The following is a 138,381-nucleotide window of genomic DNA, read 5'->3' on the forward strand; positions in this document are numbered from 1 at the left end:
AGCTATATTTGTACAGAGAGGGAGATGGTTGTGATAGCAGATCTCTATTAATGTTGGATGGGGGGGAAGGTGGGGGGGGGGGGTTGTAATGTACAGTACTGCTCTTTTCTGCTGTTGAGAGATATGTGTGGGGTAGGCACCGTAGGCCGACAAATGCTTTCACACACTAATGGACACGCCACACACGCGGGTGTGTGACCTCAGTTTCCCTTGGTTACTAACAGAGAACAGCAGTTTTGCCTTGTTCGAATTCTGATCTGCTTTTTTATATGAAATCACATCCTGAAACAGATAATAAAAACCTTTTGATAGTGAGAAGAACCTGCATTTAATATCTCTTCTGTGTGCAAACAGCATTTGAACTCTACCAAATATTTTCAGAAGCAATGAGGGAAGGACTTCATGAAGCCAAGAAAACACAAAAGAAGACAGAAAACCTTTCATGAAAAGCAGTTACATCTCTGATCTTTTAGTAAAACGGGTGTGTCAGTGCAAACATCTGTTCACGTCTGGCTGTGTGTCTGCTTGTGCTTACGCTGCGTTCACTGACCGTGTGTGTCTGTTGGATTTTTCCTCTGGGGCTTCTGGGATCTCATTTACTTCAGAGAAAAAGGTTCCTTCGTTCAGCTTGCCATTTAAGCATGAATGATTTCCGAGTTTCCATGAAAAGAAGGACATGCCGAGTGGAAAACCAACAGATAGAAATGTGGATGCATTTCTTGCAACAGTAGAATGACAAAAAAAAAAAAAGGTAGGAAAAAATGCAGTTAATAGAATTTGTGTGACATACATCCAGGTTTTTCTGTAAAAAAAAAAAAAAAAAAAAAGGCTACCAGTAAGTGGAACCATATGCACAGGATTTAATGTTAAACTGAAGTTTTATATCTGAGTTTAGAAGCTCAAATATGCTTTATAGACCTCATCTGTGTGCTCGGAAACTTGTTTCTGTATTTGCATTTCAATATCAGCGGAATGAAATGTTACTTATTTTCAGCATCAGTGGGCGCTGCTGCAGTGTGCATCTCTCTGTCCTCTTTTCCTCTCTGCTGTTCATCCATTGCTGCCTCTCACATGCACACACACACACACACACACACACACACACTCTCTGCCTGTCTTTCTCCTCCCTCTTTATATTCTCTCTAATTCCTTCATCCCTCCCCCTTTTTCTACTTGATCTGCCTCTCTCTGTTGCATCGCATCTCCCTCCCTCACTCTTTCTCTCTCACACACACTCACTCTTTTTGCTCTCGCTCTGTCTCGAGCACATGCAGACAGAGGGAGAGGAGGGATGAACAAGGTGCACACATGTGAGGATCTCCTCAGCTGCCGGGGCAAGGCAGGACTGGTGAAGAGAGAAGAAGAAGAGGAGGAGGAGGAGGAGGAGGAGGAGGAGGACTAGAGGAATACTGCAGTGACCATCCAGCTTCTTTCTCTCCATATATTTCTCCCTCTATCTCACGCTGCTTCACTGCTTTCGTCCCCCCCCCCTTTCTTCTTCTTCATCCACTTCTCTTCCCCTCTGCCAATTATACCATGAAGCTCTCCGCTGCTTGTTGCTAAGGTGGGAGCCAACCAGGGGAGCAGAGTGGACTGGGCATTATTTTTGGCTTTAAGGTAATAAGTGCTTTTGTAATGGCAACTGTCAGGTGTCACAGATGTTGCATTGCACTTGACTGAACAGAGCTTTGGGACTCAGTATTGCAATATGGTTCTGGGTGTATCTGGAGCACGGCATGCATGATGAGCATATTGTGTGTGAACTCTTTGCCAGTTTATTCAGTTTGTTTCAGATGACTGGGTGTGTGGACTTGTTTATTTCAGTCTTTGCATGGGGGTTTAGCCCTGTGAATGTGTGTAGCTGTGTGTAATTTCCTTCTGCGTGTGTCTCCTGATTAATCGGTGGGGTGTTTGTTGTATGCTTGGAAATTTTAGATTGTGTATTTCCACACACATACACACACACGTGCTGCACTGCACAGAGAGGGCATGTTTAAGATATTTGACTGTCTTTCAGAAATGATCAGTGTATTCTCCCTGTTTGCACATCTTGAGCAGGACCTTATTGGAAATGCATGCTTGGATGGCTGAATTGGGAGAAATTTTGTTTTTTCTAAAATGATAGCTTCCAGTCCACAGAGGCCCAATTGGCACACTGTCTTTTCTTCAACCAGGTACAATGCAATCCATACACAGCCTGCCTTTCTATATGGCCTGTAAGGCAAATACAAAGATTAGCTGCCTAATGTGCTCACACTCTAAAGAGAGCACAGACCTGTTACCCAATGGGGAGTGCTCCTCTTCGCACTTCTGGTGGCAATAACAAACAGTGAGGCGAGAGCGGTTGATTACTTATTCACTCATGCACATCGCCATGCTCCGAAGCGCAATACATTTAAGTGTTTAAACATAACAATAAAACCACCTTGCATGTCTGTTGTTGTGCCAGCTGGTGACAGTGGATTTGAAGCATTTCTGATTTGTCCTTTAGCAAAAACTTGCAACATTTTGCAGCTGCAGTTACATAATTCAGCTACCCTAAATCCCTTTCCAACCCTTGGCAAGAAGCAGTGTCACTTAATCAGTTATTGTATAAGGATTTCAGATTGTGGCTGTCATGAAATGCTGCGTGCATCTGTCTTTCTTTGTTCCATCAATACATCTTTTTTTTTTTAAAAAAAAAAAAAAAAAGAAAGAAAAAGCAGAACCCCAAAGGAATAAGTCAACGTGTTTCTTTTTTTTTCTATGCTCCTTTACCATGTCTCATTTTTATAAATTAGGTACAAAAACAGTATGAACAGTCATGAACAGTGTAATAAACTTCACCTCTACTCACCCCTCTTTTCACCTCTGGCCTGGGTTAAAGACCTAATAAATAATTTAACTTCCCTGACACACACTGTAGCCTCCAGTGGCAAAGAGTAAATGGGGATAAGGAGGATTTTGGTGAAGTAGTGTAGGTTATGGAAATCCTGAGTTAAGCAGAATTAATTCTCCTGAGAGTATGAGAGTGTGAAAGCCCAGAGAAAGTGCTGTGGACTGTTTGGATGCTGTAAATAAATCCCTTAACAGCGGCTCTCAAAGCAACGAAGCATGCAGGGGTGGAAGGTTAATGTAGGGAGTGCGGTTAGGTCAAAGGTAGCCATTATATGATTGCAGTGAATAGCAGCAAAAGACGCTAAGCACAGGCTCTCACCACACTTGAAGATCAGTTTAATCAGTGCTAAGAAAGATGACTCATCAACATCAAACTGATGCTGAGTTTGTGTTGTTGGCTCACATGTCTGTGTGCTTTACTTGATTTCTGCTGTCCTAATTGTTCTTTGCTGAAATACTTTGCTACAGTCGATCATCATTTTTTCCTTATCAGATGAAAGCAACCATTCCTCCACTGACGCTGTCATGTGATTATTTAATTAACTGATTCTTAATTGAATAGTATTTAACATGGTTAATTACAAGCGGATGTGTAATGTAAATGGTTATGCACTGTGTGGATGCCCTGAGTGTTTGTTTTTGGACAAAGACTATTAAATCTTTTTACATTCAACAGTTTTAAAACTTTAATGTGTTTATCTGGAGATTCAAACATGTACCTAAATGCTTTAAACCATTGATTTTACTCTTACTGAGATAAGCTTAAAGCTAACCATGAACAATCTTCTTAAGTGAATTATGTAGAACTTTGTGACAATAAAGAATAGTTGAATTTGCAGACCTTTATGGAAATATAACAGATTTCTGCCATTTTTTTGTATTTCTTTGGTGTATTAGATGCTACAAGTTGCACTCATTTGGTGCATCTGCTTGTTTACAGGCCTTAAAGAAAATGGCAGAAGGGTCCAAAGACCAGGGAGGCACTGGCACCACCGATCCAGAGGAAGACTCCCCAAATATGATCGTCTACAGAAAGGCAAGGCTGACTTTAAGTGTTTGTTACAGTATCTGGTCTACGTGAGAAACCATCGCTGACAGGCAATGATCCGTACACAGGCTCCTGACAGAGCAGTGGTCTGTATCAGTGTGTATCTACCACATACTAGTTTCACTGTCAGGTGTCAGGAAGCTTCCCTTTAAAGCATCTTAAAACGAGCTCCACTCCCATCTCTTTTCTTTCCTCCAAAGGCCTCTTCTTCTTCCCACTGAGCCCCAGCACTAGGCTAGACCCCGATGTTTTAATAAGCTCACAATCCTTTCAGTGGATTTGGACAGTGAGAGGTCCTTTCAGTGTCAAGGGTAATTACCCCATCCCTGCGGTGCCTCACTTTCAATCACTACTGCTATATCAGAGAGGGTTAGCCGAACTGCAGGCTAATTATGTGCACATTCAGCTGGGGAGAAAAAGCTGAATCTTCAGCAGTGGGGCTGAAATGATCAATGAGGGGGGGAGATATTTCTCCCCAGCTGACCAAAAAAATAGTTATTTCACTGCTATTGTGACAGCCAAGTTGATAGAAAAAACTTCTGTTGATCAGACTGTCTCCATGGGATCCACTACTATCACTGAGCCCGCTGGAAAAAAAAAAGGGTTACAAGCAGGCGGCAGTTGACAGATCCTGTCCCAGTGTCCCAAATCTGCTGTTTCATCCTGCTCCTAATGGCTGTCCATTCACATAGCGAAGTAAACAGATTAGTGGAAGGATGGGTGAGACAGGACGTGAAATAATTGTTGACAGCATCTGTGTCAGTTGGTAAGATTTTCTTTTTAGTGTCGTAGTGATCTGTGCTTCTGTAGAGTTTAGGGCTTCTTGACAGCAGAAAAGTAATTGATAAATCCATATAACTAAACACCTCCACTGGAGCCCACCTGGAAAAACTGTCAGGGTCTCATAAGTGATCAGAATTGTGATAGCTGGTGCTGATTCTGGTAATTATGCTGCTGGTATGTGTGCCGTGAAGACTGTCACATGTCGGGAGTTTGCAGGACATGGGGTGGACGCACAACAGGTGACTCATGTGCTTATGGTAATAAGTCAGGAGCATTTTTAAAAAATATATATTTTTTATATGATAAAGCTGGAATTCCATAATGAAGATGATCAACCGAATAGGATGTGTGTTTTATCAGTGGCATCAACAAATAGAGGAAAAATTCAACAAGTGTCATGTTCGACATGTTGGACCCATTACTCCCAGTCAACACCCCTCCACAATGGTTTTACCACTGCATATGGGTGGCTGAGCTTGTGCACGTGATATCCATCTTAGCTGAACTTTGACCACTATGCGGTGACATGACAACCTGAGTGGCCACTAAACACAAACCATTCAGCCAGGCTGAATGACAAAACTGAGACTGATGGTTGAAATCCACTGAATGTGAACCAGGTACTGATCTGGATTAACGTCTAGATCGGCACCTTGTGACGAGAACTCTATAACGAAGACTGGTGTCCATCTGAGCACACATGTTGAGCATGTTTCAGCGAGACTGTGGTTTTTTTCTCCATGTTTCTTTTTACTTTCCTTGAAGGAGACTGGCCAACAGTCTCATGTCCTGATTTGTACCCTTAGCTTTTCCTCTGTGAGTTATTGATGTAATCATGACAGAAATTTAAAAATCTTCCTAGTGGCTAACCTCAAACGGAGAGTGAACAACTCAAAGGCATTCAAGCATTTCAGCTCTCATGGCACAGGCAAAATATAATAATTACCCCATAAATGAGCATATGGAGGCTCTCTTTAACTTAGGTAGTTAGTTGCTGAAAGGCAAGATACGCAGATAAACCCAGCAGAGACTGCAGTCCTTAAAATGCAGTATCTTATTGCGTATGTTGTAATACCAGAATAGCTTTAGTTCATCTTGGTATTGATTCAGAGTCTTTGGAAAGCCACTGGAGAAATGAAGCATGGTTATGCTTGTTTAAATCCCTAATTCAAGGTTTCGATGGTGGTTGAAAATGCTGTCTTTGTGATCCAAAATCTTGGATATGTTGCAAGTAGATTATTCACATAATTTACATGCTTACATACTTGGTGCCACTAACATCAAGCATTTAGATTTTCCTATAAAGCTTTATAGCCTTCTGTTGTTGCCATGAGTATTTGCATGTGTTTGTGTTGCTGAAAGAACCGCTGTTCAGGCACAGTTGTACACTCGTGCCTTGTAGGAAGCTGCAGTAGAGAACATACTGTAGTTGCATGTTACGGTGGGCATCTTCATAGATTTCACAGTGCAGCCTGATTACGTAACGCGGCACATGCCTGGAGGCGACACATTTAAGAGGCTAGATTTTGCTTGTCAGGAGGCTGCCTGGGGGAATATTCGTCATTTCATGTTTTAGTCATGCGCTGTGACAACAGACAGATTATTCTGAGGGGTGACAGGACTTTCTGCCCATCCGTCATTGTAAATGCAATTTTTTGATTTGAAGCTTTATAGGAGCAGAGCTCAGAAATACATTGCAGCTGGAAAATCTGAAGTGATTTTCATATCATTTTTGTGCACACACTACAGTCTGAATGCAGTACCTTACCTTTAATTGAATGCATAATAATCTGACACTTTACATTAATCCTTCTCTACTTTAAGGTGTTAAAAAGGTCAAACAATAGAGAGGTGCTGGGTCTTTCACTGCTGAGTGGCCGTGGCCTCTGGACTCAGTGGGTGGGCAGCCTGGCACTGCGTGAAGGCGCTGCTTGCAGAGAGGCAGATGGCCACCAATATGTTCTGCCGCCTGGGAAAAACACTGGAAGCCTCATCCCAAAGGCTTGAGCCCCTGTCAGCTGGGAGACATCAGCAATTTACCAGAAGGAGTGAAGGCTAGGCTAGTGTGATCTTTGTAAAAGAGTTCCATGCGTGTAATTGTGTTTTACGTAGCAGAGAGGGGATGCCTTAACTTTTACATCAGCTTCAGAAAAACATGTTAAAAAAAAAAGGTGAATGTGATGTATTTAGCCATAAGAGGAGTTGAGTGCTCGGGAGAGAAGGAGGTCGTCTCTTGTTCATGCCGAGTTGATGCTGCAGCACTATCTTGCTCTGTCTCCCTCCTCCCACGAGAAAAAAAAAAAGGAAGTGAAGCAAAACAAGTCAATAACTGGAGGACGTCTTATTGCTTCAAAAACAGAGAAGCAGAAAAAAAAAAAACTTCATGTGCAGACGTGGGTTGCACGCATTCTCTTACACAGCTCTCAGGCTGCTACGGTGCACACTACCTGCTTCTTGTTGTGTTGCTCTTTGTTCAGCCTGCTCTGCAGAGTAGACAGAATATGGTGGGTAGAAGAATAGAACTGGCACCAAGACACATGAAAAGGAAAGCATGAAGAAAAGCATAACTGTGCTGGGAAATGCAATTTAGTTGAGGAGAGAGGCCATTTCACAGATCTGATGGGGCGAAGCTCACAAACTAATAATAGCCAACATCTCTTGTTCCTAAGTGCAAGTGTGTGTGTGTGTCTCCCCCTTATTTCTGCATGGCCATTTGGGGGCTTAAAGTCTTCTGAGTTGTGATTAATGCACAAAGCTAATTGAAAGACTAAACGCTTTTTGGACAATCTCAGAGGGTTAACTCATATCTGAAGATTGGACTTATTTCATTTGTTTGTGTGTGTGTGTGTGTGTGTGTGTGTGTGTGTGTGTGTGTGTGTGTGTGTGTGTGCGCGCGCCAAAATATGTCCTCCAGAGGAATTTCAACAGCATCACTGGATAAATGTTCATAAGAAACCTAACCAATAGTTAAAAGGCTTGATGGAAGAGGCATATAGATGTGTTTGAATTATCTTTTTTTCTTTTTTTTTTTTAGCATCGTTTTTGTAAATGCCTAAAGATGTTGAAGGTTGCAGTGCTCCCAAGTAGCAGAAACCATGCAAGATTATCACAAAGAATCGAGAATCATACATTATCTTTGCTCCTGCTTTCCCCCTTTCTTTATATATGTGAATATAGAATTAATCCATAACCAGTTAAGTCTATGTGATCAATTCTTCAGCTTGGAAATAGCTTGTTTTTCAACCTTTTTCACACAGTGGGGTCTCTACTCAAAGGCAAATTCAGGCTAAAGTTTTACAGATAAATTGGACATCATATCCTCCTGACTACCAGTAGTTCAAATTTGTCCTCTGTGGAGGACATTTGTAAGCCTAAGTATTTTCATCTCCCTGAATGCTACTGAACACCTTTTGGTCTTTAAAGAGGACATTTAGTGCTTTTAAATGGTACCTCATTTGTGGGGGTGGGGCTTTGTGAACTTTCTGTCTCTCTTTGAGAAAAATGGCCTCCATTGCAGCAAGCATGTTTTATGGGAAGAGCAAAAGTGCATAATACTTTTCTTTGTGCTGATTTTGACTTGACATTTTGTAGTTATATTTTCATTGAATACCTTTTAAACTCATCAAATCGTTTCTTAGATAAATATAACTATGTTTTACCACAATATTTAAAAGTTTAAAGTGGAACTATTATGTGCATTTCAGGCTAATTTATTTTTATTTCTGAGCCCAGAAGGGCTGGGATTGATTGAGTTATTGTCACAAATGGCTTTATTTACTTCAGACCGACCCTCTCCGTAGGCTGTCAGATCAGCCTGTGGGCAAAATGAGTGGATTGAGACTCTTCCGCATTAAGCCCCGCCTCCCGCCTACATCGGGAGCGCACACCGCAACTGCTTTCGCCATCATTGTAATGTCTTACAAACAGAAGGATTAGGCTAATATGAACGCAATAAAAAAAACTAAATACAATGTCAACACATAGCATACAGCCCTACATGTTGGAACCTGAATCAGAGCCTGAAAACGAAGTGGAAATCAGCAACCCACAGCAACGAATGCAGCAGGATGTCTCTCTTTAGTAAACTCACCAGCCATCGTTGGAAATAACTTTATCCAACGTTTTCCACCCGCCTGATGTATTTGTACATGCCCTTGTTAACCAGTAGAAGGTAACCAATCACCGAACCTTATCCCCTGGGACGTCACAAGGATTTCCAAGTAGAAAAAACTCTCTGAAACGACACGCTTTTCGTTGCCATGGAAACCGAACGGAGAGAGCGCTGGAACTCAAACTCAAACTCAAACATGCGTTTAGGTGATAAAAAACAGTGCCGTTCACATATCTGATGAGGATTCAACACTGTAACACTGTAGAAAGCTCAGAAAACTCAAAATACCATAATAACAACCCTTTAAGCATTGTCCTCCGTAGTGGACATTTGTAGCTACACATTTTTTTCCTGGTAGTCAGGAGGATATAGTTTACTTCAAAAAGACTGTAATCACATAAATTGTCATATGAATGACTGCCTTTATTTACAAGATTCATATGTATGTGCACGGTCGTATACAAACAGACACTATGTAAAGAGCAAATACTGCATTCATTTATTTGTCTTGAGTTGTAAAAAATTTTTGAGCATATTTATTATCTTCCTCAAATCGGTTTATAATTTGACTCCTATTAGCTTGATATGGTAAAATTTCCAGTGAAAGTGATGATTTTTATCAAGTCTGTGGCCACAATTCTAATTCTCAGGAAGCTTAATTCAACCTTGACAAGCACTGCTTTTGTTTTTGAGCCAATTTCTTGAAAAAAATTAAAGAATTAGACAATACTGAGACATGTTTATGTCATAGTTTGCTGCTCGCTAACCATTAAGCTAACTACACAAGCTATAGCATGCTAATGTTAGCATTAAATTCATAGCTAATTTACATTGCACAGACACAATACACACACTTTGGTCAACATCTCTGTTATGTTTTTATGTATACTTGGATAAGAGTGTTTAATTTAAATGGTGTGTTTAAACTAAAACCTTGGCCCAACTCAGCTGTATGTGTAACCATAGTGGGCTTCTACACTTTTTTCAACTATCTGTCTGCTATTAGTTTTTCGTTGCTTTTTTCCAGCCCTTCCTCTGCTTCTTGCGAATTAATAATTGAAATCCATTTCAAGTATTTCGTCTTCAGAAAAGTATCTCTCCCTCTGAGACATCATATCCCTCTCTCTCCCCATTCATCTATTCATACAGACACATTTTTGTACAATCATGCTATTTTTTTTTATCCATGTGTGCCTTTAAATGTAAAGAGGAATTACAACATAGCATGCAAGAAATGATATGTTCATGTTTTAAAATGCTGACGACTAATCTAATTTGTCCGAACAGATAATTTATTTTTCTTTTAACCTTAAAGTGTTGTTACATAATGATAACGGATGTTTACTCCTGTAGCGACAGCTGTAAGGTGACTAACACAGGTCCTCACACCTTTGTCACTGTCTTGCACTAGACAGATGTTGAATCTAACATACCCTGAGGGATAGAGGGAGAAAACATTTTCCTGTCACTGGTTAACCTTTTCCTCTTTCACCATCCACATGTATGACAGTCGGATGGTTGGTATTAAGATTATTTAGAAACCGCTCCCAGAGGGAGGTTGCTCATACAGCATAGTTTTATGGAAATATATATAAAATTACAGCACCGGTGGGACATTATCCCTCCCTTGGAGAAGATGAAATTATTGTAAAAGGCAGCTTCCTGCATCATTGGTTCTCCAACTACAGCAGAGATGACGGCTGGCTAGATTTGAAGGGCTAACAAAAGCACTCTAGTTGCTCCGGTCAGAAGAAAGCTTTACTGCTTGTCTTCCTGCTGCCACCTTTAAGTCACACTCTGTTGTCTCTCTGAAGGGCCCCATAGAGGGCATATCTCTTCTTTTTCTCTTCCTTTTAAAACTAGCCCCTGTCTGAGGTGTTTATGGACCACTATTTGCTGTTCCTATGTGCACTTAAGATAGCACACTCCAACTGAACACTCTGGATATCATCTCTGCAACTGCAGGGACAAGTTCGCGCAGTGCTTTATCATGTTGGACTGTTTTAACACCATCTCCACTTGCGCCATGGGAGTCTTTATCTGAGGCGCTGGTATGGGCTGAAGCTTTGTGTTTCTATGCTAAGTGCAAGTGTGGGTTGCTGGGTTGCTTTCCTGGTTGGGTCAATAACATAAAACAACAGTAAGAGCGTAATGCTCAATCTCTTGCATAACCAGCTACGCATGTATTTATTGTGCTGGCCTGGATCTCTTTTCCAGTATAGCAGAGGGACCAGCACATGACAATCCTAGAGGTTCACTAAAAACAAATTGTAGGTGGATAATAATTTGTGGAGCTTAGACAGCCTGCATGCTGTATAGACAGGATTATTTACTTCACCCGTAGAAAATAGCAGTGACTGAAATTAAAGTCATTTTCCCGGTGAGGCAAGGCCTTTGCTTGTGCCTCTCCGGCTTTGTGTTTGCACATTGCTAATAATGCGCTCTCAACGAAGCACATTTAATAATGCAGCCAGTCTTAGGCTTTTTTTGTGGGAGTGGAGTGTAAAGCTGTGTATGCATGGAGAGGGTGACGATAAGAGGGAACTTGTTGGGGGAACGGCTAGCACCGCTGTGTCCCACTTCTCAGTGCCCTCCACGTAATGCAGAATGAAAAGGCTGCTTGAAATGGCACAATAGATGGAGCACACCTTAAATACCTCCAGCTGTACTGTGAATAACCTCAGCATCTCTGCAGGATTCTGGAGGAGCTTGCTGAACCCCCTACAGACTGGATGATACAAAAGAACAGGGAATATGTATAAAATGACAGCCTTAGAGAGGATTTCCACAACGGATAACATTTCCATTAGGATATGCAATAACATCAGGGCGGAAACCACCGGCCAGTTAAACTGTTTTTAATCATAACGATAAAAAATAAATTCCTCTTTCATCATACTGGACCATGAATGCTATTGGGTTATTGGAAGCAGTTTTGACATTAGCATGGTGAAAGCTGCTGGTTCTCAGTGCCTCGAGGTGAAACCATGACATGTTTGAGTGGAACAACTTGCTGGGCAAACTGTAACCCTGCGGTAGTGCTGACACAATGAATTAGTTAAAAAAAAAAAAAAAAAAAGTGCTATGTAAACAGAATACAAGCTGTTATGGTCCCAAATGGTTTGGTCACAATTTTGAAGCAAAGCATTCACAACAACAATGAGATTGTTCCATGTTTCTATATTTAACCTATCATAAGTATGCACACTGCCTGCCAGAAGTGGATAAATAGAAGAACAAAGCAGCTGTGAAGACAATGAAAACATTAAGCAAAATTCAAAGACATTTACCTCTTGAGTTATGGTAAAATACCCTCTCTTTTGAGAGAAAGAACGTGAGACAGAGAGAGAGAAAGAGAGAAAATATCTCCAAAGGAGAGGAAACAGCCACAAGATTATGATTCCCAGTGTGAAACGATGTTACCCGGAGTAGACATGGAAAACAAAAGGAATCACATGTATGCTAGCAAGAGTGTTCCTCTCTAGATTTAATAATCTATATAACTCATTTAGATCCCCTTCAACTAAATATTATAAAAGTTGATTACTGCTTCCTTAAAGGTGGAGTATGTAAGCCTTTCAATATTTTCAAAATAAATTAACTAAAAAAATAACTACAATCATAATTAGATTGTTTTTTTAAACATGTAGGTTCCAGTCTGTCCATATTTGATGCGTTATTAAATTACAAGTTTAATTAATGACAAAGACCCTTCTTAAATGTTTGCCTACCAGTGAAAAAAAGTCCTTTTTGTCATTTGTCATTAATTAAACTGCAACTCTCGAGGACTGGAGTTGCCCACCGCTGCTCTAACATATCAGCCTTAGTTATAAACATGAAATGCAAACAATTTCTGAGCAGTCTCAGAAATATGCGGAGAAATTTGCCAAACATCTGTTTTATGATGGAGTAAAACTAAACAAAGTCTTAAATAAGGCAGATTGTCCCATGCGGCTGTCGTCTAAAGCTTTGGTTTTTGATACTTTGTCTTTTTAAATCTGTTGCAATCGACCCCTTCCCACTCAAGTAAACCTTGGTTACAGCAGTCATCCCAGATCACAAGTGGAGCTAAAAAATGAAATAGTTGGAAAATTTTACTTCGAACGGAGTCTGTAACATGACAAAATTCTTTAAATCACAGATTACTTCCTCCAGGCCTAAGCTCTGTAAAGTCTCTGGTGATCTCAGACACTCATATGGATGGTCTTCAACACAATATTTCCCCTGATATCTACCTAGTGTTATATGAAAGAGTACTTACAATAATTCTAGTGTTAAGCCTTTCTCTCTTTGTACGCCCAGTGTTTCCACGTTGAACTACAGAGATAGATTAACTGTATGAGAAGATCCTCTTTTCAAGTCACACCCTGCTGACGAGCATAGGTTATTAAAGTGGCAAACCCAATCACATGCGCGTGCAGCACGCAGCGAGTACAGAATGAGTCTGCTTTTACTCAATTGAGCTGATGAAAATTTGATAGTTGATTGAGCAATAAGAATGCCGGGACAGATGGTTCATTTGTCCTGTTGAGCAACATTTCATTTCACTGTAACATTAAAAAGCAATTCTCACATGAACAGCGGCACATTCTGTGCAGGATTTCTGCATTTATAAATAAGAAAACATGGTGAATCAATCTGATTCTGGTACACTGTTGTTCCACTTTCCCTCTTTTACAATTTTATCTTCTTCATGCCTCATTGCCAGCTGCAAGTTTGACTCCTACTTGTTCAAACCTCAGGAGCCCTATCTAGAGATGTTCCTCGCCTCCTGCTTGTCCTATTTTTACTCTGACTAATCAAAGAAAAAGGAGTATTTTGTCACAGCTGGCAGCTTTTTCTTGTGTTGATTTATTTTATTTTATGTTGGCAGACCAGTCGCTGATGGAAATTTCCTCAATATGCTGAAAGAGCTGATGAACTGGTTCTCTAATTTTTAAAGAAAAGCTGCACAATACTTGCAGGATTGCATAATATTTCATATTTGAATGCTTCATTAGACAGTTTCATCGCTGCTCAGGCACTAAAATAAGCTTCCAAAGAATAATAAAAAAAAAAAAACGCGCAAAATTCAAATGGAACTTAATTACTCCTGACAAAGGTAATGAGCATCACACTGCAAAGTGCAGCTTGTCGCAGTGAGAACTGGATAAAATATTTGGATTAACAACAAAAATGCACTGTGATTGCAGTACTCCTTTTTTTTTTATTGTAGAATTAGGCGCAGAGAAAGAGGAAGATAGAGTGTCTATTGTTGAACTGCAGGTAATGATGGAAAGCAATAGCGGTGTAACTCCAACTATCTCTGGGCTGAAACTGAAGCAGGAATGAGTCACCGAATGTTAATCAACCCAGCTGGCTAGTCTGACTAAACATCTCTCTAAGGAGACCAGGCCATTTAGTTTTGTTCCAGAGGGGGGATGTGGGGGCATGGGGTACATCCCCTGTCCTCTGGTTCACTTCAGACTCTGTAACCCTGCCTCACAGGATTTGTCTCTAACCACTATCAAACCCCAGCACGTAAAAATAAATCGGATCCTCGTGTGTTTGTCTGCTGTGCTTGTGGCCAGAGCCTTAAAAGTCTAAACAACTCATTTGTCACATATGACACTATTATCCTCAGGTGCACTGGGAGATTTGAAATTGAATTTGTGACTTTGGGAAAGCTACCCTATTTGTCACTGTTCCAGGGAGTTAGATAATCTCTTTCCTGCTCTTGTCTTTTTTTACATTGAAAGTAATTGAAATCATTGGAGACCTTGCTGTCTCCCAACTCCAGTTTCCACTCCAGTTGTTTCGTCAATAACTCATATGGTAGAGGCCAAATCCATAACAAAGATATGAGTGCTTACATCAGCCTGAGTGGCAGAATAACCTTTGCAAGGTAAAATGCCGAACCATAAACGCTGATGTTTTCTAGCCTACTTGGTGAGGGCTAAATGTGTCCTTAAACCGGTCTGCAGGGAGGAACTATCAGTCGTTTATATCAAAAGGGTTTATTTTGCTCTATTCCTGCCATGTGCACATACAGAAAACCAGATGCTCTAAACCTCCAGTCCTCTACCGGAGCAAGAAACCATTATTAATCCCATCCTCCTTCTCAACTAGCTGCTTAGACGTGTCAGGCAACTTGAGCTTAACTCATTTAGGCACTCCAATACATCCAGGCTTTAATTTGACACCAGTGCATTTGCTTTGGCTGGATATTGGTCTTCATTAGTTGAAAGAAAAATAGGAAGGGAGTGCTGTAGCTTTTAAGCTTGTAATAATCATCAAAATGCTTCTTGCTGATTCCAGAGAGACAAGAGGAGGTAATGATGGTGCAATTGGGTGGAATCACCAGAAAAGGCTAATGTGGTTATTCCCACGCTTTGGAGGTGCGTCTGGCAGAAAGCTGCAAATGCACATTCATGATTATGTGATTTATTTTCCACAGCAAGTGCACAGCAGCCTGAATATTGCTATGGAAAGTCAATGAATGAAGGCAGTGGTCAGCTGCTGTTGTTGAGGTGTGACATTCATGTTCTCCTGATAAGATGACTCACTGCATGTCATCTATAGTCCAGCCTCATCAATGTGCCCTTTCAAACCAAGCCCAGAGTTTTTCAAGTACTAACCGGCTATAAAAAGACAGATCGCTACCGCTGACATTACGCAGGGTTCATATCCTCCCTTCAAGTAGGCTTGGTGCTTAAATGATTTTTAAGCCTATCATGAATTTATGTCTGAAAATTATTTAGAGACTTTAAGAGATGATTTTACAATCACACTCCATGTATGCTGCGACTGTTTCTAGAGGTGTAATTAAATATAAATCAAGGTCTAAATATAATCAAGCAAGCTGATGCAAGAGAGACTAAATGATTATATTAACGTGCTGGCAGCAGTCTGCAATAAAATATCATGCCGATCATCTGTAACTTGGTGGGAAAACAACACTTCCACAGTGGCTCTTAGATGCTCTCAGTCTTAATACATAAGAAAAGGTGGACTGCAAAGAGCTGACATTCATTACTTATCATAATTAACCAGTGTTTTCTTTTTTTTTTTTTTAATTTAAATTAATTTAATTCTTATTTCCTTAGGTTTCCATCATCTTTAATTGGACAGCCAACAGTCTCAGTACACCTAAAACCCGTTTAATGGATGAATCCTTGCAAAGCAGTTCCATCATCCAGTAACCAGCCTCTTCAATTAGAAGTTGACTGGTTTTACACTCTTAACTCTCATCAAAACAGCCTCATGTAACTTATCTATAATGGTAAATGGACTTGCACTCATATAGCGCTTTTCTGGTCATGCCAACCTCTCAAAGCGTTTTACACTACATGCCACAGTCACCCATTCACACACATACTCAACCCCAACACATTGTAGTCAGGGGAAACCTGGAAGTGATCCACCAACTTTCCGTATGGAAGATGACTGCTGTAGAGATGTAAACTACCTTATTCTGGGCTATATTTTCTTATATGAATGCACTTCAGTGCAGGATCTGAATAATGACAATTTCTTTTCCCATTGAGTAATATTTCTAGTTTGACCCTCATATGGTAAAGGTGCAGAGAAAGGAGGTCCACACAACACACCCCTGCAACCCTTAGCAAAATATTTCCAAATGGATCAGCATATTCCTTCTTTTTCATTCATTTTTACATGTTTGTGTGTGTGGCGATGATTAACAAGGAAGATTTAAAGGATTGGTTGTTTTGTTTAACTCAGCAGACATTGTTGTATAAACACTATGAGAAAACATTCAGTTTAAAAAAAAAAATAAATAAAAGCTCGGTATTTAGTAATCCATCATAATCTCATGCAACATATTTCACTGTGTGCTGTGAGGGTATTGGATCCATTTCATAGAAACACACCAGATCAGATTTGAGGTCAGGCTGTGATACTGTTAATCTTTCTCCACCTGTCAAATGTTCAATCTTCTTAGGTATAATTATGACAAACAGCCTCCATTTTTGTTCACTACAGATATAAATCTAGCACCTCAGCTTTAATTGTACATTTTAAAAAGGTTTTACTTCATGCATTAATGTTTCACTGTCCAGACTGTCCTTTCAAGACTCATTACATTAAGGAGGAAATGCTTTTTATATTATGTAAAACCCTTGTTTAGAGGAAGATTTGGCCAATTTGGAAGCGGTGTTTGAGTTTCCGTATAGTTTAAACTGTGTGATACAAGGAAATTGGTGATTCATTGTTCAAATAAAGATTCATTTTCATCTTTTTTAGAGAAAATTTGGTAAACTTTGCAGTACAATGTGGAGAAAAACTCAATTGTTTTCCTGTTCCACATTTCCAATGAAGTTCTCCAATCTGTGTAACATCTAGATAATATCAGCTGCCATTGTGGAAGAAAATAAGAAAACTGATGGCCTGTAAAGCAAGTGTTGCTGTGCAAACTTGCCCTGCAATCACTGTCTAAATTACAGCCTGCTGTCATACACAGATAGGATGTAGCAGGGGTGAAAATAGAAAACGGACATGTCAGTTTGAAATATTTTGAGGGGATATTAGATCACAAAGCATGACTCGTTCCTCCTTAGGAAGCCTTCTCAATAATTTAAGGAAGTGCGATGGTTAGGCTGCAAATTCTGCCTTTGCAGACATAATAGATGGTTCCTTTTTGGCTGCCCAGGGGTGGAAGAATACAAGATTAATGAGCAAATTTAGTTGCCTCCTGGCAATGCATTAGATACTTGCTGAAGGTGGTCGTTTGACTTTATAGATAATCAGTCAGCAGTAAGTAAGGATTTGATGCCATGAAACACATTCAGTGCAGTGTTTGCATTGTATGTATTGATGTAACTCAGAGACATATCTTGCTATCACACACAGTTTTCTGCTTATGATGTGTTGGAGATTCCCATTGGCTATCCCAGGCCTCATTTAGTTTCTGCGAGTCTTTAGTAAATTATAATTAGAGGAGTGATGTGTGAGTGAGAGGATGATGTTAAGACAAAGGCCAGCGCTGCATACATCTTCTCTGCAAGTCCCTATCAGGAGAGGAGTCTTCCCCTCAGGGACTGAGTGCAGCAAAGCATATTAGAAGTGTGGCACTGCCTGCTGCCCCATGGCGATGTGAGATGAGATTTTACCACCACATGTCAGCCCAGCTGCCCAAATTTCATTACCTGTACATATGAGTTGAAAGTAACAAGGTCTTATTGCCAGCGTTGCGAAATCGTCATCCATTAAGCGCAGAGCGGTTCTCATAGCTCCTCATTAGACCTGAAGTCATGCCGTTAAAAAATATAAACCCGTTTGGCAACGGGTTTGCTTTATGTGAGTATCCAAGGATGTGGGAGGATTCACTCTCTGTATCTAAAATCCAGTCACTTAAAGGAAAAGCCAGTGCAGGTAATGGGAAATATCAGGCCTGAGGTAACAGCTGTGTGGGTGACAGTAGTACAACAGCAGAGAATAAGGGGAGGAGGGATGGAGCTTAATTATTCACAGCGGGGCTGTTAAAAAAATCCTCGTCTACACCAGCAGCCATGACAGAAAATCCATGCATCTTTAAAGGTCAAGGGCCTGTGTTTATAGAAGCACATGAGGATCAGAGCTGAGACCGGGGGTATAAAATATTTGAAGGATTGAAACATGCTGTCTGTCACTGGAGAGAATCACGAACAGATGGTTTATAGAATCACAACATAAAAAGAGAGAAAATAACATTTAGATAAAAAATGTGGCTAAGCTGATTAACTTGTGACACATCATTTGGCTGCAAAGCGCGGCTACAAGTTACCCACACACACACATGCATGCAGCGATGATTCAACAAATAGGCTAAAATTTGTGTTTTAATGGATGGATCTGAGTTCAAATTAAAGCAGCCGGACCTGAATGCCACCTGTGCAGGACTGGTGCTTGAGAATTTATTATCTCCTTTTATATTACAGCCTCAGATGCTAGCTTAGCCTTTCAAATATCAAACATCCATTAAGGCTTCAGAAAAAAGACTCATGAATCAGAGTGCAGAAAACATTTAATGTTATTTGGGTGCACTTTGCCAGCTTTTTTAGATAAAACAAAATCTGGAGTATTTAAAGTAAAGGCAAAATATGCTGTAGAATCCTGAAGCCAAAATATGTCCTCAAGGCCCCACTGGTGGCATCTGGACTCCTCCCTTGCTCTCGCAGATGAGTGAACTCTGCAGCAAAACTTGGTCTCCTGTGTCTCAGACATCAAGAGCGGGCATGCAGATCTACTGAGGGACCAGGCAAACCTGGGCCCGATGACACCTCTTCTTTTCTCCCTCGCTATAACCCAATTACAACCAGGCCTCAAGGAATGGGGCCGACAGGAGTGGCGTGTCAGGGGACTATGCCGACATCAAAGATAGACAGATGGTCCTGAGGTTTTACTAACTCAAACCAATTTCCTGGAAGCCTTATTACACATTAGCGAGTGCAGTGCCCTAGATATGAAGTTAAAGTTAAATTGATCAAAAAGGTGAAAAAAAAGACTTTTATATTAATATCAACACTCTTGAACAGCTTATTTCAGCTTTTATGTTGGAGGCAACAGCTAAACATATTTTCAAATTGCTAGCCTCCTCACGCTTGCACAGTGTTATCCACTTGCTCCCACCTGACATAACATCCTCTGCTATTGATTCACACTTTGACATTTTGTAATAACGACCAACGTGCTGCGACGCGGAGGTGAGACTTTGATATTTCCTGAGATTGATTAAGTAGAGGCCAATAAATGGAGAAGTAAAATGCTCATAAAATGACAGAGTCCTCTGTGGAGCAAGAACTTTGTACCTTTGTACAATCAGACAAACCACAGCAGATGCTACTTGTTGTTGTCTGTCACTGTTTTTCACATCATTGTTCTTGCTTCACTGGTAAATAACCTCCCATTGCTTTTCTTTTTTAAACAGTGGACTTCTGGCATAGTTAACCTTAAAAACCTTAACGGAGTCCGAACATTAACAGAGTCCCACAGGCGCTCAAAATGCAGATGGTGTGAAAGATGCCACATCCCTACATGTAAATTGCTGTTAAGAAAATGCTCCTCTGCAAAGGAGTGAATTGCAGGGAGTAATGCAATTCTCTCCCACTGGAATAAAATGACCTTTTGTGGCTGGCTGCTGTCGCTGAGGCTCATGAAAAACAATAAAACCACGACACTCATGGACCCTTTCACAGCAGAGTAAAAGCAACTTCTAAAAACAGCGAGTCTGATGTGCGCCTGCTGATGTCCGTCATTTCACAGTGTCTCTTTTTAAAGTAGCCCCTGTATCTGGGCAGACACTTTTGTTTTAGAGAGGACTATCTGTTCAGAGGAGCAGCAGCCTTCTGTTTCCCCTGCACTCAAGCCCTTAGCAACCCATGGAGTATCCAACAACAGACATTTACAAGAGGAGAGAGGATCTTTTTCTGTTCTCCTTGAGTCTCATCAACAGAAAGGTGACCTGATGAGTCACTCTGGTTTGTGGGCAGGCTTAAACTCTCCTCGGTACAGCCTACTTAGCATGGCAGTGTTTCTATTTGCATGCTGTTCATAAGAATTTTGCCAACGTCAAAGCTTTGATTTAAAAGCATCTTGTTTGAGGCTGAGAGGCATAAAAGGAGCTTGTTCATTCATCCTTTTGAAGAAAGAGAGTTAGAAAGCATTGACAACAAGATTATCCCTCCCGTCTTAAGAGCGTGATCTGTAATTGTAATTTAGTCAGGCTGGCAGGCTGCCCAGTTCTGGAGCCAAACCGGACAAACTTTTAATTGCTTTTGTCATTTGCGTTGCCATAGCAATTGCAAATCTAAACTAGCACATTTTGAAATGTTCACATCACACAAATATTTCTCATGTTCTCATGGCCTGAACAGGTATACGAAACTGGCAAGCATGGGGTCTGATTGATTCAAATGATAGATTGAGAGTATGTCTTCAAAATAAGACATACAATCCAAGTTGATCATGAAACGTCTCTTCATCTGTAGCTGGGTGGGAAAACAAGCTGTGACCAAGTGTGTACATTTTATACCCATTTGTACCTCTGGGCCTTGTTGGGTCGCCATTGGGGTGGAGCCACTTGAGCTAAAGAGACAGCCAGTGCCTGGTCTGCATCTGAATTCCTCAGGATTAAGCTTGTCCACATGGAGAGGGTGGGATGATGTTGACTGGAAAGCAGGGACTGATTCTTCTCTGATGCAATAAGTTGTTTATGCACACACCATACTTGCTACTTACTGTCAGTTCCCCTAAGTTGGAGGAGGCAGTGCAGAAAAACAAGACATTCTTGCATTTAAATTAAAGTGAAAAAGAGGCTTTCTGTTCTCTTTCGACAATTAAATTTAATGCATTTACCATTTGTGACTACTTGTCTTTACTGAAGTCTGAAAGGTTTGGTTGTATTTTTTCCAGCTGCAAGACCTGATGGGAAAAAAGTCGTTTATTGCATAAAAGAAAAGACTTCAGGGCATTACAGTGAAGATGGCAATTAACACATTTGTCCGTGCACAAAAACTGTTTATGTTTTTGTTCATATGCACATTTTGCACACATGACTGTGCATGAGTATGTGTCAGCATGTGAAGGAGGCCATGCAAATGTGATTCATTCGCACATCTCCAAGCAGTCCAAGTTTCCAACCATCACACTTATTTAGCAGGGCTTTTCCAGTCTATGTGCTGCTCTGTGACTCCCCAGTGTGACAGATCCAGTAAAAAAGCTCACAAGTCTTCCTCATCATGACTTGGCATGCTACAAGCGCTGGTAGGTGAAGGTGTGGGGAAGAGAAATTAAAAGAAAGGGCGGGGGGGGGTCTTCTATCTCCAACAGGCTTTATTCTCACCTCAGTCCTCAGGGCATCACACACCAGCTGGAACTCCCTTAATTATGCAGCCAGTATGGCGCAGAGGTCAAAGTGGCACTCAGATGAGTGTCATTTGACAAGTTCTGGTCTTTTAGAGACATTACTTTGCAATTCATCACACAAGTTAGCATTTACACACAAAAATGATGGAATAAAAACAAGGATACACAATCAGAAGGATAAAAACAGCAGCTGCTTTGACAGAAACCCAACGTCTCCACATCAGCTGTCCAGATATGAAGAATAACTTCCCCTATTAAATTTTCTCTAGTCAAAAAATATTTAGGTGTTGCGCCTGGCCAATGTAAGAAACACAGCTGAGGAGTTTGGCAGAACAGAAATCCTTCATTTTAATAACAAGATCCTATTGAAAGTAGTGTTGCTGTCTGTGACACACACACACTGTGTGGTGTTACCATGTCAAAGATAAGGCTTTGTCATTCATTTTATCTGTTTGAAGCTGATTGATTACTTAAATATTTCAGTTTTGTCTTGATTTAACTGAAGGGGGTTCTGACACATCCAATTTTTAATTTGATCAATGCATTTGATCAGAGTATAAATCAGATTACAGTCTCCTGGTAATATGGTGATGTAGATTGGTGTGTTATCTTCATAACTATTGGCATATTTTCTGATGGTTTCCATATTTGATGCAGTGGGAACATGTAGATGTTGAACAGTTGTCCCAGAATGGAGCCTTGGGGGACTCCAAGGGTTGTTTTACTTCTCTCAGATGTACCATTACCTATAGTGATATTCCTTTAAATAGTACAAAAAGTAAACGATTTCAGTGCCAAAAAGTCCTACCCACTCTTTCAGGTGGTATAGCAAGAATTTCAGGTAGACTGTATCAAATGCAGCACTGAGGTCCAGTAGTTCCAAGACTGAAATGCTACCGCTGTCTGTGAACATGGCAAGATTGATACTGCAATTTAATCTAAAGAAGCTGCAGGGTTCTGACATTATCCTGACACATTCACTTACATCAGAATAATGGAAAGCAGTACATTTCTGCAAGGGTTTTAACTCTGATTATGACAGCATATGATATGTCTGAAATTGATGCATGAAAAAGTGAAGGCTTTCAAAATGTAGGTTAAAATGAAGAAAAGGTGAGCTGCAAACATCCATCAGACAATCAGTTCAGCTGCTGATATCTACTGCAAAACAACAATGTCATTCCCCTCTAACAGAGAGCTAATTAAACAGCTGTGTGGAAAAAATATGCTACTTAAGGCAAGAATTAATATGTGAAATTCACCGTATGAAGCAGCTGAACTGGAGCAAATCCAACCGCATCATATGAGTGACCTAGGCTGACACTCGTCATGGAAATAATTCTACCCAGAATTTCAACAGAACATTACACTTTAGTTTATTAAAAACCTTATACATAAGGAGAGACATCACACAGAGTCACAGGACATCAGAATGAACTCTAACGAAGAGTCTAACTTTTATCTACAGGGACAAGGAATAAAGAGGAAGTTCCAGATGGGAGGAGGAGGAAAATCACAACTTCTGTGTTTGAGGTCGCCATTATCTTTGTGCACAGCAGGTGTTGTCTGAACATTTCAGTCCATCTGCGAGCAGAATTGTTTTGCCCTGGTGCAGAAGTCAAATCTACTGCACCCATAAAATGTGAGTTGTCTTTGCACATAGTTAACTTTAAACATGCTGAGCTTCTTGACATACAGACTGTTTTGCATTTAGTCATCTGAACTTTTACTTTTCTGAATTAAATTTCCATCACACACAGCAAGTGACTGAATGCTGATTAAAATGCAAAGCCAAAACAGCTGTCATACTGTGAAGTGTTGGCAAAGCAGCAGCTATGGAGCGGCATTTCCACTCATTTTTTGAGTCATAAACATATCAGCAGAAATTGCGGATATGAAGCACTGTCAAGCCACATCTACCATCAGAACAACACCTCAGAAGTGCTGCGAGAACAGACGCTGTGTCCTTTTAGCATTCCTTGTTCCTTCTGCATTATTACAAAACATGTAAGCCTGTATTGTTTTATTGGTTTTATTATAAGCTGATTATTTATGCATTAACTGAGCACTAATTGAAATATAAAATTTAGAGGACCTATCATTGTTGAGGTGTTAGGTTGCAGATGTTAGGTTTAACCCGAGTTCAAAGAAGTGGTTTATAAGGTAATAGATATTCATTTACTTTTCTATGTTAAACATGCTGAAGCTGTCACTTTCTTGTGCTGTATTGCTGTGGCCCTCTGTTATACGTCGACTGCAGGCCACAAAGTCCTGAAGTCCTAAAGTAGGACCACATTAAGTACCCATACTGATCTGCATACAGAAACCAGATGGACACTAATAATGCAATCATACTGTACTGTCTGAGTACTAAGCGTCTGGAGAACCCCCAGGCCCATATGAGACTTTTGATTGTTGATTTGAGTTCTCCTTTAAAAGGACCTTGCAGTCGTACATGTTCAACATGTTGAATCAGCTCAGAGTCAGTGTCTTCTTAACAACTGCACCCATCATATTTGAGTGAACAGAACTGTGTCTGAGCCCTTGATCATCAATACAGAAGGACTTCTGGGGGTGTTTCAGCTCATCAGAGCTATTCACTGTATACCTAATTAGATAAATCCAGACTATGCTGAAAGCAAATACATATTATCACATTTTCAGATGTCATTCTTAGTTTACACTCTAACTCTGATGCTCAGGTTCTAATTCTTTCATTAAGGACTTCCTACAGCGTTGTGAGAGTTAAAGCAAAGAAGATGGATGTCGCATTTCACAAATCAATTCCTAAAGTTTCCTGTCCTTTTCACATGGATAACACATTCATACGGATAGTCCTTCTTGAGGATAATTCTTCCAGGACACAGCAGAGTTTGCACTCAAGCAGAAAACTGAGAACTTTTGGTTCAAACTAGAAGATGCAGCTTCTTTTCTACCATACAGAGGTAGCGTGCCTCCTGCATTATGGCATCTTATCTGACAGGTTTGGTGTTTGACTGTACAGTATAACGCTCAGATCACCAGACTTATTCATTAAGCCAAAAATATGGTGGAAATCATGGCTTAAAAGAATCACATTGATGCTTTTCCCTTCAAACTGGTGGTACAAGACACCCCTGAGCTGACATAACCACTTTAAACATTTTCTTACTCTTGTTTGTTGTTGGTCACAGGTTGCTATTGAACAATGTCTCACCTGTTCAGATGGAGTGTGTGCAGTTTATTGGGTGTATTCTTATGTCTTATTGTGCTCTCTACACTGTAGACATTGTAATGTCAAAGATAAGTTTCCCTTTGAGACAATAAAGTTTAACTTCTCCTTTCTTAGTGCTCAAAACTGTAACATAAATCTCTATGGAAGCGGACACTGGAGCAATTTCTTTGTTTTAAAGCCTTTTACTCCCCCAACAGATTACAGAAAAACAAACATGAAGATGAGAAGTTGAGGTTTGTGTTACAAATTAGGAACACAAATGATGTAATTCTGCTGCTGTATTTCCACTAAACCAACAGCTTAAAGTCAGCTTTGTGCCTAATACAGTCCTGATAAATACTATGTCTAAAATATGGCTGTGTTGTGATAATTTTCTATTCTTTATATAAAAGGTTTTATATTGGCATGACAGGCTAAGATGTGCCCTCTGGACTATAACACACATGAGAGCTGCTTTATGTTTTAAGAGGTACCTTGTCAAACACGAAAACTTTTCCGAGCCTTATCACAATTTATCTTCATCCAGCTTTTTTCTGACATGTCATAATCATCTCCGGGCAAGACACTTCTTTTTGCCCATCATCTGGACATCTGTCGCTTTCCTTACAGAAAATGTCTTTCAAGCGTGACATCCTGTATGTGCCTGAGTCTGCAGATGACTGCTGAATCATTGATAGCACTATTACTGCCTGATCCATCTTCTAACAGCAGCAGACTTATTTCCGAGGACTGGGCCAGTTTTTAATAGCTTCATCTCTGACCGTTTTTGGAAAAATTGGCACACTTTTTCAATCAGTAGAAGAAGGAAATGTGCAGCTTGCCTACCAGAGTTTAGCATGTTGCATTTAATTGATGGTTATTTATGCCACTGGTGCTCCCACTCAGACTTTTTTTTTTCAACAATTTCATAATGTCACAAATACAAAACAACGTAACAGGAAGTTATAACATTTTGGTTTTTACATAGAGGGCAGCTTGTCCTGTTATTAATGGAGAGTCTCTAATGGGATGCTGGATTTAGCATGTTGCTGATTGTTGCACCCTCAGGTTTTCATTTAAATCTCTAAAATATGCAATGCAGGATGCTTGTGTTGCTCTAAAATAAGCTGGAGAGATGACAGCATGCACTGTTCAACACTAGCATTTACTTGTCTGCTGCAAATGCAGACATATGGTTCAGTTGTGATGTATGGAAGATAATGCTTTCAATCATTTAAAGGAGGTAGTGGCAAGGGACAAAGTGCTGTTATCACTTGCAAGCAGCAATCTTTAGCTCTCAGGAACTTTCCACATCAAGCAGCAACACCCTTAACTTCTATATTCAGGAGGTACAACGTGCACTTCCCTACAGCTGCATCTTGCCAGTTGTTACCCTACAGGGATATAATGAGTTCTTCTTTCTTTATAGTAATACTCAGTCCTTGGTTCATTATTACATGTGAACAAAAGGATATAATCCTTTCCATCATGTGTCTGAGGGGATTTGAGAAGATATTCATAGATGGACTGAACCATGCAGATTTCAAAGCTTTCCTTCTTTGTTGTTGTTTTGCTTGAAAGATGTCTTCAAAAGAAAACTAGTGATGCTTCATAATGACTATGTTTGTTACCGTCCAGGCTAGAAATTCCAACAAATCCTATCACAAGGTACAGATGCATCTTTTTCTGTCTCTCACCCCTCCCATTTCCGTGACAGATTTATCATCAGAGTTGAAGGAGTAATTCTCCATAGTGGATGTTCAATAATTCATTCCAATACAGTCTCTCAACCTTATGGTGAGAAATAGGCAATTATCTTGCCACACAATTGTGTTACTCGCTTTCATTTCTCTGCTCTAAATCATCCCGTGATACAAAAACCATGCTTTGCAGGAGATTTATGGGGCATGTTTATGAATCATCCATACAAAGCTTCCAGAGAGGATGATTACCTTTGATTGTGTAATGGTGGTTGAGTAAACGGACTGTAGCCTGCTGCAGCCATGTGCATTCATCGCAGTCTTTACTTTCCGCTCTCTTTTTTTTTACATAAAAAGTAATTCTGCACACACTGTGGTGATATGAAAATACATCATTTGGATGATCAAATTGATAAACAGGAATTCTGTGGTGATCCACCCAACACTTGTTGCAGCACTTGACTCAAAACCACATAGTTTTATGCCACAATGTTGATATAAAATGTAGGAGAAACCGCAGGTCCTTAAAACTCATAGCCATGTGGTCAGCTATAAACAAGTACAGTGTCTAGCAAAAACCTTAATTTAGTATTTTATAGCCTGTCTCTCTGCTTCACTGGAACACATTCACTCACAGATATGCTCTTTTAAATGATTAATGAACAGTGGAAGATGTAGACCAAGTTCCAGGAGTGGGATCAGAGCTAACAGCACAGTGGGATGCTGCAAGCCTTAGACAGTGACTTGACATCAAATCTAAATATGGTGGAATAATGAGAGAACACTGCTTTGTCTTTTTCTGTTTGAAAACAGAAAAAGATTCTTTAAAAGTTCCTACTGTGTGGATACCACTAAGTTGACCCTCAAATATTAGCTTTGTTAGAAATCAACAGCAGGTGAGAATCTGATTGGAATAACTGAGCCATCCTTGGTGACTACAGTACAGCATTTAGTTGGCTGCTGATAAAAGACATTTGTGTGAATAAAAAGGATCCTTTTTATTGATTCTAATGAGCCTCCACCAGGCATCAAAGCACTGATTGCTCAATACACCACCTTATCTGACTGGTTCATAAATGAAGATGGACTTGACCAAACAATGAATAAGAATGAAACATCGAATCTATTAGGGCTGAATCTTTTTCCATTAATACATACCAGATACATACCAGATACTATACAATCCATGAATGATTCCTTTTACTTTTTTTTATTGGTGAAGACTCATTGGTGATATTAGAATGAGTAAATGTGAGTATGAATGCTCATTTGTCTTGTTTTCTCACTTTGTTGACCATGTAATGGGCTGGCCATACCCTGCATAAAAAGCTACCTTCAAATAGACACAGGTACTGAAAGATCTGGTAATCAGCAGTATTTGTGGTGATTACCATGTAAAATTATTAGTTATAAATCACATAAAACATGCTGTAAGTCCTGATCTTAACTTGACTGGAAGATTGGGTTGGGTTTAGAATAAGTTTGCATTGTTATGTGTTGGGAAATGTTGTTCTTACTTATGTCAGCTAACAACTTGGTCCTCTCAATTAATGTAGAAATTTTGCTTTTAGTCTGTTTTGGAGCTGCAGGAAAACCTAATTAAAATTAATTTTAATTGGCTAAATCTGTAGATGTTTGTGGTAGATTTTATTTGATCCAGGGGTCTGTAAACTGGATGTTCTACAGTGAAGTTACTTATTAGTTCATATTGGTTTATCTGTACACCCCTACAATCTAGACAGGATTTAGTACCATTTATGTGTCCGTTCACATGTGTATCCATCCTCAAATCATTAAGTGTTTGCTCGCTTACTGTGTGCTCTGCCTTGTGTAGTGGCTACTGGGGAGCTGTGTTGGATGGCACCTAATTTTAGGCAGCTAATGTGTGATATGTTGCATCTGAGGTGTGATGTTTATCTGTGCCACTGGAAAGAGCGCTGACATTCTTTTTTCTTTGAGGGATGTCCAAAGTGTCTTATCTCTGGTTATAATTAAATACATTACCCCAAATGAGTGGATATTACTGTGCAAATATGCATTACATTGAACAATAATGCTATGTTGAACCTTCATACCAAACCTGAGCTGTCTCTGAGGTATGAGATTAAAAGAGCTGAATGCTCCCGGGTGTCACTTTTTATCAGTATCAAAACCAAAAATGTTTTGATTGAACTATTCAGATTCAAGCCTCTTTGTTAATGTAATAACTGGACGTGTCAGCTTCCAGTACATTGTCTGACCTCTGCTATGTATTAAATTGATTTACAATTTGCCGTATTTACTGGGAGTAGTTGGTTGTGCTCTCTGCAGCTAATATCCAAAATCCAAAGTGATGTTACATCTACAAACACAAAATAAAGATAAGCAAAACATGAAAATGAAAAGTTATTATGAGGAAGAATGCTCTTTCATCTTAGTGTTCATTGATCAACATCATAGCTACAAAGCAAAAGCATCGACAAATATTTTAGTATAAGCAGTTTGCATTTGCAAAGTCTACAGGCTAATAATAGTAGATTTGTTTGATCAGACAGTGAAGTTAGATGCTGTTTAATGCCCAGTGTTACACTCATAATGGAAATTCAAATGCTTGGTTTGCTTTGGTCAATTTAAAGCAACACTAAATCAAAAATCAAGGTGAGTAAGTCTGGATAATGCACACAGTGTAGGACGTCTAAGTAAATGATGAGAAGTTTAAGATGTGACTCACAGTTTAAACACCATCTTTCACCACTATGACTCCTTCCTTCTTCATTCTAGGCACAACATTACACTAAACATTACTTTCTTTCCTCAGACATGACATTCATAATGTGCAATTAAATTCATTTGTTCATGTTTAATGACAAAGACATTTTGGAATTTAAACAGGTTTGATGTAACCTGGTTTGATGGTTTGTAGCATTTGATAAGTCTTCTTAATGCTGCTAAAAGAGCTCTGACCAGTCAAGACACTGGCATTAGTCTTGAGATGTTAGCGATAGATCCTCTGGTTCCTGTGGGACCTTTTGTGGATTGTACTTTCTTCCCACTGATGCAATCAGATCCCATCAGACTGGTATCTGGGGAGTTTGAAAGCCAAGTGGATACCTCAGACTCTTGACATTTCTTGGAGGCCTTTCTCAGCAGTTTTTGCAGGAGTCACTGATCTGCTACTGAAGAAGGATGCGACTATAGAGGAACTGTTGCCATATGGGAGGGTGATTGGTCACTAGTAGTGTCTTTGTTGGTGGCAAGTGTCAAACTAACATCCACATGAATGAGAAGATGCAGGTTTTCCCAGCAAACTACTGCACTGTAACAAGATGAGCCGAGTTAATCACTTTACCTGTCAGCGGTTTAACATTATGGTTTATCAGTGCATGTGATGCAGAACATGTTTAATTAAATACTGCCTTGATTGTGTATTTGAGCATGACATTTTAGAAAACACTTCAAATAAATGTCTTTAAGTAATCAAATGGGGGATGTTTAATTGTGATTTTGTAAAATTAAAAATTCTCGTGCTCAACACCTCTGAGAAAAACGCTTCAATGTCAAGAAAACATGTTTTTATCATCATAGTAGTTAATGCTGAAAAACTTGAATGTGACTCAACACCCTTTATCCGCCTTATCCCACAGATTGAAGACATTGTTACACGAATACAAGATGAGAAAGCAGGAGGTGTCGCTATCCGGACTGTCAAAAGCTTCCTCTCCAAGATCCCAAGTGTGGTATCAGGTTTGTATTTGTGGGAACATTGTGGGTGTCTGTGTTGGCATGTTTCACTCAACATGAATGCACCTTTGTACCTGCTGCAGTTTCATTCTTAATGAGACTTCATCTTATCTGATGAGTTGTTAACTGCATGTGTGTCACTGTCTTGGCCTGCAAAAGAACTGAGCAATAACACAGAAATATGATTCAGGGAAACAAGTGTGACCTTTTGCGTTTATTTAAACTGCCGCTACTGCAGACAGAGGCAGATGATGTCTTTATCGATATGACCTTGGCCATTGAGAAAACAGCCTGTGGTGGACACTGACCTTGTCATTGCTGCAGAAAAAGCTACTTTTCTTCCTCTCCTTTCTGTCTCTGTGCCTCTTTGTGTACACGCTGTACTCCTTTATGTTTGTGCTCGTGTATGAAATGAGTCACCAACATTGGATGAGGGGGTTGCTCCCTCTCTCTGTGAGACTGCGTCTGAGTCACTCCTTCACATGGCTCCCTCAGGCCTGACGGCTTCACGATCTCTCCCAGCAGCCTCTGCCAAGCACAAATACGAGGCCAAATATTCTGCTGTCCAGGAGCAGAGGACAGCATTATGTTATATTTAGACACCTACTTAGCTTTGACCTGCAGCTTTGAACACAAACCAATCACAAAGACCCCTTCAAGGTTTATTTATGTTTGTATATTGCAGCTTTTGTCAAAATAGTTGCACATTTGCCACTTCTAACCGATGTCCATCTCTGAATAATAGGGGCAGACATTGTTCAGTGGCTGATGAAAAACCTCTCCATCGAGGATCCGGGTAAGCCTGCTGAGAAATCTGTCAATACATGTAAATACAACACTCCTGACAATAATGGAGGAAGGCAATTTCACGCGTGTGCCTACTCTCATGTTACCAGCTGAAGCCATCCACCTCGGGAGTCTGATTGCAGCCCATGGCTACATCTTCCCCATTTCTGACCACGTTCTGACACTGAAGGATGATGGAACCCTTTATCGCTTTCAGGTACAGAGAGGTCCGCTAAGGGAGTGTCCTTGACATGTGTTAGGAGGTCTTCAAGAGTAGAATAATGAGATGATGGTTGTTTATCAGAGGGATGTGTTTACTGTGTGATGCTAATGAGAGAAATCCTTCCTAAGCCTATTACTCATCCCACCAAGGTCGATACTATATATCCCTGCTGGAAGCTGCACAGGAGTGAGAGGATGGCAACAGAGCAGACCTTACAGGTCAACTGTGCCGCTTGTCAGATAGGTGTTTTGTTTTGGTGGAGTTTTTTTTTTTTCATTTTGCCCCACCTCATCCAGCTGACAGGCTCCTCCAATAGCTGTGGCTCTATGGTGACTGGGACATTATCGTCTTAATCTAGCAAGCCAGTTAGAGTTAGTGATGGGAAGCTCTGAGCTGGTTGTGCGCTGGCTCTGCACTTTTCACTGTCCCCGCTCCGCCTCTTCAGTCTACCTCTGAATGCATTTATCTTCACCTCTATTGCTCAAGATTAAAAGCCATTATTGTGCCTGTACAGGGAGGCCAGCATGAAGCACACTTGCTCATTCAGCTGTGGCTAAAAATATTCTCTCTGATGTTGATGCAACAGGCCCACGTCATCAGAACCTCTGAAAAGAGTTCACAGCACATCTGAAATATTATCGGCCAATCTTCATAGCAGCTGCAGGAAACATGAGATTTTAAAAATAAGTATTGTACGAACAGAAGACCCCAATATAATGCCAGTGGTCCTTCTCACTTTTGTGCATTCAGTGTTATAGATCAAGCTAATCTACTCTGAGCTGAGATGACAATGCTGAAATAGAGATGGTAAACCTTTCTGATCATTACATTGAAACTAGTGCATTCGTCAACTTCAGCTCTTTGTCCTCAAGCTAAATGACCTTTGTGACAAAAACTGCAGATGGAATATGCGGTTGACAAGTTCTAATTCTGCCCCGTTATTAAGAATGCATGACAAATGTGAGTGATCAATTATTGATGAACTCGCGAATGAACTGTGAATCTGTAATATATGTTGCAACAGACAGTTAAATATGGATAGAATACAGAACCCATCGCTCCCAGGAAATTTATATAAGTCGCACGCAAGTCGCAGATCACAATAAAACAAACTTTTTCTGGCTCTTTGTGCGAGATAATTGCAGAGGGAGTGTGGGTGGTGGGAGGAAAGGGATTGTAGAAGTTTGTTGTTTATTTACTGTAGATTATGAAAGCACAAAATTTACAAACGTAATAGAAATTTTATGAGGAAATAAACCAAATCTTATTAACTTGTATCTTCCTGTGTTTTTTTTTTCAGTCTCCTTACTTCTGGCCTTCAAATTGTTGGGAACCCGAGAACACAGACTATGGTGAGTCACACACAGTCAATTTGCTGCTCTGTCACCAAACCAGCCAAGATATCCCTAATGCTTTTAAGCCATGTCTCTTTCTCCAGCACTCATCTCACACTGTGTATCTGCTGTTGACACTCAGTGAGTATCGATCTGCAGGGCCATTCCTTGTAATGTATCTCGCCCTAAAGAACATCCACTGGAGAAAATCTTGTGGAATAAAATTAGCTTAAGAAATAAATGAACAGTCGTTGATTTGGCTACATTTTTGCTTTTTTTGCGTGGTATTTATAAAATATAAATATATACAAATATATTAATATAAAATGTTTCCCCTATTTGTTTGGGCATACGTACAAAGCCTAGATTTTGGAAAAAAAAAAACTTTCACCTTCCTGACAAACTCTGCCACCCTCTTTATGTCTTTCCTCCCCTGTTTCCCCCTCCAGCCATTTACCTGTGCAAGCGCACCATGCAGAACAAAGCCAGGCTTGAGCTTGCCGACTATGAAGCTGTAAGTAATTTCTTATTTTTGTTTTGCAATAACCAAGAAGCTATCCTTGAGCATAGATGAGATAATAATGATTTACAGCTGTCTTATACTTAAATAAAAAACAAAGAACAATTTCAGTAATGTCTTCAGGGTGTCTGTGCTTTGAATGAAAGAAAGCCATTATCTAATGATCAAGTTTCTATATCAGGACTACTGTCTTATGGCAGTGATTTCCTGGTCCTAAAATGTAAACAAAAATATCTGCAGATTTACTCAGCATGAGCAGATCAATACACTCTTAAGAGACGTGTTACTGCAGTGCTGATCTCTTTCTGCACACACAACAGCAATAAACCTCACTTTAATATTCTAAATGACTCTGCAACTAATGTCCAGTACACTTCCTTTCTTTCATATTCGGGTCACTTTTTTGCCTCCAGGCCTCATTGCTCTCACTGTTAACATGCCTGCTGGTTGGAGTTTTCCTCTTTGTAATGAGGTCACATGATGTCTAACGGCAGACGCTAGTTTGGGTGTTATCAACAACTTACAATTTTAAATGTGAGCTTTTCATGCCAGTACCAGGACTATGCCTAACTAAAATCCTAATTTCATACAAAACAAACACACCAAACTCATTAACCTCCAGAATGGGGTTAACGTTTCAGAGCTAGTGACCAGGGCAAGTTTAGCGTCTTATTTTCATTTAGCAACACATTCCAGGCATGATAATAAAAGAGCATAGATAATATTGAAGTAGGCTAGTGACCAGTAAGAGCTATTGTTCTGTGAATAATTATAAATAATGGTGTTTTTTGTGTTTGTTTCTTGCATTGACCTGTTGTATTATATGTTCTGTTTTGTTTGTGTGTGGATGTGCATACGTATAAAATAATGTCAATACAAAATTTGTTATATAACATGGACGACACCCCAGGAGGAGTAGCTACTGATGTTTCAGTGGCTTAATAAATGAAATGAAAGTACAGTCTTTGGGCTGATAGACAAACTGCTGTCTATGTTTTTATTCAGTTTCTATTTTTTCTGTCATTGTAGAGAACGATGAAGAATATTGGCTCAAATAGTGTAAAAAAAAAAAAAAAACCTATGAAAACTGCATTTTTTTCTTCTGAATTGTTTATCAAAGAATTATGTTGGAAGCAATAAGTAAAAACAAAAAACAGCCCCAAAATGAGGATATTGAGCAGAAATAACTTGTATAAAATTGACACCCACCAAAAGGCGTAGCTTCTTTTAAACTGATGCATCTTTCTCTTCAGTCTTTTTAAAGTCTGATATTGATGCTCTGTGTTTATATATCAAAGAAAAAAGCAATTTCCTTGTTGTAATGTCACAGGCTTCTTTAATTGTTCCTCCAGATCAAAACGACATATAAGCTGGTTAATTGTTCTCCTGTTAGCATTGTTTGCTAACACAGTGACAACCTGTTACCTTATAAGTTTTTATTTCATGTGGCCCGATGAAAACAGTTGATGCATCCCAGTTGTTGCAGCTTACGTTAAGGACACGTTGCATTTTAGAAGAGGAGGTGTAGTGCACAGCACACATGTTCACAAAACCATGATGTGATAATACATAGCTTTTATACTGAACAACTTTCACATACATTTAAATGCAGCTTATGAGATAAGTCAAAGATAAGCAGGTATCACTGTGGTGTATGCAACCACTAAGTGTCTGCATATTTACAGACCTGCATACCAACAAAGGCAAGAAGGAATAATTACATCCAAACCATTTTTAAGAGCAAAACTTGTGAATCATTTTGGTCAACAGAAATTATACATGCCATATCTTTGAAGGAAAGTGTTGTGCAATGATAAGATGCATCTCACGTTCATATATATTTGGAGGCACTTATTCACTTAAAGCTGTAAAAAGTTCATTATGTGCTGTCTGAAAGCCTCACATTTCTTTTGCTGACATGCAAGCGGCATCAGTCTCATCAAATGCCCATTAAAGAAAGCTAATAGGTGTATCTTTTAATAAGAGCTCCTGTAAGATTCCAATTACAATCAGCGATATTAAGAAGGGTTCAATAATTAAAATAAAAAACAGACAGCAGTGGATGAGGTGAAAGCAGTTTCTATGGCACAGTTTTTAAGCAAAAACATCACTTTAGTTTTGGATGCCCTGATGTTACAAATTTCTTTATAACAGTTAAAGTTTGCTCTAACATCATATCCGATTGGTTCCTCCAGGAAAACCTCGCCCGGCTGCAGAGAGCTTTTGCCAGGAAATGGGAATTTATCTTCATGCAAGCTGAGGCTCAAGTCAAGTAAGTGTATTTGTGAATCCCTCTTCTTGACATCAGTGTTGTGTTAATATGGCAGGTTAGTGAGCTGTTGATAAAAAACAAAGGTGGATGCAGTCATTCTTTGGAAATAGACCTTTGGTTCTGCATGTGATCATTCTGTTAGTCATCAATGGTGCAATGCCAAGCAAATGCTAGGCTGATTTTTCTTTTCACTGGGTATTTCCCTGTGGAATTAAAACACACACACACACACACACACACACACACACACACACACACACACACACACACACACACAATCACACACACACTTGTCACCAGATGCTTCTTGCTTTGTGAGACTGCCATCTGGTGGCTGGAATGTGAAAACACACAGAGTCCTTGCTGTTCAATTGGTAAACATTTCTACACTCTTGTTCATGAAAAGAAAAAAAAAAAATCCAGGTCATGACATCTTTATTGTCTGTTATTTTGCAGGAAACCATGAGGTTTCTTACATCAGGAGAGCAAGGACCTATCAGTAAATGTCAGTTATGTAACTGGGCCTCACCAGAGGCAACACTGGGCATCAGTTAGTGCAGTGAACAGACAGGTCGAGACCCACACTCCTCAGCTTTTTCAGCTCTGTAGTCTGGAATATCTCTGATTTGTGTGACAGAAGGTTATGTGTCTGTTCTAAGGCAGGATTGTATTGTGTTTATGCTGCTTGACCTATTATGTTAGCAGTATGAGTATGTATGAGTGGGTTGTTTCCTCTGCTCACAGAATCGACAGGAAAAAGGACAAGGCTGAGAGGAAGATCCTCGACAGCCAGGAGAGGGCATTCTGGGACGTTCACCGGCCAGTGGTGAGTTAGAAGTAATAAAAACACCAACACAGGAAATAAGAATGTCTGTTACGCAGGTTGATAATTACAATGTTAAAGTCAGAAAACACCACATTCAGCTGAAATCTCTTTTCTGGCGCTGGCAGCAGAATCAGATTTGGTTCCATTCACTTTGCATACAAGGTTTTTGTGAGCTTGGCAGTGCTGAATAAAGAATTGGCTTCATATGGCGCAAAGCGGAACAGGCGCAGATAATGCATGCTGACGCAACAGCGTCATCTGACCCAGAAACATGCTGTGTCTCCTGCTGCCTCCCACAGCCGGGTTGCGTCAACACCACAGAGATGGACATCCGCAAGTGCCGAAGAGAGAAGAACCCACACAGGGTGAAAAAGGTGAGAGCAGGATGCATAATGATGATGTGCACATTTGGTTTCTGAGGTTTGACTTTTATCAAACTTCTCTGCACCTACTGAATCCTCTATAAGTTTTTATTTTATTTATTTAAGTGCATATTTACACATTACATTATGTCTGAAGTGGTTCAGAAAGAACTTAAATGTGTCATGTAGTCTTATTCTGTAGTCTTCAGTTCTTGTTATATTTTTATTTTGTATTCTCTCATTTTATTTTGTTTTTCCAGTTTATCTGTCTTGTGTATTTTTCCTATGTTGCTTCCTGTTTATTAGCTCACCTGGCTTTATTTCCTTATTTACTTCTCCCGTTTCTTATTAGTCTTTCAGTGTATTTAATTCTTCGGTTCTCAGTTTCCTTTTGTCAGATCATAGTTTCCTCCGTGCAATGTTCTTCTTCGCTCTGTTGGGATTAAACCATTACATCTTGTGTTTCATTTGCCGCCTTCGTATTTGGCTGAATTCCAGTCATTTTAGCCAAGCATCTTTACAAAAACAACTCAGGTTGCTCCTGGTGGCAGGTGAATTCTTTCCTGGCATTCCTGCTTCCACCCATGTATTTATGTGAAATAACAAAAACCCTTGAAAAGTGCTTTGTCAAACCTAACTGCTTTGTTAATGGACACCGTTTGTGATTCAATGCATCTCATTGATTGCATTATTTCTTTAATGCGAGTGTAGAAAAACAAATTTTCAGACTTGTTTCATAAACAGTTTTTATTCAGCCTTGGAAGCCTGCCACGAGCTGTTTCTGTGTAATTACCAAGCATAAAGTCACCTTCAAGTCTTTAATCCCCCAATTCCCCAACACAATATTGAGACCTGGTCTCACAACAATTACTCAACACACTGAAGTGAGGCGGAAATATAGCAGCATCAAAGCAAAAACCCAACACGTCTCCTGCCTCATCTCTCTGCAGTCAGTCTACGGGGTACCAGATGATGGGCAGAGCCAGCCAAGTCCCATCCATATCAGCTCCCAGCCAACCAGGAAACCCACCAAAGAGGATGTTCAGAAGGAGGTATGTCGCAGTGTGACCACATTTTCTGCAGGTCGTTACCACCGGCCCACCTCACTCATCCATCATGAATACAATCAGCGACGTAGACTGATGAGCTGTCACCTTATTTAGCCTCCTCATTTCTCTCCCTCCTCTCAGATTACATTCTTGAGCATCCAGCTGGACAGACACTGTATGAAAGTTTCCAAAGTGGCTGACAGTCTGATGAGCTACACAGAGCAGTTCATGGAATATGACCCCTTTGTGTCAGCCGTGGAGCCCTCTAACCCCTGGATCAGCGACGACACTACCTTCTGGGACTTGGAGATAAGGTGAGGTTTGAGATGCTGGGTTTGGATATGCTAAGGAGCCACTGCTATGCTGGATTAGAGGGTGAATGTTTATATTTCATTCTCTTTCTCTGTTTTGTTTTGCACCGAGTAGTCGAGATCCCAGCCAGCAGCGGGTGAAGAAATGGGGCTTCTCCCTGGAGGAGGCACTGAAGGACCCAGCAGGACGAGACCAGTTCTTGAAGTTCCTAGAGTCAGAGTTCAGCTCCGAGAACCTCCGGTGAGACCGATACTTAGACATTTGTAATTTTGTAGGACTTTTCTTTTCTTTTACAATAAGCTACAGTTAAACGAGTAGGATGTTTTGGCAGGACTTTGTTTTTAAGTTGAGTATAAACTTTGAAAATCAACTTCACACATGAAATGAAAAAAGTGTTTACTGCAGGAAACTGAACCATTTCCAGTCCATTTAGCTAAGTAGCTATAATAATTCATATTTTCAGACCTAATCTTGTTAATATAGCTCATGTAGTGTGTCAAGTAAAGGACCACTGGTTCACTAATCTCAGGATTTACGTTGTACATGAAGTTTTTATAACGTACTACGGCTGCTGCAATAAAGAATCTGGCTCATCTTCTGGTATTGCCTGAGTATTGAGTCAGGACGTGTGGCATAATATACTTTTTGTTTTCATTGATTGTTTTTTCCCTGGTCAGCACTGCTCACCAGAGTGCTGAGCAGAGTGTATTTACTGGCATCAGCTGTGCTGACTCGCTGTATTATGGTTTTATTTAACTTGTTATAATTCATTGTTTTGAATAGTGAGAAATAAATAATAGGTTTAGGGCTCAAAAGGTTATATGATCAAGCACTGGCCTGCAGCATACTGCATGATAAGAGTAAATGTTGTTAAGAAATAACTTTTGATGCTGTAACTACAGTAGATTCTTATTAAGTTGTCACTGACTACATATGACTCTTTAAAGGTTCTGGTTAGCAGTGCAGGACCTGAAGCGAAGGCCGCTCCAGGAAGTGTCCTCCAGGGCTCAGGAGATCTGGCAGGAATTTCTAGCTGAGGGAGCACCGAGCTCCATCAACCTGGACTCTCACAGCTACGAGCGAACCAGCCAGAACCTCAAAGACCCCGGGCGTTACAGCTATGAAGATGCTCAGGTGTGTTGTGTTGTGGTTTGTTTTTTTTTCTTATGGTTATATGCACACCGCTTCATGTGCTGATGCATCTGCACATTCACACAACAGCAGAACAGTGCAATCTGTACGACACAACCTTCAGCAAGAAGTGCATAATTCAGCCCAGTCTGGTCTCCTCACACACTTCCCGATGCTCTCTAAAGATTCATGCTTTGATGTGATCTGCCAGCCAGAACACAACACACTTACTCGTTTCCATCTCTTATCCTCTTGCCCATGAAACAATGAACCTTTCCGCCCCCTCATACTACGCAAGTATATAAATGAGAGAAATAAAAAAAAAAAGAGAGAGAGAGGATGAATGACAGAGCGTGTTTGTGCCAGAGCTTAATGAGGCGAGTAATGCCATGAATAGCTTGTTAAGTCGGTTCACCATGGATTCCTCTGGTTTCAAAGTGAGCTGGTGATGTGTGACGTGCAGCGCCTTTCACTGGCAGGACATTACTCAGCTCTGCCTCACTGCCCTGCCATTCATGTCAGCTGGCTGGGTTGGCATCACCCACTCTGCTTCTCACATGCATGCGCTTCATTAACATAATCAGGCCTGTCTTGATTTTTCCACTTGAAGCCTTTTCGCTTGTACCACACAACACAAACTCATCTGTTTCTGTCTCCTGCAGGAGCATATATTCAAGCTAATGAAAAGTGACAGCTATGCACGCTTTTTGCGATCCAATATCTACCAAGACCTGCTGTTGGCCAGGAAGAAGGTGAGCAGCACCCACTAACTCCAACTTCTCCTCCACATTTAACATGACATGCTGGCTCTTACTGCATTTCTCATTTTGGTTTGATTCTTTTCTTATGATTTAAAACCCCTTCAAGGTTTGTGTCAACTTTATTGGATACTAGAAACAAAGTTAAATGCTGAGAAGTAGTTAGTAACGGTAATGGAATGAAAATAAGTAGATTAACTCAACTTTTTGTTAATGATACTTGAATATGCAGCTCTATATAGTAGAAAAAAATGTGGCTTTGCTTGCAAATAATTTGATAATGTAGTTATTAGATACTACATAGAAGTTTAGTAGTGCAAAATCTTATCATGTTGGAAGAGTAGTCAGTAGCTGCAGTTTAAAATTGCCAGATTTCTGCATAAATATGATGGAAAACATCTTCAGATTTTCATGCAAGTCCTGAAAGAAAATTCACCTAAACTTTTGACAAAAATCATTTTCAATTCCTCATTTATTGAGGCAATTATTTACTATTACATATCTGTAAATGACAGCAAAACATGTGGGGGTGCGCTTTCAGTGATCGCCTTCAGCCACTGTTAGCATTGCTAAGTAATTCTAGTTCATTTTCATCAGTTCTTTAAATCATTTATGTGCATCCTTCCACAAGAAAACATTTTAATTGAAATGTGCTCTGCTTCAGTCATTTTTATAACATACATATTGTTTTTAAGATCATGTTAATATGTTACTGCGTGACCCTAAGCCTTTCTGGCTTAGATTAGTAAAACAGGCCCAAACCATGATACCACCACTGCCATGTTTCACTGATAGGATGAGGTTCAGTTAAACATATATATTTTATTTATGTGATCTTTTTACACTACAGAAGTGCAGCAGTGTTTCCTATGAGGGCAGTAGATTTTCTAATATCTATGTTTCCTGCTGTTGGGCTGTTTGTGGACTGAATAATCAATCTCAAGGAGGCTTTTATTTATTTAGAGGTTACTGTGGGTTTCACTGTGACTGCTGAAACTTTATTAGTAAATAGTTCCTGGTAAAGATAAAAAAAAAAAAAAGGGTCTTTTATCTCCTTAAATTGTTCACAATCTATATGAATGAGGAAAGATGGAACCTTTTTGTAACCTGATCAGCAGCTTTCTTGAGTTCCTTACAAATAATCTCTTTTTGCACTGTGATACACAGCATATGGTGGAGCTGACATGAAAACAGGGAAAACATAGTAACAACTAACACTTGACTGAAAGCACCCATTTGCAAATGAAATGCTGATCCTATGCTTTTGCCACTCACAGATATGTACTATCTGATAAGTTCCTTCAATGAATAAATGTCCAATCATAATATTTTTCTCACATTCTTTAATTAGATTCTTTTCATTTTAGTTTCAAGGCTTGTATGATACCTAATTTATGCAGAAATCGATCAATTCAAAACAAGTTTATAAGCAAAACACTAAAAAAAATACTTTAGATAAAGCCACTCGGCATTATGTATGTTAAGGTTGAAATCAGCCCCGAGTCTTATTAGATTTTTATAATGAGGAAAACGAGGTAATTAGGTCAACTCATCGGTTAGAAAGCTGAGGTCTGATCAGACTTAGAGGCTATTCTGTTTGTATGCATTCTGACTATCCACACTTCTGAGCCAGGACTGCATATGAGCTTTGAAAAGGAACATGAGACAGAGTCCCAAAATGCCAACCTACTGTGCCCACAGTGCAAAGTACAAGGAAGCTGCTAAATTATTCAAACAGTCAAGGGAACAGTCTCTTAAAAAATGTGGCGTCATATGCCAAACACAGACAAACTGCTGTGTAAAATGGGAACAGTGTAGCCTGTAACTAAAAGTGCACAGATATTTCAGATTAATACACGGTTTTCTTTTCCAACCTAAAGATCCCCTTTGTTTCATGCCAGTTTTTTTACGCTAGAGGAAAGTATGTTCTATACAACTTGCACAGCTAATCACTCACTCAGCTGTTAAACTGTGTAATATGGAGCTTTTCAGCAGATCACAGCTTCCTTTGTTCATACTAGCCTTTCTGCCCTTTCTCATTTGGACACTGCTCCCTCTGCTGGCCTGTCACTGACCCCACTCCATTTCCCAAAATTGCAACCGCCTTCCTTCCCCGCACTGTCTCTGGCCCTTGTTTCTGCAATGCTTGGCCTGCCCTTTTACTCCCCTCACAAATGACATCACTTGCAACCCCCGTCAACACCCATACCTGACCCAAACACTCACCCTGCTTCCCCCCCTCCCAAAACAGCAGCCAGCAGACACTGAACAGGGTCGCCGCACCTCCTTGGAGAAGTTCACGCGCAGTGTGGTAAGTCATTTGGAGCTGGGGCTGTTCATATCACAAACCACACTGGCTGGCTCACTATCAGTGGCTTTTGCAATTACAACCATATTACACTCTTTTGTGCCTTTATAAACATGTAAAAGGATGTGTTTGTGTGACAGAGGCAACACACTACTCACGTGACTGGTTGCACCCAAGCACTTTTAATGAAACCACTTTAACTGGTATATCATCCAGGTCATTGTATGTCAACTCAACCAGGGGTTCCTTCCTCAAATTTTTGATTATGTTCATTGTTTTGTTTTTTCTCTAATGAATCCACGGCAATATGTATAAATTAATAATCTATTTCCAGCCACTTTGACAGAGGATGGTCACCATAATGATGCTTATAAGGATAGAAATGAACTTGCAGGACTGTGTCACGTCTTACCATGGTTTTTGATGATTTAGAAACCTTTAAATGCGACATCACACCCAGAGACTCATAGATTTTATTTTTTTTTAAATTTATTTGTTGTTGTTTTTTTTTGTTTTGTAAATTTTAAAAATGCTCAAAAAATAAATCAGATTTTCAGCAAATATTTACTCTCTATAGCAATTACAAAGCTACACGTAGTTTAAGTTTGCAGAAAGAGTCCTGCGGAATGCTGGTCAATGAAATATTTAAAATATGAAAAATTTTAATGTACGCCTTTTTAAGTTTTCTAAAAGGAACGAATGAATTTAAAACAACTTTTTTAAAAGCTGGATTTAGTGTAGACCTGATGATCACATTCCACTTAAAATGTCTTGTTACTATTGTTTGGAAATGTAGAAGAAATATCAATTTAAGGAAAGTGTAAAAATGATAAGATTTTCAAATATATCTTGCTAGGACACAAGGCATTATAAAATTTAATGTTTGTTTATATGTTTGATAAGATAAAGGGAATGAATGTGGCACATGAATTAAGTAAATAATGAGAATGCCTTACTTTATGTTTGTGATGCCTGAACCTTTTTTTCCCCCTTTAGGTCGATCAAAAAGCATCACTACTAAACTTTGGCAGATTTTTGCACTTGCTCTTCCTTCTGAGAGCTAATTCGACATCTGTCTTGCATCCTGTCTCTTCTCTAAATTCTTTGCCACCTGTTAAAATCATTCAAGTGTTGACTCTTGATCTGCCACATTCCCTTTTTTACCTTGCTTGCTCTGACAGCGTCATCTTAGCTGCACATCCAAATCAGCCGGTGTCTTGACATCAATTTTGTGACATGTGTCTTAAAGCAAACGCTGTCACACGATGCTTCTGGCTGGAAAAAAAAAGTTGTGAAATGCGGTTTTCTCAGGACGCTGTAGGGCATCAACCGCTCCAGAAATTTGAATAATGAAAGCCATCAACGTGACATCAAAACAAGTCAGAAAACTGGAGCTTTAAGGTCAGAAACGTACGCAGGGTTGCTTTAATGTGTCAGGTTTTCTGCCAGATCCAGCTGAAACTGCACAGACTGCCAGGAATAATTATAAAAGTAAAGAACAAATATAAGAAAGTCAAACAGACTATTTTGTAAAGTACAAAACAAACAAAACTGTGCACTTTGATTCACTTTTGGGCGTCTGTCTGACAAGAATCCTAAAGTAACTTGCCTAAATTACAACAACCCTGTAAAATGACATTTTTGTTCCACTTTAAATGTGGAACAAACAGTTCTCTTTTCTGACACTTGTTTGGTGCTTTCAGTAAAAGCTGTAAGTCCCACCCAAATGTTCAAGTGGCTGTTCCTTGACAATAATCCCCCTAATAGTGCTGACAATTGCATATTTTCTGTTATACTTGTTCTGCTTTTACTTCAAATATAACTGAACAAAGTCAAAAATTTGAGATGGTAAAGTTTTTTTTTATGGTTTAAGTGACAGAATAACCCCTCTGTGATTTGTAGAGAACTTCTGCTTTTGTAATCCTAGTTTTGTAATGTATTTTCATCCTAATTGACCTTCCAGGGCAAGTCTTTGACGGGAAAGCGCCTGACAGGCCTGATGCAGTCGTCCTGACACAGTCTGTGCTGGAGGAGTACAGCCAGACCCAGTTGGTGGGGTGACTGCCGCACAGGGGCCTGGGCAGGGGCAAAAACCGTGGAGCTGGGCTGGACAGGGCTGCTGTGGAGGCTCTCGGACTGTTCTTCGAGGCATGCTTCCATACTGGTAATGCAGCACCTGCTGGGATGAACGCCCAATACAGAAACCATGAGGACGATGCTGACAAGGGGAACCTCAGTCAACACATTACATGGCATGCAGCATATTCTATAAGCACATCCAGACTAGGGCTGCCCCCTTTTCATTACTTAGGCAGCAAACTGGTTGTTAGGCTTGACTAAGCTGGTCAGTTTTGATTGATTTCATATTGTTTTATTTATGCTTTGACTGGATTTCTGATATTTGCCACATTTCAAATGATGAATACAAAATACTTGTTTGTTCCGACGTAGAAATGAATACAAAAAAGAGGCACATCAACACAAATCAGACACATATTTTTGCAAACATGACTTCTCACAAGGCTGTCAGCAATAAATAAAGTCTGAGAAAACTTTTTTTTCTTTTTAGAAATAAATCCAACCTCTTTTATATTAAAATTTCAATCTGTTTTTTTTTAACGAAGTATGTGGCATATAAGTTAGATAACCAGCACAGTTTATCAGCTCATAAGAGGAAAGTAAGCCCCCAACACAGTCTATGTGATGACATCTATAAAAGTGAAGGTGTAATTTTTCATGCTTCATTACATTCCAGAATCTGGCATAAGGGCTTAATGTAGCAATCACACTCCGCTGTTGCACGTTTCATCCAAATGTCTTGTTGAGAATTAATGTTTCTACAACAGTTCATTGTAATGAGACTTGTGGCAAAGATAAATTTATTCCAGTTTTGAAAATGGTTCTCTGATCTCTCAACTTAAAAAGCATTAATTTCCAAAGTTTTAGGCTCAATCGTGAAGTTTATCAAAGTCTGTGTGAATAACTTAGAGGCCAAAAGAAATCCTGGCTCACAAGCATGGTTGTGTGAACCATTGTGGTTTGAGCTTTTAGTTTAGGCAGACTTCTAGAAGCACAGCCATGTGAAGTAGAATCCACAAGGAGTTTTGTGGCTCCTTCTATACACTTGTGTTGTAGTTCAAGTTTCCAGTACCATGTGTCTGTCTAGTGGTATGTAAACCACAGGACCAACAACAGAGTGCTACGAGACCGTAGCCTACTCTGTGTTTGCATCATATTGAATGACATCATGATGTGGCTGACCTCCAGTCGTGGAGATTTTACAAGGCCTACCACCCCATGTGGGATCTTTTATGTTTTGTTGCTTTGTTTACTGCATGATTATCTCATCTTTTACTTTCTCAAATCAATGCCCAGTTTGTGTGTCTCCATTTAATAACTGTTGTGTGTTTTTATGTGGAAAATGGTGCATGTTAGACCATGATGAAGTAGGGGAGGTGGTTGGACTCTCCGGTGACAGCACACGCACAGGGAATGGCTGTAAACTGGAGCAACACTCATCAAGTGGATGGACATCTAAGCTCTGAAATGGGCTGAACTGGGAACAACATGCATCTTCTGATGGGTGCTGTCACACTGAACATAAAGGCCTCTCTGCTCCACTGTGACTGCAACCTTCTTCTACACACAGGAAGTGCTCGGACTGAGGAGATTTTTGTCTCACAGCTCCCCCATGAGGCCAATGGCTGCTACGGTGACAAACTCGCTGAATGAGTCTCATCTCTTATTTTTTATTAGTCATTGCAATGCATTGTACAGGTCACATTACTTATTATAATTAATATCTTAAATCACTAACCTCTTGAGTATAAGGTAGAGAGAGATACTTAACACGAGTCTATGTACCAAATGTTATCCTCAGCACAAACACAATAACACCCTGTATGGAGTGCATTGTAAATGTATTCTGGTTACATTTCATTATCAAAAAGCACACTTTAGTATGGTATGGGCACATTACTATGCATGTAACATATTCAGGGCATTTTGTGCTTTTAGTTTCTCAATCAGCAAGATAACTACTGGCACTCTAAAACACTCAAGCACCTATTTATTCATGGGTACCAAATAATAAAGTCTCTGGACCTGTCTGCTCTGTGTTGCTGTTTGTTATGAAACAAAAGTCAAATGTGTCTCGTAAGATTTGGTGGTGACCATCAGCGGAGACACAAACTAGGATAAACTTCATATCATAGAAATCACTGTGAAACCATTCAGCCTGATAAATTACATCACATCAATTGTCTTTTTATGTGTCAAGCATCTTTTAATACGTGCCACAAAACACAAAAACAAAACTGAAAACAAAATAAATCACCATTTTATCTCTGTTTTTCTTTTAAATACAACTGTTCTCTGATATTTAGTGTCTTTTGGTTTTGTTGTTTAGTGTGGATCCTGAGAATAACCCAAAACTAGCCTAAGCCTTCATATCTTGAATGAAAAACATGAATCCATTATCAACACAACTTGAGTTTTGTTTTCTTTAAAGAGTAAGACAATTATCTGGTCATCTAAGAAAAAATTAATAATAATGGTATTAAACATTTTTTTCAGCATGGCTTCAACTTGGCTTTTTTAGTTTTGGACCTTGAGGCTCCGATAATTTACAAAACTTACTGATATCAACAAAAGAGGAATGTTTGTTGTGTGATAGTACTGAGGGTGGATGGCACAGAGTTTTATATATACATAACCATAACCATCAGTCTCCCCAGCTGATTACATGCATTTTTTTGTACAACAAGCTTTTTAAATTTCAACATTTAAATAAAATAATGAGAAAAAAAATAATTAAAACTTAAAAATTCAAGCCCGTTTATTTAAAAAAATAAACGTGAAGCACAAACTGTGGCACTGACTTCCTTGTTTTGTGACACTAGACAGGGTGCGAGTCACTACAGTATCATTAGCTGAGACCAACTGGCTTCAACTTGGCTTTTTTAGTTTTGGACCTTGAGGCTCCGATAATTTACAAAACTTACTGATATCAACAAAAGAGGAATGTTTGTTGTGTGATAGTACTGAGGGTGGATGGCACAGAGTTTTATATATACATAACCATAACCATCAGTCTCCCCAGCTGATTACATGCATTTTTTTGTACAACAAGCTTTTTAAATTTCAACATTTAAATAAAATAATGAGAAAAAAAATAATTAAAACTTAAAAATTCAAGCCCGTTTATTTAAAAAAATAAACGTGAAGCACAAACTGTGGCACTGACTTCCTTGTTTTGTGACACTAGACAGGGTGCGAGTCACTACAGTATCATTAGCTGAGACCAACTGGCGGCTAGCAGAGCACAGAGGTGATAAAAACAACTACGGTCTAAGCTCCTAGTAAGACATCATTATCCATCCAATCATAAGAGCATGAATGAAAGCATCTGAACATTTCATGGATCTTTAAGATGTTTCACCTCTCATCTGCAAGGTTTCATAAATTCATTTGAGGCCTGAAAAAAGAAAATAAGCTATGGTATTGATAATCAGGTTAGTAACCACGGCCGTGCAAAGTGGAGCTTTAGGTACAACAGAGGCTCTTATGATACAAACATGACTCATAAAGGTAAATGAAAACATACATCTCATATGGCAAATTCTGCCCCCTGGTGGGGATCATTTTTAAAGCCCTAATAAAAGACAAAATTCACCTTTATCATTAAACTGATTTGCATACATTTGCAAAGGAAATATTGTAGTAAAATTTATTTAAATTTACATCTTATCCGTTTTTCTCTACATCTTGAACAGAGCTGTGCTGGAGCCTACTTACTCATTTAAATTCTCAAATTCACAGCAAATCAAAGTGGACTTTTAAGAGTTAATATAATCCATAGAAATAAATGCATTTATTGAGATTCTGAACATCATCTTTATACCTGAAGTCGACATTATGGTCCCGCTTATTGCCGGCAATAAATATCCCCCTTTAGGTAGTACAACTACAGAAGCACATATAATTTCTCAAGCAGCCCCACTGGTTCAATAAGACCACTGTGAGCCGAGTTTTTTTTGTTTATTTATTTTTTCTTTGTCTTCATATGTTCTATTTAGAGTCTGGAGTCTTTACTGCTCTCACACGGTGGAGCAGTGTTTTTCCTTCGTCTGCTTAGAGAGTCTGACGGTCACTCCAACCTATCGATCCAGTCTGGGAGTCTTATCAGCCGTCTTTTCCAAACTACCTATGAGCCCACTTGAAAAATAAACACACATCTCAACATATATTATTTTTTCTTTATTTTTTTTCAGAACAATAAAAATAGTTTAACAAAGACTTCTTCATTCTCTCCATTTTGACTTGTATTTACAGCAGAAGATGAAATAGAAAAAACAAAACACCCAGTCATATCCATTTCATCTCCTCCTGGCTCCATTGCACCCCAATCCTCCTACTCCAACCCCCCACCCCCACCCCCCTCACCCAGCAGGCTTGACAAGAGAGTACCAGGGCCTATTGCTGTGTATTTGATGAGGTATACAGGCTCTTAATGGGTGAACACGTTATTTAAAGCAGACGTCACAAACGTTTCCATGTCGGAGCTTTTCTTTTTGTTCAGAGCTGCACCGTAAGAGGCGTGCTCACATATGACAGAAAAACATTTAGCAGGTTATGACACATGCTTTCATTTACTGGCGTGACTTTGCAGGATAAGATACACAATGAAACATTTTACTATGGAAACACCACATAACTGATACGGGAAGACAACAAGGTAACGGGACAAGTTTCAGATGCATTCTTTGTCCTGTGGAGATAAACTGCTGTGCGGAGGGTCCCTGAGGGAAGTGAGGAGAGACAGTTTGAATACACAAACGAGTCATAACAGACACATATGATTAATGCTTAGCTTCATTCACCAAGCAGCTGTGCTGGATAATCACACAGATGGACACACACCTTGACACAGTGTGTGCAACCTATGGACTTGAACGGCTTTTTGATACAGTACTTTAAGCATCCTCTAAATGTCATAAAGCAATTAGGCCCTTGAAAGCACTCAACAGAAAATTTCACAAATAAACTTGGATTTACACTTTTTGTCCTCTCATTAAATAAGCAGAAGGAGGAGAGATTTGTCTGTCTAGCAATGATATACAACTTTAACTGCATCAGAGACAAGAAGTCTACTCAGGCTGTCAACTTTAAACAGACAGTAAAGAGGCTTTGCATGGTAAGGTTGACACTTTGTTAAAAGGGGGAGGGGGGAGCAAAAGAAGAAAAAAAAAAAAAGCCCAACAACATACAAAGCTGAAGATTGTTATTGCAGTGTTTTCCTATAGCATGAGACTACTGTATCCCCAATATCCCTCCTGGGATTTGACTCTCAGAATAGGATATTTGTTTGGGTGTTAGTGTCTCTCCTCATCAACTGAATACAATCACATAAATCAGAAAGCTGAACAATCAACAGCAGAAGAAATGAAAGACGCCTGAGTAGCTGTGGCTATTGTTCACCTGATCAGGACAGAGGTATCAGTAGAGTGTGAACAAACGTAGGAAGCAAAACTAATTCAGCTTTAAATAACTCAAAACATAGAAGTATTGTAAAACGGAGAAGAGATGCAAAAGAAGCGAGTTGAATCGCTGAGATCAGAAAGAAGGAAGAATTACGTAAAAACAGAGAGGGGGGGGGGGGGAGTGTTTGTGTCCATGTCAGGGGATTAAAGTAGTCCAGAGGTCTGCATGTAATAGTGGTGGACTTGAGCACCATCTCTATGGCTGCAGGTCAGAGGGTCACTGGTCCAATCAGGTTGGAGGGGTCATGGCTGTCACAGCTGGTTTCCAGTGCAGAGCGGCAGGCTGGCACAGTGATGAGGATAATGACGTCTTAGTGTCACATCAGATCACACAGCAGACACACAGTCACAGAGCAGGAGTGGGCAGTCTGGGCCTCAGGGGCTACGAAATGTGCCCGTTGGGCACAAACAGTCCAAAGGCCTGGCCTTTAGTGTTCCCATAGTTCATAGTGGAGCTCCAGCACAGTGCAGAAAGGATGAAATGCAGCCGGATGCTCACATTTCAAATGTTCACAAAAGGGTCGATACATATTGTCAAGGGAGCAGTTGCTTCAATTAAGCCACATGGCCTGTGGAAGCGATGGATGCCTATTCATCCGTTCCAGTCAGTTATTTTAGGCCCAAATCAGGAGAGGCATGAAGGCTCATTAGTTTTCGAGGGTTAAATCCTCTTCTTCACTGGTCATCCCTCCCAGGCCTGGGCCACATGCCAATGTGCTGACTGCTCCTATACAATACAGACAATAATAATTAGACTCACACATTGTACAGTTTGTCTGAACAAAATGTCTGCACTGCATGCAGGCTGCGTGTGAAACTCGACTGAAGCGCATCAATGTTTTGAACTGAATTCTAATGCCACCATTCCTACGACGACTTGCAGATGTTTAACATGCCAAATTTATCCAGGCATGTTAAGCAGATTAAGCTGGTATGTTATAAATTGAAAACAAGTTCCAACAAGAAAGTAGAAGAGAGGATGAGTTGAGCATTATGAATTCAGCAGGTATTTGGTCATACATGAAAGTGAATAAAAAATTTGACAGTCCATCGAATGGTGGCGGCAAGAGTTCACCAAAGTGACAAATAGGAACTTCTTGGTGACAATAAACAGAGGTCTATAACTTCTTTAAGAGCCATAATGTTTCTATGCAAACACTGTAGAGTTTGCTCACTGAAGGAAGGGAGGAAAAAAGGGAGCGAGCATGTATGCATATTTAAATAATACATTTTTTATTGTTTAAATGAAATATTTGAATAAAACGTCTGATTAGACTAGTAAAAACTGATAGTTCAACATTTTTGCTAAATTAAAAGATGCAGTTTTATTACAAGAGGTTCGGATGGTGGCCTTTCTGTATGGAGTTTGCATGTTCTATGTTGTATGTGTGGGTTCTCTCCAGCTTCCTCCCACCTTCCAAAAACATGCATGTTAGGTTAAATGATCACCTAAAGTTTCTCTAGGAATGAATGTGAGCATTAATAGTGGTTTGTCTATGATGCACTGGTAACCTGTCCAGGGTGTATCTCATCTCTCTTCTGGTGATTGACTGGGACTCCAGCCTCCCAGCAACCCTTATTCAGACAAAGCGATGTAGAAAGTGAATGAGTTGACTACAGTGTGACAAGCTTTAGTTCTGACAACATAAGTTCACTAAGCAGTCATGATTGGGAGGAAATTTAAAGGATATTATTTAGTACAAAAAAACAAAAAAACAAAAACTTATATACAGATGGAAAGCTCTTATTGGAAAAAGGGAGAAAAAACAGAGCAAGACATGCAAGTCAAACAACGAACATACAAGTGTGCATTTACTATGTCAGATTTCACTGCATCTCAACCAGTCTTCCTACTTTCCAATGAAAAGATCATTTTGCATAGGATCTTCATGATTACAATCTTGTTTGATATTATTACACAAAATGCACAACTTTCAAAGTCATGCCTTGAGCAACAGGAGTCTGATGCTGCAAAACTGCTGCATTAAGAAGTTGCACAGTCTCCTGCAGGTTTAGTAAATGAACTGATTTTAAACTGACCAAGAGCTGGTCAGTGAATGAGTGCTTGTCTTCATGCAGAGAAAACTACGCCACCCACAAAACAGGCTTTGCAGCAACGTTACCTCCTCTTCTCACTTTTTTAATCAACCTTTTATTTTCTTACATTTGGTTTATTCATTCCTATTTTGTGAGCCAGATGCAGCCCACATGCTCCCAGCTGATCATCAGAGCAGTGTCCTCAACTCCAGTCTGCAGGTCTCACTATCCTGCAGATATTAGATGTTTTCCTGCTACAACATAATTGATTCAAATTAAATGGATCTCTGGCAAACTGTAAGAGTAAACTATTGAGCCATTACTTTGAGTCAGGCGTGGTGGAGCAGGAAAAAGTCAGCAGGACTTTGAGTTGGAGATCCGTGCTCTCGAGGAAATTTGGTAAATTGCTGCTTAACATTTCATGGCAATTGATCGAACTGTTGACATGCTCGGTCTTGATTGAAGTTGTGGCCAATAGTGCTGCTGCATCACAAACATGGCTAAAATCTTCATCAAGCGTCACCATCCACATGCATATAATTAGAAGATTGAAGGGGAAGCTTAGTATGTAGCGGATAAAGTTGACACTAATACTGCATGGGTGTGAGACCCTCAAGCAGCATTACTTACAAAAATATGGAAATCGCTGCATATAAAGACCGTTAACAAAGCTCATTTAGGTTGGACTGAAGCAAAGATCAAATTTAACCTGCGATCAGATCAGTGATCTGAAGTATCAATGTTTTCATTCAGTGGTACATTGCTTTTATTATGTTAGTTGGAGGATGGGGGGGGGGTTAATGGATGCCATGTTCATCATGAGAGCATGAAAGGAAACATCCAACTAATTAACATATAGTCCAAACAGTCTGTGGTGACATGAGGGGGTGTACATGCACATGACATGAGTAACTTGTACGTCTGTTAAGGCATAAATCTTGAACCATGTACAGTTCATCTGATCAACTCACAACCCAAAGTGTTGTTTAAAGAGTTTCAACATTTTAAGCCATCTTCGTCTCATTTTTAATACAATGTAGCACTTACACACACAGGTTAAAATAAGATATTTTTCTGCTTACCGTCACATTGTCCCCTTTCTTTGAAGACTGCACAGGCTTCTTCATCCAAACATTAGTAAAGGCCTGTGACTGTGATTGGTTCCTTCATTTTTATGTTTAATCCAGAGAGTGAGCAGAGGAAGAGGCGTTTAAAGTCACAACTACTGATTCAAAAACATCCAGTAGTCCTTCAAATGCAAGTAAGATCTTCAGTCGTCTACCAAACTCATCATTCATGCTGTTGAAAAATTTCTGTTCTTCAATGTTCAAATTTGTCCAGTGTTTGTTTTTTTTTATGTTGTTGTTCACAATGTTCCTTCTGTTTAAGCAAGGAAAAAAAAAAAAAATCTTCTGTTTTGCACAGTCACTTGTCAGGAAACACAAACAGTCGTTTGTTGCGTTAAAAGTTAATATATACTGTATATTTATATAAAAAATGGTGTTCATAAATTATTCAATAATGTTCAGTAGATAAAATACCACTTGCATTTCTGTCCTGAAATTATGACTTTGTGCTTTCTGCAAAAAAAAACATTGAAAAAGCAGCAGATTTTTTTGCCAGAGGTTATTCCATCCAAAAAAAAAAAAAAAAGAAAAGAAAAAAAGAAAATGTCAGTCTTGATCTAATACATCCGCTTTATCTGTGACGGCTGGATATCCCGTTGCTGTTTGTAGCAGGCTCTTCCAGGTCATCATCCTCGAAGCCGTGAAAGGTGGAAGTGTCGCTCTCTGAGGTGGTGCCGAAGAGCTCCTCAGCTCCAGTAAACATCCCGTCTTCCTTCTCCTCTCCACAGTCAGCTGGGACAGATGACAGGGTGACACAGTCAGTGAGAAGGTGAGCTCCTGGAGTTTGTCATTTTCAAACAGCACTTACAAAAACAAATATTACCATGTGCAGCTTCTACGCAAAATCTGTATTTATAGATTTGGGGAAAAAAGATACAGAAAAAAAAAAAAATTGTACTTACTTGTATATTGGCAGGCTGAGCAGGGAGACCCAGATTTACCCGTTTTCTTATTTGAGCCCTGGCATTTATGACAGTAGTTGTTAGGAATGCTGGTCCCACCTGGTCCCTTTGGACCTTGGAGAACATTTTAGGGAGAAATCAACAATTTAGAGATGATTTATCAAATCCTATTTATATAAATCCCTTCATAGCAGATGGAAATGAAATTCTCGGGATTTTGCAGAGTAGGTTGACTTGCTGAAGAAGGCAGTTTACTCCTGCACTGATCGTTTATGGGAACCCAAGTATGTAAAACATTCTCCATTCCCTTTCTTTTGGCATTTATATTTATTATCACAGGAAAGAAAATCCTTTCCCACTCATAAACAAAAGAAAGGAACAAATGGAACAAAGGTGACGAATAAGAAATGAATGCTACAAGACATTACAAGGTCTGCATGTGTAGGATTACTTACGTTTGTGTCTGTCAGTCTGTGGTGCAGCGGGGGAGCGGGATGCCACCGTGCTTCTCTCCCCAGTTCTGTCTTCCCCTGCCAGGTGGGAATGGGTGTAGTGGTAGCTTAGACCTGTGCGGTTCCTGTAGCGCTTTGCACAAACTGCAACACACAGAGAGTGGATGTTCAGTCTCACTACTGTGACTGTTCTTGATGTAATCTCAGTAGTTAGCATTATAAAACACCCTTTCTCTTCTTTTCCATCTACTTTTTTTTTTTTTTTAGGATATTTTAATTGATTAAATAAATAACTAAATAAATCACAGTGCAGTTAAGACCATTGCACAGGAGCCTTACTGTGCACAAGACAGGAGTACATAACACGAGCTGAGACTTTTCTATCCCTTTTGGTGGAAAGCTAAGGGGAGAGCTCTTAAACATCTGTTTCCACTAGTAATCTAAACAAAACAGAAACTCATGAAGAGCAATTTAAAGCATCAGAAATGTAAGATATATTACACAGCCACAGTAACGGTTACAGCTATAGAAGGAAAGTCAGCAAATCAGGGTACCTGAGGTTGAAGATTTTGAGTTCTGCTTTTGTTTGTATCTGTCTGAAACAAAGTAAAAGGACACAGTTACAAGAACAGAAAAATGTCCTTTGCTGGGAAAAATCCTCTCACTTGGATTTTCCACATAAAACTTGCTTTAACAAGTAATCCTGAGGTGACGATGGGACTGCTTCACCGTCACCTGGGTTATTACGCGTGCATTTTGTCTTGAATATTAATAATAACAACAATAACAACAACGAAAATAATAACAATAATAATAAAAAACTAAAACAACAATAATAATTATAATAATAACAACAACAACAATTTGGGTGACCCCTTAAAAAGAAATTTTAAGTACTATTACAAGCAGGAAACACATATTTCAATTATATATTAGTATCTGAGGTTTAAAAATCAGTAAATAGAGGAAACTCCTTACATGTGGGCTATTTGACACAGAATGTAACTAATTAAGTGAATAAGTGTGGTAAATTATGGATGCAGTAAACAAACTAACTTATATGATCAGTGACTTGAAAATGCTCAAATTATTTTTTTTAAAAATTCAATGCCTTTGATAGTAAAAACAACAAAATATGTTGTGCACAAAAACATCTTCAGGATAAGACAGGACAGAAAGTTGCCTTTAAGAATTTGCCTCTACTTACTGTCGCAGACGTATGGCTTATCGTCATCCAGATCTGCCCTCCTGCGGCCTGAACCCCGACCCTGAGAGGAATAAATAAATAAGCATTGCAAACTAAAGCTAAAATCACTGTAATTATAGTGTAAAACTGCAACTTTGGCCCACAACCACAGCGGTTCCCCCAGTCACTCACTCTTCCTTTGCCCCGATGTCTCCTCTTCGGAGTGTCCACCTCATAATCGTCGTCATCATTAAAAGCGTCTTCTGCTGCATCTGCCTCCAGAACCCTCTGAGATGAGGAAAAAGGAAAAGCACATTGACTTTTCAGTGTTTGCAAGTCCAGTTTGCTTAAGGGAAGAAACAAACAAAAAAAAGACCTGAATTACATTGCAGCCATTTTGTCTAAGATGAGGTAAAGCCAACAGGTTGTATCTTCTTCCCGTAAATGCAACTATTTTTATATGTGATCACATCATTAGATTATTGACTTTCTACTGAAGAACATTTTTCATGCAGAGCAATTAAAACTGGAGCAAGAGTGTCCTTTTTTTTCTCCTCACCATTTCTAAACATATCATTATGTGGGCATTAGTTATCATCATCATCAATGTAATAGCCATTACGGAGGCAGTTCACTTGTCAAAAATGCCTCAGTGCTCAGCTAACAAGCCCAGTAGGTTAGCTAGAAAAAAAACTTGGCGGGTTGCCATGGCAACAAGTTAGGGCACAACACTGAGTGTATGGCAGAGCAGAACAATTTGCATTTTAGGCATTTATCTGATTCTCCATCTGCACCGACGCTCACAAAGTGCTCAACTTGAACCCACCTGGATCTCCAGCAGGCTCTCCTCGTCGTTCTTGGAGCTGCTCCTCTTGTCCAAACCTTCTCCTCGTAGCAGAGCCTCCAGTGTAGTGCTCTGGGTGGGCAAAGAGTCCCTGGACATGAGGCTGCCATCTGTACAGATTATAAAAAATAAAAAATTTTTAAAAAACATGCAGCACTTGATGAATCATCACAATACCAGCGTTATGTTGGTACTACAGTAGAGCAGCATGTCAACACATGCCTGCTGTTCAGTTTAGGTGAAAACGTTTCAGTCCTCAAACAAGTGGAGTTATGACAGGAACCATAAGTGTTATAAAACACACAAGCAGCTTTCCGTCTGTGCATTTCCATTATGCTTCACTAAAACTTTAAGAAATAAAATAGCATGACGAACTTCTAGTCATATTTCTTCAAACAGAACTGTTCATCACAATAATTTACACATAATTTGATTTTTTTCGTCCTGCAAGAAAAGATAGACAGGGAGCAGTGGATCACGTGGCGCTCCACACAAATATTTATACATTGAGCCGACTTTGTACACAAGACCCTCCGAGGCATAATGTAGTTAAGTGGCTTATTACTTTAACGTAAACACATGCAGATATTTCCTCCTACAGTGAAGATCTGAACAAACAGTGTGGGAGTTAAGCAGGTTTAGCAAAAGCAAACGAAAGCTGACTGCAGTCAGATCTGCACATCTTATTCGTTTAATCTCGTCCCCCTCAGACAGCTTCATGATCATCCAGGTGCTTCATGGATCTTTCAAAAGAGGACCCACTTCAAAGCCCCCATGACTCCAGATTTCTATGAGTCCTTCATAGAACTGAAATCACAAGAGAGACTTTGGTTGAATATCGAGCGTGAAGAGAAGAAACAGAGACAGCAAAGGTACGAGGCAGACACAAAAGGTACGGGAGCATGCTTCTCGAACCACGTGGCGGCAGCCCCTCACCATTGTGTCTGCACACGTTGACTTTCAACTCTCCGCGACTAGACAACTCTCCCCCCCCCCACCACCACCACCACCACAACACCACCACCCCACCCTTTCCCTCCCTCCCTCCTTTTCAACCCATGGGAGCTGGGGGGCTAAAAATAGAGCCGGCAGCAGCCTGCAGCAGGGAACTGATTCTGCATGCAGCCCCAGTCTCTCTAGCACACCATCAGTTAGACAGCGAGACAGACCCTGGCTGCTGCCCTGAGCTGGCCACCTCTGGCCAGCTGAACTATGTGCTCTGGAGAGGAGACGCTTGGGTAAATCAGGGTGCTGGGCAGAAAGCATATACAATCCTCTGTTATTGGAAAAGGGAAGGGACAGCAGGGTGGTGGTGGTGGTGGGGGGGGGGTCTTAGCCAGTGTGAGCTCAGTGGAAAACAATGGGCTACAATGGGATGTGTTTAGGAAACAAAGGCTTGATTCATATGCTATCGCTACATCTCTCTTCCTATCCTCCAGTTCTCGGCAACTTCCCAAAGATTTATCTTTCTAACATGCTGCAGAAATTAAATTCTTTGATCTTTCTGTCCAAACATAACGGATGTTGCTCCGCTTTTTCACAACACTACAGGAATGTTGAAGATTTTGTTTCTAGCTGCGCACATTGTTTCGTTTAACATCTGCATGGGTATGAAAGCTATGGGTGCCAAATGGACCAGCTTGAGCTCAGCAGCACTGGTCACAGCACAGTTTATGGTAGATGCGGAGATGAAAGAGCTGCTAGAGAGAAAGAGACAAACACAATCAGCAAGGGAGGTGGGAAGTAGAAAATAAGTGAGGATATAGACAACAGGGTAAATGTGTTGAGTGAGCTGTTTTCAAGTGGCTGCCAGAGAAGGCCAAACTCCATTCCATAACATTTATTAAATAGCGTCTGCCGTGGCCGGACTGTGTCTCGCTGCTACGAGCAGTGGTAAATCTAATTACATGTTCTGCTTCTCACAAAACAAGTTTACCAGCTGGAGTGAACACAGTCACATTTCATCTTCTGAAAGATGACTGGCAGCCGCTCAGCAGAGCTCTGTGTGCAGAGAAAGTTTGATCTGCTCTCAGCAGGATCATTACAGATCTTGGCTAATTAATCTTACCGAGCTGGAGACCGTAGATGCCGAGGCGTGGGTCTGTGGGGTTGTGCAGTCGTCTCTTCTTCCTCCAGCAGCGGGCGGGGTACGTGTACATCTGCCCAGTTGCGACACCTTTATAAAAACAGTGACACGCACATCAAAAAGAAAGTTTCAGCTTTCGAATCCTGATGATATTAAAGTAGTTTCATTTGGTTCTTTTGTTGGATGTTTCAATTTTAAGCAATGTTATAATATGTTAAAATTTCCTCAAAGCATTGCTTTAAATAATAATTATCTTTGATAAGCTGCAAAATTAATTGATTTTTGGGAAAATTAAAGACTTGTTCAATTCCAATAAATTTTTTAGGCCGCATGAAAAATGTTAAAGTGATGTTAATAATAACGTTATGAGAATCGGGAAAATAATATGCTTTGTTGCTTTGCTTATGCTCAGAATTTTAGCAAATAGTTTGATTAAAGACTGAAATGTGCTTTTGTGTTCAGTAGATGAATTACCACAAATAAAAATAATGACAGATTACATCCTCGGTCCTGAAATGATGAGTTGAAGAAAGTAAGTAAGTAAGATTTAGCCTCCTTATCGATTTAATCCTTTTTTCTTTTCTTTAAACTTTAAATTTGGGGAGAAAAAAAAAGTTTTCATCAGCCATGGCCTGTATGGACTGTAGTTCTACAAGAATTCTGTAAATTTATTACTCAAGTTATCCTGATAACCTATCCTGGGTAAGATCAAGTAAAACATGGACTTTTAATTGGAGTGGAAGTAAAAATCTTAAAATGTCAGTGACAATGAGCACATTTACAAGACATTTAAGAAAATACCAAGACCAAAACCAAATCTCATTTAAAGTGAGACTAAAGCATCCAGATAATGCTGCTCAGGGTCGAATTACTACCGCTTGTGCTTACCTTGACACAAGCTGACCTCGGCACTCCTGCACATGCCTTACAAGCTGAAAGCTGACATTTTATATATATTGCCACATAGCATTGCAGAATTGGAGATACTTCAGTCAACAATGCATTTGCATGAATACCGGGACGTAATTATGTAATTGTAGTTCACTAAAAGGTTTAAGCTTCAGGTCAACCTAATTTACTTCAATTACTTAAATTAATTACAAAAATTAAACACAAAAAAAATGCTCATTTTATTTTATTTTTTTTTATTGCAGGGATGACTAATATGTAAACTATAGAAGAATTTTAGTTTTAAAAATGATTACATTTCCACGACAAACATTAAGATTGCTCCAGAAAGTAAAGAGCTAATGTAAAAAATATGCAGGATTGCTGTGGATTCTGTGCATGTTTAGTGCGTGTGTGTGTGTGTGTGTGTGTGTGTGTTTTTGCACACCAGGGCTGCGATGGTGACGTTCCATCCAAATGTAGCAGTTGTTCTGGGCGACGCCGGTTTGAGAGTCCAGGAAAGGCAAGCGGACGCTGCGTTCAGCACACAGGCGGGCATTATAGCTGCGGCACTGCTCGATGGCCTCCTTATAGAACTGGTCACCCAACCTGCATGAGGTAACACATGCAGTCCAGGTCACTGACACTGCCTGAGGTGGTGGACACAGCAGTATAAAATGCACTGACATGTAGATTTACAGTCTGCAGGCAGGAATTTTACCCTTTGAACACAAGAGTTGCTGTTCCTGTTGCAGCAGGGATCACAGAGAATGTTTCTCTCATTATGCAACTTTACTGTTTAACAGTGTTAGACAAGATTTACAGTTCTGAACCAGAACTTTAGCCTCCCACATGAAACTAAGTGTGCTGAATGCAATAAAATACCAAAATTGTTACCTAATTTTCTGATTGATATTTGACTGTAACTAATATCTGTCATCATCGTAGTGGTGTCATTTAAAGTAATAATACTTTTTTTTTTTTTTTTTTTTTTTTAAATCTCTATCATTATATTCAAGTTGTTTAACATCAAATGTGCAGTCTTGTTTGCTATGGTTTAAAATATAAAGAAACAACATTCAGAATTTTAATGATCATTTACTGACATTAACATTTTAGATGAAGCAGATTTAGAGTAGCCAAACACAAAAGTCACATTTGCTTATGCAACATAAAAGGCTGGTAGTAAAGGTTTTAAGCATACAGACAATATCTAAAACCAAATATCTAAACTAACACAAGTATAATAAAATTAATTTTACATTTGTCCTTATTTATATAGCCTGTGTGTGTGTGTGTGTACACACATTTCTCTTCACTTGGTGCTTTCCCCAGTTTCACCTCTACGTTGGTATTTGTCAGCAACAAGATTAATATTAGTTGTTTTTTTATTTTTATTTTTTTTGTTTGTTTTAACGTCTCCTACATGTAGATACTTTCATGACTGCCTTTGCAATACACCAACTACAGCTTGATAACACTGAAGTGTGTCTCCACAACAGTCATGAGTGCTTTGTGCCCAGCAGAGTGGCTGCCTGTCTATGACCATGTGCACATCATTTTACAAGACAGAAGTTGTAAAAAGGATAAATAAGAACTTTTTTTTCTTTTTTTTTGTTAGGAATGAATAAAACAGTTTAAAATGCAATAAAATGCAGAATGAAAGGGGACACGTGATCGGAGCAAAGAGATGTTCAGATTCCTGAAAGTGGGTGAAAGTATTTTATCTCAACCTATAGAATACAATGAAATGAATCGTTTTTCATTTTAACCTATATGAACAACAAACATCATACGCAGTGCAACTTCAAATTAAATATTTGCATTTGACTTGGATTGTATTAAGGGTTTGTTGCTTTGTTGGCTACAAGTAAGAAATCTGTTTTGAGGCAGCTCTAAGGCTGCTGGGAAGTTTAATAAAATACTGAATATGTCCAACAGGTTGATATCTGCATAAGTCTGGATATTCACAGCCCTCCGAACCTTCCTCAGGCTGGGTAATGTTTATAACATCTCCTCAAACTTCCCATCAACTGGAGTATCAAACCGACAGCTGAGCTGCTCTTTCCTGTTTCAAGTTGCCACCAGGGAGAACTTGCAGACAAAACAAAAACAAAAACAAAACAATGCAACCTATTCGCAACCATTCCTCAACTCTGCTGCTCCAGCTGCTGAGGTTAAACATATCATTGCCTCTGTGTGCTCGTTGTTTGATGGGATTCCAGACGGACTGTGAGCTGCACTGCTGCAGTCTGAATGTTAGATTATCACAGTCACACAGAATCTGGGGTCTGATATGAAGTCACTTCTCTGATCAGCAAGCAGCAAAGACTCTCACACTTAAGTTCCACTTTTCTTAGTGCCACTGAGATTTTGCCAGTCCCTCAGGGTTACAGTGTTAATATTCAGAGTGAAATGGGGGGAGGATATTTCACATGCAAGCCCTCAATCTCTGCCACACGCCTGGTATGGTAATTAGCCTATTTAATTAATCTCAGCAGAGCTCCTAGCACAAGGGCAGGTTCTGGTTTGACTATATCAAAGATGGGGGCGATGCTGAAACCTGGAAATCATGACCAAGTACTTTGTAGATGTTATTCACAGTCTGCTGTCAACAAAAGGAGGCCAATAGTGCAAATAATGGCAAGTGGTCCTGATCTAAACATCCCTACATGCAAATTATGATGTTCTCAATCACAACATTAGGAAAATGGCCATTTTTAAAGGAGTTAAGCTGTGAATTTTAAACTGTTGGTGAAGAAGGTCTTGCTGTCCTGATCTCCCTCTGTTTTTACCCCCTTCACCTCGTTTAGATGACATCCAGTGGATGAATAGCAGTGTTATGGTGTCCTGCACAAAGCGCTGGGTTCTGTGGTGAAGACAAAGCCACAGTGTGTGAGGCTTCTGAGAAAGAGGCTTCACATCAGTGTGACTGTGGAGAGCAAACAGTTACAGGCACAGAGTGAGCGCAACCAGGGATGGAAAGGTGAGAGGAGGAAGGAGGAAGGAAAAGGAGAAAAATACAAAAGGAAAGGTAAGCGGGTTCTGACACAGTTTGCTCTGATCACACTCAGACAACCTGTTCATTGTAGTTAATCTAATCACTACCATTTTCTGCACAGAGTCAAGACACCACCTTTCTTCTTCTTTTTTTTTTTTTCTAAACACATCCCCCCCCCCCATTTCCGCAGACTTTAAGGTGCAGGAATTTTTACAAGCAAAATCACAGGCACACACACTCAAAACAGATTTTTGACAAAGCTCAGCACACACGTTCAGAGAACTAACATGTTCGCCGGTAGCTTGACCACTGATTTAGGATAAATATTTGGCTCATAAAAACTTATAGCACACAGCTGTGCAATAAAAAAAATATAAACTGTGGTCCTCAAATATGAAACACATGTTGACGAAGTGTATCATGCCAAACAATAAACCCCCAATGAACTAACCTGTGCGTTTCACAGCCATTCCTTGACATCAACACACAGCTGTAATGAGACTTAGTACCATGTATCAGTTTACTAGAAGCAGACCAGCCGTAAATTCTCCCTGAAGTCGAGCTTCTGCCAAGGAACTCCTGTGATTGTTCGTCAAGCAATACAATCACATGTGAAATGTGGAGCGAGTTACGGACGGTGGGATAAGGAGCGAAAGTCTTGTGGTGGGCAATGATGACACATTCTCCATCAAAGAGCTGCCGCCCTGAGTAGCAGGTGCACTGGCAAAGATGAGAGATTGTTTTGACACCTCTAATGACTGACAAGACCTCCGCATCCAACGACGCAGAAGGTGACACCAGCTCCACCTCAGTAATCATGACTTTTCCCTGGTTCATGTTTCTGTTTGGATCATTCGCTGAAATCTACAAATAAACACAGCGCCTGTTGAAGCATATCTCAGGTTCAATACAGTGCATGTTTTGAATTACAGATCTAATCAACTTAGATCAAAGTGCACAATACAATAATTTCACAAAGACTGTTTGAAGTAATAGCATTTTTTTTTGTGTTTTTTTTTTTTCCTTTTTACATTTTATTTGGCCTTCAAGCACAATAAATTTCTAAAAAGGGCAGGAGAGAGGACACCTCAGAACCTCAGGTCCGATGCGACTCATATCAGGTTGGTGCTATGCTGAGTAAATTACATTTCTAGCTCAAAAAGGATCAATTTATCTTATGACAGTCACAAACTATGTCACCCACCCCCCAGTTAGTTATGGGCACCATCAGTTAGATTTACTTTTTTGATCAGTCGATTAATTCTAAACATATAAATCCATATATATCCATTTGTATATTTATTTCCATTTGTATATTTATTTCCCTGAATCCATACGTATAAATGTCACCTTTTTTTCCCCCCCCAATCAAGTTTTAAGGATCACCCTCCAGCCTAACTAAACGGACAATCAACACTTCAAAACAACAGTTCACAAAACAATAGGGGTGGGAAATTAAAATCGAAAAATCGAAAATCAGGATTTTTTTTGCTTCACAATTTTAAAATCGACTTTTTGTTAAGAAATCGATTTTTTTTTTCAAATAAATAAAAATAATAAAATTTTTGTCATTTTTATTGTTTTCATTGATCTTTTTACTTGTCTTCCTGGGCGTTATAGCAGCAAAATGATGATCTGGCTGCTGTGGTGTTTTTCCCTCACTGAAATCAAGAAAAATGATGAGCAAAGAGAAAGAGAAAATTGATTTATTTTGTTTTTAATCTAGAAAAATCAGCAATATTGAAGAATTGTGAGAATCGCAATTTAAATTGAGTCAGCACCCAAAAAATCGGAATCGAATCGGGACAAAGGCATATCGTCACAGCCCTACAAAACAATAGTCAACATTAGGCTACATCCATTTTTCAAATAACCTTGCTTGTGTGCATAGGTTTTTTTTGTAATGACATATTATTATAATCACTTTTAATTTACTCACAAATGATCCTGTCTGAGGACCAGTAATAACTTAAAAAAAAAAAAGCAATATTTAAAGAATGTCTGAAGAAAAAAAATGTCATCACAGTGTTTTGAAGAAAAACATTATTCCCTTTTCTTCTTCTGTTAACTATGGCAATACTCCTCAAAGCAATCTCGCAGCTGCTTGGGAAAGTTGGGACCCACTGGTTTGCATAATCAGGATAAACTGTTGGCTTGTTTACAGCATGTTTGTTTGCCTGACTGCTTGTCACTGGAATTTCAACTTTCCAGCATTCTGAGATCTAAGTAACTAATTTTGTATTAGAAAACCTTATCAAATCCACTAAAAAGTACACGAACAAAACTGAAACCAAACCGTCTTTTTGTCTAGCCAGGTAATAATAATTCATGAACTATAAGCACTGGGAACCTGTGTGCTTGCCTGGGGCTTGGAGGAGGTATGTGCTAACACTCTCACTGTCTTCCAGTTGAGCAGAGAAGGTGAGTGTGTACAGAATGAGGGCAAGAAGGAACAAAAGCAAATCTTGTGGCCAGTGGGGCCTCCGCTATCAGCATGTTCCTGTCAACGGTTTGCCATGTCACATGGCTGTGTCCGTAATGTGAGTGTGTGTCAACACACATTTTGCATATCTAGCAACAAGGAGAACAGCTCACAGGAAGGCTCTGCAATCTCGAGCAAACTCCAGGCTCGAGTTGGAAATGCCTTCAAGAGAAGTGGCTTTTGTGAAAAAGGCACAGAGGAAAAGTCCTGTATTTTCTATTGTACCAAAAAAGGTCTCACATTTGCAGGTGCACTGCTGCTTCACAGGAAGCCAGAGCTACCACATAACAGGGGAGGGGGAGGGCCTATACGGAACGACTCCATCCTGACAACAACCTCTGATTACACCAATCAGAGCAACACAGTCTGGGTGAGGGCAGGAGCAAAACCAGACAGTACACCTCCACATTGCAGTGCAAATAAACAGAAGACCTGACTCACACAAAGTGTACTCAATGCAGATGAAAAGGGACGGCGACAAATGAGGAAGCATCAGACTGATTGGGAGTCAGGAAAGCTGTGGATGGAAGACGTGTCCAGTCAACGGAAAATTCCAGCTGTGGCTCAAATTTTAATGAGCAGCTTTATTAATTAAATATTCCAGACTCCATTTTAATCAGCAGATTTGGGAGATTACTGTAGTCCCAAACTCAGACAAGCGACAGACCTCACACAGACATGCACAGTAGGCTTGCAAGCTCTAACTTCATCTGCTATATCTCTACAACAAAGTCAAAGCAGCACTTTATTTCCCTAAAGTGAATCTTCTTAATACAAAAAAGGTCAAACTGGTCCATAGGAACGACATCCAATTAGTGTCACGTGTGACTAATTATAATCTGACAAACGTGTGAAATGAAGTCAGAAACCCAAGACAGAGGCTAATTATAGCAGATTGAAACACTTCATTAACCACAGCTTATAGCAAGGAGACATTTCACATCAAAATGCTAAAATGTCTCCAAGAGGAGACAGTGACTTGACAGCACTGACATGTTTGCCCATCAAGGTAACAATGAAGCATACTTTCCAATAATAATCATGATCTTATGACAAACACAGATGCTTGAAGAGAAGCAGCCACATGGAAGCTGTGATTGTACTGGGCAATTCCCTAGTGGGTAAAACTGTGATGCACGGCACAGGCTGGACATTTTTTTTTTTTTTTTTTTTTTTTTAAATTCCTCTATTTAGCAAACTGTGTTTTCTAAGCAGCATTCACTGACAAGTGTGCAGGTGGCAGAGGTGGGAAGCATCTTGTTGAAGGTCTGTGTTTTGCATTATTGCAGATGTACATGTTGGACACTTCAAAATTAACTTATATTTAGGTTATGAGTCATCCAACCTGACAGCTGTTAAATTCTCTATATCCTTTGTATGGTTTAACAACAATGGAAACAGTGTTGTGAAGTGCAGTAATGAACAGATTACAAAAAGGAGCTGACCAGGCACGGGCCTAAGACCCCAAAGTGTCAGGGGCTAAAAGGTGCCACCAACGAAAGAGTCAAAAACAATCACCACAGGACACAAAAGAGATGCAATCAAAGAGATAAAGTAAAAAACAAACTGCAAAGATGCAAAAAAGTGACATGAAAAGTCAACTGTTTTTTTTTTTTTGTTTTTTTTTTGTTTTTTTTTAACAGAATTAGAAACCATTGTCCTTTCATTGCTGGTTCTGATAGTATGCAATAATGAATAACTTTGTAAACATGTGACAAAATCTAACCAAACAGTTGTTTTGATTTCTTTCACGTGATCATAATATGATGTATACAATCACATGGAAAACTAAGCTACTAAAATTATGGATGCAAATCAATGCATAATGACCAGACATAAAGCCAGCGAGCAGAGAGAGTTGCAAAGTGAATGTGAAGGTGGGGGGGGGGGGGGGGGGGGGGGGGGGGGGGAATAATGAGTCACAAACAAGCAAAACTAACAACAAACTGGTTCAAAATGGCTAAAAAAAAAAAAAAAAAGGCAACAAGCAAAAAGATGCGGTTGTCTCGCAGTGTGTACATTCAGGTTGTATTGGTCCTCTTTTAGACGAATACAAGACTCTTTTACACATCTGTGCCCACTGGACTGTTACTCTATAATCTGTCCATGCGTCCAGACCTTGTGTTTCAGACCACAGAGGTGACAGGGTACCTCTGTGAAGGAGCAGATGGTTCTCCTGCTTGTGCCCAACACTTCCTCTCTGTCGGAGCATCTCTCTGACAGATGGGCCCAGGATCCTGGACCAAGCTAATCTCCAGCACTCCTCCACTTAAAGGCACAGTGGAGCTCCAGCTCTACCTCCACAGTCCCAAAGAGCCATGATCATTAGAACACATCAATACATGCAGGCTGACTGCTGCTGTCACAACACAGCTCAATGTGCATTTAAGGATACACAGAAATGTTATGCTGCTTTAAAAGAAAAGCAAGAAGCATGAAGCTAAGTGCGTCTAACTTACAGTAATACCAATAAACAAACAATACAGAAGAACAAAGGAGAAAAAAAATAAGGTATTTCCTTCAGTTTAGGGATAAAAATGTCTGTTGCACACGCTATTTGAGCATAGAGTGAGGCACAGTTTTTATAAGCAGACTAAAATTGCTGTCACTTTTGTCGAATTTGCCAGCATGCATGCAAATACAAAATGCCTCCTCCCTTTCTTGCTTGCCTGCCTGCCTGCCTGCTTGCCGGGTCCTGACCACGTCTGCGCTCGGAGGAGCCAAAGTTGACATGTCGACAATTCACACCAACTATAATCGACTTTCGGAATGTCAGATGATATCCCCCCGCTGTGCCCAATCGAGCACGAACAAAATCGGCTTTTAATTATTCGTTGCGGTGCAAAGGCACGTTGTCGGCAGTTTTCAAATAAATATACAACCCAGGAGAGACGACACTCTATTGTGTTACACGCAAAACCGAATGGAGGAAAAGCACCTCTAGAGCAGAGAAAATGTCAAGCAGCCTTGCGCAAAATGTTTAAGACTAAATGTGAAGATCTAGTGGAATAAAAGACTTATACGAGGCTACTTTGCCTTGGAAGAAGTACACAAAATGAATTTGGACAGCCTCGCCTGCCATATGCACACGGCTGAAAATGACACGCACGAACAGCCGCTTTTAACGCACGAGTTGGCAACAAAGTAATTATTGACAATTTGCTCAATGTCTAAATTACTTACGCTTTTAGTGGATTCTGAATGACAGCCGCCATTTTGCTACAATGTAACGCAATATCGGCGTCTTGCAGTTCTGAGGGAAACCTACGGAAATTGACCAATCAGCTCTCGGGGGGAATTCGTGGACCAATCCCTCTGCAGCGTGAGCGGATGGGGCGTGGCTTAGTGGGGTAAACTGTCAAAATTATTTTAAAGGGTTTTCCCTTGTATTGTGCACAAGTGAATTACAGCACTTTTTTTTTTTTTTAAGAGACCTTTCCTGTTGCCTGGATGGCTGTAGTGACACTTTGTTTTTAAGAGCCCTTGCAGAGTAAATGGCAGAGAAATTAACTTGAAAACTAGGGTTTAATTATTTATTAAAATATTTATAAATCATTTATTATTATCAATGAGAACCACACGTATATTTTGCCCCAACTTTATATGAAGATGCTGTGTTGAATGGAATCGGGCCTCAAAACACAAAGGTGTGCACACAAACCATTCCTCCCACATACGCTACTGTACTTCCAAGTGGTTTGACACGGGGAGATTAAAACACGCACGCACACAGTAAAAACATGGAGGCAGTTCCAGATTATGTTTTGACAGACAGGTGCTGATACAGCTTTAATCTTATGAAAATGTCCAATTATTTAACAAGTATTCATACAGCACTTCTTCAAGTTAGATTCCAGCAGTTTAAAGCACGTCAGTCATTCCTGCTTGATTTGTAGATGAGTTTTCATACTAGCACCCAAGCTGATTGAAAAAAACAAAAAAGTGGAGAATTGTTTTCTGTCTAACACTACAATGGTGGTCTAATAACAGGCAGCACATATGTGCACGGGAATAAACAGCAAGACAAGTACTCTAATGTTTTTCCTACTCAATCTTGTGCAATATTAGCATTTTTAGAGGAGGGTGTATTTGATAAAACATTCAGACAGACTCATCTCTTCCTAGAACAGGCAGAAACAACATTTCCTCATCAGACATCAGAACCAAAAAGTTCCACGTTAAAACAGGGAGAAATAACTTTATCTACAAAGCCTACAAACAACAAACACCCTTTTTAAAAAAAAAACAACAACATTTTTTCAGAATAAAATACAAGCATAAATCTAAAAGGCATCAACCTTGTGCTTTGTCTGCCATCTAGATGCAATTGTCTTCTCATAACACAAAACTTATAATTATGCCAGAAAGGTTATAGCTCTGTGGTTCGGCATTTTGTCATTGCACCATTTGAACATTAGTATTTATGTTTAATACTGAGACAAAAACAAAGTCAAAATAGAAAAAAAAAAAAAAAGAGTAGTTCACATATAGACACTATAAAGAATATGGATACCCATACAGTCACTAACATCATACCAAACCCAGCGTAAGAAATGGTTAAACATCGGTAATGGATGTTAAAGTAACCCAAAGTGTGATGCGGTGAAAGAAAATCAAGTTTGTTGGGAGTCCTTTTCTTGTCACACCCAGAGGCTTAATTCTAATAGTCTTTACTTCTGAAAGCATATTCATATACCACAACAGGAAGTAAATATTTAGATAAAAATTCAACAAACAAAAAAAAAATTAAGCTAAAATACCTAAATCTATAACATATATACACTTAAATGCCACCTGGTAAAAGTGAGGTTTATTCAGAGACAATCCTCTGAACATGTAAAAGGCCATGGATCTCTCACTGTCATGCATGCCAGACTTCAACTAAGATTTTTTTTTCAATCATCAATACATAAATAGTTTTTATTATTTCAGATGTGCACTCCTTTATGTCTTCATACAACCACAAGTCACATGACAAAATATTAACATGATACTGGTACGGACACAGTGACCTGAATTATTTTTGGTATACCAAATATCTCCAGTCTGAACCTCATGTTAAAGACCTTAACTCAGTTTAAAACAGGCTACTTTATCACCTGGATGCCTGGCTTTTGGCCACAGTAAGCAACAGCCTATAACAGCTGGAAAAGGCTTAGTGCAAAAACTAAAAACACTGCAATGCATGCATGCAATGGAACCTGCAGTTATGCCCCGCAATTATAAAATATCTCTATGCCTTTACATGTATGACATCAGAGGAATAATAGTCAATAATAAGAAGTTCTGAAGAATAATCACACCAACCCATCAGCATTCTCAGCTAACTATCAATCTTTACATAATGCATGTTTTTAAATAGTTTTTAATACTAGAAAAATAGCTCAACGGCTTTATCTAACGGAAAATTGGGGGTATTTGTCAGTAAGCATCAAAATATTGAGTATGTGAATAACCAGAGTGGAAATACAGGTTTCACACCCAGTCAGTTAACTCAATGTTCTGCTCTATGAAGGCCACAAAAACTCAGAAACCCCAAATTTGATAAATATTCTACACATTCTTGAAGATATCCTTTCCACAGATACAACATAGAACCTTTAGAGTAACAGAGGTAAACTTCAGCATTGATTGACTGCGAGCTGAGTGGGTGGTTCTCTCTGGTGCTCTGAGGAAGGAAAGACTCCACGTTAAAGTTCTCCAGGTTTCTGGTTGCAGCCGTTGCACACGCGCACAGGGTGGTCCCAGCCGCGCGATGGGACCGCGCGACGATCTGGGGAGCATTCGTCACACACTCCGTGGCCACAAGCGCGGCAGTGGTGCTTGGACAGCTTGGCAGTGAACTCGCGTTGGCAGTTGTGGCATGACAGGATGTCCTGGTCAGGCACCCAGTAGGCAGGACGGGCTGCGTCTTTCACCAGGCCTAAAGGGACAGTAAAACGTATATATGCTCAGTAATGTCACATTCGCATGTCAAGAAAGTTAACATGACAGTACGGTCAGAAGTTGTTTAACTTTACTTAGAAAATAAGATGGAGAACAAGGTGGAAGGGACATCCTGGCTCTGTCTGAGGCTGAAAAAAATGCAACTATTAGGACCTCAGAAGTATCTTCGATTTAATCATACCTAAACTTGAGGACAAAATTCAAAGTTTTAGAGGTTTTAATGGGTTATGTTCCAGACTTTTTCTTGGCAGGGAACAGTGTCTTCCTTGATTATGCCTGCTGGTTCATTTAGAACAGCTCCCAGCCCCAACAGTCCAGGACATTACACCCTCTTAAATATGTTCCTCACAACTATTCCTGAATCTGCTTACACAGAACAAACATATTAAGCCTCTTCTACATTTGTTCTCATCTTTGTTGATTAAATTCTATATTCATGCTGAATACTGATGTTCCTAAAGGAATTTGTACTAACATGAGCTTTGCCTCTGCTTATTTTTCCTCACTTATAACAAAAGAGCACCAAAACTCCAAGTAAAATGAAGTCTTTGGCTATCTTGATTTTGGTTACCATGGAAACACGGAAACAAGATTTGGACGTGAAAGTAAGTGGGCTAATTTTGATGTGATTGGAGCAGACTTTGCTCCGAGGTATTTTTGGACTGGACATAGATACACAGACATTTTAAGCAGGATATCAGGTTATCAAAAACATATTTATTTAAATCCTTCAGTAGTAAATATAGGCCAACAGCAAGCTTATAGTCTCACTTAATGTATGCAAGATAAACATTTATCTCATGCTGATATTAAACAGTTTTCCAAATCTGGCGCAGAAATCAAGCTGTTTGTGGCCTTTATTGGTCTAAGTGCTGCAGGCGGTCTCTTTCCAAAGAGCAAATCCAATGTACTCAATAAAAAACACACCTTTGGATGATCTTAACATCTTTGTGTCACCTTGGCTGATACAAAAAAATGATCTTCTCATATTCTTTGAGGTTACTGTAGATTAGGTAAAACCGTCAGTGAAAATCAATGAAGGAATTCCAACAAATCAGTGCCATGTAAGCAACCTGCAAAATCAATATCACTGGCTTCTACATACAACATAGAGGAGTTGACAGCAGGAAATCTAAAATATAAATAAAAAAGCGGAATTTTGGATTGCATTTTGTCTTATGGTCCTGTAGCCTCTGCATTCACTGCATTAGTGGCACAACCTTGTCGTCGCACACATTGTGTAGCCACTTTTGGCCAGTGTTAAACATATGAGGAGCAAATTTAAATGTAGACCACTCTTGTTTATGTTTATGCTTTACACCTTTTGATTTTGCCCTGCTGTGGAAAAAAAAGAAGTAATAGTGGACAAGGAACGGTTTTGTGTTGGAATAATCAGAAATATTCCAACATGTCTTATTCAGAGTAAAGCCTTCAATAAGGTTAATATTGCTGTTTGTTGATCTCATTTTTGCAACATTCTTTGTCGTTTTTCATGCTTCCGTATTCAGTGATGTTTATATGGGAGTTCCCATTTTCAATTTCATCAATCAGCATTTAACCCACAAGGGCATTCACCATATGGCAACACACTGTTGCAAAACTTTACAGCATGCAAGCCCTGTCATGAAAGTGAAAGTGATACACTGCCCTGTGTAAGTGGCATATGACCAGAATCTGAGTCGCATGGGGAACATTACAAACTATCTGTACCCTACCCTTTACCCTCAAGTGATGTGCATGTGTTCAGATCAATGCACTCATGAACGGCATTCCTATTTTTAGAGTATTTTAAATCGTACAGGTTGTCGTCGACTGAAAAAAATGCAAAGTCAGCATCACTTATATTGGCAAATTGACTAATATTTTTTTGGGAAGCTTTTTCCTTCTAACGGTCATAAATTATGTGGTTCAATTCAACTGAAGTGGAACAACCCTGCATTTTGATAAGTTAGAGAAGAAAGTTTGACATGTTAAGCTACACAAGCTCTCCCAGCAATACATCAGTATTGACTGTGTGACCTTTGTCCTGCTGCTCGTGTATGAAAAGCAAATGCACTTGTGTACAGACCTGCTGCTCTACGCTTGAGTTTTAAAGCTGTTCGATTCAGTTCTGTTTATTTTGTGGAAATGTTATATCAGAGTCATTACAAGGCATTTTAAAGATACAACCAATTCCATCTAATTCTTTATGATCCTCATTAATCCAATGCATTGTAATTATTTATAATACCAATTTATAAAAAAAATATCTATATAAGGGAATTCATGACAAGTTGGCTATGGCTACAAGTATGGCATGGAAAACTCTCCATCTCTTAACATGCCAGCCTAATTAGTCATTTCAGAGCTAACTTTAAGTTGCTAGATCTTCGTCAGCTGCAACACTGTGTTGTCACTGGGCATTGAGATGACTTCTACATTAAAATACATTTCTTTATAGATAATAATCTACTTAGTTTATGATAAACAAAAAAAAAAAAAAAACACACATTAGGTGTTTTGGTTGTTTTAAATTCTCCTCAGAAGTGAGTGCTGGGGTGAGTGATTATTTCCCTTTGTGCTGGTCCATTGATGGACTGGTGACCTGCCCAGGAAATACCCTGGCTTTCACCTCAGACGGATAAAGAAATCTGATTTGAGCCCAGTAATTATGATTATTTAAAACCAATAAGTTGTAAATAGTGCTGTTTAGGTGGCAGAAGCACAAATGCCTTAATAATATTGGTAGATTTGTATTTAATTTCACAAAAATGACTGGCAGGTCATCCGGTTTTAGCTATCAAATGGCCTAAGCTATCTACCTGAACCATCAGGGCTTTTTCTAATCTTGGTCAAATTATATTTTGAGCGTTCTGATTATAATTAATAAAACAGATATGGTGGATCATTCATAGCAGCTCACAAGTGAGAAATGAACAAGAAATATTTAATTATAATCTATGTTAAGTGGTTCTTCTAAAGCTGCATAGCTGTGCACCTTGTGTATAGAATCTACATGAAATCACTGTTTGTTGTCAAGATTTTAGAAACTCTATGAAATATGCTAACAGAATAATTAGTAAGTGAAGATGAGTGAATAAAGGGCTTACGTAATGACAACCCTGTCCCAGTACACTGACAATTTAAAACCAATAATCCCAAACTCTTACTGGGGAAGAGATATACACAGATGAAAATGATGTACTATTGTGAATCTGACTTAAAGTTTCAGGATCAGTTCACTGCTTTTCTTGTGAGGATTTTCCTTTTTTTTTTTTTTTTAACCTTTTAATTGTCAAAAATCAACTAATTTTTGCAAAAACTGACAAAATTTTAATTTTCACTTTTTCATCTGAATGTTATTTTCTTCTTTAAATCATTTATTTGCCTGTATTATTGTTTCTTCTTGTTTGTTTGATTTACAAAGAGTGAACACAAATCAGTGATATTTGGTAATAACACAAGCTGTTAACATGCGCATTAGGAAAACTGCCACTCCTTATTTGTAAGCTATACCTGTAGAACTACTACATATCATTTTTGCTCTGGTCAAAGTCTTTTTTTTTTTTTTGCTCAGGAACCTTGTAAACTCTGTGTAGCTGCCATGAGAAGAGCTGGTCCTATTCTATAAAACAGACAAGGGAAATAAGGGAAAAGAGTTTCAGTGCTTCCTTTTATTATGTCTTTTAGCAAAAGAATACACTGAACTGGTGAAAATGCAATGCTATAGACTCATATCACAGCTTAATGTAAGTGTGATTAGATCATCACTGCAAGTTCATCTGGAAACCTAAGGAAGTCCTACCACCTAGATTTAACTTCATTATATTAACCAGGAGGACAACAAAACATGCTGGAGGGTATTTTTCTCACCATTTAACCCCATTTCTAAAGTCAAAGGATATTTATTAGGTTTGTTTGTATTTTAACTGTAAATAAGCATGAAATATACCTGCACTACAGCATTGCACAATACACTTTAACATTCATGGAGCAACATATGTCTGTTTCATAACTATAACCCATTAGGTTTAGTGCAATACTCACCAAGTGGGATGTCGATAGCAGTGACCACTACTCCTATGGTATTGGTGACTGCTTCTCCAACCTTCCTGGCAAGAGTTCCTCCTTCTTCTTCCTCCAGCTGTGCCTCAAGTAGCTCTGCATAAAGCAAAACATAAACTTCCTAAAGTGATGCTCACATAAATGTTAAATGGCAGAATGAAACAGGAAAAGTAGTGACATGACATTATGGAGGGAGTGTGTACCTGCGTAAGAGGCTCTCTGCTCGTAGCAGATGTCACAGACTCTGACAGGGCCAAGACCCCAGCCTCTCTCAGGGACGGGTGCAGCTTTGGAGGAGCATCCATCACAGAAGCCCTCCCCGCAGGCACGACAGTGATGCTTGGTGTCATTATCCTGGAAGACTATGTGACACTTGTGGCACACCTGGTACAATAGTAAAAAAAACAAAAACAGAACATGCTGTTATGGACTGAGAGCAAAGGGAGGAGGACACAACTTGAGTCGTTCCTAGTTTTATCTATCTGATCTGCACGCACTGATTGCGCAACAGGAACACGGCACTACAGACAGTAAACATCCCGCTGGACATGAAAGTGTTGACTAGGCTATTGGTAGCGGGTGGAAGAGGGTGGGGCTGTGTGTCACTCACCAAGACGAGGGAGTTGGGTTTCCAGTAAGCTGGGGCGATCTGATCTGTCAGCCAAGAGGTGACGGCCTTGGCAGGTTTGACACTGAGCTCTGACACGGATTGGGCCACTAGGTTGACTCCATCCAGAAGACGCTGAGCAGCATTACTATTGTCCCTTAAAAAGCCCTCAGACTGGAAAACAATGTAAGCAGTGACATGCTTAATGAACTAAATGAATATATGAATGTGATAATTGATATTTAGAGTCAAGGCTTAAAAGAGAGAAAGAAACTTTGTTCTTTACCCCTGGCCAAACATGCTGGATCTCAGTGCGAACAACTGTATCGACGGGGTCCTGGTTACCGTACCAATACTGACGACTCCGATAAATCACTCCACAGTTGGGGCATTCAATAACATACCTAAACATACATTTGAAAATGAATAAATTAACAGACTCCATCTCTCTAGGTTCTGCAAGTCAAATGGATGTCAAATGACTAGCCACGCTTTGAGGAAGCTGTGTAATGTAAAAGTAAAAACCTAAACCAGCCAATATCAAAGGTGATCTCATTACTCACCCAGACCAGGCATATTTGGCAAGACCCATCCATGGAGAGTCAGAGGAGGCAGAGGTCTTGGGAACAACTATAACTTCCTTTCCACCTTCATAGCAACCCTTACATAATGCACCACAAAAATATTTCAGTTTAAACATTTAAGATACCACAACACAACAAGAATAATTAACAAAATTACAGTTACATAGAAAAAACTATTTATGAAGTTGGGCAACGAAGCTTACCTTACAGGTATATATGCGATTATCAAACTGAGCAGAGTAACGACAGCGATGCTTTGCCTCGTGGCACACACCTTCTCCTAAGTGGTTCATGCTATTCTTGCAGCCAGATCTGTAAAATTTAAAGAATGGCAAAAGGTTTACACTCTCACACACACACATATACATTAAATATTTATATATATATTATTATATATATATTATACACATACACACAAACACATACAATACTGACCCACAACTGAGGCACAAGCTGGAGCAAGTGAAGTACTCATCAGGAAAGAAGCAGCCGTGCACCAGTTCACCTGCAATTTCTCCATTGAAACGTTCACTCAGTGCCTGCAGTGACAGTAAGGAGCAACAGACATTTAAAAACAAAACTTATGCACACATAACTGCTCCCACACTGACTCGGATACTGTACATTTTATGATAAACCTGCATAAAGTTTCTTCAGTATGATTGATGCAGTCCTAGATAATCACCAAGCCTGAAGCAGGTTGGTTTTCTGAAAGGTTGGCTGACTTTAGAGCTGTACCTGCAGGGCTTTGAAGATGACCACAGGAGTCCGTGGAGAGCGGGTGGCATTGTTATCCAGGAGCTGTTCAAGTTTATTCTGCAAGCCACGAAAGTCAGTAGGGGGGTTTAGAGTCTGTGTGCCCCAGTATTGGACAGAGCTGAAGGCTTCTGGGTAACGGGAAAGCTTCCTGAAGCGCTCCAAAAGCAGCCGATCGACTGACTCAGATGATTTATCTGCAGCAGGAAAAAGATGGAGCTGTTAGCATTGACTGTATATAGCACTGCAAATAAACCATTAATATTTGTCTACATAATTCATAATACCAAGGTTCACTGTATGCGTTATGATGTGAACCTTGGTATTATGAATTTGTCAGCACATTAGAATAATCTTGCAGAAAAGCTGTAAATCCAAATGAACTTGATACTTAATAATACTGGATAACACAGTTTCAGTATGCTTCATTGTTTGTAATGCACATTAAGCATCTGCTGTTCACACCTCAAATAAATACTCAACAGCTGCCTTGCAGTCCATCGTTGTTTTTTTTTTTTTTTTTTTTTTTTTTTTACTTTTAAATGAATAATTTCATCAATCAAATCAGATCGGCCTTTCACAGGGACCCTAAAAGTCAGGGTCTGAAATAGATCATTTCATGTACAGGAACATAGATTGCTTCAATATTGTGCAAAATGAGTCAAAATAATATGATATTGAGCACTTGAGTGCATAAACTTATTCTTGTATATCCCAAAGGTAAGGTTACAAAGTCGTATGTAGACATCATATGAACTGAATATAGGTAATAAGAAAACACTTGAACAGTGATACGTTCACTAGTTCCTTCATGTTTCAGCATTTTCACGACAACCCAGACCACATGTGGACATGTGTATGCACACTGAAAGACCTTTGTATTTTTCTTTCCATCTAAACAGTTATTCATGTTAATAGGCTTATATTTAGTGAGATAAATAGCTTAAATAAAGCACCACAGTGAAATTTTAGACTTCTTATTTATGCCTGATTTTATTTCTGCATTAACATAAGAACCAAGCAGGGTGATTTTCACTACATAGGGACAAGGAGTTTAACACAGTGCTGTGGTCAACCTGTTTTAGGAAATAAAATCAAGACTGTAAAGTTTAAATTCATTGAAATCCCTTTGACAGTGATGTAAAATATGAGTCGTTTAACTGAATATAAGTGTGAGGAGAAAAACAAAACTTGTCTGACTGCAGATTTAATGACAGATTCCTTCTTTTGGAGAAGGTAGTGTTTACACATTCCTCAAAAAGCTGGAATGCCAATTGCTACTGTACATCCACTGAAGTCTAATATTTACAGAACCTGCCTATTCACATTGTTTAAACCTTAGTTTACTTAAAAGCCCTAGTTTTATATCCTTAGCAATGATGCTGAACCGTAGCTACATTAATAAAGTAACAAAATGCATGAAGACTTTATAAACAGTTCTAGCTAAAGGAATGACATATTTCATGTACATACATTAATAGCTGGAAGTTTTACCTGAACCAAGCAGCTTAGTGTGGACGGTTTCATGGAAGATTACCACTGCAGGGCCCAAGGTGGACAGTGGGACATCTAGGCCACAGCGAGCTGTTGTGGCTTTAAGCTCCTTGGTGAAATGCTTTAAGTAAGCATCAGAGGCATCACCGAGGAACTTGAAAAGGTCATCATGGAGACGGTCAGCATGGGTGCGGTAAATGATAAGGTCGGAGATAGCCAGTACCTTGAGTAAGAGACGGGTTCTCTGGCCCTGCTTAGAGCTGTTCCCAAGCAGTCCCTCAGTATCAATGACCACCACTTTATGGATGGGGTCAAATGCCACCCACACACCCACTGTACATGACTCCTGTGTGGGAGAGGTTTTGAAAACTTCTCTGCCCATGAAGAAAGTGTGGTTTAGGGTGTGAGATTTGCCCTCTCCTGTGTTTCCAAAGATGGACACGACTTTCAGCAGCTGATCAGAACTGCAGCCAAGGTTATTCACAAATGACGCTTCATCTTTTATCTAGAAAAAACAAACATAGTTATGAATTTGGAAATTATACCGTTTGATTTTTTTTTCTAACTCATTGATGAACTCGGGTTGCAGAACTCACCTGCATTTCCTCATTTTCATCAACCAGGAGAAAGCTGCACACCTTCCCAAGAAGTTTAGATCTCTGAGATTTAGTCTCATCAGCTATTTCACCAGCAGGCTGGACAGGTATCTGAACAGAGTTGGCCTCTGCAGGTTTGGGTGGCGGCGGATAAGATGTGAGCTGGTGTTTCTTCTTGCTGCTTCCACTATGTGTGCGTTTCTGACAGTCTTGGCACAAGTTAATTTTGCAGTTTTGGCAGCGGACTACAGATCTGAGACGCTTCCCACCATCTCCATTACCTCCTTTACAATTGTCACAGTAGGGGACATGCCCAGGGCCTATCTGGACTCGATCATGATTCTTAAGAAGCTCTTGACTGTGGAGCTCGACCTCACATCGGACACACTGTAGACTTTTGCAGTCATCACACTCAAATGCAGCCTCCTCAGAGCCACCACAGGAATAACTCTCTTGACATATTAAACTAGTGTTGACTCCTTTTTCAGATGACGAGCCATGGCCACTCATTGTTTCTTACAAACTTAGATTGTGTCAACTGGACCAGCTTTGACAATAGCACCAGCTAATTCAGTTGAAAGTAAACGCAAAAGCAACAAGCAGTAATATTGTAATGGAAAGATCCTATACTATAAAATTAACTTAAGGCAGCTGCATGGTAACGAGTTTAACGGCGCTGTCTGTAAAAAACTCTCAACAATTTACTAAAAGTATTCTTACAGCATGACATCCAAGCAATTATATTACCTCATTCGGTGCAACTAACAGTGATGCAATGAAGTACAATCACAGAAGTGCTTGAGTAATACCCGATATCTACTTGACACTAGCAGTTAGCTTGTTGTTTATTTGACAGAAGTTGGCATTTACGTGTTGTATTGTATAAAAGAAAATTCAAAGTTTGTGGAAAACCCTGTAAAATAATACAAAAATATGAACAGGCTGACAATACAAACCGAGACAATGAGTTCTCCCTTTAAGAAATGAATGTGCAAATAATGATGCTAACAACAGGCTAGCTAGCAAACAGCCACTCAAAAGCAAGCAGGGAATTTCGTCTTTTGATTCGGGATATGAGAAGGTATACTTAGCTTACAGCTAGCAACAGTCGACGGACAGTGTGAACTTTTCCTAAGAAAATCTGTAACTAGCAAGCCAGCAAGTCCTAGCACTTAATAGTCACCCCGCTATTCAGCTAGCCTTCAATCTGCCAAATGAACTGTAATAACACATCAACAAAAACAACAGCTGGTCGGTGCCGCAAACACCAATGTCCGAGGATTCTTTGATGCTAAACTGTGGAGGAAATTTGCGCGACTGCGTTTTAAAAGTCTTAAAAAGTGCTACTGTGTTTGATTCCCTCCGAGCAGTGTCATTGTTTTGTTCTTCAGCCCCCTCCCTGACAGATTTCTGTAGCTACGTTATGTTGTTGCCAGGTCAGATCAGCTGATCAGATTATTTTCAGTCACAGGGTCAGAGGAGACTTGAATGCTGTTGCATGATGGGAAATGTAGTTATATAGGGCAACTCGCTGACAGCTTCCACACAGTTCTTGTTTTAAACAAAAACAGCTAATTAGTGTAATATATAAACGGGGAAAATACAAAGCATCACAGGAATAAAACATAAAAATTAAATTATGTGTTGTGTTCTTTTAAAATTCATTGAAAAATTCATAATTCATTTTTTAAAGTCTATTTTAACTGAAAAAGAATACATTTTTACTTTAATTAATCAGTATTACTGTAATGATAATATATTGATGCTGTATTTATATATTGATATTTAAGCTTGTTTTACATGTAAATATGACAAAGTCAACATTTTCATTGTCAAACCAACTTTAACTTTATAAGCGTTTGACCATAATCAAGTAACTACTAAAAAATAATTATAGTAGCACTGAAGAAGGATTTGAGAAGTTTTGTCATAAAGTTCGGTTTGCCTAACAGCTATTGTAATATATTATTAAAAAGTTGTATACTACAAACTGTAAACAGAAAACTCCATCTGTGGTCATCTCTTTATAGCCCAAAAGAAAATTCATGTGGTGTTTTTTAAAGTATCTGCTGGAAGCCCCACTATAAGCTTTCAAACAAAAGGATGCATTTAAATGGCCTTTGTCTTGTTAAGTAACACTTCAAGGAAACAGCAGGTAACCATTTGTCCTAAAAGGCACCAAGTTTTCCCTCCATTTTTTTCTCTGACAGTTCAGAAAGATATTCCTTCCAGTTGGGTGTGTGCTTTCATATTAATGAAAAATAAATAAAACTACGTTACACTGTAACATATTCTTTTATGAAACTTTCACAAGACACAAAAACATGAAAAGCAGAACACAAATGTTAAACTAAGAATAGTGAAAGCATTAAAAAGAGAATATTTGTGTCTTAGTGCTCATTTCATATTTTTAGGCTATGGTTAAAATGTACAGGTTCATCATGAGAGTCCCAAAACAGAGTCCATAAGGTTGAGTTAATCTCATACCAGTCTAAAGATTTTTTTCCATCTACAATCACAGAAATACTTGAAATGTTTGAACAGGCTGAGTTTTCTGGATTTAGGGCTCCCATGCTTGTGCTCAATGGCAGCAAATACAGCATGGTCAAAGACATCTTTCAGGTTGTGCTGTGTCAGAGCGGAACACTCCTTATAGTCATAAGCTCTGATCTTGTGAGCCAGGCTTTTTGCCTGACTGAAGCTCACTGGTCTGGTGTTCTGTTGGTCCAGGTGAATGAGGATGTCCACATTATGCCGAAGGTCAGATTGAGTTCCCACCAGAAGGATGGGAGAGACTGAGTTTGCAGCACGGATCTGTGGGATCCATTTGGAGGTGATTTTGGAAAAGGAGTCAGGGTTGACAAGGCTGAAGCAGAGGATGAAGACATCCACATGGGCATAGCACAGAGTACGTAAATGGCCAAATTCCTCCTGAAAGGTCATATGAAGAAAAATGAGGACCAAACATCTTAAACCAAACATTTTAAACTTAAAAACATCTCAAAGTGATGTCTGATCATTACCTGCCCAGCTGTATCTATCAGTTTAATACGAGTAGGGACTCCATTCACATGAACCAAACCTAGAAGTCAGATAAAAATGAGCCTCTGGATTATTGGTGAATCAAATTATAACATGTTAAAAAAGGAAACATCTCTTACCAGTAAAAACATCAAATGCTGTTTGCCTGTACTCGCTGTTGTATCCATTGAAAATGTAGCTGATAATCATGGTAGTCTTTCCCACTGCTCCATCACCAACCAGCATGCAGCTCAGCTCTTCTCTCAGTTTGTTTGGTTTATCATGTCTCTGATAGATCTGTGCCATCTTCACTTTACTTCATTATGTAGCAGTGTGAAAGCCCTTGCAGGAGTGTAGCACTACTGTAAAAGATGTCGTCTCTCCCAGGGGCTCGCTGGTACCAATAATGGGAGAGGGCCACCTCGATTTGAAAGAACAAAGGCGCCCAATCAGATGAACGACCCCCTTTCAACACTTTGCAGTTTCCGTTTGATGCATACTTTATAGTCACTCCCACCGAGGCCGGTTTGGCATAAAGGTCAGTTTATCTGACTTCAAAAACCTACAGTGGCACAGCAGAATACATTCTAGTTCTTTGTTTTGTTTTGTTTTTTTTGTCGTTAAAAAAATGTTCATAACGACTATAAAGAAATGGAGCTTTATAAACTTTGGAAAAGTGCACTGAGGTTTAATAAAAACCATAGATTCACTAGAGGAAGCTACGCTAAACAGAAAACCACAAACACGCACGCAAAATAACACTTGGAACCGCTTTGAATCAATGCATTAATTGGATGTAATACTGACTTGTGTCGGTAGAGGGGGGTGTTGCTTTGCATTGGCCTCTGCACGTTTGCATCCACCTGTGTTTCATCACGGCTGACGTCCTGTTTCCTCTTAAACTCTTCTCTTTCTTTTTGTATATTATGTTTGACACAGAAAAACATCCACTTTATTCCAGCTATATAATTCTTTACATGCGTAATTAATAAAAATATTGATGACTAAATCACTGTAAATGAAGTTATATTTTGAAACTATAACTATGCTTACACACTTGTCGGTTTATTAGGCAGTGAAAACAAAAGCGAATCTAATATAACAGCCATTTAAGACAACAGACACACAATAAATCATTATATTTCAGTTTGTGTCAGTTTTCAGAGGAGACTGAAAGTGAACTTCCCAAGATTTAAGGTTGCATTTCCTAAAAGCAATTGTCATTTAGCCAAGCTTTAAAGACTTAATATGTGTGATAGAATAACAGAAAAACTGTTCAGCACAATGCCATGCTATTTATCATACACTGCATGTTCTAAAACGAACATGAGGTGAAGGAAAGACCAAAGGGCACAGCTGGATTGTCATTGTTAGATTGTCATCAGTCGCAGTTTATAGAAGCCACATCATGTGCTGCAGTTTATCCTGTTCTTTTTCAGGGTTGCTGAGTTCATAAATACACACAGTGATAAAATACTGATACATATTGAAAGTATAATCATACAGACATTTATGACTGTGCAGAGCTGCATTGCTGCTGTACCAACTGTAAAAAAGTATTTATTGACATGTCTGTAAACCTCAATTTTTAGATTTTATTTTAGGTAAATGAAGTATAGTATATGCCTATGGGTAAATTTAACTAAGTTCTTTTCTAAATTTTTTGATGTTTAAAAATATTCCTGTTTTTGTATGGAACAATGTTTAAATATTTTTGATAAGAAGGATTAATTTTAAGTTAATTATTTTAACTCTTCACTGATAATTTAATATGAAATAATAATTAAGATAATAAAAATTGAGCAACCATCTCATGTGATGTCTATATTCTCTTATCAAATAGATCACAACATCACTAAATATGAAACTACTGATATTATGTTGATTACATACAGGCGCATCTTTACATGTGTGAAACATTAGATCTGATCTGAAAGATGGCCTGAACAACTGACTAGAAAAAAAGTCAACTGATTTTCTAAAATTTCCTTATTTAATCAATTAATTTTCCCAATTATGCTTGTAAATAAAATGATATATGCCATAGGAAGAGTAAACTCAAGGACAAGCTTATAGTTCTGAGCACTTGTTGATTTTAATGTGAATACATCTAATAGAATACAGGATTCAATGCTGTTTGCTGTTTTTTTTTTTTTTTTTTTGGCTTCATAACAGCTCTTCCAAATTTCCTTAATTTTTGTGTCTGTAAAACTTTAAATATGAACCCCAAAATGTTGTACTGGGCTGTAGCTGAAGTATATTACCAATATTTTAACATGTATGACTGCTTGCATTGCAAAACATCTTATGTATAGACAAATATTTTTCTTTTGCAAATAAGAAAGTGCAGTATGATGCAACATTATCCATAATCAAATTCTACTATCACAGATTGCTTTTTGATCGAGCCCTGATTTAAAGAAAGCTCACGTTTCCATTAGACTCATAGTGGGAATCAGCATAATTATGGTTATTTACAGTCCCACAGTATTTTTCCATGATTGAGCTTTCTGTGAGTATCTGATTCATCAGAAGTGAGACAAATTTTGCAAGATGGGATTTCAGAAGCTGGGAAATTTTGGGGGAGAGAAAAGTGTGACTTTTAACAAAGTGTGTTTCTCCTTATCTGTATGAGCCTGCAGGAAACTCTGGGAGTATTGTGTTGTAAGGTCTCTGCTTCCTGTTTGCCGTTGTTTCTCATTCACTCGTTCTCTTCTCCATAGCACTCCCCCCCTTTTCCCACCACCTGTGGTGTGAGTGATAGAGTTTATTCCCCATTGGTAGGGCCACATCTGGTCCCCTCCACACATACTCCCACCCACCAACTCACATCGTGTTTCCAGCTAACTCCCGTGCTGCACCTCTGACAGCTGTGAGTCACAATGCTGTTCCTTAGCCCAAGGTAAATGCCAAACACAGGAAACAGTCTTTAAATATCTCTGCATTCAACGTTTCTTTTCCTGTATTATCTCCTTTTGTCACAGATCAACCACAGGGCAGCTCTTCAGCTCCACTTATTCAAAGATAAGCACCTTGCAAACAAATCAAGCACCTTCCTGAGGTTCGCAGTGATGTTAATTGAAGCAGCAGATGTCAGTATTGTGCTGATGACTAGCTCAGGCTCCACAGATGCATCTGTTAGAGTAAACATGTTTTGTGTCCGCATTCTCACACTCTCTGTGCATGACTAGACATGCTGCAATGAATACTGACATAGATTTATTGAGGTAATCTGCTTAGTAAGGGTCTCTGAGCGTGTGCAGCTTAGGAGAACACAGACACCACACGCCTAATTCCACATATTTATTATGGAAAGATAAATTTGATAGCTGTGTGACTCTTGTGAACTTGTTCATAGATGCTACACACCCTGAAGTCAAATCAGACACTGCCCGGTCTCCGAAAACCTCTAAATCAATGTTTATCTACACATCATAAAGGTATAAACGTTTTTTCTGCAATACCCTTAAAATGATTAAACGCCGTCATTATTCCTTTGACTAATATTATTCCCCTTGGAGGATTAATATAGTACTTAATTTAATTAACTTTAATTTAAATTAACATAGCAGTGGTCCTCAATTCCAGATACATCTCAAATCTGGCAACAATAGAGAAATCTGTCAGTTAGGTGTTAAAAGATTATGCTCCTCCCTAAGCCAGAGATCAACAGGACTCACTGTAGACGGGTCAAATGATTAGCAAAAATACAGTGTGACAAACAGACCATTTTCATCACATTTCCTGCCTTCTATCTGTTTAATAGATATTGCATAGTCTCTTAGGTGATGACGATTATACTGGGAGGCTGTTATCAACGTAAACATAATGTGCACATTTGATCTTTTACCCTCTGTCTCCGACTTTGATGTCCCTTTCATTTTTATGCAGCATATCTACAATTTGCACCCTGACAGCCTAAAACTGCTCACTCAGATTTAACATAAAACACAGACTATGGTGGATCACTTGGCTTTTTGGCTTTTATGATTTGAAGTTTTATATGTAATTAAATTGACTAATTTAAAATCTGTTCGATCAGGTAGGATTAAAGAGAAATGTTCATGTTCTGTAAAGTGTAAAGATAACATGCTTATGTTCAGAAGATTCATTGTTGCATAGTCTGTATTTCAGGTTTGTGGATTAGCATACTAAAATGGGCTGATATGAACAAAATTGAGCTCACTCCTTAGCTGGTGGAAATCTATATCTCTTTTAAGCAAAAGCAATCGTTCTAAGATGGGCAAAAAAGAAGTTAGCTTTGATGATGCTAAACCATGGATGGGACATGCGACATGATGAATATAAAAACCTTGTAAATGACAATATCTAAACCACAGGGAATGTAGATTTTTGTGATTGTTCAACCATGTAGTTTTGTCACAACAAGACATAACCATTTAAATGAACTCTTACTGTGACAGAGTACTTTTAATCTTTACTGATCATTTTAGATGAAAGCATTGGAGAAAATGAAATCATCACAAGAACGGGGATGGAAACAGTAAAGGATTGCATGGAGGTATGGTCTGCACTATTACCTCACTGCAAAAGTGTTCCTGGTCCAAACCCTGACTGTGGTTTTTCTGTGTGGAGTTTGAATGTGTAAGATTTGCCTGGGTTCTCTGTTTTTTTCTCTTTTCCTCCCACAAACAGGCATACTGGGTTGTAATGTGATAATAAACAGGTTCTAGGAAGGTATAAGCATTTATGGCCTTTTTGTCTCTGTATTTGTCCTGGGATAAAATGGTGATGTGCCTTAAAACCGTTACCTGTTGCATAAAGATCAAAATGTTAGCATTATTAGCTATTCTCTTCTCGGTTTATGAAAGTGACGGGATCATTCAATCAGATTCTCCCTCTGATGACCTCGAATTTGTGTACCTCATTCCATAGAAATCCATCCAATAGTGTTTTTCAGCCTGTTGCTCAGAACTTACACTTTTCTAGTGACTTGACCGAAACCTTGGGCATATTTGTAGGGTTCTTGTATATTTGTAGGGTATACCTTGTAGTCCATCTCTCCAGCTTATTATGATACAAGTCCCAGTATATAAATAATATATATAAACTCAATATAATATATAAACTTATATATATATATATATATATATATATATATATATATATATATATATATATATATATATATATATATATATATATATATATATATATATATATACATATACATACATATATATATATATATACATATACATACATACATACATATATATATATATATATATATATATATATATATATATATATATATATATATATATATATATATATATAAATATAAACTCAAATTCTAGCACCATACGGTCACTGCACCAAGGGATTCATGGGAATTCAGGCCTCCCCACCTCTGCTCTGAACATTGTTGTTCACATTCTTGATTTGGAAGGCGTAAAACATGTTCATGAATACCTTAATTCTGCGATATGATGCCCTGCCTTCTTTGTTGGATCAGAGCATTTGCGTAATCTGAAGCAATATTTTAACCAGGATTGTATCATTTAGATCTCAACCGGCTTAGGGTGAATCAGCCTGTCCTAATTTTTAAGTAAAACCTAGATGTTGGAGGGCTTTTGCTGGCCAGGAAGCATCTCTATCAGTTTAGTTTTTCCCAGTCCATTAGATGCTGGCAAAGGTCCAGGAGCAGCCAACTAATCCCACTTTACCCTCCACAGAGTATTAGAGGGGTCTGTCCTCTGTCCTTTGTGGGATAGTAGCCCTCTTTAAACCTGTCAAAAAGTAACCTCTTATTAATCTGCGTGGTAACTGCGACAATGAGAACATGAGCTTGAATTAATAAGTGGATTTACTTAACACATGTCTGAACTTTTTCATGTTTTGGGTGTAAACTTATGTATGGGCTGCTTTGCCCTACCGCTTTTATACTCCTACTTTCTAATGAAGTAGTTGCATCGACTCCAAAACAAAAATGCAAAACAAGTATTTATCCACAGCACAAAATGTATCCATAAAGAGAGTTTAACTGTGAAAAGCCCAAAGCCTCAGCTCTATGCAGCTGTGAATGGTTATTTATTAACAATGTAAGAGGGTTTTAACCAGTTTTCTCTTAAGCTAACTAAAGCTACAGTTTGATGCAGGAAGATTTCCCAGAGACAAGGACTTTAGGCTTCATGTGAAAATGCATCTTTGTTTTCTGACTTGTTATTGTTGGATTAATTAGCAAGTAGTGACTCAGAAATATGACTGAGTGTGTAAACACAGCAGGTAAATGACTATTTGAAGATTGCGTATGCTGCTGAGAGCTGATGCCTCATTCATTTTCTGCTGACTAGTATACTCATTTCCACTTGCTTGATGATCAGATAAGACCACACACTCAAAGCAAAAATAGTCGTAAAGAAACAAGCAGAATGTCTTGAACACTATTCTCAATGTGGTGTAAGCAAAACTGCAATTTTTACAGCATACGTTTGCATCATGTCCTAAAAAAAAATCATGTAATGATTTAAAAATCTCTTAAATCCATATTTTATTACCAACGAAACTTACAAAACATATCAGATGTTGAAAGTGATATCTTTTTAAATCTGATGGCAGTAACACATCCCAGCTTAATTTTTGGTATTGGACTCATACATTTTCAGAATTTCTTCTCTTGTCCATAAGGAATAAAAATAGTTTCAAAGCTATTTTCGTGTTACTATACACATATACATCTTTGATCCCATAAGTTGTGGTTTCATGCAGTACATTTTGTAAATGTGTCAAATACTTTCACAGGACATGTAATTGTGTGAAAAACAGTTACACTATGGTGATGATTTGCTATTTTTCTTTCTCTCTTGTTTTTGATTTGAAAAGATGACTAAACTTTTCAGAAATCAACCTTTAACAGGAAAGTAATCAAACAGAGCAGAATATTTTATACATATATATATATATATATATATATATATATATATATATATATATATATATATATATATATATATATAGACTGTGGAAATGCCAAAAAGCAATGATTAATGACAAAACAAAACAAAACAAAACAATCTAGTCTGGCACTTAATGATATTATCCAGTCTGGTTGGTGACTAATTTGCAAAAAGATTTGTTCTGTGAGGTTGTTTGCATACTCATACCAATTAGGTGGACGTTTATTTGTTTTGGGATGTCAAGGAGTTGTTATATATGGCCTAAATCCTTTCTTTCAAACAGGTTAATAAACATTAAGTCATGATTTCTTTATTACAAATGCATACTGAAGACCAATTGTTCAAGACTTTCAAAAGGTGTTCAAAAGACAAGTAACTCAAATGGGCAGATCAGTTTATTTGTGTGGACTGATTTATAGCCACATTCACTCTAATGCACATATGTGGAGAGAGGAAGAGAAATTGCATTGGTGAAAATATGGCTGTAGGAATAAGATTTCAGTCCTGCTTTATTACTTTGAATGCGTCGTTCAAATAAATTTTCAATCCATCTTTTTTACCATTTTACCGCAGCTCAGGGTTGAGAGGGGACTTAAGCACATCCCAGCCAGGCAAGAGGTGGGGAACAACTATGAACAGGTGATCAGCCCATCACAAGGGCAAAACAGAAACAAAAAAAAAAAAGGATTGCAAGCTCAAATTCAGAGTGTGTTTAGAGTCCCCAGTTAACCAAACATGCATGTTACTGGACCATGGCATACCTGGAGGAACCCATTAATGTACAATGAGAAAATATAAACTCCATACAGAAAGTTAGTTTCTAACCAGAAACCTTAGCACCAGTTTGGTCTCACATAGTGATTTTAAGATAGAATAACCGTTTTCATTCGGTTCAGTCTATGAATACAACATGCCCACATTTTATACTCAATATACTTAAAGGATAATTTATTATTATTATTATTATTATTATTTTTTTTTTTTTTATTCAATTGCTTTGCCTAGTCGAGAGAGTGTGTTGGCATATTTATTGCAGGTGTGTCTCTTGGTTTGTATCATATGTGGATGAATTAGTCATTTATTAATACTGACCTTTCATTTATGCATAACCTTGTGTAAGCAGTTTCTATCAAGAGTAGAGGAAGTCATACCCCTCTCTATCTGTTGTAGTCATCTGGAATGTTCCCTGCCTTCATTTTATTCTTAAATCAGTGAGTAAGTTGTGATAAAAATAATGTTCTTGTAAGTTGGGAACAATCAAGAACAGAGGCAGTGTGAATAACCAGCAACATGAAAAGAACATGAAATAAAGTTGCCTTTCGAAGATGTTTAAATCATGAAGATTTTACATAAAGAATGTAACAAAAGGAATCCACTTCACTGTTCCTGTGTCTGAATGTTAGCTCCACTTCATCACAGGGAACTGATAACAATATCAACAGGGGTCTTGCTCTTTGGCCTTTGAAGCATCTGTGTTTTCGTAGTTGCTATTGGCTCTACATCAATCCACTAAACACCATGTGTTCTTGTGAAGCTTGATTATAATCTAGTTAAACAGGAAACTGTGTTGCTTTTGGTTGATTAACATGAGAACACGATTTTTCTAACGGGATAAAAATGTTCAAACAAACAGAAAGCATCATTATGTTCAACTACATGTACTTGGAAACATGTGAGTCAACAAATTAAACACTTGATGGCTTCATTATCAAATTAATGACTAGTTTATAGATTACAAAATGGTCTTTAATCAATGGCGATTTCAATCAAAAAGTAAAACATGCTGCAGCATAGAGTGCTTGACGCCATCACAATGACGCTGCAGCTGCAAGCCTGTGAGGTGCAGCAGTGCAAAATGACTCAGATGCAGAAGCTCTGTGAGAGTGTGGGAAACACAGCTGCCTTTCCGGCTCTTTGAGAGAAAACACTCAAGAGAAAAATGGCAGGAAACCTCCGGGGCCTTTTGATTCTTGCTAAGAAAGTGAATAAGGGTGCCTGAGAGCTTGGAGTCCTTAAAGTTTCACGGCCATCATTAAAATCAAAAGTCAGAGTGAATGGGTTGGTAAAACAATGTGAACTTCATTGTATTCAAGACTTTGCTTCTTTGCATGCTGGTTCCTGATCACAGCTTCTGGGAATATGTAAAAGAACTGAACTATTGATGTGTTTTCCACGACTTATCAATTTAGCTTTTTTAATTTCAAATTACTTGCACGGTGAAATGCTCGACATTTAACATGGTGTTCTGGGTGAAGTGGTTTCTCAGCCATAGAAGTAGTCTGTAAATTTTGTAATCATGAACAGTAAGAAATATATTTAGACCCCTCAGTTTACAGTAAGTCTGTAAAAACTCTGACCAATCAAAATTTTCAGGCCAAATTGAAGTTGTTCCTTTCTTATATTTGGCAAGCGCCTTCATGGCTGAGAAAATGCGGGAAAGATTTCTCCGACCCGGCTCGGTTTATTTGCCTCCTCCCTCTAAACAGCCGAGAAACAGAATATCATTGGTGGAAAAAGCTGCGGACTAGAGAAGCACTCGGAGAGCAGAAACTCCCACCACTGCATTAAAAAAATTCCTGGATCCAAACGGTGATCTGGATCACCACCAAAATTAAATCTATTCTTCCTTTTTACATTTCCAACAATTCCTTAAAATTTCATTAAAATCTGTCCATAACTTTTTGAGTTACCTTGAACACAAACAGATAAACGCCGGGAAAAACAACCCCCTTGGCTGAGGTAAGGAAAAAGCCTTGGATTAGGCAAGTAGCAAAACCAGAGTGGGAAGAGCCAAGATAGGGTACCACTTTCACATTTTGCTGGCTCCCCAACATTACCTACTGCAGCTTTAATCCATTACGCTTTAAAATGTGGAGGGTTCAAACATACCCACAATGCCAGACAGCTAGATGAATGTAGGTTTTATCTACCCACGCTTGCCAACAGTTATTAATATATGTATTAATATTAACAATATATAAATAATAGTTATATATTTATTAATATAAACTTTCTAACTAAGTTTTTAGTCATAACACAAAAGAGAAAGAGAGAAAATAACTGCTTGAAATACAAAAGAACATAAAATGGCAAGCTTATGGATATCACATTAAGCAGGCTATTCTGTAACAGAGCAACCTCAGGGACTCATCTAAAGAGCCCTGACTGTATGGTAAGTGTCTTTTATTGATTGATTGCCTTTATTATAGCTAAAATAAGAGGAGCTGTAAATCTGAATGCTCTAATGCAACATACTGAGCTTTTACTGCAAATCAGTCAATAAATGAAAGTGCACACTGACAGATGTTTGGAGCAACCATAGTTGTCTTATGTGGTGTACGTACTAATCTTTAGTATATTTATTAAGCTTAGCAAAGAAATAGTCAAAAAGGATTATCTTAATCACATTTACAATCAAGAAGTTGTTTGAAGTAATGGTGTGGAAGAATATAAGGAAAGAATTTGCAGACCACCATTAGAGGTGCATTCAATATTCAATCACAAGACAACAAAGAAATAAAACACTGATAACCTGAAAGTAAATCAATATCAATAAGTAGCTACATATTTTGTTGGCTAGGTTTGGCTACTTGTTGAAGGTCACATTATCTGGTCTTTTGCACCTGCAGATACTACTACAAGGTCATTTGCTGCAGTTTAAAATGTTTGTTCCATCGATCAGAAAGTTCACCCCTTACCTCCCCTTCGTACCAATTTTGGCTCAAATATACTTGTAATGAAGTTTCATGCCATGCTTCAAAACCATAACAGACTCAAAGGAAACTATTTCTAATGGTGTGATTGTGAACAAAACAATCAACCTCCACATAATTATGCATTATGTAGATTGATCTTTTGATAATTTGCTGCATTTAAGCAATTGTTAGCATGATGAATATCAACCTAAAAACACGGTGATAACCTTCTTCATCATACAGAACAACATGCACATTTTCATCCCTGACCCTCAGTGTCCAGGTCTGGCCAGCTGAGGAGATTTTAGTGAAAATAAAATTAGGAAAATGAAATTAAGCGGGTAAAAAATGTGCTGGACCCAAAGAATAGAGGAGGCTAACAAAGCGGGAGGCAGCTCTCCTACCCAGCCTGCTCCAGTCCTCCAACTCCTGCCTCAAAATCACATTAAAATATCCAGAGGGTGTGAGTCATGCTCTGTTTGGGTGAGAAGAAACAATGTTCACATCAACCACAAGAGATGATAAATGGATTAAATAACATTGTTAATCATTGCCCAGTGACTGATGAGTCCAAACCACTCTGTTCTCTCTCCGTAGCAATGAAACCAGATGAGCAGACGTTCAGGCCCCAACCAAAAAAACAAATTCAGTGTTTTGATCTGAGCATTCAGAAAGTCTCTAGTTTTGTTACAACACATGGAAAATTAGCTTCAGTGTCTATTTTTGTTGATTTATAGATCATTTTAAAAAGCTTCAAGTTTCCTGATGACTAATTAGCCATTTTGTGTACCTTATTAACGAATGGTCTTCCTCTTGTGACGAAGAAGACTTTGTAACTGTGCATCACTCATGTCCACAGGCAGGAGAGAGTTGACCTGCTTTGTGAGAGTTCAAAGTCTCTAAAGCAGATAGACTCCATTAGTGGACCTATCGTTTTCTCTTTAGCACACTTCCAGAGTGACCTCAGCGTGACCTCAGACCAAGCTCAGATCAAGGGTCGGAGTTCAAACCGGGTTCACATTAACATGCAGGTGGAGGTTCCCAAATGCATAATGTTTTTGAAAAGGTGTAACCACTTTTCCAAGTCAAATGCACATTATGAGGACATGACCTCAGTCAGCACTTTGTGGTATTGTGTATATTCAGAGCAGTCTCAAGGCCAGACTTTATATAGTTGCATGGTCTATTGATCAATGCCAGCAGACAGGACTTCATCTGCTTGCTTTTTTGTGCTTCTGAGCACAAAAGTAACTCGACAGAAAAACGGAGTATCATAGCAATTTAGGTTTGTTCTTCTACTTTCATTAAGACCAAGTGTTTTAAACCAAAACGTAGATGTTTGCTCATATCTGAACATGCTGTGACGACAGTCTAATATTCCTCCTTCACTTTGCCAAAGAGTCCTGACTGTGGCATGGGGATGTTACTGACTGTCTTGTGATTATTGTTAATATTTTATAGAAATCTGCCAGAATAAGTTGGTCTTGTTGCTGCAGAATGAAGATTGCACATTTGGAGCATAACTGAGCTGCCTGCAAACAGAACCAGCATCACTTCACAGCAACAAAGCTCATGGATTGAAACCCAGCTGTGCTCCTGAGTTTTCTCAAAGTACTTCGGCTCCACAACAGTCTAAAACATTAAAAAGGTGACTGGTGATTTAAATTGTTCCCAGAGTTAATTGTGCATGTTTTCTTGTGGTTGTGATAGCCTGGCAATCTTTTCAAGATGTCATCTGTCTCTCACCTGATGGCAGCTATACTTAAAACTGCTGAGGTATGTAAAATACTTATTAGAGGCTTCACAAGAGCTTTTATAAGATGATTCAGAGTAATATCATAACAACATTCAGAGTAACTGAAGTTGCTCTGTGTAGTAGGAACATTTATTTTGGCATAGCTTATACGTTGTCTGGAATCACATTAACCAAAGTGATTGCTGTAGCAAGAAGCAGAGAGGATGAGCCTCAGAAGAGAAATTAGAGAAAGATCAACAGTTCCTTTAATGAATCAGGGTGAATGTCATGTGAACAGTATAGAAAGAGTAAATTGACAGTGGAGCTGGGACAAGGGGGTAAAAAGTTCATCCCATTTGCTGTTATCTGATATGTTTATGTTTATGGTGGACAGTTTGTACCAGGTTGTTATTTGTAGTAGACATAAACATGTACTGAGGGAGACGAAAGCCAAACATTTATGATACTGTCTGCCTGGCTATATAGCAGCTCACATTGGTTCATATTAAACATTGTGTAAAGTTACTGCGCTGAGAAGTGGTGTTTTAGTTTGGTTTTTTGTGTGTGTGTATATTCATGTTTGTGATTTGTTCACAACAGTGGAAGTCACAAACAGCTCCCTCATGTATCTGTTCGCACTTTTTCCTCCCAACGTCTGACAGATTGTACAGGTCTATCAAAGTTTGGGAACTTTCTGTACATGTCCGCCAAACATGCTTGCTACATGTAAATTCTCTTTGAGCAGCATGCTTCCTGTTTCCACAGCTCAGACCTTTGACCTACTTTTTGGGCTGACTTCTTGAGGAAAGCAGAACTGTACCACAAAAAAAAGTGAGGCTCAACATGTGGGCTTGTTTATCAAGGCTGAAATGACTTTTTTTTCAGCCTGACATATGGCTTGTGCACATGTAACCGCAATGTGCTCAAGGCTCAGACAGGGAGGGAAACATGATCTGTTTCCCCACCTCCAAAACTTTCTGTACATTTTCTATACAGTGAGAGCAGTGTGCAGAGAAGTACGCAAACTATTCCTGCATTGCTGGACACTGTACAAGTTATGCTATTTTTTTGTGTGCTTTCCCCTCAAATGCTTTATGTTTTTGAAAAATTGACAGTGTTATATATTAATAAAATGTAAGTAATTCAATTAAAAAATACAGATTCCTTGTGCTTTTTATTTATCTGGGACACGTGAATTTTAACTGGAATTTTGCTTAAAGTTTTGTCTTTAAGGAACGCTCAGCTGCATACCAAACTTTTTCATTAGATAGACCCACTGTGTTTTAAAGATTTTATGGGATCATAGCCCTGGCTAAAGGGAACATGTTTTCACGTTCATCTGTGAAAAACTTGGATAGAAAAGTCCACAAAAAAATCCAGATTAAAAATTAAAACAGTAAATGCATGCACATGAAATGGGGAAAAAAGCCCAACACATATCAGAAACCTTCTTTGTCTCTGCAGTTCTTGGATAAGTCAGCATTTCAGCAATGAGAGTCAACATTCCTGAACCATGTGATACTGGAACACGAGGTAAGAGGGGTTTTGTATGCATGAGGCATAAATGCATATGAGACATAGAAACCTTTCTGCAAAACAGCAGGGGAAAATAAACAAACAAAAAAAAATCATTTAAAGTTATTGGTTTTTATTAAAATGCATTCTGGTCACATTCCGTATCATTATAATAATCCTGAAACATCATCTGATTAGAACAAAAGAAGTACATATTAGTGTGCATTTCAAAAGCATTATATGTTTCAGTTTAATATGTCTTGTAAATTAAAGTCTTAATTGTCACAGTTGAGGAAATGTAAAAAAAAAATGTGTTAATAAAGCTGCATTACCAAATCAGCATTTATTAGCACCAAGTACTCCCCTGCAGGACTTCATTTTTCTATCAAACTGTAAAAAATCATATGAGGGATGCTGTGTGCAGTCTATTAAACAGCTCCCAGTAGTAAAGAGTTTTGGTCTTTGATCCCACCGCAGTCACGGAAAATGTTCAGAACAGCTGCCTCAATCGAGAAAAGGTGCTCATCTTCCACCTCAGGACAGTAGAGCCTCATGAACTCTGCAAGCCGGAGCAGATATTCAATATTGTGGCCCGTGTTGCCGCTGCAGATGGAAATCTGGGTGGCGATCTCCATATCTGAGGCTGGGCCGAGGTAGATGGGGTTGTCAGAGGTAGCAATGTAAACAAGGGCCAACAATGGAGCTGGATTCTTCTCTTTAGGGGTAAACTCCACCATCTCAGTTGTGTAACCTCCAAGCACAACTTCTCTCATGTTTAGATAATGAAGGGATTCTTCAATGTGTGACTCTGGCACCTCATAGGCAACGCCCCATGTACAAGCCTGGAGGAAAACACAAGCCACAGCATTTAAAGTTAGAACCTCGCAGAGTTTGATAAAACACATGTCAAGTTCACTACAGAAACTAATTAGCATGTTTTGACTTTTTCAAAATACAAAACTGTGATTAATGAAAATGACAAGAATTGAGTGTATGACTATTTGAGATGTTAAATGTAAGTCACAATCCTTCACATACGCACATTTTGTTACAACATTTCAAAGAATAAATCATTGTTAGAAGCTGGAAAGCACAAAAGAATCAAGAATTCTGTGGAAAGTTTATGGGTTTATACAGTTTACTCCCTTTCATAAAGTATCACATATTCTGACCAAGCAGAGGATGTAAAGTTGCCTGACAGAAAATGTCCTTTCACATTGTGTAATAATTATATGGAGACTATGAATTATGATCAGATGCTGTATATAGATTAAATAAACAAAAATATAAACTTACCTCTTGATCTGCCAGCAGTGTGACAACTCTGCCTGGCTACAAAGCAAGCAAACAGTGACAACATCTTACAATCCTCTAAATACCTGGCATGATAAATTTGATGATTCTGAAGTCAAGAGAAAATATTCGGGAGCACTGCCATGTATTCATGTTTTTCTTTTCCTCACCTTTTCTTTGTCTCCTCGATGAAAATCATCTCCATGCCAGAACCTTCTCTTGTATCCTTTAATGAAGCCAATTTTGCTTCTATTATATGGAAAATCTGGTTTCCACACTAAGGAGCCATATCCAAATATCCACAAGCTGCTCTTGTCCTTTATAATGTCCTGAGGTTTCATTGTGATCAATTGACAGTAAAGTAAAAACAAGTGTCTCTTATTTAATGTTTTTCATGCTAATAATCCTCTAGACTAGTTAAAAAGTTGTGAGTAGAAACCTTCTTGAACATAATAATGACGTCTTGTGAAAAGAGCTTCGTCTATTTTTACACGAAAGAGTAAACACTGTCCCTGTCTCCTTCGCATTTCCAAGTACAACACGTGTATTTGTTGTTCGGATTGCGTCAGAGTGACAAGATATAAGCCAATCAAATTGCAAGGAAGGCGGGCTTGGCAAAATGATAAACCAATAAAAATCGTCTACTGGCGACACCCATCACCAAGTTCAAGATCTTGAAAACATCGAAGTTGACTGTTTGGAGACAAGACTTGATATATAACAATAATAATAACGCTCTTTGTTTTGTTTTTTTTAAAGGATCTAATTAAATCACTGCAGTGATTTGTAATATGAATTATTATTATATAATAAGATTATATTTGAAGTTTCTTTCAAAATAATTTAAATCACACAAGTGCACATGCCCTCATTAATACCATATTATTCATTTAGTAAACTTTAAAGCAACTTTTGTATCCTAAAGAGCCGGTCAGTGATAGTCCAGTATCACCAGGTAATCACATTATCTAAAAATAGCCAGGACTATTTTATCCGTGCTGTCTTAAGCTCATTAGGTGTCTGCGGTCTAACACCATTGTACCCATGGAGTCTGATGCATGGATCATTTGTCCTCTGTCGATATGCATGATGTATCTCATGAGGTAGGAGATGAAAAAGAAAGAAACAAACTATTTCACCTACACATAAATCCTGCTGCCCCCAAGTGGATATGAAAGCCATAGCTGAAGTCTTTAATAATTTCTGCTTCTGTAATGCATATGTCAAGTGCAGGTTTATGCTGCTTTGCAATGATCTCTTTGTCCTTTGTTTGGGTGCTCAGGGAAGTAGTTAAATTTGAAGACCACAAGGACTCTTTATTTTCACATAAAGACTTTTAAGTGTGTATATTTTTTGTTTTTGTCTGAATATTTCCTTACATTGCCGCCATTTACAATGCTGTCCACTGAATGGTAGCACATTGATCTCACATCACACTGACACAGACTTCATTAAGGACATAGACATGGAATCTGTAGAAAGGCTACAAAGTCAAAGACTGCTGCAGCTATAGACGATGGATTTACTTTCACATCAGCTCACACAATAGTTTCTAGATGGCTGCAACATTTACATGTTTCTATTTGACCGCGTGCACACTCCACCAGCAAAGACTGACAAACAAACAGTGTACCAGATATGTATTCCATGTGTCTTTTTATAGCAAAAAAATAATAATCGAACACACACAAAACAAAAAACAACAATAACAACGAAAAAACAATTGAAAAATAAATTCACCCTTTTTGGTGGCATCAACTTAAAAAAAACCAAATGTACAAGCCATATTCTAATCTTAACATATAAATATACAGTATATACAAAATAATCTTATAAAACATGAAAAGAGAAAGATCAGTGCTCCATATAATTAAATTACTAAGGAATGACTAATCTTACAAAATAGCATTATTGGTTCAGTAATTTCCATTGAAGGCGTCCTTGGTATGATAGTCACTTTGTGTATCTTTGTCTTTATTAAAAGGTAATCTTGCATATAACAGACAAGGTCCAATCATTAGTTTCCCTGCATGACATTTTAGCATATTGCAGCTTTTTGATCATATATTGTTACCTCCAAGTTGCTGTGCAAAGAAATCAAAAGATAAGGCAGGGTGTGTTTTGTTTTAAATACACATATAAGGCTTTGTGATCTAGTCTGCATACATTCTTTATAAATTGGGTTTGACTTACAACTAAATAATCTAAACATCCCTCAAAAAAATGAACCGTTTTCAGTAGTTTTTTGTGTCTCTTCTGATTTTGCACGTTGCAAGTTCATTTTTGTTTGCATAGCACACTGCAAGTCACATGTAATGGAACAGGCTGGCTCCTTCCACACTTGATTTGTTTGATTGCTGATTACTGCAATTAGATGTCAAGGAACACATTGAGACAGTTTTCTTCTCTCAACCAGCACACAGGTGAAAATGTTTTCCTGCCTTTGGATTCATTTGGATGGAGGAGACGGGAAGTTTCAGTCAAAAACATCACCGTCCAGTCCAGAAGCCAGATTTGTTGTTTTTTTTCCCTAAAAAAGTCTGCTTTTTTTCAGTTCTGTACATTCTCACACAGATTAGTAGCTTCAGTTCTATTGCAGTCAAAGAGCACACAAGCTCCATCCAGTTATCAAGTTTTCAAGAGCAGCAACTTGCATTTAAATAATTCCCAGTCTCTTCACACTTGTAAACAGTCCACAAGAGATCCAACGTTGACAATAAGTAACAAGTTCCAATTATTATACCTGGAAAAGAAAGAGATTAAACAAAAATAAGGTGACAATCTCAGTTTTAAAGATAAATCCTGCTTTATTAAACATTTAAAGTTAAGCTAAAGCTTACCTCAGTTGCAATGACGCATTCATTTTTCTCTTCTAACACAATGAACGACTGGTACGTTGAATCTCTGGAGGATATTCTACCGTCTGGCCCTTCACTGTGAAATAAGGACACTGCATGTTATTGAGCACAAAAACATGAATAAAGAAACTAAACATTTTCCAAGTATCTGTTCCTGCATGCTTACCTGTACATTCTACTGAAATGTTTTTTCTCTTCTATTGTCTTTTCACAGTTTTCATCTTTGTCCAGAAGGGACAGTTCATCCTTGTACCCCATGGAGGATTTATAGTCCAGGTGATAGTTGTTGATGTATTTATGATTCAACTTTTCCGTGGGACAGTCCACCTCTGAATCAATTTTATTATTAGTGTTCTTGAGCTCGATGGTGGAGATTAGGTTCTCTTTCTGAAAGTCCACCTTGGAGAGGTTGTTCATTGTCTCTGAGTCGCGCTCCTTGTTTCGCTGCTTCTTTCTGTGACGTGCCGCTACCAGTGCCAGGCAGAGGAGCACCACAACAACCAACAGGCCTGCGCCCAAGCTGATGGCAGCCAAGTTCAGCTTTTCACTGGACTCCAAGCCTTTATTGGGGCTGGGGGTATTGGGTGGGGGGTTTTCACTGAGCTGGCACTGAGAGCCGCTGTAATGGGGAGGGCAGATGCAAACCGGCTGGCTTTTCAGTCCTATGGTGCAGACCCCACCGTTAATGCAGGGGTGAGAGGCACAATGGTCTGTGGGCTTGTCGCAGTGGCGGCCTGTGTATCCAGGGGGGCAAGTGCAGGTGTAGTCATTAATGCGGTCTATGCAGGTGGAGCCGTTTGCACAAGGGTTTCTGGCACATTCATTGATGTTGATCTCACAGCGCAGCCCTGTGAAGCCCGAGCGACAGCTGCACAGTCTTGTGTTACCGTGGAGCACACAATGTCCACCTGTGAAAAACACATCGCCATTAGGGATTATTTTTGATGCAGGTTTCTTAAAGGTAAAGACTGACTTTTGATGTTGTGAGACAGATGTTTTACCATTGGCACACTGCAGCGAGGTACATTTATCCACTTTTTTCTCACAGTTGAGTCCCGTGTATCCAGCTGGACACTCGCATATGTAGCTGCGCCCATCATCCCTCTCTTTGCACTTGCCTCCATGGAAGCATGGTGTGTCCGCGCAAGTCAGCATCTTGTGCTCACAGTGTGGCCCTTCAAATCCTTGTGGGCATACGCATCTATAGCCGTTCTCAGAATCCTGTAGGGAAAAAAGTTTATCAAAAAGTTCTGTGTCAGATGTTTTTTTATCGTATCCTGTTCACGACTGCCCTGACAAACCCCATTCTTCTTAGTCTGAATTTATTTACAGTGTGCAGCCTGTGAACTGGGTCATCTACTGACTTGACAATCGATAGCATCCTCCTGGAGTAGCAGATAGAACGAGGCAAAAACAAAAACAGGAAAGCCTGTGTTGTGGGAAAGGAGAGACAGAGACTTCCGGACTCACCAGGCACTGGCCTCCGTTGTGACAGGGCTTGCTGTCACACTCTCGGACTTCAGAGTCACAGTTAACCCCGGTGAAACCTGGCAAGCAGGCGCAGGTGTAGCTGCCCTGGCCTGTGTTCATACACGTGGCTCCATTTGCACAGGGTTTATGATGGGTGCAGTAGTTCAGGTCTGAAAACAAATGGGTGGAGAGATGAACAATGGCAGCAAAAGGGGCACTACATTCTATCATCTGTTTCCCTTTTCTTTGAAAGAATGAGGCAGTTGCACACCTTGGTCACAAAAGATGCCCCCCCAGCCTTCTTTGCAGGTGCACTGCCAGGGCTCTCTGCAGGTACCATGTTTACAAGATGGATGGAGTTTACACACATCACAAAAGAGTCCCTGCCAGCCCTCTCTGCATCTGTTCACACACAAAACATGACAGTTAGCTCACACATAAACACGCTCACTCACAGAAACAAAAAAAGTAATATCACTAGAAAAAGAAAACTTATGAAAAAGCCTATTCTCTTTACACACTCATTTTGTTCATGAGATCATTAAAATGATTACCTTTACATATTCTGAATTATTATAGATTTCTGGAAGTTTTAGTTTTAGAGTGAGATTCCTCATATGAGATGGAAAAAGCTAATAGATACTCACTTGCACTCTCCTGGTAAGGTGCATGTTCCATTTCTTTCATTGCATCCCTCAAGACAGATTGCTGGAGAGAAACATGGATATTAAAAGCTTAAAACTGGAAAATAAGCATTTCAAAAAGCTCTTATTATTCTATAATCAATTCTATTTTTTGTCTCCTGTGATCATAAATCATGTTTCCTGCCCCGTCATTGGAAAAACGTGACTTGCCGCTCCTGTTTTGCGCTTTATGCGCCACTTCTTTTGCACAGTTTTTCCGCTCTTAAACATACGGTTGGAAAACGGCAGATGTTTGTTTTCAGAAAGCAGGACATCTGCCCCCATTGTTATCAGTGGACGGTTCGAGCTCCGTTTGCAGCTGCTGCCCTGCAACGCCTCAACAAAAGAACCCGCAATTTAGTGGCGCGTGGCGCCCGATAATTCCGCGATTAACCCCGGCGCGTGCTGCTCAGCGACCACCGCCCTGGATTAAAACCGCACGCGCCTGGAGAGAAAGTATAGTAGGCTGTCTGTCCTCAAATTACACCTTAGTATCGGTGGTGTGCGCTTGTTTGGCTGTCTGACATCAGAGCAAACACAACTGTGATCATGTAACAGGTCATTTAAGACCTTTAGGCTTTAAACAAAACAAAAAGAATTTCACTTTGCAGCTTGTTTAAAATAAGAAGGGACAAATAAATTATGTAAAAATTAAAGTCACACGTTATATTTATCTTTTTTTCTAAAACACCTTTTTGTGACACGGTTTAGTTGTGTTAAATCAGTTGTGGCAGATCATATTCTAACTAATTTAAAGCTCATTTAGACAATTTTCAGGCTTCTAGCATAAAATCTGAGTAGAAATCTTAAAACAACACATAAAGGTGGCCAAATCTTCACAATCTCTTACGTTCTTGGCAGTATTCTCCTTTCCATCCCGGTAGGCAGGCTATTTGCCCGTCAGCTTTGCAGGTGTAGTGGCCGAAACGGTCGTTTCTGGGGGCGCATATTTTGGAACAAGTGTCCCCGTAGTAGTTTTCATTGCAGATGATCCGGTATGAGTACCTTAACTCCGCCTGCGTCCCGTTCTGCACATCCTCAGACCACTGGGGTCCAATTCTCAGTTGTCTTTGGATGGCAAAAGAACTAATCAAGAATTCTGGGTTGGTGTCATCTGTGTTTATAAGGAAAAAAAAACTCAGTGCATTCGTTTTTTTTAGTAAGAACAACAAGCATTAAAATATCTTATTTCCACAACATATGTACATTCACCCCCTTGTTATGAAGGACCTAAGGAAAAAATGTGTAAAATCCAGAAAAAGTTACATGTGACTTTTTGGCAAGGCTTCTTATTCCTACTTAAATTATGCACACGTTCCCATGCGTGCCAAAAATAAAACAAGGGAAGTGCAATTGTGTTTGAGTGGTTTGATTGTAAAAAGATTGTCGTGTGACTCATAATCCACCTTAACAAACAGAAACCCATGACGGTGAAGAAGCCAGATGCATTTGCCAGAACTGCGTGCGCGTGGTTTAGCAATTAAAATACGTGATAAGCAGTCACCTAAGTGTGACTCTGCGCGTTATGTCTCCCTCTAGTGGTGAAGAAGTAGTTTGCATCTCCTCACCTCTGGGCTGTTCCGCTACAGGACAATACCAGGCTTCAATAAGTAAAGAGAAAGCACCCTGCGGGAAGAGAAACGGAGATAAAAGTCACTTTAAAGAAAAAGAATGAAATCCCAACATATCTAAAATGCATATTAAGATTGTTATTTAGCTTTATTTAAACAAAACAGTAAAGGGTAAATTTTATAGCGTTGTATTTCACAAGAAAACATTCAAATAAATTATAGACTCGGTACTTTTTCACGCATTTTCTTTCTGAAACAGAGAAGACTTGACAAGCGTGAGGAGAACAATCTGTGAAAACTGATTAAAACCAGATGCTGGGCTTGGATTCAATTGCTTTTAATATAATAATGACATTTAATATACTGACACGTTTATGGAATTAATATCTAGATATGTGTAACAACGTAATTAATTTGGTATTAAATTATTTAGGCCTACTGCAAATCAACTAAAGCTTAGATGTTTAATTCGAAAATATTCTAAAACTTTTTTTCTGATTAATTATGTCTTTTCCCCTCACAGTATAGTACGATGATCACATTGCTGTATAGATATATTAAATCAGTTGTTTACTTTCCAGTTAAAAAAAATTGAGTTAAGCTAGTTTTGCGCATGCACGGTGGGCGCAGGTGCTCTTACCGGCCAGGTGAAGTTGAGCGGCAGACGCATACGTGCGTCCTGCTGGATGCTGAAGGAATCAGTTCCCAAAACAGGTGTAATGGCTTTGCCAAATATACACCTCCCAGGAGACACATCTGTCTGGTAATTCTTCAAACAAACCTTGAAAAAAGTCCTGCAGCCATCCATGCTGCAGCTACGTCCATTTGCCAGCAAACCTTTCGTATTCTGAAAATGATGGAGATCTATCTCGAACACACTTGATCCCAAAACCTAAAACGAAATTAACAATGAGCACTTGAAAGTATTGCATCAGTTTATAAGTAATTATTTCCTAAAAGGCTCTAAAGTGAATACCTGAGTAAATAATGTCAAAACTATTGCGAGGATAGAGGTGAACCAATCGGCCATCCTTTAGAGCTTTATGTGCGTATCCCAAAAAATCAGTTCTCCCCCCTTAGAAAAAAGCTCCAATTCCAAGTGAATATAGGAAAAAAAAAATGGAGTCACGATGAAACAAAAGTGACCAGAATAAATATAATCCTTCTTTCAAAGCCTGTGGGACAAGATCCAGCTCCGCGATCCGTATCCAGAAGAAAAAGTTGGAAAAGACCGAGTTATCCAGTGCTTGGGGTTAAACACATATCAGTAACGTCAATATCCACAAATGAGTCATTCTGCGGTCTTTATGTTGCCCATCCATCGTGCCGGTCAGCTGTTGTTTGAGTTTGCTGAGCTGATGCGGGTCTTGTGTCGCCAACAGTGATGCGAGCATCAGCGCAGTGACTCCCAGCGACTGACGTCCCTCCCAGTTTATATACCACGTTGTGGTGCCAGTGCACCGACTGTCAGCGAACACCGCCTCCTCTCCTCCCCACCTTTTTATCCCCCTGCTTGAACCCATCACCGCCAACATTTTTGAGAGTTTGGATGGGATTGTTTTTAAATTCACCTGCTTCAGAAAAATGCACTTTTCTGGGGTTTTTTTTTTGTTTTGTTGTAGTTTTTTTAAATCTCTGGATTGATGACCTTGCAGCCAGTCTTCTTTGTTTATTCTAAAATACATGGGAAGAGACATCTGCATTGCATGTTTTCACACTGTAAACACATTTTGGCACTCACAAACCAATCGAGATGCCAACGTTTTAGAAAATAATTGACACTTAAATTAATGGAAATCATTCTAGGTTCCTTGTCAGTCGCTGAGATTTATGCTAAAATAATTGTTTTATTGGGAAATATGTAGAGACCATGCAGCCCCACATGTCTCAAACATCTTCATTTCTGTAACTGGATAGTTATTATTGTGTAAAGCTTTTCCACACACGTGTGCCTGCAAAGAGGGGGGAGGAGGGTGAAGTTTATAATTTCTATTAATGTTGTTTGTATGCTTAATAGAAAAAAGTTTATAACACACACTAAAACCAGGCTGTTCTCACATCACAACTTGCAATGAAAATACATTTGTGTAAATTAAAGTGGAGACTGTATACTCTATTCAGTCCTACAGTGTTTGTTGAACTAACATCCACAAGAAGCAGCTGAAAACGAGAAAAAAGGAAAGGAAACATTCTTGCTCCATTCATGTGTGTGCATAATTGTTCTACAAAGGAAAGGAAAGGAAAAATGAACTCAGAAAGAGTATAGACTGCCGAGTAAATAAATTCAAATTCCATATACATTTCGATCACATGAAAACTCACGCTGGGCAAAGGCATTGTTTCATTTATCACCCCTGCAGCAGGGCAACCTGTCTGAGAGGATTTACAGTGAGAGAACAGGATTTCAGAACTTTTCCCTGACCACGAAGGTGTGTTGCAGCTCTCCTGCAGAGATGACTTCATCTCCAACCCCCCACCTTTGACTTATAGGTTTGAGGTTTGACTTTAGTCCAGAGACAATGGACTATTGAGGCTGAAGCAGTGTGAGTAAGAGACCCGGACATCTCTCTCTTGTATTGAAATATTTGGCGTTCCCACCATTGACTGAATTACACAGATCCTGTACTGGATCAGTGCTGTGGCCTCATAGACCAGTGTAACCATGTATTCATGTTCTGGTTTCTGTCATAGAACTGACCTTTATTCCCTTATCTATGGGGCATCTCGCTAGTTTATGTGGCTGCCACAGACTCCAGAGCCTCATCAATCTATCTGAGATGTACAGAGTAATGGTGCCTGCCTTCATACACGTCAAAACATCCATACACTTTAATATTTGATGGACTGTGGTTAAGGTTTCTCTTCTGTAGCTCAGGTTTCGATTCCTTGTAAAGCAAATGGAGTGTGCTAAACAAGCAGTGGTGCTTGGTTTGGCTACTTATTGGTGCAGCTTGAACAAAAACATTGGTTGGATCTGATATGGAGAAGCGCCTCTCTGGTGATACAAGCTCTCTCAGTATTTACATATTGATCTATGTGATTTTATCTTTCTTTTTATATTATTGTTAAAATGTAAATAGACAGAAACCCTGGCCAGAATTAATAGGACATTTTAGTATTTAGCTGTATGGGTTATTTACTCTTGGCCAATGCAAACAATAAAATAACAGGCTCCTTTCTGCTGTGTTGCTCTAGAATAAACACAGCCTTGGAAACAGACATCGGCCCACAGTGGTTCCATCTGCAGCCTTGTGTGGAACATCATTTTTCTTTGTGACAGTGTTTTGTAAAGCTGACTTCTGATTGTTCCATGTCATCTCAGCTGGCATCAAACCCTAAAAATAACATTTTAACTTGGAAATGAGAGGGGAATGAATGTGTCTTTGGAGTTGTTAGACAAGTTGCTTTTTATGAGAAACTGCTGCAGTTGTTTGGTTATTTGGAAGACTAATGTTTGTTCCCAGGCAGGCTCGTTCATAAGTTATAGATTTCAAAAATATGTTTGAAATCTCATCAGTCAAAATGATAATCAATCCATCGCATCAGGCCTGCACTGTTTCAGCTTTGATTGAGGATTTTTCCTAAATATTGGCTCAGATCCCACCCAAACCTCCTGACAGCAGTCACACTAACATACTGTCTATACTTATTTCCTAAACACATGGAGATTATTGTGTCTCATAAATATCACAGAGATCAAAGACTTTGAATCAAATTGTCCTCTGCTAAATGCCAATATACTTCATATTTACTGTAAATCAGACTGTAAGTGAATGAACCTTTTGACCCTTAGAAAAATCACCTTACATTAAAAAAAAAAAAACTTACACATAAAAAAAACCCCACAACATCTTCCCAACACTTTCTCGCCTTCATCTTACATCCAGCGTCCCTGTCCTGCATGGCTTGACTCTGGCTCGTGTTCAACAAGTATCAACAATCTGGGCAAGGGCTGCAGGAAATTAGCTACACTGCTAACAGATGGCTCCTTTTAGCTCAGAAATCTGCCCAGTTTAATGCACAGCAGTTTAACACTTCTTTAGAGCGCATTTGATCTCTATGCCCCAATCTGTCCGGTCAATCAATGAGGCTTTTGATGTGTGCTGCCAATGGGTCGAAGCGCCTGAGCATGTCAGCCGGGGAGGAGAAATCACCTGCTGTTGCAATTAGAGAAACAAGGGGTGGTTTCCTTCTCTCACAGCACCATGCTGTCCTGTTGTAACTTAATAGTCCTTACAGATACCCTATAAAGTTTTAGAGATATTTGTCTCATTCAAAACTGGTTCAAAATGTGGAGGTAAAGGCATAACGCAGAAAGATTTGATGCACTTAAACTAAGAATTACATTTTTAGCAGATTCATTCATTCATTCATTTTCAGAACCGCTTATTCCAATTCAGGGTCGCGGGGAAGCTGGAGCCTATCCCAGCTGGCTTTGGGCGACAGGCAGGGTACACCCTGGACAGCTCGCCAGTCCATTGCAGATTTTTAGCAGATATAAACTGTAATTATTTTACATTAAAAACATCTTGCTCAAACATAAAACTGCACTTAACACATCGCTTTAAGACTTGCAGATGACTTCTGATTAGCTTCTGCATATGTTTGCAGGCTTTGTAACATATGCCATAGATTACCACGGGAATATTATTATGAATGTCTGTTTTCACTCAGTTTGAAGCTGCAGCTTCAGTTCAAAGCCCCTGACACTGTGCCTGCCCGTTTAAGAGCCCCAGGGCTGCTGTGGAACTTTCCAGCCACCCACTTCGGATCCTGTTGACACAACACAGCCCTATCAACAGTCCTCCATCTTTACAACGCGACCAATAACACACTATGGTCAGTGACACCTGCACACATTGTGATGTCAAGATGCGCGCAGGTGTCACTACACCTGAGTAAAGACTTGTTGCTGTGGAAAGGACGTCTGATGTCACCATGACATCATTAATGTCTGCGCAGTAATTTATGGCTCAACAACACACCTTTGAAACAGTCTCTGCACAGGTTGAAGTGCTTAAATCCGGTCAGGGTGATCCAAAACCATGTGTGTGGCAGCTGTCTGTGTATCATAGAACGGGGTATTTATTTTCCTTATACAAAGAAAGGCATGCAGATTTTCCCTGCTACCTCCTTAGAGCTTGATCCAGACACAACATCAGGGGTGTTGGAGATCACAACTTCTGCTTTTTATGATTAAATTAACCATATCCTGCCATATTTTCTTGCAGATTTAACTTTAATAGTTCCCTTTTTTAATCACTGTCCTCCTGCTGCTACTGTTTATGTTACAGTTGAGCAGAAAATAAATCTGTGAAGGACTCTCCCAGGCAAAGCACATGAAAGCCAAATATGTTTCCATGTCCAAGTAGTTCTTAAATGATTAACACAACAAGAATGACTGTGGGTTTGGAAGAAGCCAACTGTAGCCTTGAGGAAATCCTCCCCTGGCCCGAGTCGAGGCATCATCCATTTTACTTAAGACATAACCGCACAGGAAAAGGAAAGAGATAAATGGAACTGAAGGAAGAGGGTGCTGGTGTGAAGAGGGCTGTTCAAGCCAACCAGTCAGGAAAAGCAGCCTGAGACGATAAATCCCATGTCGGCAATTTACGTGCCAATCTACCCGTTTCTAGGAGGTGTGAACAGGTGTATTTACTGTATGTGCCACACAGTGGGAGTTTTTGTATTTAAAGTGCAGCAAATGTGCACCCTGGGGGTTTAAAAAGGCTCCAATTTATTGATTTTTCAAAGTTTTATTGAAGTTTCTCTGCTAAGAGAAGCAGGATATTTCCATCAAAGAAAAGGCAATATTAATCTTCAAAGTTGCATGGGTTTGGTCTGAGTGTCACTGTAGGGGAAATTCAACACAATCACTAAACACCATCAGCATGATTAGCGTCTTGTAATTTCACCTTGGTATGCCATGCTGTTAGATGCTGTGATGTTGTGTGATTAGGGCCTGTGGCTCTGGTTTAATTATCCAGAGACTTAATGATCTCTTATCTGTTGTTCTTACCCCACTTCCTGAGCAAGGACACATGACCTCTACAGGACACAGCACTACAGTTTATCATTCTTTATTTATAAAGGCAATCTTGTTTTTTCCTTTGACAATTAGAAATTCCGAGTTGGTCTTTTCCCTTTTGGACTCCGTGCGAGCTTCCTACCTTTGCGTCATCTACTGTGACAATTTTGTCATCATGTTTGTGAGGATGTGTGTTTTTGGGAACAGCTCACAGAGTGTGTGAGGACTCTCAGAAATCTATTTTTCTGTGCCCGTGTATTTTGCTAGCTTCCAAGAAGTCATCAGAATTCATCTAAGTGAAATGTGACCTTTTGTTTAGTTCCTATTTAGCTAGCTGAACTGGAGTTGACCTCATAACTGCTCATTGTGTACACAGAAACCCATCTCGACTCTGCAGCGCAAACAACAGATGCAAACCCTTTGTGTAAAGTGATTGTTATACAAGTCAACTTAAACGCCGTCCATGATATTACCATCAGTGAAGTGCACAGATTGTAGATGTATACATTTGCACTTTCAGATCAAACTATGTCCATGCTTACCCAGGCTTATACTGCAGCAGCAGGGGATGACTTGTTGTTGTTTGATTGATTCTCTCCATGGGATGACGGTGGTCAGCCTGCGTGTAGCCTGTTTGTCCAGTAAAGGCTCATTGAAGTTGGATGAGACTCAGAGGAAAAGCTTCATATCTACACCGATGAATTTGTTTTCACAGGGTGAAACAGACGGTTTGCAGTAGTGATGCATCCAGTCTCTATTCTGAAGTCAGTCCTGTAGTGCAGGATCAGCTCCCTTGCTGCCAGGTTTAACGGCTATGTGTTGTTTCAACCTGATCCTGAGCTGGTTCTTGATTTTCTGAACTAGCTTGCACAGGTTATTTTTTATGCCACTATCCAATGTGTGACTAATTTGAAGAACTTTGTGTCTTGAAGAACATTCTCATAGAATAGATGCCCAGCTGCATGTTAATATCAAATTTCTTCTAAAGATAGCAAAACAGGTATGTAAAAGTAGCAGTTCTGTATTCTTTTCTAATGGTATAGTACTACAGTGATGCCTTTCTGAGATACATGTCTGTGAGTTTCTTATGTTTACTATAAAACAACGACACATTTCCAATGGATTTTGATGAATAATTTACAGTGGCATGCAAATTCATCTTTCTGTTTTGAGTTTGTGTTCTCATACGCTCCACAATGATTTATTAGCCAGTGTGATGAATGGCACTGATAGTATAAGAGCAGACCTGGCAAATATGTGCAGTAATTTGTTTATCTTGCAGTCCCTGTACTGTAAGAGGTGACCAAAATGCTGTGATACCAACCACATTATGCAGACATTTAAAGTCCACACAGTATGTTTCACTATGGTTCAGAGGAGCTGAGTTAAAACCACCACATTTAATTCTTTTTTAAGTATTATTTCACTGTCTCATAGTTTCTATGTAGATATTTCTCTGAAGGCGAAATTTGAAAATACTGTTTGATGTAGACATCTCTAGATTGATAGAATTCACTTCAATTGCAGCTCAAATAAGGCTACTTATGATTAAAATGTTATTTTACTCATGGGGATAAAAAAAACAAAAACAAATGAAAAACAATATATTCATATTGGAAAAGGTGACAAATTCAATAAACTGTAACAGAAATTGTTAAAATGCACAATGATTTGTGTACCAAAATATGGACATGTTAGCCATCTTGACCAGCCAGCTCGATTACACCACCTGTTGCTCAAATCAAGTGACAGATGGTTTATTAGATGGTTTATTTAACTTGAAGCAGCAAAACGACTTCAGATTTGACATAAAAAATTTATGACAGTTGACAAAAATCAACCATTTTTTTTATTATTATTATTTTACTTAACTTAGATTTCTTAATCTAGAAAAAATCCTGATATGTAGAAAACAAACCACATTGAACCTAAAGTCACAGAAATATGTTACATAACCATGAGGTCTTGACAGTTATATATGTGTTCACATAGTTATGACTTAAAAGGATAATTTTATTGTTCTATTATAAAAATCACCTCCAATATTAATATCAATAAGAACCAAGTATGACACTAAAAAAAACATATACTTGTTCACAGAATAACTTGATGTTACCACTCCCCCAATATTAAAATTCACTATTCAAGCTTAGCAGGCATTCTATGGATATTATAATAATATGTATATCCATTCATTCATTCATTTTCTGAACCACTTAATCCAATTCAGGGTCGCGGGGAAGCTGGAGCCTATCCCAGCTGGCTTTGGGCAACAGGCAGGGTACACCCTGGACAGCTCACAGTGTCCCTGCTTCAGGTTCCTCCAGGAGTTTTTTTTCCTTTCTCTTCTTGCTATTGGCTGCTCTTGGTGTCACCATAGATCATTTAGTTACTGAGTAACTTATAGTTCACCTGTACAATTTATCTCCTTGTTAAATGCATTTTTACTATATTGCTTAAAATCCCCTTTACACTCAAAGTGCAGTTTAATAAGTGCCAATTAATTAAACACTCTAACACAATTTAAAAAAAAAAAAAAAAAAAGTTAGTTACTTATGGAATAGACAGGACTAAAAAAACCCTTTACAATCATTTTAGCCAGCTGTTCTAAATGATTTGATGGTGATATATCTATCAATCTCACCTGCCATTTGTCCCTCCCCCTCAACCCCGAGGAAACCTTCTTCATCTTCATCTTCATGCCGCTTATCCGGGGTCGGGTCGCGGGGGCAGCAGCCTAAGCAGGGAAGCCCAGACTTCCCTCTCCCCAGCCACATTTGCCAACTCTGCGGGGGGGATCCCGAGGCGTTCCCAGGCCAGCCGAGAGATATAATCGCTCCAGCGTGTCCTGGGTCTTCCCCGGGGTCTCCTCCCAGAGGGACTGCCTGGAACACCTCACCAGGGAGGCGTCCAGGAGGCATCCTGACCAGATGCCCGAGCCACCTCAACTGGTTCCTCTCGATGCGGAGGAGCAGCGGCTCTACTCTGAGCCCCTCCCGGATGACCGAGCTCCTCACCCTATCTCTAAGGGTGAGCCCGGCCACCCTGCGGAGGAAACTCATTTCAGCTGCCTGTAAACGAGATCTCGTTCTTTTGGTCACGACCCACAGCTCATGACCATAGGTGAGGGTAGGAACGTAGATCGACTGGTAGATCGTGAGCTTCGCCTTCTGGCTCAGCTCCTTCTTCACCACGACAGACCGGCGCAGAGCCCGCATTACTGCAGACGCCGCACCGATCCGTCTGTCGATCTCGCGCTCCATCCTTCCCTCACTCGTGAACAAGACCCCGAGATATTTAAACTCCTCCACTTGAGGCAGGACCTGACCCACGACCCGGAGAGGGCAAACCACCCTATTCCGGCTGAGGACCATGGTCTCAGATTTGGAGGTGCTGATTCTCATCCCAGCCGCTTCACACTCTGCCGCGAATTGCTCAAGCAAGAGCTGGAGATCACGACCAGATGAAGCCAACAGGACCACGTCATCTGCAAAAAGCAGGGACCCAATCCTGAGGCCACCAAGTCGGATCCCCTCAACACCTCGGCTGCGCCTAGAAATTCTGTCCACATAAGTTATGAACAGAATTGGTGATAAAGGGCAGCCTTGGCGGAGTCCAACCCTCTCCGGAAACGAATCCGACTTACTACCGGCAATGCGGTAGTAAGCTGTCCGGTCCCTGTACGACACCTGTCATACAGGGACCGGACAGCTCGTACAAGGGGGTCCGGTACCCCATACTCCCGGAGTACCCCCCACAGGATCCCCCGGGGGACACGGTCGAATGCCTTCTCCAGGTCCACAAAGCACATGTAGACTGGTTGGGCAAACTCCCATGCCCCCTCCAAGACCCCAAAGAGGGTATAGAGCTGGTCCACTGTTCCACGACCAGGACGAAAACCATACTGCTCCTCCTCAATGTGGGATTTGACTATCCGGTGGACCCTCCTCTCCAGGACCCCTGAATAGACCTTACCAGGAAGGCTGAGGAGTGTGATTCCCCTGTAATTGGAACACACCCTCCGGTCCCCCTTTTTAAGAAGGGGGACCGGAGGGTCTCCCCCTCCGGAGGAAACCAACACTATTTATTTGCTTTGGAGCTGTGGCTTTGGGAGGAAGTCTGTAGACAATTGTTTGGACTTCTGAACTATATATTTTCATCATTATGGTTGCTCAAACAATTTAGCCAGGATGTCCTCACCTCCCCTAATAAATGGGTGAAAAAGGCCATTTATCCATATTTGACACTGTCTTCAGCTGGTGGGTAGAACACACATGTGTTGTTACATGACAGATCAGGTCAAGATCTCTTCATAACAGTTGGCCTGTGTCTTTAGCTGGTTTTGTGGTTAAATGATAAGCATTCAGAGTCATGTAGCATGTTCATGTTGACATATGCTATTCCATATGAAAACCTTTCCAGTGATACATTTGGGTTAGTGAAAGCCAAAATGAGTCTCCTTTACAGTCATAATATTATTCACGATCACATAACATTCATACAAGCTTGAAAGAAGGTATAAAATATTGACTAATAGGCTCAGTATACAGTGTTAGGGTCAGAATCAGGGTTAAATTACAGATTATATATGCACATGCACAAGCTAGCATTTCAACAACCATTTAGAAATAATGTGAAAAAGTTAAATGAATTTTTTTTTTTTTTTTAAAGTGAAACTGGAATAAAATATTGTTTTGTTTTTCTATTCAATAATATAACTGATGACTATGAAAAGCATAAAAAGCTAATGAAAAGCAGGCTAATGCTGAAGACTTGAGGGCTTTCAGTAGACAGGATTCCCATCGGATGGGATTGGGAATCTTCCTGTATCAGTGCCTCTAAACAGGGATATGGATAAATATTAAAGGTCCACTGTCCCTTACAACTAAGCTGATAACCACTGATTACCACTCAAGAACCACTCAATTAATTAAAAAAGAAATGTGTGATTATCTTTTCAGTCACATAAATTAAACTTTTATAGTGTTCAAATTAAATCAGTTAAATTATAATCAAAATTGAAAAAAAAAATCTGTATTTTATGCTGTTTTTATTGTTGCTTCAGAACCAGGAAAGTCCTGCAGACAACATGGCAGCATCTCCACTGATTTACCATTGCGTCAGGCAGTTTTGTAGGATATGTTGAAACAAATAGCTATGCATTATCTATTCACAAGAAATTACAAGAAATGTTTTTAAGAGCAGCGTGAACAATTTAGCAAAATTACGATAAAGAAATCAAAGCATATTTTGTGCATAGAAAACATAACATGCGCCTTTATGTTGTTGCAGAATTAGACAGGTTGTACAGGTTGCTATTTTGTGTTGAAGGTAAAATTCTTCTGTTGGACAGAAAGGGTCAAATGCATTACAGTGTCACCAAATATCTATTCAGAAATGAATTAAATCATAATTGCAAAGTATACAAAGCACCATACCCGGCCTGCAAAAATTGTGCATAATGTGCTGAAACTGATAAGGCTCTGAGAGAGCAGTGGTGTGTACCCTCTCACAGTAATTAGAAACACGGTGCTCTGAGGAGCTTATGTAACCCCCAAGAAGCATTCAGTTGACCTGCCACACAATCCTGCTCCCTCAGCCCTTCGTTTGTGTGGTCCCACACTGGTTGGATCAGGTGTGATTTGGGGAAGTAAATACAGGGAAACATGAATTCTGTTGGGATTTGTTTAAAGAAGGAAAGCTAAAATTTCATGTTCTGTTTTCATTATTTGTCTTTTAATTTATACTAAGCAAATTTAGCATGGAACTGATGACATGCCACGATTCGGATGTGATTCTTTACTACTTGGTTGTGGTTGGGATAAGTGTCGATTGGTCAGTTTGTGTCACCGGCTCTACTAGCAGCCGTTAGCCTTCACCCTCCACCTCCCGCCCTCTCACCCTCACCCCATCCTCAGCCTTACCCTGAGCCTGGGAGCGGAATTCTGGGAACATTTTTCCATGTGAAATGCCGAGGTCCAGTTGAGGGGTGTGACGCCAGTGCATTGTTTCAGCGGCAAAAAAAGGAACCGCTTGTGACGAGGCCAATTCCTGTTGGTCCCAAAAAAACAGGCACTTTCTCACACCGACTTCCTTCCTCATTGGACAGCACAAAACAATCCCAGACCGACCAGCAAAGTGAAAAAGACAGAGAGAGGAGGAGAGGTGAGCTTGGAGAAGTATTTGGAGCAACTGCAGCTGGAAACATATACAGTCCCTACAGTAGCTAGTTCACACCTGGCCGTCCATTGCACATCTAAAGAGTCCTTACATGCAGCCACAATCCCCTTTTACAGCCATAACATACACTAGCAGCAAGCTGTTCTTATCTTTACTGCCTCTGATATCATCATCGTTTCACTGCACTTTGTAAACTGTTTATTGTCCAAGGTGTTAAGCGTTTTGGGGAAAATGCAGCTTTATCTCCCCCTTCGCTAATTTGTAATGTCATATTGTTTCAGTTAAGCTCTGTAGTGGACTGGAAAAGCACCGACATGGACAGCAAGCCTCAACTGATTGTGAGAGCAAAACTCAGGAAGCACCTGCCTGAGCAGGGAGCTGAGCATTTATCTGACCCTGCTCACATCAGGTGGTTTCCTTGTTTACGTTGTCTCCCTGCAGCTCCCTGAGGCCCAGCCCCTATTGGCTGCACTGGGCCACTCCTTTTTCCACCACATTCATTGATCTTAAGGGGGGCTTGCCACTTCCTCGTTTCTTCTTTCCCACCAGAAGGACTGAAACTCACCCTTTGCCACCTTCCAGCTCAACGGCAAAAGGAATGATCAGATTAACAAGCTAAAAACTGAAAAGCAAAGCCTGACCCCTCTCCCCTGTCCTTCCAACATAAACATAGCAGCCTTGAAGACTGCTTTCCTTTTCCTCTTCTTGCCTATACTTGGGCACAGTAAAAACAAGTAGGCTCATCAATTAGCCTGACTGATAACCTTGATCCTGCTGTCCTTTTGTCACCTGTATTGCTGAACTTTAACCCATGTGGCAAAACTTAAACAATGATCTGCCTGTTTTCGTGCACTGGTTCCTGGTTGTTCATTATTCCAGGAATTCTACTGCCACAGCACTTTTTGTCCTGATGAAATCACAGCAGTATTTTTAATAGTGAAGTTATTGAGTTGTACTGCAGCCAAATGTTTCCTTTCCCTTGTTGATATAATTATGGTTAAATTGCAGCTTGGCACATAGTAATGACTGCAGGTGGGCCAGACACAGGTGCTGTCTGTAATTACACAGCACATGAGGTCCAGAAATTATTATCTGGGCTAAATGTATATAATCAACCTTTGCAAGGTGCACATCGAAATTGTTTTGTCAAATGTTCATTGTCACCAAGAGGGAAGGCTGAGCAGTGGTAACGCATGTGAGATATTTTGTGTGCCTGTCACAAACAATACCCATCAGGTTGTGTCTCCCAGTTTGGTAAACATTCCCAATCATGCTGATTGTGACCCGTATTACTATTTTTGCCCAGGTCTGATGACACTCCAGTAGCCAAACAACTGAGTCATATACAGTGGAAGTCTTCAGCAACCTTTATTTCTTTCTATTTTGCTTCCAATACTTCCAAATACTGACCAATGGACAAATATAAGCATAAAAAATCAACATCTCAACGGATTAATTGATGTTCTGTCTAAGCATGTGCACAGCTAAGCAAACTGCATTTTTCAGTTGTACTCTTTTTTTTTTATTTTCATTCAATTCAACTTTTTTTTGTATATTCATTATATATATATATATATATATATATATATATATATATATATATATATATATATATATATATATATATATATATATATACATATATATATATATATATATATATATATATATATATATATATATATACATACATATATTTATTTATATATATATATATATATATATACACATATATTCAATTGTTATATTCAAAAATGTAGAAGATAATCCGTTTTGATAGTCATACAATAACATTTCAGCACCACCAGAATGATTCCCAAAAGGTTATTAGCTGAAAACTTGGAATATTTCAGCATCTTTTTTGTTTTGTTATTGTTTTGATAAACTGAAAATGATCTGAAAGTGAGTTTCTCAAGAAACAGAAACAAATCCATTGAAGGTTCAAGAACTTAATATTCACTTGGTAATTTAAAGGATCTTTCTATTGTTTGGTGAAATCTCAGCAATAATGGCCTAGACAAATGGCTGGCAAGAAATGATTCATAGAGAAGAGAATAAGGTGAAAAGGTGGTGCAAGATATGCTAAACCTTACAGGAACTGTAATGAGTATCAGTTGCAACAGGTCTTAGGGTGGGATGAATTGTCTTCAGAGCCCCGTCCTCACCTTTTATGAAGCAGTGTGTGATCATCTCTACAGAGAAAGAAACAAGACAGTCAACAACCAGAGATGAGCTTTAAATTCTCCGACAACAAATCTCAAATCTTGGATTGTGATTTAGAACTTGATGGGACGTTGGAAGGATTGCAGCCAACGAGGTAAAGTAGTAGTTTTTTGCAGATTGTTGGTTAAGTCTTCACCCCTTAAGGCCTGACACATGAAAAAATAGTAAGTCAAATTTGACTTACCTACTGTGGTACTTCATTGTTTTATGTAAAATGTAGCAAAGACAATTAACACCTTCATTTTTGGGATGTGTCAAAACTATTTTAGCGTAATCTTTTGCTTTCTAGTATCTCTTAGGAGGCACAGAGACAAGTTTCAGATTATGTTCAACAGAATTTTGAGCAAAGTTTCTGTCATAAAGTGATGCCAAATCTCTCATAGACTATGTCATCCTGGACTCTGCAGGGTCAAGATACTGAACCCCACAAACATCCCCCACCTTTTTTTTTAACTTAACATGTTTTGAATAAGACGTGTCTCCAAAATGATGTTGTACAATATTTATTTTGCAAAGCTTACATGTGCTAACATTTCTCTCCATTGGCAGTAACCCCCCCTCCTTCTCCTTTAAATCTTCCAAATGGACTTTCAGTGCCCCTGCTTTCTTTACTATCTTGTTATCGCAGCAAGTGTTTGCTTCAAGCACCTCGCTCCTCTATGGGACATGTGGTTGAGCTTGTGCCGTGTTATGTCCATGAGGTATTGTTCTCCCACAGTTTGACCACCGTAAATTAGCTGGAAACAATTTGTCAGACATGAGAAAGAGTAGAGCCAGAACAGGCAGAAGAAAAGAAGAAAAAAAACACAACAACAAAAACGAAACAATATGAGGGGCCTGATGTGGCCCCAGCACTGAACCATACATTGAACAAATATGGTAATGGTCTGGCTAATTGCTGCAATTCAGGCTATTGAGGAAAATATTATCCAGAACACTCAGCAAAGCACTAGCTGGAAGAAATTTTCCAATTTTACGCCTTACTCAGAAGGCAGTTTTACTTCGATTGCATCTTTACATTTATCATTTTTGGTGACAAGCTGAAGTACAGTGAGAAGTGTCTTACTGTATAACACAGCATATGTAGATCAGGACAACGTCAACAAAGTAGGATGTGAAAGGATTTACTTCCAGGACAAATTGTTATTTTTTTCCTTTTAAATAAAAGCGAACTGCACGTATTCTGACCAGATCCACAGGATATGGCACAATTAAGACATGTACACATGTGCAAACACCATTTCCATGTTGAGTAAATGAAAAGTATGTTTATTTAAAATTGCTGGAGGAGCCACCCCTGTTTATTCCGCAGGCTGATTCCAATTCCCCATCAACATGACTTTCTTTAATGAGGGAATTCCTGAACATCAGAGGATGTCTAACGTACATCCTGACTCTTAATCAGTTGTTATGCTCTCACCTATATCATCAAGGTCCTGCAGCAGTGACTCATTCAACCGAGGCTTGAAGCATCTTTTTGCTCCCCAGATCTCATGGAAGGAGCAAGTAGCCAAATACACAGGGGGATGCAGGCTGACTAAGAATTGACTCCTAATAAAATAGCTCTCCATAACCTCAAACTGCCTCAGTTTGGCTGCAGTAGAGAATTTTTGAACAACAAAACTATGCCCTTCTGTCAATATCTACCCTGTACCATCCCCCCTTGGGGAATCTACTGTCACAACCAATGTTCCCATGGATGGAAATGACCCCCAGGGATGCTGAGATTGACAGTTAGCAGAGCGGGACCAGAAATTAAAGGTCTCCATAGAGTCAAGAAGCTAGTCAGAGGAGGAAAAATAATAACATGTTGTAAAGCATGCTCGCAAAATCAGCATGCCCTTTAGCTGTGACATGGGAACCCCTTTACCCTAAAACTATGCCAATGGTCATTCCCCTTTGGATGGAGGGGGCAGGCCATACATGAGGCCCTGGTTAGAACTGGGTTGCTCCCTGTGACTTCAGGCCAAGTCAAGCTATAGCTACTGGGAACCAACTAAGCTAAGTACACAATCTTGAGATTAGCCCATGATTATGTGGAAGTGGAACCTCACATGGTTTTTGATATTAAGCCAAATAAGTAACTGTTTTAAAAAGTTGCTTTGATAGGGAAATGTTGCAAGGCTAGGGCCAAATCATCTGTAGTATGAAAAATTATGGTAATTCAGCATGAAAACAATATTCCACTGTAAAATGACAGTATTGCTGCAAGTGCTGAGGAAATAAGAGGGAAGTTCCTCCCTTATAGGAGAGAGGATTGTTCTCTGACTCTGATTGTTTATACAAAGTTAAACATGTTTGCTTTAAATTATGTCACAATGTATCACAAAAGGCCTCTGGTTTTGTACAGGAACAAATATACTGCATGCTTCGTTTGGAATGAGCATGCATTTGTTTAGTTCTACATCTCTCGATTTCCTTATCGGGATACGTTAACCCTCCGGGACAAGAAAGACACTACAAATGAAAGCTCATCATTGGACAATTGACACACTGGAACAAGAATTCATTACATTTTGGCTCTTGACTAATTTACTTAAGCCTTCATGATTATTTATCCTGGCTTTGTTTTATCTGTGACCTCTCTTCATTTTGATGAAAATTAAGCTTTCTGTCTACAAAATTTAATCCCCATGTCGTCAGTTTGAGTCTCATTCCCATGATCCTTGTCACTCACAAATGCCAGGGATCCAGAAGAAAACAAAAAAAGCCAAAGGATTACTTAAGTTTTTTTTGTATTTTGCTGTAAAAATGGTCAAATTTCATTAGTACATTCTCGTTGATTGCGGTATAAAGCGTGTAATGTTCCATGATAGTCGTGGTGACAGAAGAGAAGATGGCCACCCCCTGCTCCTTCCTGCCAGGCTTATTTTGACCCATCATCAATCTCCTTAAATAGCTGTTACCAAGGAAACCTGTATTCTAAAAGGGAAGATGGCTTGGTGACAACATTAAAGCGGGTGATGTTTTGTTTGATACTTGAAACACTGGATAGCCCCCCATTCATAAAAAAGAAATTTGAATAAATTATTTTTAAAAAAGAAAAAAGAAAACATTTGTTGGTGCTTTTTTCTTTTTTCCCCTCTCTGATGTGTCTGTTGGAGACACAGTCACATTCAGATTAAACAGGACTGATTGTTTCTGCACTTTGAACATCCCAAATGTGTTAGATGGATAATTTGCAAGCTTTATATGTATCCAGAAGCAGAATTCAGATTGTGTTTTTATTGTTAGGTACTTATTGGGTTTGAAAAAAAAAACCCTCAAACATCTAAAAAAAAAAAAAGGCCATTTCTGATAACATGCTTACATTGGTGTGTACAAAGCTAAACAGAACCATCTCTTATATGTCCTGTTTTATATAATACAACCAGATGAATATAGAGTAATATAATATATGGTAATATAGAGTACTGACTTATGAACAAGTTGCATTGGAGTAGTTTGGAGAAAACAGGACTAAAGTTAAAGATCAAGAGCACTTACAAACACACTGTTTCCTTATATTTCTTATTACACTTAAAAACCAACATGAATACTTTCTACAATAATTATTGATGCCAAGTGGTCAAGACTAAGTGGCAGTCAGAATGAGGAGAAATGATGATTTATGGCATGGCTGTGTTGCGTACAGGTTGAGGACAATGGTGCCCCCAGAAGGAAAGTGTAATGAGACTCTCAAGAAAATCTGTCTTCATATTGGTTTAACCAAAAGAAATATCCGGAGTTTGATCAAGACTACACATAGACTCATACAACATCGAGCAATAGTGTATCTCCTAGTATATACTTATAGGGCACAATTCCATAAACAACAGAAGAGGGTGATGTTGCAGAGGCCTTGTTTGCAAAATGCAAAAGCATCTGTAACTAAATACCTAAATACTATATATGTAATATTGTAATCTGGGAGTGACTTAAATGCTTAGACTATATGTGAAAACCAATCAAAGCAAAGCCAAAACCAGGAAATCGGTCACTGATGCAGACTTCACAGCCAAGGGCTTTTCAAGGGTAAAATCCAGGAACTGAACAGTGGGAGAAAAATAAAGATAAAAAAAAAATTGATTGGGAAGGTTTAGATACTTTTGAAGGGAACCAATCAAGTTGTTTCTCCCTGTCCCCAGTATTTATTGTAAGCAGTGAACTACTTATCTCCTGGCTGTATACACATATTAAATCTCCTAATTTAAGGAATAAAAGGAATAAAAACTAACAAAATTGGTTTTTTTCCCTTTTTTTTTCATTTTCTTACCAGTCAAAGACATAGTCTCACTTTAAGGGCTGTAAAATCACCATCAATGGATTTTTAAATTCACAAGATGTAGACAAAAGTGATGTTAGAAACAGATAATCATCAGGGCCACATTCAGGCTGGTTTCTCTTCACCCTGTGGGAGAGTCTGCTGCTGGTAACACTATCAGAGCCTAAAGGAGAAAGGGACCCTCTGTAGACAATGTGGCTCCTCCTCAGACAATAAGGCTCTCCTGTAGACAAGGGACACTGAATCCAGATTGCCTGCTGAGCATGCTAAATTGAAGTTTAAATACCATAATACTATATATAATAATTCCATAATTGATATAATTATTTTCTAAACAATAGGAGATCTTTAACACTTTGTCTTTACTGTGTCATGTGAAAAACTAAAACCTGAAAGACTTGTTATATTCTGAAACCAAGGACCCCACAGTACTTTTGTCTGTTATACAATTAAAATTGTAAATTGTGTCATGTGTTTCCTTCCTAATCTACACCCATTTCCCCCCCAAGTAGGTATCATCTCCTGATATAACTCAAAGAATTGCAATGGTTTGTCACTGCCAGGTCTCACAATGTGCATTGTTCCAATGGCTGTTTCTAGTTGACAGCCTGAAAGTAGTGCATCATGGCCTGATATATGACAAGTAGTCACCGAATTTAAATGCATTTGCTTACAAGCTGCAGTGGCTTTATGTTCTGCCATGTGTGTCTCTTATATTTTTATGCATGCCAGTCCAGGACTGGTCAGACAAGATCGCTGAGTCATTATATCACTGTGACCCATGCATCTTTATTTATTGTAGTTCCCACAGCTAAGTCTTGCTTTCAGTTGAAACAGCTACCTGTGACCAACCCCCTCTGCCGAACTCCTGCCACCCCTCCCTCTTCAGATTAAAGTAAAACCTGGAAACCATTTTGTTTCTCTTTTTCCTCTGGAGCCCTCATAATGACAGGAAAGTGCTCTGGCCCTGCCGCCTCAGAGAGCAAAGGCACAGGCTTGATGGGAAACTGTAAGCCTCTGAATAAACGTCTCCTTTTAGGGCTCTGTGAGCTCTGTTACACCCACACTCTCCAACCATAAATTTCAGAACACAAAATAGCATGTGGCTCTTATCTTTATTTACACAATATAAAGTGTTTTTTTTCTCAGTGAGCAAAAACGAAAAAACGAGACCCCTGGAATCTAGAAAGCCCGAACTTCTCATGGAAGAAGCCATCCTGAACTAGTTGTATAATTTAATTTAAAAAAGAGCTAAGATTTTCCATCTCAATAAAATATGTCGTCTCATGTGAATATCAGCAGTGGCCACGATCGCTGTGTGCAATAAACTCAATCCAGCGTTTGCAGACATGTCTAGGAAAATGTTCAGCATTTGTAAAGGCTTTACTTTGTTAATGAAAGTGAATGAAAATAAAGAAATAATTGTAATGTTAAGCAGGAATTGTGCCGTTACATATGTGGAAGTTACACACAGGTAATAGCGTCCATGATTTTCAAAGGATTTATAATCTTGATTTTCAGACAAGTTTTAAGTTTAGCTTGGAAGAAAGCATTTGTGTTTTTCTGGATCTTCTGCTTTGGTCTTTGGACGATGCGGTGATGCGATATGTTCACTTCCATGTGTTTTCTGAAGCGTTCCTGAATCAGTGCAGAGATTTTAATCACACAATTGTCTTTACGTCTTTTTAATGCATTGCTTTTTTTTTTTGCTTTTTTTTTTTAATTCTGTGAATCTGTATCTCTTCTTTTTTCCATTATGTACAATTTTAAATCCACAAATATTCATGGAAAAAAACAGATTTAAACGTTGGATCAACATGCAATCTTTCACATTTTGGTCGCTCCTCAGTTTTACTTGTTTTTTCTTCTTTTTAACATTACTTTAACCTGCAACATTACTTTAACCTGCAACATTACTTTAACCTGTTAAGTTGTGAATTATTAATGTCCATCAAGTAAATATATAGTTTAAATAACTAATGATTACAAACTATTTTATTAACAATTTGCAGAACATAAAAGGAGCATTAACAGCTCTTCCTCTGTTAAACACCAAGCCACACGCCAGACAATCCTGGCTGCCAAAGAGATCTTCCTAAGAATGAAAAGGTTTTGTCACATATGGGTTTTACAGCTGGTGTAATTGTGTCAGCCTCAAAAGTTCTCAGGGTGAATAAGGGACCAGACGGCAGATAAGAGTTATAAAACACCTTCATGTGCAAATAAACTATGCAACCTTATGGTTTTACAGTCCCATGATGGATTAACATATATTTGTATCCTTGCTGTAGCAAGAGGACATCTATTTATTTTTATATTTACTTGCCAGGCACAGCTTACTTCATGGGGTAAGACATCTTGGAAGAATTGCTTTGAATGTTGACTGTACATGCTTAACAAGTGTTAGATGGGAATGAAACTAAAATATAAGCTCATCTGTCCCTGATACCTTCAGGTGGTTGCAATAATTAGCTGCTGCACTTTATCCTCATTATAATGGCACCATCAAAACACTTTGCTCTCATTAGAGCTGAGCCATTGTCTGTCAGCAGTTTGCAACCATTTTGCTTTCCTCTTTACAAAAGAAAGAGAGGGGAGGTAAAACAGTTTACCCACAAATCTCCTTCTGTGTGCCACTGGTTCACTCAAAGACCATCTGCTCATTTTATAGAACTACAGTCTCAAAACATTCCCTAATGCACATTCACCACTTCTTTTGCTGTTAGCCAGCAAATTTTTTGACCAAACACCCACCAAAACTCCATCCAAAATGCGTCTTAAAGAAGGCCAAGCTTGATGGAGCTGTGGTGGTGCACTGGCTATTGCTTTGAATTCGAATGTGAGTCAGGGGGCTTCTTGTCTCCGGATTGGCCTGAAAAAGAGAAGTTGGATCCAGCACAACCTGAGGCGTAACATCCACAGGAGTGGCCACTGGTTAAATGGAAGGCAGCTGCTCCCCAGTCCACTCATAGCCGGATACAATAAGTCCAAAAACATAATGAAATGTAGTTAATGAGCCAACATAAAATAACAGCTATTACATGGACAACAGAACAATTGGCAACTTGATTTTTAAAAACGTTTTTATTGCAGAACGGTTCAAACCTGAACCCTTTTATTTCCACGTTAAGCCTTCTGCCTTCAAGTTAAGCGAGTGCTTTCCATTCACATGGTTTTTTCACTTATTACTTCTTCAAGCGGTTTCAGGTTGGGTGTTTTGATGGCACGCCATGTGGGGGTCAAACAACCACATAAATCTGCACTTTGTATGAATATTCAGTTCCAGCTGTCTGTAGCATGCAGATAGCAGCTGGTGTGCTTAGGCCTAGTAGATATCCCAGTGCCATGCCTGGACAGAAGAAGCGATATCAGGGCCAAGACAGACCCAGCTGGCTCCGACAGGACTTCCCAGATCCAGAATACCCAAATCCTTCAATTTTATACACAAGGGTGATCTCAGTAACAAATTTTAGCATCTTGAGTCAGTTACATGATAACACAGCCACTATGTCAGTAACTTAAGTATAAAACAGCTGGATATGTGGTACGAAATATCTATAAAAATGCCTCCTTTCTCAAGTATGCCGACTGACAGTGAAGATGAGCATAGATTAACTATTTTACCCAAACTTAAAAGTGAAATGTCTTCCTCATCAGGTTTGCACTTGTGTAAATTTGTAATATCCATATGGCTGACATATTACTGCAGCTATAAGCAGGTGTTGAAACAGATGGCGCTGCTTTGTGTTTCACATTTAATTTAACGTTTACAGCTTTTGTTGAGCACGTCTTGATAAAGCGGATTAAATTCAATTTCACTTAAGTGAATTATTTGGATGTCTAGTTTGCTATTTTAATGGGAAAAATAGATGTGTTGACAAATGTGTAACATACGTAACCACATTTTCAACAACACTAAACCAGTTTAATGTGGCTTTTACAGTTTTCCTAATGAAATTAACTAAATTTGCCCCTTTTTAATTACCAACCTTAATCTCCTACTAATCCAACCATACTGGTGTAATAAGCAACACAAGTATGATGAGCTGCTTGGAAGACAAAGCAAGCAATAGTCAAAGAGTTTGTTTGGTGTGCCTGGCGTTGCCACCTCCTTAACTGGTTGGCCCTGGCAACACAACACCACAGTGCAGGGCTGTTTGAGTGCCAGGTTCACAAAGCAGCTGCCAGGCCAATCCATCGGGCACTAATTCAGCCAGCCACAGGGAGCCCGCCCCCCCCTCCCCTCATTCTTCTTCCAGGCCCTGTCGGCTTGTGACTACAATCACCCTTCATCTGTGTGCACACCCACACATTACACAATGCAGGCTTTAATTATGAGGAACTTGCCAAAACCCAATAGCCAATCTTTTCAGTCAGACTGGCAGAGGGGTCTCCAGTATTCTAACTACACCCTTAAAGGAGCCCTTTCTTTTACCCATCACACTGGCCTTTTTCTTACAGCCAGAAAGGCAGGAAAGGGGTTTTGGGTTTATCCAGAAGCTGCTGTCATCATTAATAGGTAGCATGCTTTGACTCTTATAAAAACACGTTCAGTTATTTTATTCAAAATTTGACAAAAACCCTAATTTTCCATGAACTATAATGGCCCAATGTGAGAACTTGCAACATGAACTTGCATGCATGTCGCTGAGGCGCAGCCATGTTTCTAACAAAAAACCTTAATAAACCACTTAATTATGTTTTTAAATTAATCTCCCTCTAAAGAAAGTGAAACCATTGAGCCCAGAGGATAAAGTCAGGAGAAGATAAATAAAGCATTGTGCCAGGAAGTTCAAAAAGCTCCTATATGATCAAGATTCATAAAGAGGATGGATGGCGTGTAAACCAATAGTTTATTCATCCAAGTAGCAAAGACTTGTAAATTGGTCTCCACAACTTTGTAAAGTCTGGCAAGACACTAAAAATGGAGGAGGAATGAAGCAGGGTTGAATCTTTGCAGTTGTTTGGATGGCCTACATTGTTTAGGGGTCTTTACTATTAGACTGATTCACTTTTAGTCTAGTTTGAAGCATCTTTATGGTTAGCTTGAATAATTTTCAGTCTGTTTTGTGGCTATTTTGCTTCTTCCTGTTTTGAATTTTCTAATGACAGAAAACCATCCAATGACATGAAAGGCTTTAGGTTAAAACAAAATGGTGAGCAGATACAAACTTTACATAAGCTAAGCAAACTGACATTCCTAAGACCTGATGTCTATGCATTAACCACATTCTCATCTACTCCATCATCTGTCACTCATCCTCTGTCTGTGCTTGTCTATTCCAGCTGAAGGTCACAATATGGCTAATTCCTTTGGAGAGGCCCTCTGGGTCCCGATGCTCCATGCTGACAGAGTAAACACGGCACAGCAGTTCATAAAGATCCTTATAGCGTGCCTGCATCTGCTTATGTGTTCGAATAAATATGCGAGAGGTCTTCCTGAGTATGATTTCCTGACTGCAGGGATACGTGCATGCCGTTGGTGAGGCCGGCTGAAATATTGATGCTGTGTTTTGTTCTAATTTTTGCTGCACTGGAGGGGCCATCTGGATAAGTTGATCTTTCCCACATTAAATATTAATTTTCCAGTTAAATATGACCCAAGGAGAGCAAAAGAGGGTCATTTTGTAACGTGATAAATAGAAAGAGGGTGAGCTGGTGGGTAAGAGAAGGGTTCAACAATAGGTTTTGACCAACAGATGGAAGGCTGACTGCAGGGATACGGTTCGGCAGCTTAATGGAACTTGATATATTATATCCCTCCCTCATTATACATACAAAAGGAATTACATGTGGTCACATGAATAATGAAATTGATTTGATTTTGTTGACATACATGCAATTTGTTGTGGCGTGGATAGAACTACTGAATAAAGCTTCTCTGACCATTTCTTTCAGTTTCACTACTCGGGTAAGACCAAGGAGATCATGTTCAGGCCAATCAAATGGGCCGCTGCTGGATGAGTCCTTTTCCCATAGGTAGCTGTGAGCTGAAAGGCGCCTCTGTGGCAGGATTTGATCATAGAGACAATTTTACAAAGTTTGCAAACAAAAATCCAATTAGTAACGACTCAGTGGCGCATCGATAACCAACTTTCCTCTTCTTCAGCATCACTACAGTAATGTACCATGGTCTGAATGTGCACTTAGTAAGCAAAACTCAACAATGAATTTTAATGATGTGCTTAGAAGTGCTAACTAGCTAACAACATGTTAGTTCTAACAAGGTGCTATTTAAAGGGAATGGGTTTCAGTAAATTATCCCTCTGGTTTTAATTATTTAAGGCAGCCTATTAATTATGAACAAATCTGTAGCCTAACACTCATCACGAGAAAGGAGGGTTGCCTAGTAGCCTTGGCGTGCTCTGTGAGCCGTGCTGCTTTGTAGTTGTAAGGCAGTAGGCTGAGAGGGACACAACACCTTTGTTTGGGGTGCTGTTAAGAGGGTGCCACGAGCGCAGGTGATCAGTAATGCAGTCTTGCATGTTTTCCTGTCAAATGATACTATATGATTGAACAACACTGCAAAAATTGACACTTCTTGATTGTGTTGTATAATTTCGTGTTATCAAACCTGTCAACATGAAGGTTGTTTTTTTTAAGTATATGATCTTATACCTAAAAGCATACTTCTCAGTCAAAACAACAATTAGTCTTACACAGTTGAACCTCCATCTTCAGATGCTAAGTCAACACAGCTGGACATCCTAAAGTTTGTGTTTATGTCTGTGTTCTACCTTTCCGACTCGCGTCTATAAATAGCTTGGACGCATCCTGCTATGATGCTGAAGGTGCAGACATCTTTCCCCTCTGAAGGACATAACACTGTCTGAAGTTTGGGGGTAGGGAGTGCTGGGGGTGGAAGGGAGGGAGGAAATGGTGACTACCGTGTGACAAGCGCACAGTTCCTTCCTTTTAGGCCTGAGAAACAGGAAGTGGAGCACATAAGGCATTATTGTGACGGAGAGGAAATGCAAGGTTCTCTAAATTAAGAGCCCCAATCTGGTGGTCAATGACAGGAGTCTGTTCTCCATGGCCCCACTGAGACCTGACCCCCACCCCCCTCCACACACACACACACACAATTTACACCCAAAAGACTTAACTGTTAACTGACGCAGGCATATTTAAAACAAGCTCCCATTTCGTTGTTTTACAGGAAGTTACATGCAATAAATCCCTTGTTGCAGAAAAGCATTAACTTTTCTAAAAAATTCAGTGCAGCAGTTCAAAGATAACAAAGCATGAAAGATGTTTTAAATCATTTGTTCCTTGGTGGAACAATGGTGTTTCAAATGGTAAAGGGAGTTATATGGATGGGCTCCACCAAGCTTGTATTTAACAGAAGCTGAGGAAAAGGTGGTTGCTGGGAGAGAAGCAAGGCTATCTTACTGGCTACCTCCCAGTTAATTAAAACCCAACATTATCTGCTTTATGCTTTCAAATGGAAAGTTCTGGAAAAGACCCAAGCAACTGTATGTAGAGACATAGCAATAAGATGTGATTAAACAGAGAGGGTCCACTTACATGGCAGGATGCAGCAATAACCTGAAATCATGCTCAATCCTTAATTTCAGAAACAAAAAGTGATTATTTAAAAAGGTATCCATGCAGCAACCCCCCATGGCATCTCAACAAGCAAATTAATTGCTAAGATCAACATTTGCTCATGACATGTGCTCACCACATGTGATCAAATACACATCAGAGCATCAGCAGTGGGTGAAACAAGCCTGTGCCAAACCTTAAACGTTTTTTTTTTTTTTTTCCTTTTTGTTGTCCTAATTATTAGTAATCAAAAGAAGTGTCAGCCAGCAATGTTTTTGCTCAATTACCAGTAGATCCATCAATGCCTGTCCCTGGTTCTAACAAATAAAATGAACTGCAAAACAGAAACCAAGCTGCACAAGTAATCAATCATGACAAACTTAGCACACAGTGATTAACAGGTGTCTGGCTGGCTTTATTTGGTCTTTCACAACCCAAAGCCCCCCCCCGGCTCCCTTTTCTCTCTTTGGAATACATAAGCAAAATATAAACAATTAAGCAGTAATTCACACCTAGAATTATTTTAACTTGATTTATTATATTTAAAAGAAAGTCACAAGAATTAAGGCAAAAAACAAAATGTAGGAACTTAAAAGATTTTTTTTAAATCATGAACAAAATATTTTGTGTGAATATGGGCATAAACTACAAAGCCCAAACATTTTTTTCTTCAAATGCATCTGACTTGTATCAAACTATAAGAAAAGGAGAATATTTACTGCCATCTGTTGGTCACTTTAGAAAACTACAACTGTTGAACAGGAAGTATCTACATAGTAAGACTCAGATTTACTTCAGTACCTGAAGGAGCTGAATGAGTGTCTCGGAGATAATATGAAGGTCTGGGGAGCTGGAGTAACATGTTCCCCTTTCAAACCGCAAGTGTCCTTGGACGGCTGTTTATCTTGGCAGACGGGTTGGGGCTTTGTTTCTTGGGTAAGCGTGTGGCTGGTAGTGGGAGCCGTTTCCAGCGTAAAGGGAGTTTGGATATCTCTCACACACTTTCCAGGTAACTGAGGTGGGGGAAGGTGAAGAAATAAACCTCTTCCTCTTGAGGGTAAGAGTGCAGCAGATGACTGCTCTTTCCCAAATGGCCTTCCTCTTCCCATGATTTCAATTTGTTCAGCTTTGCATCCTTTGTCCACACCTGTAGGAAGACACCTTGGGAAAGAAGATGCTTCTTTCTCAAGATGCAACACAGTGGCTGGGGCTGGAGACTGGACTAGCAGGTTGGAAGAGGCATGGGCATCATCAGACGCAATGGCGGCAGTGGTCAAGAGGTTTGCAGTTTGTTGGTTAACAAGTGGGTTCATTTTTGGGGATACTGGAGGCTCCAGAGGTTCTGAAGAGAGAGGCTGCATCATTCTCTGTTCTTCTGCAGCAGGAGAGACCTGGGATGATGACTTGGGATATGGGTTGAAGCGAGCCAGCAGACCCTCCTCTGTAACCGGGTAGTGGCTGGTAGCCCACTCCTGCCTCTCGGTGCGCATTTTGTCTAGTTGTCGGAGCTCACTGGGCAACTCCAACACACCTTCCTGTTAATGCAGGCAGGCACACGTGAGTTTTATTTACAATTAAAGAAAAACAGCAAACTTCTGATCTCAAAATTCTGATTTCAAATTAAAACACTTTTCAGACTTGAGATTAAATTCTTTATGTAAAAACATTTTGTTTTTAAGATATGTGTCACTTCAACCTTGGCAAGTGTTGAAGATTCAATTAGACAATCATGAAGAAGAATCCAATTTTACCAAATTTGCTTTGATATAACCACAGAAACTATACATCTTTTATATTAACAACTAGCTCTGTGATGCAACAAACCAGAAAGTTACATAGCCTTGCTTAAGCAAAATTTTATATTGATGCGTTCACTGCACAAACAACCACTCCTAAGAATGCTTTCTAGGTCACAGGTGCACCGGTGGTGTGCTGAAGTTGCGAAAAGTCAAGTTTAGACACAAAGATTTTCACTGTGGTCAGGATTATCAGTTTAGACCTGAAGAAGCTTTGTGGATGAAAAACAAAACACTTTCAAAAGACAAAGAGAAGTGCAGTTGTGTATGATTCAAGCTCTTAGGCAGTAGTTTGCATCCTGTTTCCATCTCTCACCCTTGCACTGGCAGTAGTAACAAGCCAGATATAGGCTGAAAATATCACCGTTCCAGGTCATTGTGTATTACTGTTTTAAGAGGACACTCGCCTCAAAAGCAGGTCATTAACAGTATGTAAGGTTTATTCAGTTTGACTAATGAATGTGATTAAAGATAATCATGACAAGCACTGAAAATGTAAATATTAAACATTTATTTTAAATGTTTATCATGTCTGTTGATTTATAAAACAGACATGATAAACATGTCTGTTTTACAAAAAGAGCAAAAACACAAGTTTAAAAAAATAATAATTTTGTGTAAACTTGTGTTTAATTTTGCTAATAAATGGTAAATTCATATACCTGTCCTGACAAGCTAGTTTCAACTAAAAAGATGGGGCATCTTATTATATTCATTAAACCATCAAACTTAATGATTTGACTAATAGAGGAAAGCACTGCTCTGATAGATTAAGTCTGACGTGCTCAGCATTTTTATCCCCAAAGCTTTATCCTTTTGGATGCTGCTGATCATCTTGTGAGATTGAAAAATCAATGGCAACCCATTTTTCTGCTCCCTCCTGCCATTGCAATGTCTTATTCTTCCAATATCCTTGCACTTGTCTAGTTTCTGAATTACTTACCATACTGACATGTCCGAGTTCATGGGGTTCATAAAACTTGCTGTTAAGGTAGGAATCCACCAGAACCATGTAGTCAGTCATGAGATTGTCTAGCAGCACCAGTCTGAGGGGCTGTAGGTGAATCACTGACAAAGCCATCACCTTCAGCAAGGGTATCGGGCAAGGCCGCTTGTACCACATCTCCTTTTCTTCCTATTATAATACACACCACTTTATACACGTTACAGAGATAAGCCAACACTAAAAATACTGACACGTGACATTCATAACCCTGCTCAATCACAATGGATTTTTGATAACACTTTAAAATAATAATAATAAAAAAAAAACACTGAGTTTCATACCGTGGTGAGCTGTGACTTCACCCGAAGAGAAGAAAGGCTAGATAGGGGCACCTTTAGGTAGTGACTGACCACCTCCTCAAGAGTACTGACTCTATCAGGCAGAAATCCCCCTGTCTCTGTGTAGAAGCTCATCACATCTGCCACCTTAAAAATGAACAAAAATAAAAACATAAAACAGATATATCTGAACACATATTTAAATATATATGTATAACACAAATATAAAACACACATAGCCTCTACATCTACCTGAGTGTCAAAGACGTTGGTCAGATTAACTCCAAACTGAGCAGTCAAACATCCAGCAATGGCTCTGCAATCATGAATGACCTGTAACAAATGAAAAAAAAAAAAGCATAGATTGTATGATACCGTTAATCATCAGATCAACTAAACTTGACTTTCAGCATATTTATATCACTCACCTTTAATATTTGCTTACTTTCCAGGATCATGGAGAGACCATTCTTAAATGCTCGTACTCCAAGCAGCAGGATATCAAATAAGTACACCTTCTTTTTAGTGGCAATCTGGGAGGAATTCAAATTGATTATCCTTTTTTTACTTTTGCAATGAGGAAAGACATGAAACTGGGAGCAAACCACAAGAAAAAGGAGATGCTATTAAAATAAAATGTAGTTCAAAACTTCTGACCTGAAGCCAGCACAGTCTTCGGTTCTGAAACAATTCAACTCCTTCAGCTCCCACACCGATAACATGCTGCTTTTTGATGTGCATCACCTGAAGTACAGCAAATACGTCTTCATAGTTTAGTTTGTGCATTAAGCATATACACTCACCTGTCAATTTATAAGGTACATATGTTCAATTTCTTATTAACACAAAAAGCTAATCAACAAATCACATAGCAATATATTATATTACATGGGAATATATTTAGACATGCAAACATAATTAAGATAATTAAGTGATTAGAAATAGATTTAAGTGATTTTGAAAGTGAAACAGCCAGGTCTTGGTCTTAGTATTTCAGAAACAGCTGATCTACAAAGATTTTTACACTCAGCCGTCTCAAGGATTAATAGCGAATGATCCAAAAAAGAGAAAACATCCAGTGAATATCAGTTTTCAGGACAAAAATGCCTTGTTTATGCCAGATAACAGCAGATAATGGTGAGATGTGTAACTCAAACTACTACTGTTTTGTTGTAGTAAAATATGCAGAATATCATCATTGAACACACAATATGTTAAATTTTGCAGCAGATGGACTACAACAACAGAAGACCAGACCGGCTACGATTCTTTGTTTGACCAAAATCTTTGAGTGTTTTCGACATCATATTAATTCTATGCCAGTATGGATTATAAATGGGTTTATACTGTCTATAGTTTATACATAATAAAGTGGCCAATGAGTGTATGTCACACATTCAAATGATTACAGCAACATGAAACATATAGTGTATTAAATCAACTTACAGCAGGTCCAAACTTTTCATGGAACTCATCAATGACTGCAAAATTGATGAACTCCTCTTCATCATCATCTGCAAAAAATAAACATAAAAGTTAATTTATTTATCGAGGCAAAGAGAGTTTTAACTCGTAGTTTAAATGAAGTTTTAGTGGACCACAAACAAATGTTTGTTTTTTTTGTTTTTTTTAAAAATAAAACTCACCCAATGTCATTGTTTTTCTGTAGGGTTGAAACTTCTCCACATTCAGCTGCTCCTCAAGGTCATTTGCATCAGTATTTCTGTGCAACATTTTATATAGTACTATTCAGTTCCGAGATCAAACCAGCACATAGTTGTCCTTTACTACTTTCTACCTACCGACAGTCACCGCTTTCTTCCCTGAGGAATTCAACTGTAGGTTTAATTTGACAAAACATGATGAAAGTACAGCAACACAATCCCATTTCTGCTGCAGACATCAGTGAACTCACCATTCAAAATCTCGTGGCCAAAAAACAACTTGGTTCCAGGGAGTTTGCATCCATTGCTGCCAGTCACTAAAATAAATGGTAAAAATAAACAGTGTTATTTTACAGTTATTCCTTGTTATCCTAAACTGATATGGGCAAAGTTTAAGGTGCTAACCATCCGCTAAAATCAACGTTTTGTTTGGATTAAGACGCTGGAAGACCCCAGAGTACCATGAAGTCTTCAGAGTTAGTTTGATTCGTTTTCCTTTCAGGATAGTCATGAACAAAGCCTCGTCCAGAACCATTATGTAAACCAAAATTCACGTCTTTAATGCTCAGTCTATGGTCGGTCCCAAAGACAAGCTAGGCTACAACTGTCGGACGTTAGCTCTGTTGCGTTCAAGGTCTTCGTTGAATGTGTTAATAGCACGCTTGTCTTTTGTCGCACTTGGTTTTTGGTTGTTTAAAAGAAATACATGTTATAATGATATCCCAAACTTCTAAAAGTATATCATTTAAAAAAGAAACAAAAAAAAAAACAATTTAATTAGGCTAATCTTCACCCGTAACAAATAAAAATAAAAATAAAAAACGCACTTAAACTAGCAGCTAGCTTTTAAGTAGCGCCAATAAATGTAAAACGCTGCCTTTAGCGCACTCTAGTGGAATAAAAGAGAATAGCAAGGAACAAGACAGTCACCATAAATTCTGAAAACTTAAAATGAAAATGTAGCCGATTGTTTACAAGAGTTTCGTGTTACAGCATATTTACCCCTTAAATCTCATTTTAAACTAAATCAGCAGTGGTCTGAATGAGTATTGTATAGTTCTCAATGCAATGTTGAATAATTATGTTTTTGTTTTCTTTTTCATACAGAAGTACAGTAGCTTGTAGACCTGCAAAAGGTCAACAAGCTCCTGACTCATTATATCCACCAGGGGGTGGCCTCAGCTCACGGAACAAACTGCTACTAGTCCAAAGTCTGACTGTCAGTTTGAAAGCAAACATATGGTTAATTTTCATCTCTACACTAAAAGGCAATTCATTTTGATTAAAGGTCCGTGTGTGCAATTCATCCATACAGGGGTAAAAAAACAACATTCATAATTTAAAAAAAAACAAAACAAAACAAAACAAAAAAGAACTATGACGATGTTGACACTATACACAAAACTGTTGTCTTTTTATTATATACAACTAATTTAATTTAAAGTGTACGCATAAATATTTCATTTAGCCTAAACACATGTATTTAGTCTTAAAAGTTTTTTAGAGTACATATTAGAATTTGTTTGCTGTGGTAGGACATACAAAAAGAGGCACTGGTAACACTCAGAATTTAATGTAAGCATCCTTCGGTCATTTACTGGTCTCTGCAGTGGGTTTTCTTGTACTAGGCTCAATATAAATAAAAAATGAATAAATAATCAAACATAAAGAAATCATTTTTGAATTAACAAATCGAGGGAAAACTTATTTAAATGCCACAAAAGGATTTTTTTGAAGGAACCAAAGATGTGTTATCTTTTCACAAGTCACCCCGGTCACACAGGTTCTTGTGACTTCATTTCACATATGGAGAAACACCTAATCATGTAGATGCTATTCTGTTGTACACATACATTTTTTTTTACTTATTGGTGTTGGTTTATATCATAGACTGTGTATTTGTACAGAATAATGCATCTGATATTAGTCATTAGTCCTCTTTAACTTTACACCCAAAGTTCCAGAGCTGCTAGCAGCACTTCTCCCTGTATGAATGAAGTCTTTCATGGTCAAAGAGAAGCTGTGATTAGCTACATTTCAAAACATTTCTCAGCCCCAGGGTACTGTAATAAAGAGTGAAGACTTTTTAAAACCTTAAACTAATAAAAGCTCTCAACTCATGAAAATTTAACTTATAAATGCATTTAAATTAATACGATTCGGTAACTAACTAATGTCTAAATGATTCACTTTCTCTGTGTGAATCAGACATTAATTAAGTCCAAAACTTAAAGTCAGTGGCCTGTGAAGCATGATGTTTTGGAAGTTTTTTTTTTTCATTTTTATCATTAATTTCCATATGTTCCTATGTGATAACACACCTGGCAGCTGAAAGGCTTCGGGAAGCATCTTCTCTGGACCACCTACTGCATGATAATTGTCGTATGGGCAGCAACAAAACCTGCAACCTATTTTATCTTTAAAGGAAGAGCCACCCTTTCCTGCTCTGCAGACTGAACAAATAGACTGCTTTAGAAAACCAAAGGAAGAATCCCATAAAGCAATTTTTTCCTAATTTATTCATGGCAAGAGCTCAGAGGAATGGGTGGAATTTTTTTTTCCAAAAGTAGGCGGACACAGTTTGTAAAGATACCAACTATCAGATAAAAACAGTTTTTTTCACATACCCTGATTGGTAGTCTATAAGACAAAAGTAGCACGGTGATTGAGTTTTTTTTTCTTCTGAATGAGTACTTTCTGCTGAATTTTTTACTCTTTGCATCGGTTTCGATCAGAGCAAGAGAGGATCAAGAACAAAGAGTTTGAGGGGAGGAGGAGGGGGGGTTGGCTTTACAGTAAAAAGTTGAGGAAGGACTCAAACAACACAGGTGTAACAGTAAAAATAATCTACTTGTTTTTTAATGGCTTTCACACTGTTTGTATTTTCTGAAAACCTTACAGTTGTGAGAATGTTATTTCCCAGAAACCACTCAAGCATGCAGAATCATACTTACATCAATCACACAATAAACATACAGATGGGCTATGATAGATGTTGATGATATGAAGTAGTGGATGTTTGTTTGCCTTTAACTGCAGTGTGAGACCTCATTTATAGTTAATCTTAAACGTCTTGCTTCCCATCACTTAAAGAGGACAGTCAACTTACATTGGCTCTGTACATTTCACACTTATTTTCAACTTTTTATTAGACATTCAAACAAACTTTTTTTTATGTGGATGACCATTTGCATTACCATTGAAACAACCATTTACAAAATTACAGCTTAAGGATGGTTTTTAATAGTAAATCCACAAAGAATGCAGAAGTCATGCCAGATTGAATAGAACAGGATTTCAGGAAACATTTTGATTATGTGAGTGGTGCAGAGGTCTCAGAAACACATGCATTAGACATGATGCAGGGCTCAGACACTAAAATGAATATATTAGATTTAGGCAGCAACATTGTTATTTTCAGGCAGGAAAACTACATGGATGCAACCAACGGTGCAGTTGTGTTTGGAAAAGCAGCCTTACATAGTTTATTCAGACAGTTTTTTCTAGCCTTGTCCAGCATAGCACAGATACTCAGTGTTATAGTAAAATGTGAGATTAAACTATATTAAACTGATTGCACTTTGTATCAGCACATTGTTTCATATTTTCTGCTGCTTAGTATAAAGGTGTAAACTCGAATTACCTCAATCTCAGAATTTATAACAAACCTACAGTGAAAGCAGCCATCAGTCAATGAAAGCGAGCATGATGGCTGAAAAGTAAGTAGGCTATATTATTATTGTATGTCTCGGAGGAGCCGACAGGCTTTCAAAACACATAAATTTAGCGTATATTTATCAAATTGGGCTTTAAACAAATGGCAAAGCCTTTTTAAATACTCTGGAGGCCACGTCCCGCATAAATTCTGACACCACTCCCAGGAAAGATCAACAGGTTGTTTTTT

General features: G+C 39.1%; 7 protein-coding genes across 12 annotated transcripts; 1 reads left to right on the forward strand and 6 right to left on the reverse strand.

The window, feature by feature from the left end:
- Positions 1–3,829: 3,829 nt before the first annotated feature.
- LOC306772980 (regulator of G-protein signaling 6-like) lies at positions 3,830–44,170 on the forward strand (the record flags this gene model as incomplete). 6 transcript variants are annotated; one of them, XM_079262657.1, is made up of 16 exons in its annotated part: positions 3,830–3,913; positions 30,179–30,278; positions 31,021–31,071; positions 31,172–31,278; positions 32,585–32,636; positions 33,068–33,132; positions 35,334–35,410; positions 36,155–36,236; positions 36,536–36,610; positions 37,549–37,650; positions 37,789–37,961; positions 38,071–38,199; positions 38,907–39,093; positions 39,753–39,842; positions 42,103–42,159; positions 44,120–44,170. In XM_079262657.1, the coding sequence occupies 16 exons, from the start codon at positions 3,830–3,832 to the stop codon at positions 44,168–44,170; spliced, it is 1,482 nt and encodes a 493-aa protein (XP_079118783.1). The 6 variants fall into 6 exon arrangements, with proteins under 6 accessions (XP_079118783.1, XP_079118780.1, XP_079118781.1 ...); XM_079262654.1 differs by having other exon boundaries at positions 38,074–38,199; positions 42,100–42,159; XM_079262655.1 differs by having other exon boundaries at positions 38,074–38,199.
- A 4,454-nt stretch (positions 44,171–48,624) lies between these two features.
- On the reverse strand, positions 48,625–67,941 carry LOC306772286 (zinc finger protein DPF3-like). Its single transcript, XM_079261707.1, has 11 exons — positions 67,886–67,941; positions 59,668–59,828; positions 58,314–58,421; positions 56,228–56,355; positions 55,594–55,689; positions 55,423–55,483; positions 54,770–54,811; positions 54,219–54,359; positions 53,764–53,877; positions 52,817–53,593; positions 48,625–50,424 (listed from the first exon to the last, which is right to left on the reverse strand). Exons 1-10 carry the CDS (start codon positions 67,915–67,917, stop codon positions 53,433–53,435), a joined length of 1,044 nt encoding a protein of 347 aa, XP_079117833.1. The 5' UTR covers positions 67,918–67,941; the 3' UTR covers positions 48,625–50,424; positions 52,817–53,432.
- Positions 67,942–68,576: 635 nt separating this feature from the next.
- LOC306772810 (zinc finger FYVE domain-containing protein 1-like) lies at positions 68,577–79,965 on the reverse strand. The gene is made up of 11 exons (XM_079262441.1): positions 78,730–79,965; positions 78,134–78,638; positions 76,622–76,836; positions 76,319–76,422; positions 76,087–76,195; positions 75,863–75,960; positions 75,586–75,703; positions 75,303–75,473; positions 74,896–75,076; positions 74,675–74,788; positions 68,577–70,625 (listed from the first exon to the last, which is right to left on the reverse strand). The coding sequence occupies exons 1-11, from the start codon at positions 79,237–79,239 to the stop codon at positions 70,393–70,395; spliced, it is 2,358 nt and encodes a 785-aa protein (XP_079118567.1). The 5' UTR covers positions 79,240–79,965; the 3' UTR covers positions 68,577–70,392.
- Positions 79,966–81,210: 1,245 nt separating this feature from the next.
- On the reverse strand, positions 81,211–82,056 carry LOC306772151 (rho-related GTP-binding protein RhoV-like; the record flags this gene model as incomplete). The annotated part of the gene is made up of 3 exons (XM_079261565.1): positions 81,211–81,660; positions 81,753–81,811; positions 81,891–82,056. The coding sequence occupies 3 exons, from the start codon at positions 82,054–82,056 to the stop codon at positions 81,211–81,213; spliced, it is 675 nt and encodes a 224-aa protein (XP_079117691.1).
- A 13,987-nt stretch (positions 82,057–96,043) lies between these two features.
- Positions 96,044–97,249, reverse strand: LOC306772152 (glutathione-specific gamma-glutamylcyclotransferase 1-like; the record flags this gene model as incomplete). Its single annotated transcript, XM_079261566.1, has 3 exons — positions 96,044–96,457; positions 96,912–96,947; positions 97,079–97,249. 3 exons carry the CDS (start codon positions 97,247–97,249, stop codon positions 96,044–96,046), a joined length of 621 nt encoding a protein of 206 aa, XP_079117692.1.
- Positions 97,250–98,662: 1,413 nt separating this feature from the next.
- On the reverse strand, positions 98,663–104,816 carry LOC306772591 (delta-like protein 4). Its single transcript, XM_079262143.1, has 11 exons — positions 104,467–104,816; positions 104,131–104,382; positions 103,488–103,545; positions 102,770–103,033; positions 101,884–101,944; positions 101,508–101,638; positions 101,237–101,406; positions 100,768–100,987; positions 99,933–100,674; positions 99,749–99,842; positions 98,663–99,651 (listed from the first exon to the last, which is right to left on the reverse strand). The coding sequence occupies exons 1-11, from the start codon at positions 104,518–104,520 to the stop codon at positions 99,646–99,648; spliced, it is 2,052 nt and encodes a 683-aa protein (XP_079118269.1). The 5' UTR covers positions 104,521–104,816; the 3' UTR covers positions 98,663–99,645.
- A 23,695-nt stretch (positions 104,817–128,511) lies between these two features.
- exd1 (exonuclease 3'-5' domain containing 1) lies at positions 128,512–135,012 on the reverse strand (the record flags this gene model as incomplete). Its single annotated transcript, XM_079261568.1, has 12 exons — positions 128,512–128,620; positions 128,923–128,995; positions 130,611–131,268; positions 132,473–132,664; positions 132,817–132,960; positions 133,066–133,146; positions 133,242–133,346; positions 133,471–133,557; positions 134,260–134,327; positions 134,460–134,536; positions 134,686–134,794; positions 134,883–135,012. The coding sequence occupies 12 exons, from the start codon at positions 135,010–135,012 to the stop codon at positions 128,512–128,514; spliced, it is 1,833 nt and encodes a 610-aa protein (XP_079117694.1).
- Positions 135,013–138,381: the final 3,369 nt, after the last annotated feature.

The sequence above is a fragment of the Telmatherina bonti genome (genome assembly GCF_933228915.1).
Source record: "Telmatherina bonti genome assembly, chromosome: 22".
NCBI lineage: Eukaryota > Metazoa > Chordata > Actinopteri > Atheriniformes > Telmatherinidae > Telmatherina > Telmatherina bonti.

What these genes read in the sequence shown, in the direction of transcription:
- LOC306772286 (XM_079261707.1), bottom strand. Translation starts at nt 67,917, where the DNA reads ATGGCGGCTGTCATTCAGAATCCACTAAAAGC. An exon ending in GACATCGGGGCAAAGGAAGA is followed by an intron (nt 55,484 to 55,593) that starts GTGAGTGACTGG and finishes TATTCCTCTCAG; the next exon opens with GGTCGGGGTTCAGGCCGCAG. An exon ending in CTCAGCCTGCCAATATACAA is followed by an intron (nt 53,594 to 53,763) that starts GTAAGTACAATT and finishes CATCTGTCCCAG; the next exon opens with CTGACTGTGGAGAGGAGAAG.
- LOC306772810 (XM_079262441.1), bottom strand. Translation starts at nt 79,239, where the DNA reads ATGAGTGGCCATGGCTCGTCATCTGAAAAAGGAGTCAACACTAGTTTA. An exon ending in TCATCTTCAAAGCCCTGCAG is followed by an intron (nt 76,423 to 76,621) that starts GTACAGCTCTAA and finishes CTGTCACTGCAG; the next exon opens with GCACTGAGTGAACGTTTCAA. An exon ending in GCCAAATATGCCTGGTCTGG is followed by an intron (nt 75,704 to 75,862) that starts GTGAGTAATGAG and finishes ATGTATGTTTAG; the next exon opens with GTATGTTATTGAATGCCCCA.
- LOC306772591 (XM_079262143.1), bottom strand. Translation starts at nt 104,520, where the DNA reads ATGGCCGATTGGTTCACCTCTATCCTCGCAATAGTTTTGACATTATTT. An exon ending in CTCGCTGCAGTGTGCCAATG is followed by an intron (nt 100,675 to 100,767) that starts GTAAAACATCTG and finishes TGTTTTTCACAG; the next exon opens with GTGGACATTGTGTGCTCCAC. An exon ending in CATTTCAGTAGAATGTACAG is followed by an intron (nt 99,843 to 99,932) that starts GTAAGCATGCAG and finishes CTTATTTCACAG; the next exon opens with TGAAGGGCCAGACGGTAGAA.